This window comes from Salvelinus fontinalis, chromosome 19, assembly GCF_029448725.1.
Source record: "Salvelinus fontinalis isolate EN_2023a chromosome 19, ASM2944872v1, whole genome shotgun sequence".
Taxonomy (NCBI): Eukaryota; Metazoa; Chordata; class Actinopteri; order Salmoniformes; family Salmonidae; genus Salvelinus; species Salvelinus fontinalis.
In genome coordinates, this window is record NC_074683.1 from 54,388,642 (window position 1) to 54,518,425 (window position 129,784).

The window sequence follows — 129,784 nt, forward strand, 5'->3', positions numbered from 1 at the left end:
ATGTATCTTTCTCTAGGTCTCTCTGGGACTAGGCCTTAGCTTCTCATCCTGTAAATGTATCTTTCTCTAGGTCTCTCTGGGGCTAGGCCTTAGCTTCTCATCCTGTAGATGTATCTTTCTCTAGGTCTCTCTGGGGCTAGGCCTTAGCTTCTCATCCTGTAGATGTATCTTTCTCTAGGTCTCTCTGGGGCTAGGCCTTAGCTTCTCATCCTGTAGATGTATCTTTCTCTAGGTATCTCTGGGGCTAGGCCTTAGCTTCTCATCCTGTAGATGTACCTTTCTCTAGGTCTCTCTGGGGCTAGATGTAGCTTCTCATCCTGTAGATGTATCTTTCTCTAGGTCTCTCTGGGGCTAGATGTAGCTTCTCATCCTGTAGATGTATCTTTCTCTAGGTATCTCTGGGGCTAGGCCTTAGCTTCTCGTCCTGTAGATGTATCTTTCTCTAGGTCTCTCTGGGGCTAGGCTTTAGCTTCTCCTCCTGTCGATGTATCTTTCTCTAGGTCTCTCTGGGGCTAGATGTAGCTTCTCATCCTGTAGATGTATCTTTCTCTAGGTCTCTCTGGGGCTAGATGTAGCTTCTCATCCTGTAGATGTATCTTTCTCTAGGTCTCTCTGGGGCTAGGCCTTAGCTTCTCATCCTGTAGATGTATCTTTCTCTAGGTCTCTCTGGGGCTAGGCCTCAGCTTCTCATCCTGTAGATGTATCTTTCTCTAGGTCTCTCTGGGGCTAGGCCTCAGCTTCTCATCCTGTAGATGTATCTTTCTCTAGGTCTCTCTGGGGCTAGACCTCAGCTTCTCATCCTGTAGATGTATCTTTCTCTAGGTCTCTCTGGGGCTAGATGTAGCTTCTCATCCTGTAGATGTATCTTTCTCTAGGTCTCTCTGGGGCTAGGCCTTAGCTTCTCATCCTGTAGATGTATCTTTCTCTAGGTCTCTCTGGGGCTAGGCCTTAGCTTCTCATCCTGTAGATGTATCTTTCTCTAGGTCTCTCTGGGGCTAGGCCTTAGCTTCTCATCCTGTAGATGTATCTTTCTCTAGGTATCTCTGGGGCTAGGCCTTAGCTTCTCATCCTGTAGATGTACCTTTCTCTAGGTCTCTCTGGGGCTAGATGTAGCTTCTCATCCTGTAGATGTATCTTTCTCTAGGTCTCTCTGGGGCTAGATGTAGCTTCTCATCCTGTAGATGTATCTTTCTCTAGGTATCTCTGGGGCTAGGCCTTAGCTTCTCGTCCTGTAGATGTATCTTTCTCTAGGTCTCTCTGGGGCTAGGCTTTAGCTTCTCCTCCTGTCGATGTATCTTTCTCTAGGTCTCTCTGGGGCTAGGCCTCAGCTTCTCATCCTGTAGATGTATCTTTCTCTAGGTCTCTCTGGGGCTAGGCCTTAGCTTCTCATCCTGTAGATGTATCTTTCTCTAGGTCTCTCTGGGGCTAGATGTAGCTTCTCATCCTGTAGATGTATCTTTCTCTAGGTCTCTCTGGGGCTAGGCCTCAGCTTCTCATCCTGTAGATGTATCTTTCTCTAGGTCTCTCTGGGGCTAGGCCTCAGCTTCTCATCCTGTAGATGTATCTTTCTCTAGGTCTCTCTGGGGCTAGTCCTCAGCTTCTCATCCTGTAGATGTATCTTTCTCTAGGTCTCTCTGGGGCTAGGCCTTAGCTTCTCATCCTGTAGATGTATCTTTCTCTAGGTCTCTCTGGGGCTAGATGTAGCTTCTCATCCTGTAGATGTATCTTTCTCTAGGTCTCTCTGGGGCTAGATGTAGCTTCTCATCCTGTAGATGTATCTTTCTCTAGGTCTCTCTGGGGCTAGATGTAGCTTCTCATCCTGTAGATGTATCTTTCTCTAGGTCTCTCTGGGGCTAGGCCTTAGCTTCTCATCCTGTAGATGTATCTTTCTCTAGGTCTCTCTGGGGCTAGGCCTCAGCTTCTCATCCTGTAGATGTATCTTTCTCTAGGTCTCTCTGGGGCTAGGCCTCAGCTTCTCATCCTGTAGATCTATCTTTCTCTAGGTCTCTCTGGGGCTAGACCTCAGCTTCTCATCCTGTAGATGTATCTTTCTCTAGGTCTCTCTGGGGCTAGATGTAGCTTCTCATCCTGTAGATGTATCTTTCTCTAGGTCTCTCTGGGGCTAGGCTTTAGCTTCTCATCCTGTAGATGTATCTTTCTCTAGGTCTCTCTGGGGCTAGGCCTTAGCTTCTCATCCTGTAGATGTATCTTTCTCTAGGTCTCTCTGGGGCTAGGCCTTAGCTTCTCATCCTGTAGATGTATCTTTCTCTAGGTCTCTCTGGGGCTAGATGTAGCTTCTCATCCTGTAGATGTATCTTTCTCTAGGTCTCTCTGGGGCTAGGCCTTAGCTTCTCATCCTGTAGATGATTCTTTCTCTAGGTCTCTCTGGGGCTAGGCCTTAGCTTCTCATCCTGTAGATGTATCTTTCTCTAGGTCTCTCTGGGACTAGGCCTTAGCTTCTCATCCTGTAGATGTATCTTTCTCTAGGTATCTCTGGGGCTAGGCCTTAGCTTCTCATCCTGTAGATGTATCTTTCTATAGGTCTCTCTGGGGCTAGATGTATCTTTCTCTAGGTCTCTCTGGGGCTAGGCCTTAGCTTCTCATCCTGTAGATGTATCTTTCTCTAGGTCTCTCTGGGGCTAGATGTAGCTTCTCATCCTGTAGATGTATCTTTCTCTAGGTCTCTCTGGGGCTAGATGTAGCTTCTCATCCTGTAGATGTATCTTTCTCTAGGTATCTCTGGGGCTAGATGTAGCTTCTCATCCTGCAGATGTATCTTTCTCTAGGTCTCTCTGGGGCTAGATGTAGCTTCTCATCCTGTAGATGTATCTTTCTCTAGATCTCTCTGGGGCTAGGCCTTCGCTTCTCGTCCTGTAGATGTATCTTTCTCTAGGTCTCTCTGGGGCTAGATGTAGCTTCTCATCCTGTAGATGTATCTTTCTCTAGGTCTCTCTGGGGCTAGGCCTCAGCTTCTCATCCTGTCGATGTATCTTTCTCTAGGTCTCTCTGGGGCTAGGCCTTAGCTTCTCATCCTGTAGATGTATCTTTCTCTAGGTATCTCTGGGGCTAGGCCTCAGCTTCTCATCCTGTAGATGTATCTTTCTCTAGGTCTCTCTGGGGCTAGGCCTCAGCTTCTCATCCTGTAGATGTATCTTTCTCTAGGTCTCTCTGGGGCTAGGCCTTAGCTTCTCATCCTGTAGATGTATCTTTCTCTAGGTCTCTCTGGGGCTAGATGTAGCTTCTCATCCTGTAGATGTATCTTTCTCTAGGTCTCTCTGGGGCTAGGCCTCAGCTTCTCATCCTGTAGATGTATCTTTCTCTAGGTCTCTCTGGGGCTAGGCCTCAGCTTCTCATCCTGTAGATGTATCTTTCTCTAGGTCTCTCTGGGGCTAGTCCTCAGCTTCTCATCCTGTAGATGTATCTTTCTCTAGGTCTCTCTGGGGCTAGGCCTTAGCTTCTCATCCTGTAGATGTATCTTTCTCTAGGTCTCTCTGGGGCTAGATGTAGCTTCTCATCCTGTAGATGTATCTTTCTCTAGGTCTCTCTGGGGCTAGATGTAGCTTCTCATCCTGTAGATGTATCTTTCTCTAGGTCTCTCTGGGGCTAGATGTAGCTTCTCATCCTGTAGATGTATCTTTCTCTAGGTCTCTCTGGGGCTAGGCCTTAGCTTCTCATCCTGTAGATGTATCTTTCTCTAGGTCTCTCTGGGGCTAGGCCTCAGCTTCTCATCCTGTAGATGTATCTTTCTCTAGGTCTCTCTGGGGCTAGGCCTCAGCTTCTCATCCTGTAGATCTATCTTTCTCTAGGTCTCTCTGGGGCTAGACCTCAGCTTCTCATCCTGTAGATGTATCTTTCTCTAGGTCTCTCTGGGGCTAGATGTAGCTTCTCATCCTGTAGATGTATCTTTCTCTAGGTCTCTCTGGGGCTGGGCCTTAGCTTCTCATCCTGTAGATGTATCTTTCTCTAGGTCTCTCTGGGGCTAGGCCTTAGCTTCTCATCCTGTAGATGTATCTTTCTCTAGGTCTCTCTGGGGCTAGGCCTTAGCTTCTCATCCTGTAGATGTATCTTTCTCTAGGTCTCTCTGGGGCTAGATGTAGCTTCTCATCCTGTAGATGTATCTTTCTCTAGGTCTCTCTGGGGCTAGGCCTTAGCTTCTCATCCTGTAGATGATTCTTTCTCTAGGTCTCTCTGGGGCTAGGCCTTAGCTTCTCATCCTGTAGATGTATCTTTCTCTAGGTCTCTCTGGGACTAGGCCTTAGCTTCTCATCCTGTAGATGTATCTTTCTCTAGGTATCTCTGGGGCTAGGCCTTAGCTTCTCATCCTGTAGATGTATCTTTCTATAGGTCTCTCTGGGGAAAGATGTATCTTTCTCTAGGTCTCTCTGGGGCTAGGCCTTAGCTTCTCATCCTGTAGATGTATCTTTCTCTAGGTCTCTCTGGGGCTAGATGTAGCTTCTCATCCTGTAGATGTATCTTTCTCTAGGTCTCTCTGGGGCTAGATGTAGCTTCTCATCCTGTAGATGTATCTTTCTCTAGGTATCTCTGGGGCTAGATGTAGCTTCTCATCCTGCAGATGTATCTTTCTCTAGGTCTCTCTGGGGCTAGATGTAGCTTCTCATCCTGTAGATGTATCTTTCTCTAGATCTCTCTGGGGCTAGGCCTTAGCTTCTCGTCCTGTAGATGTATCTTTCTCTAGGTCTCTCTGGGGCTAGATGTAGCTTCTCATCCTGTAGATGTATCTTTCTCTAGGTCTCTCTGGGGCTAGGCCTCAGCTTCTCATCCTGTCGATGTATCTTTCTCTAGGTCTCTCTGGGGCTAGGCCTTAGCTTCTCATCCTGTAGATGTATCTTTCTCTAGGTATCTCTGGGGCTAGGCCTCAGCTTCTCATCCTGTAGATGTATCTTTCTCTAGGTCTCTCTGGGGCTAGGCCTCAGCTTCTCATCCTGTAGATGTATCTTTCTCTAGGTCTCTCTGGGGCTAGGCCTCAGCTTCTCATCCTGTCGTTGTATCTTTCTCTAAGTCTCTCTGGGGCTAGGCCTCAGCTTCACATCCTGTAGATGTATCTGTCTCTAGGTATCTCTGGGGCTAGATGTTGCTTCTCATCCTGTAGATGTATCTGTCTCTAGGTCTCTCTGGGGCTAGATGTAGCTTCTCATCCTGTAGATGTATCTTTCTCTAGGTCTCTCTGGGGCTAGATGTAGCTTCTCATCCTGTAGATGTATCTTTCTCTAGGTCTCTCTGGGGCTAGATGTAGCTTCTCACCCTGTAGATGTATCTTTCTATAGGTCTCTCTGGGGCTAGATGTAGCTTCTCATCCTGTAGATGTATCTTTCTCAAGGTCTCTCTGGGGCTAGGCCTTAGCTTCTCATCCTGTAGATGTATCTTTCTCTAGGTCTCTCTGGGGCTAGGCCTTAGCTTCTCATCCTGTAGATGTATCTTTCTCTAGGTCTCTCTGGGGCTAGGCCTTAGCTTCTCATCCTGTAGATGTATCTTTCTCTAGGTCTCTCTGGGGCTAGGCCTTAGCTTCTCATCCTGTAGATGTATCTTTCTCTAGGTCTCTCTGGGGCTAGGCCTTAGCTTCTCATCCTGTAGATGTATCTTTCTCTAGGTATCTCTGGGGCTAGGCCTTAGCTTCTCATCCTGTAGATGTATCTTTCTCTAGGTCTCTCTGGGGCTAGGCCTCAGCTTCTCATCCTGTAGATGTATCTTTCTCTAGGTCTCTCTGGGCTAGGCCTCAGCTTCTCATCCTGTCGATGTATCTTTCTCTAGGTCTCTCTGGGGCTAGGCCTCAGCTTCTCATCCTGTAGATGTATCTTTCTCTAGGTCTCTCTGGGGCTAGATGTAGCTTCTCATCCTGTAGATGTATCTTTCTCTAGGTCTCTCTGGGACTAGGCCTTAGCTTCTCATCCTGTAGATGTATCTTTCTCTAGGTCTCTCTGGGGCTAGATGTAGCTTCTCATCCTGTAGATGTATCTTTCTCTAGGTCTCTCTGGGGCTAGATGTAGCTTCTCATCCTGTAGATGTATCTTTCTCTAGGTCTCTCTGGGGCTAGATGTAGCTTCTCATCCTGTAGATGTATCTTTCTCTAGGTATCTCTGGGGCTAGGCCTTAGCTTCTCATCCTGTAGATGTATCTTTCTCTAGGTCTCTCTGGGGCTACATGTAGCTTCTCATCCTGTAGATGTATCTTTCTCTAGGTCTCTCTGGGCTAGGCCTTAGCTTCTCATCCTGTAGATGTATCTTTCTCTAGGTCTCTCTGGGGCTAGATGTAGCTTCTCATCCTGTAGATGTATCTTTCTCTAGGTCTCTCTGTGGCTAGTTCTCAGCTTCTCATCCTGTCGATGTAACTTTCTCTAGGTCTCTCTGGGGCTAAACCTTAGCTTCTCATCCTGTAGATGTATCTTTCTCTAGGTCTCTCTGGGGCTAGGCCTCAGCTTCTCATCCTGTAGATGTATCTTTCTCTAGGTCTCTCTGGGGCTAGGCCTCAGCTTCTCATCCTGTAGATGTATCTTTCTCTAGGTCTCTCTGGGGCTAGGCCTCAGCTTCTCATCCTGTCGTTGTATCTTTCTCTAGGTCTCTCTGGGGCTAGGCCTCAGCTTCTCATCCTGTAGATGTATCTGTCTCTAGGTATCTCTGGGGCTAGATGTAGCTTCTCATCCTGTAGATGTATCTGTCTCTAGGTCTCTCTGGGGCTAGATGTAGCTTCTCATCCTGTAGATGTATCTTTCTCTAGGTCTCTCTGGGGCTAGGCCTTAGCTTCTCATCCTGTAGATGTATCTTTCTCTAGGTCTCTCTGGGGCTAGATGTAGCTTCTCATCCTGTAGATGTATCTTTCTCTAGGTCTCTCTGGGGCTAGATGTAGCTTCTCATCCTGTAGATGTATCTTTCTCTAGGTCTCTCTGGGGCTAGGCCTTAGCTTCTCATCCTGTAGATGTATCTTTCTCTAGGTCTCTCTGGGGCTAGGCCTTAGCTTCTCATCCTGTAGATGTATCTTTCTCTAGGTCTCTCTGGGGCTAGGCCTTAGCTTCTCATCCTGTAGATGTATCTTTCTCTAGGTCTCTCTGGGGCTAGGCCTTAGCTTCTCATCCTGTAGATGTATCTTTCTCTAGGTCTCTCTGGGGCTAGGCCTTAGCTTCTCATCCTGTAGATGTATCTTTCTCTAGGTATCTCTGGGGCTAGGCCTTAGCTTCTCATCCTGTAGATGTACCTTTCTCTAGGTCTCTCTGGGGCTAGATGTAGCTTCTCATCCTGTAGATGTATCTTTCTCTAGGTCTCTCTGGGGCTAGATGTAGCTTCTCATCCTGTAGATGTATCTTTCTCTAGGTATCTCTGGGGCTAGGCCTTAGCTCCTCGTCCTGTAGATGTATCTTTCTCTAGGTCTCTCTGGGGCTAGGCTTTAGCTTCTCCTCCTGTCGATGTATCTTTCTCTAGGTCTCTCTGGGGCTAGGCCTCAGCTTCTCATCCTGTAGATGTATCTTTCTCTAGGTCTCTCTGGGGCTAGGCCTTAGCTTCTCATCCTGTAGATGTATCTTTCTCTAGGTCTCTCTGGGGCTAGATGTAGCTTCTCATCCTGTAGATGTATATTTCTCTAGGTCTCTCTGGGGCTAGGCCTCAGCTTCTCATCCTGTAGATGTATCTTTCTCTAGGTCTCTCTGGGGCTAGGCCTCAGCTTCTCATCCTGTAGATGTATCTTTCTCTAGGTCTCTCTGGGGCTAGTCCTCAGCTTCTCATCCTGTAGATGTATCTTTCTCTAGGTCTCTCTGGGGCTAGGCCTTAGCTTCTCATCCTGTAGATGTATCTTTCTCTAGGTCTCTCTGGGGCTAGATGTAGCTTCTCATCCTGTAGATGTATCTTTCTCTAGGTCTCTCTGGGGCTAGATGTAGCTTCTCATCCTGTAGATGTATCTTTCTCTAGGTCTCTCTGGGGCTAGATGTAGCTTCTCATCCTGTAGATGTATCTTTCTCTAGGTCTCTCTGGGGCTAGGCCTCAGCTTCTCATCCTGTAGATGTATCTTTCTCTAGGTCTCTCTGGGGCTAGGCCTTAGCTTCTCATCCTGTAGATGTATCTTTCTCTAGGTCTCTCTGGGGCTAGATGTAGCTTCTCATCCTGTAGATGTATCTTTCTCTAGGTCTCTCTGGGGCTAGGCCTTAGCTTCTCATCCTGTAGATGTATCTTTCTCTAGGTATCTCTGGGGCTAGGCCTTAGCTTCTCATCCTGTAGATGTATCTTTCTCTAGGTCTCTCTGGGGCTAGATGTAGCTTCTCATCCTGTAGATGTATCTTTCTCTAGGTATCTCTGGGGCTAGGCCTTAGCTTCTCATCCTGTAGATGTATCTTTCTCTAGGTCTCTCTGGGGCTAGGCCTCAGCTTCTCATCCTGTAGATGTATCTTTCTCTAGGTCTCTCTGGGGCTAGATGTAGCTTCTCATCCTTTAGATGCATCTTTCTCTAGGTCTCTCTGGGGCTAGATGTAGCTTCTCATCCTGTAGATGTATCTTTCTCTAGGTCTCTCTGGGGCTAGATGTAGCTTCTCATCCTTTAGATGCATCTTTCTCTAGGTCTCTCTGGGGCTAGATGTAGCTTCTCATCCTGTAGATGTATCTTTCTCTACGTCTCTCTGGGGCTAGGCCTTAGCTTCTCATCCTGTAGATGTATCTTTCTCTAGGTCTCTCTGGGGCTAGGCCTCAGCTTCTCATCCTGTAGATGTATCTTTCTCTAGATCTCTCTGGGGCTAGGCCTTAGCTTCTCATCCTGTAGATGTATCTTTCTCTAGGTCTCTCTGGGGCTAGATGTAGCTTCTCATCCTGTAGATGTATCTTTCTCTAGGTCTCTCTGGGGCTAGATGTAGCTTCTCATCCTGTAGATGTATCTTTCTCTAGGTCTCTCTGGGGCTAGATGTAGCTTCTCATCCTGTAGATGTATCTTTCTCTAGGTCTTTCTGCGGCTAGATGTAGCTTCTCATCCTGTAGATGTATCTTTCTCTAGGTCTCTCTGGGGCTAGATGTAGCTTCTCATCCTGTAGATGTATCTTTCTCTAGGTCTCTCTGGGGCTAGGCCTTAGCTTCTCATCCTGTAGATGTATCTTTCTCTAGGTCTCTCTGGGGCTAGGCCTCAGCTTCTCATCCTGTAGATGTATCTTTCTCTAGGTCTCTCTGGGGCTAGGCCTTAGCTTCTCATCCTGTAGATGTATCTTTCTCTAGGTCTCTCTGGGGCTAGGCCTTAGCTTCTCATCCTGTAGATGTATCTTTCTCTAGGTCTCTCTGGGGCTAGATGTAGCTTCTCATCCTGTAGATGTATCTTTCTCTAGGTCTCTCTGGGGCTAGGCCTTAGCTTCTCATCCTGTAGATGTATCTTTCTCTAGGTCTCTCTGGGGCTAGATGTAGCTTCTCATCCTGTAGATGTATCTTTCTCTAGGTCTCTCTGGGGCTAGGCCTCAGCTTCTCATCCTGTCGATGTAACTTTCTCTAGGTCTCTCTGGGACTAGGCCTTAGCTTCTCATCCTGTAGATGTATCTTTCTCTAGGTCTCTCTGGGGCTAGATGTAGCTTCTCATCCTGTAGATGTATCTTTCTCTAGGTCTCTCTGGGGCTAGGCCTCAGCTTCTCATCCTGTAGATGTATCTTTCTCTAGGTCTCTCTGGGGCTAGGCCTTAGCTTCTCATCCTGTAGATGTATCTTTCTCTAGGTCTCTCTGGGGCTAGGCCTTAGCTTCTCATCCTGTAGATGTATCTTTCTCTAGGTCTCTCTGGGGCTAGGCCTTAGCTTCTCATCCTGTAGATGTATCTTTCTCTAGGTCTCTCTGGGGCTAGGCCTTAGCTTCTCATCCTGTAGATGTATCTTTCTCTAGGTCTCTCTGGGGCTAGGCCTTAGCTTCTCATCCTGTAGATGTATCTTTCTCTAGGTCTCTCTGGGGCTAGGCCTTAGCTTCTCATCCTGTAGATGTATCTTTCTCTAGGTATCTCTGGGGCTAGGCCTTAGCTTCTCATCCTGTAGATGTACCTTTCTCTAGGTCTCTCTGGGGCTAGATGTAGCTTCTCATCCTGTAGATGTATCTTTCTCTAGGTCTCTCTGGGGCTAGATGTAGCTTCTCATCCTGTAGATGTATCTTTCTCTAGGTATCTCTGGGGCTAGGCCTTAGCTCCTCGTCCTGTAGATGTATCTTTCTCTAGGTCTCTCTGGGGCTAGGCTTTAGCTTCTCCTCCTGTCGATGTATCTTTCTCTAGGTCTCTCTGGGGCTAGGCCTCAGCTTCTCATCCTGTAGATGTATCTTTCTCTAGGTCTCTCTGGGGCTAGGCCTTAGCTTCTCATCCTGTAGATGTATCTTTCTCTAGGTCTCTCTGGGGCTAGATGTAGCTTCTCATCCTGTAGATGTATCTTTCTCTAGGTCTCTCTGGGGCTAGGCCTCAGCTTCTCATCCTGTAGATGTATCTTTCTCTAGGTCTCTCTGGGGCTAGTCCTCAGCTTCTCATCCTGTAGATGTATCTTTCTCTAGGTCTCTCTGGGGCTAGGCCTTAGCTTCTCATCCTGTAGATGTATCTTTCTCTAGGTCTCTCTGGGGCTAGATGTAGCTTCTCATCCTGTAGATGTATCTTTCTCTAGGTCTCTCTGGGGCTAGATGTAGCTTCTCATCCTGTAGATGTATCTTTCTCTAGGTCTCTCTGGGGCTAGATGTAGCTTCTCATCCTGTAGATGTATCTTTCTCTAGGTCTCTCTGGGGCTAGGCCTCAGCTTCTCATCCTGTAGATGTATCTTTCTCTAGGTCTCTCTGGGGCTAGGCCTTAGCTTCTCATCCTGTAGATGTATCTTTCTCTAGGTCTCTCTGGGGCTAGATGTAGCTTCTCATCCTGTAGATGTATCTTTCTCTAGGTCTCTCTGGGGCTAGGCCTTAGCTTCTCATCCTGTAGATGTATCTTTCTCTAGGTATCTCTGGGGCTAGGCCTTAGCTTCTCATCCTGTAGATGTATCTTTCTCTAGGTCTCTCTGGGGCTAGATGTAGCTTCTCATCCTGTAGATGTATCTTTCTCTAGGTATCTCTGGGGCTAGGCCTTAGCTTCTCATCCTGTAGATGTATCTTTCTCTAGGTCTCTCTGGGGCTAGGCCTCAGCTTCTCATCCTGTAGATGTATCTTTCTCTAGGTCTCTCTGGGGCTAGATGTAGCTTCTCATCCTTTAGATGCATCTTTCTCTAGGTCTCTCTGGGGCTAGATGTAGCTTCTCATCCTGTAGATGTATCTTTCTCTACGTCTCTCTGGGGCTAGGCCTTAGCTTCTCATCCTGTAGATGTATCTTTCTCTAGGTCTCTCTGGGGCTAGGCCTCAGCTTCTCATCCTGTAGATGTATCTTTCTCTAGATCTCTCTGGGGCTAGGCCTTAGCTTCTCATCCTGTAGATGTATCTTTCTCTAGGTCTCTCTGGGGCTAGATGTAGCTTCTCATCCTGTAGATGTATCTTTCTCTAGGTCTCTCTGGGGCTAGATGTAGCTTCTCATCCTGTAGATGTATCTTTCTCTAGGTCTCTCTGGGGCTAGATGTAGCTTCTCATCCTGTAGATGTATCTTTCTCTAGGTCTTTCTGGGGCTAGATGTAGCTTCTCATCCTGTAGATGTATCTTTCTCTAGGTCTCTCTGGGGCTAGATGTAGCTTCTCATCCTGTAGATGTATCTTTCTCTAGGTCTCTCTGGGGCTAGGCCTTAGCTTCTCATCCTGTAGATGTATCTTTCTCTAGGTCTCTCTGGGGCTAGGCCTCAGCTTCTCATCCTGTAGATGTATCTTTCTCTAGGTCTCTCTGGGGCTAGGCCTTAGCTTCTCATCCTGTAGATGTATCTTTCTCTAGGTCTCTCTGGGGCTAGGCCTTAGCTTCTCATCCTGTAGATGTATCTTTCTCTAGGTCTCTCTGGGGCTAGATGTAGCTTCTCATCCTGTAGATGTATCTTTCTCTACGTCTCTCTGGGGCTAGGCCTTAGCTTCTCATCCTGTAGATGTATCTTTCTCTAGGTCTCTCTGGGGCTAGGCCTCAGCTTCTCATCCTGTAGATGTATCTTTCTCTAGATCTCTCTGGGGCTAGGCCTTAGCTTCTCATCCTGTAGATGTATCTTTCTCTAGGTCTCTCTGGGGCTAGATGTAGCTTCTCATCCTGTAGATGTATCTTTCTCTAGGTCTCTCTGGGGCTAGATGTAGCTTCTCATCCTGTAGATGTATCTTTCTCTAGGTCTCTCTGGGGCTAGATGTAGCTTCTCATCCTGTAGATGTATCTTTCTCTAGGTCTTTCTGCGGCTAGATGTAGCTTCTCATCCTGTAGATGTATCTTTCTCTAGGTCTCTCTGGGGCTAGATGTAGCTTCTCATCCTGTAGATGTATCTTTCTCTAGGTCTCTCTGGGGCTAGGCCTTAGCTTCTCATCCTGTAGATGTATCTTTCTCTAGGTCTCTCTGGGGCTAGGCCTCAGCTTCTCATCCTGTAGATGTATCTTTCTCTAGGTCTCTCTGGGGCTAGGCCTTAGCTTCTCATCCTGTAGATGTATCTTTCTCTAGGTCTCTCTGGGGCTAGGCCTTAGCTTCTCATCCTGTAGATGTATCTTTCTCTAGGTCTCTCTGGGGCTAGATGTAGCTTCTCATCCTGTAGATGTATCTTTCTCTAGGTCTCTCTGGGGCTAGGCCTTAGCTTCTCATCCTGTAGATGTATCTTTCTCTAGGTCTCTCTGGGGCTAGATGTAGCTTCTCATCCTGTAGATGTATCTTTCTCTAGGTCTCTCTGGGGCTAGGCCTCAGCTTCTCATCCTGTCGATGTAACTTTCTCTAGGTCTCTCTGGGACTAGGCCTTAGCTTCTCATCCTGTAGATGTATCTTTCTCTAGGTCTCTCTGGGGCTAGATGTAGCTTCTCATCCTGTAGATGTATCTTTCTCTAGGTCTCTCTGGGGCTAGGCCTCAGCTTCTCATCCTGTAGATGTATCTTTCTCTAGGTCTCTCTGGGGCTAGGCCTTAGCTTCTCATCCTGTAGATGTATCTTTCTCTAGGTCTCTCTGGGGCTAGGCCTTAGCTTCTCATCCTGTAGATGTATCTTTCTCTAGGTCTCTCTGGGGCTAGGCCTTAGCTTCTCATCCTGTAGATGTATCTTTCTCTAGGTCTCTCTGGGGCTAGGCCTTAGCTTCTCATCCTGTAGATGTATCTTTCTCTAGGTCTCTCTGGGGCTAGGCCTTAGCTTCTCATCCTGTAGATGTATCTTTCTCTAGGTCTCTCTGGGGCTAGGCCTTAGCTTCTCATCCTGTAGATGTATCTTTCTCTAGGTATCTCTGGGGCTAGGCCTTAGCTTCTCATCCTGTAGATGTACCTTTCTCTAGGTCTCTCTGGGGCTAGATGTAGCTTCTCATCCTGTAGATGTATCTTTCTCTAGGTCTCTCTGGGGCTAGATGTAGCTTCTCATCCTGTAGATGTATCTTTCTCTAGGTATCTCTGGGGCTAGGCCTTAGCTCCTCGTCCTGTAGATGTATCTTTCTCTAGGTCTCTCTGGGGCTAGGCTTTAGCTTCTCCTCCTGTCGATGTATCTTTCTCTAGGTCTCTCTGGGGCTAGGCCTCAGCTTCTCATCCTGTAGATGTATCTTTCTCTAGGTCTCTCTGGGGCTAGGCCTTAGCTTCTCATCCTGTAGATGTATCTTTCTCTAGGTCTCTCTGGGGCTAGATGTAGCTTCTCATCCTGTAGATGTATCTTTCTCTAGGTCTCTCTGGGGCTAGGCCTCAGCTTCTCATCCTGTAGATGTATCTTTCTCTAGGTCTCTCTGGGGCTAGTCCTCAGCTTCTCATCCTGTAGATGTATCTTTCTCTAGGTCTCTCTGGGGCTAGGCCTTAGCTTCTCATCCTGTAGATGTATCTTTCTCTAGGTCTCTCTGGGGCTAGATGTAGCTTCTCATCCTGTAGATGTATCTTTCTCTAGGTCTCTCTGGGGCTAGATGTAGCTTCTCATCCTGTAGATGTATCTTTCTCTAGGTCTCTCTGGGGCTAGATGTAGCTTCTCATCCTGTAGATGTATCTTTCTCTAGGTCTCTCTGGGGCTAGGCCTCAGCTTCTCATCCTGTAGATGTATCTTTCTCTAGGTCTCTCTGGGGCTAGGCCTTAGCTTCTCATCCTGTAGATGTATCTTTCTCTAGGTCTCTCTGGGGCTAGATGTAGCTTCTCATCCTGTAGATGTATCTTTCTCTAGGTCTCTCTGGGGCTAGGCCTTAGCTTCTCATCCTGTAGATGTATCTTTCTCTAGGTATCTCTGGGGCTAGGCCTTAGCTTCTCATCCTGTAGATGTATCTTTCTCTAGGTCTCTCTGGGGCTAGATGTAGCTTCTCATCCTGTAGATGTATCTTTCTCTAGGTATCTCTGGGGCTAGGCCTTAGCTTCTCATCCTGTAGATGTATCTTTCTCTAGGTCTCTCTGGGGCTAGGCCTCAGCTTCTCATCCTGTAGATGTATCTTTCTCTAGGTCTCTCTGGGGCTAGATGTAGCTTCTCATCCTTTAGATGCATCTTTCTCTAGGTCTCTCTGGGGCTAGATGTAGCTTCTCATCCTGTAGATGTATCTTTCTCTAGGTCTCTCTGGGGCTAGATGTAGCTTCTCATCCTTTAGATGCATCTTTCTCTAGGTCTCTCTGGGGCTAGATGTAGCTTCTCATCCTGTAGATGTATCTTTCTCTACGTCTCTCTGGGGCTAGGCCTTAGCTTCTCATCCTGTAGATGTATCTTTCTCTAGGTCTCTCTGGGGCTAGGCCTCAGCTTCTCATCCTGTAGATGTATCTTTCTCTAGATCTCTCTGGGGCTAGGCCTTAGCTTCTCATCCTGTAGATGTATCTTTCTCTAGGTCTCTCTGGGGCTAGATGTAGCTTCTCATCCTGTAGATGTATCTTTCTCTAGGTCTCTCTGGGGCTAGATGTAGCTTCTCATCCTGTAGATGTATCTTTCTCTAGGTCTCTCTGGGGCTAGATGTAGCTTCTCATCCTGTAGATGTATCTTTCTCTAGGTCTTTCTGGGGCTAGATGTAGCTTCTCATCCTGTAGATGTATCTTTCTCTAGGTCTCTCTGGGGCTAGATGTAGCTTCTCATCCTGTAGATGTATCTTTCTCTAGGTCTCTCTGGGGCTAGGCCTTAGCTTCTCATCCTGTAGATGTATCTTTCTCTAGGTCTCTCTGGGGCTAGGCCTCAGCTTCTCATCCTGTAGATGTATCTTTCTCTAGGTCTCTCTGGGGCTAGGCCTTAGCTTCTCATCCTGTAGATGTATCTTTCTCTAGGTCTCTCTGGGGCTAGGCCTTAGCTTCTCATCCTGTAGATGTATCTTTCTCTAGGTCTCTCTGGGGCTAGATGTAGCTTCTCATCCTGTAGATGTATCTTTCTCTAGGTCTCTCTGGGGCTAGGCCTTAGCTTCTCATCCTGTAGATGTATCTTTCTCTAGGTCTCTCTGGGGCTAGATGTAGCTTCTCATCCTGTAGATGTATCTTTCTCTAGGTCTCTCTGGGGCTAGGCCTCAGCTTCTCATCCTGTCGATGTAACTTTCTCTAGGTCTCTCTGGGACTAGGCCTTAGCTTCTCATCCTGTAGATGTATCTTTCTCTAGGTCTCTCTGGGGCTAGATGTAGCTTCTCATCCTGTAGATGTATCTTTCTCTAGGTCTCTCTGGGGCTAGGCCTCAGCTTCTCATCCTGTAGATGTATCTTTCTCTAGGTCTCTCTGGGGCTAGGCCTCAGCTTCTCATCCTGTCGTTGTATCTTTCTCTAGGTCTCTCTGGGGCTAGGCCTCAGCTTCTCATCCTGTAGATGTATCTGTCTCTAGGTATCTCTGGGGCTAGATGTAGCTTCTCATCCTGTAGATGTATCTGTCTCTAGGTCTCTCTGGGGATAGATGTAGCTTCTCATCCTGTAGATGTATCTTTCTCTAGGTCTCTCTGGGGCTAGATGTAGCTTCTCATCCTGTAGATGTATCTTTCTCTAGGTCTCTCTGGGGCTAGATGTAGCTTCTCATCCTGTAGATGTATCTTTCTCTAGGTCTCTCTGGGGCTAGGCCTTAGCTTCTCATCCTGTAGATGTATCTTTCTCTAGGTCTCTCTGGGGCTAGGCCTTAGCTTCTCATCCTGTAGATGTATCTTTCTCTAGGTCTCTCTGGGGCTAGGCCTTAGCTTCTCATCCTGTAGATGTATCTTTCTCTAGGTCTCTCTGGGGCTAGGCCTTAGCTTCTCATCCTGTAGATGTATCTTTCTCTAGGTCTCTCTGGGGCTAGGCCTTAGCTTCTCATCCTGTAGATGTACCTTTCTCTAGGTCTCTCTGGGGCTAGATGTAGCTTCTCATCCTGTAGATGTATCTTTCTCTAGGTCTCTCTGGGGCTAGGCCTTAGCTTCTCATCCTGTAGATGTATCTTTCTCTAGGTCTCTCTGGGGCTAGGCCTCAGCTTCTCATCCTGTAGATGTATCTGTCTCTAGGTATCTCTGGGGCTAGATGTAGCTTCTCATCCTGTAGATGTATCTGTCTCTAGGTCTCTCTGGGGCTAGATGTAGCTTCTCATCCTGTAGATGTATCTTTCTCTAGGTCTCTCTGGGGCTAGATGTAGCTTCTCATCCTGTAGATGTATCTTTCTCTAGGTCTCTCTGGGGCTAGATGTAGCTTCTCATCCTGTAGATGTATCTTTCTCTAGGTCTCTCTGGGGCTAGGCCTTAGCTTCTCATCCTGTAGATGTATCTTTCTCTAGGTCTCTCTGGGGCTAGGCCTTAGCTTCTCATCCTGTAGATGTATCTTTCTCTAGGTCTCTCTGGGGCTAGGCCTTAGCTTCTCATCCTGTAGATGTATCTTTCTCTAGGTCTCTCTGGGGCTAGGCCTTAGCTTCTCATCCTGTAGATGTATCTTTCTCTAGGTCTCTCTGGGGCTAGGCCTTAGCTTCTCATCCTGTAGATGTACCTTTCTCTAGGTCTCTCTGGGGCTAGATGTAGCTTCTCATCCTGTAGATGTATCTTTCTCTAGGTCTCTCTGGGGCTAGGCCTTAGCTTCTCATCCTGTAGATGTATCTTTCTCTAGGTCTCTCTGGGGCTAGATGTAGCTTCTCATCCTGTAGATGTATCTTTCTCTAGGTCTCTCTGGGGCTAGATGTAGCTTCTCATCCTGTAGATGTATCTTTCTCTAGGTCTCTCTGGGGCTAGGCCTTAGCTTCTCATCCTGTAGATGTATCTTTCTCTAGGTATCTCTGGGGCTAGGCCTTAGCTCCTCGTCCTGTAGATGTATCTTTCTCTAGGTCTCTCTGGGGCTAGGCTTTAGCTTCTCCTCCTGTCGATGTATCTTTCTCTAGGTCTCTCTGGGGCTAGGCCTCAGCTTCTCATCCTGTAGATGTATCTTTCTCTAGGTCTCTCTGGGGCTAGGCCTTAGCTTCTCATCCTGTAGATGTATCTTTCTCTAGGTCTCTCTGGGGCTAGATGTAGCTTCTCATCCTGTAGATGTATCTTTCTCTAGGTCTCTCTGGGGCTAGGCCTCAGCTTCTCATCCTGTAGATGTATCTTTCTCTAGGTCTCTCTGGGGCTAGTCCTCAGCTTCTCATCCTGTAGATGTATCTTTCTCTAGGTCTCTCTGGGGCTAGGCCTTAGCTTCTCATCCTGTAGATGTATCTTTCTCTAGGTCTCTCTGGGGCTAGATGTAGCTTCTCATCCTGTAGATGTATCTTTCTCTAGGTCTCTCTGGGGCTAGATGTAGCTTCTCATCCTGTAGATGTATCTTTCTCTAGGTCTCTCTGCGGCTAGATGTAGCTTCTCATCCTGTAGATGTATCTTTCTCTAGGTCTCTCTGGGGCTAGGCCTCAGCTTCTCATCCTGTAGATGTATCTTTCTCTAGGTCTCTCTGGGGCTAGGCCTTAGCTTCTCATCCTGTAGATGTATCTTTCTCTAGGTCTCTCTGGGGCTAGATGTAGCTTCTCATCCTGTAGATGTATCTTTCTCTAGGTCTCTCTGGGGCTAGGCCTTAGCTTCTCATCCTGTAGATGTATCTTTCTCTAGGTATCTCTGGGGCTAGGCCTTAGCTTCTCATCCTGTAGATGTATCTTTCTCTAGGTCTCTCTGGGGCTAGATGTAGCTTCTCATCCTGTAGATGTATCTTTCTCTAGGTATCTCTGGGGCTAGGCCTTAGCTTCTCATCCTGTAGATGTATCTTTCTCTAGGTCTCTCTGGGGCTAAGCCTCAGCTTCTCATCCTGTAGATGTATCTTTCTCTAGGTCTCTCTGGGGCTAGATGTAGCTTCTCATCCTTTAGATGCATCTTTCTCTAGGTCTCTCTGGGGCTAGATGTAGCTTCTCATCCTGTAGATGTATCTTTCTCTAGGTCTCTCTGGGGCTAGATGTAGCTTCTCATCCTTTAGATGCATCTTTCTCTAGGTCTCTCTGGGGCTAGATGTAGCTTCTCATCCTGTAGATGTATCTTTCTCTACGTCTCTCTGGGGCTAGGCCTTAGCTTCTCATCCTGTAGATGTATCTTTCTCTAGGTCTCTCTGGGGCTAGGCCTCAGCTTCTCATCCTGTAGATGTATCTTTCTCTAGATCTCTCTGGGGCTAGGCCTTAGCTTCTCATCCTGTAGATGTATCTTTCTCTAGGTCTCTCTGGGGCTAGATGTAGCTTCTCATCCTGTAGATGTATCTTTCTCTAGGTCTCTCTGGGGCTAGATGTAGCTTCTCATCCTGTAGATGTATCTTTCTCTAGGTCTCTCTGGGGCTAGATGTAGCTTCTCATCCTTTAGATGCATCTTTCTCTAGGTCTCTCTGGGGCTAGATGTAGCTTCTCATCCTGTAGATGTATCTTTCTCTACGTCTCTCTGGGGCTAGGCCTTAGCTTCTCATCCTGTAGATGTATCTTTCTCTAGGTCTCTCTGGGGCTAGGCCTCAGCTTCTCATCCTGTAGATGTATCTTTCTCTAGATCTCTCTGGGGCTAGGCCTTAGCTTCTCATCCTGTAGATGTATCTTTCTCTAGGTCTCTCTGGGGCTAGATGTAGCTTCTCATCCTGTAGATGTATCTTTCTCTAGGTCTCTCTGGGGCTAGATGTAGCTTCTCATCCTGTAGATGTATCTTTCTCTAGGTCTCTCTGGGGCTAGATGTAGCTTCTCATCCTGTAGATGTATCTTTCTCTAGGTCTTTCTGGGGCTAGATGGAGCTTCTCATCCTGTAGATGTATCTTTCTCTAGGTCTCTCTGGGGCTAGATGTAGCTTCTCATCCTGTAGATGTATCTTTCTCTAGGTCTCTCTGGGGCTAGGCCTTAGCTTCTCATCCTGTAGATGTATCTTTCTCTAGGTCTCTCTGGGGCTAGGCCTCAGCTTCTCATCCTGTAGATGTATCTTTCTCTAGGTCTCTCTGGGGCTAGGCCTTAGCTTCTCATCCTGTAGATGTATCTTTCTCTAGGTCTCTCTGGGGCTAGGCCTTAGCTTCTCATCCTGTAGATGTATCTTTCTCTAGGTCTCTCTGGGGCTAGATGTAGCTTCTCATCCTGTAGATGTATCTTTCTCTAGGTCTCTCTGGGGCTAGGCCTTAGCTTCTCATCCTGTAGATGTATCTTTCTCTAGGTCTCTCTGGGGCTAGATGTAGCTTCTCATCCTGTAGATGTATCTTTCTCTAGGTCTCTCTGGGGCTAGGCCTCAGCTTCTCATCCTGTCGATGTAACTTTCTCTAGGTCTCTCTGGGACTAGGCCTTAGCTTCTCATCCTGTAGATGTATCTTTCTCTAGGTCTCTCTGGGGCTAGATGTAGCTTCTCATCCTTTAGATGTATCTTTCTCTAGGTCTCTCTGGGGCTAGGCCTCAGCTTCTCATCCTGTAGATGTATCTTTCTCTAGGTCTCTCTGGGGCTAGGCCTCAGCTTCTCATCCTGTCGTTGTATCTTTCTCTAGGTCTCTCTGGGGCTAGGCCTCAGCTTCTCATCCTGTAGATGTATCTGTCTCTAGGTATCTCTGGGGCTAGATGTAGCTTCTCATCCTGTAGATGTATCTGTCTCTAGGTCTCTCTGGGGCTAGATGTAGCTTCTCATCCTGTAGATGTATCTTTCTCTAGGTCTCTCTGGGGCTAGATGTAGCTTCTCATCCTGTAGATGTATCTTTCTCTAGGTCTCTCTGGGGCTAGATGTAGCTTCTCATCCTGTAGATGTATCTTTCTCTAGGTCTCTCTGGGGCTAGGCCTTAGCTTCTCATCCTGTAGATGTATCTTTCTCTAGGTCTCTCTGGGGCTAGGCCTTAGCTTCTCATCCTGTAGATGTATCTTTCTCTAGGTCTCTCTGGGGCTAGGCCTTAGCTTCTCATCCTGTAGATGTATCTTTCTCTAGGTCTCTCTGGGGCTAGGCCTTAGCTTCTCATCCTGTAGATGTATCTTTCTCTAGGTCTCTCTGGGGCTAGGCCTTAGCTTCTCATCCTGTAGATGTACCTTTCTCTAGGTCTCTCTGGGGCTAGATGTAGCTTCTCATCCTGTAGATGTATCTTTCTCTAGGTCTCTCTGGGGCTAGGCCTTAGCTTCTCATCCTGTAGATGTATCTTTCTCTAGGTCTCTCTGGGGCTAGGCCTCAGCTTCTCATCCTGTAGATGTATCTGTCTCTAGGTATCTCTGGGGCTAGATGTAGCTTCTCATCCTGTAGATGTATCTGTCTCTAGGTCTCTCTGGGGCTAGATGTAGCTTCTCATCCTGTAGATGTATCTTTCTCTAGGTCTCTCTGGGGCTAGATGTAGCTTCTCATCCTGTAGATGTATCTTTCTCTAGGTCTCTCTGGGGCTAGATGTAGCTTCTCATCCTGTAGATGTATCTTTCTCTAGGTCTCTCTGGGGCTAGGCCTTAGCTTCTCATCCTGTAGATGTATCTTTCTCTAGGTCTCTCTGGGGCTAGGCCTTAGCTTCTCATCCTGTAGATGTATCTTTCTCTAGGTCTCTCTGGGGCTAGGCCTTAGCTTCTCATCCTGTAGATGTATCTTTCTCTAGGTCTCTCTGGGGCTAGGCCTTAGCTTCTCATCCTGTAGATGTATCTTTCTCTAGGTCTCTCTGGGGCTAGGCCTTAGCTTCTCATCCTGTAGATGTACCTTTCTCTAGGTCTCTCTGGGGCTAGATGTAGCTTCTCATCCTGTAGATGTATCTTTCTCTAGGTCTCTCTGGGGCTAGGCCTTAGCTTCTCATCCTGTAGATGTATCTTTCTCTAGGTCTCTCTGGGGCTAGATGTAGCTTCTCATCCTGTAGATGTATCTTTCTCTAGGTCTCTCTGGGGCTAGATGTAGCTTCTCATCCTGTAGATGTATCTTTCTCTAGGTCTCTCTGGGGCTAGGCCTTAGCTTCTCATCCTGTAGATGTATCTTTCTCTAGGTCTCTCTGGGGCTAGGCCTTAGCTTCTCATCCTGTAGATGTATCTTTCTCTAGGTCTCTCTGGGGCTAGGCCTTAGCTTCTCATCCTGTAGATGTATCTTTCTCTAGGTCTCTCTGGGGCTAGGCCTTAGCTTCTCATCCTGTAGATGTATCTTTCTCTAGGTCTCTCTGGGGCTAGGCCTTAGCTTCTCATCCTGTAGATGTACCTTTCTCTAGGTCTCTCTGGGGCTAGATGTAGCTTCTCATCCTGTAGATGTATCTTTCTCTAGGTCTCTCTGGGGCTAGATGTAGCTTCTCATCCTGTAGATGTATCTTTCTCTAGGTCTCTCTGGGGCTAGGCCTCAGCTTCTCATCCTGTAGATGTATCTTTCTCTAGGTCTCTCTGGGGCTAGTCCTCAGCTTCTCATCCTGTAGATGTATCTTTCTCTAGGTCTCTCTGGGGCTAGGCCTTAGCTTCTCATCCTGTAGATGTATCTTTCTCTAGGTCTCTCTGGGGCTAGATGTAGCTTCTCATCCTGTAGATGTATCTTTCTCTAGGTCTCTCTGGGGCTAGATGTAGCTTCTCATCCTGTAGATGTATCTTTCTCTAGGTCTCTCTGGGGCTAGATGTAGCTTCTCATCCTGTAGATGTATCTTTCTCTAGGTCTCTCTGGGGCTAGGCCTCAGCTTCTCATCCTGTAGATGTATCTTTCTCTAGGTCTCTCTGGGGCTAGGCCTTAGCTTCTCATCCTGTAGATGTATCTTTCTCTAGGTCTCTCTGGGGCTAGATGTAGCTTCTCATCCTGTAGATGTATCTTTCTCTAGGTCTCTCTGGGGCTAGGCCTTAGCTTCTCATCCTGTAGATGTATCTTTCTCTAGGTATCTCTGGGGCTAGGCCTTAGCTTCTCATCCTGTAGATGTATCTTTCTCTAGGTCTCTCTGGGGCTAGATGTAGCTTCTCATCCTGTAGATGTATCTTTCTCTAGGTATCTCTGGGGCTAGGCCTTAGCTTCTCATCCTGTAGATGTATCTTTCTCTAGGTCTCTCTGGGGCTAGGCCTCAGCTTCTCATCCTGTAGATGTATCTTTCTCTAGGTCTCTCTGGGGCTAGATGTAGCTTCTCATCCTTTAGATGCATCTTTCTCTAGGTCTCTCTGGGGCTAGATGTAGCTTCTCATCCTGTAGATGTATCTTTCTCTAGGTCTCTCTGGGGCTAGATGTAGCTTCTCATCCTTTAGATGCATCTTTCTCTAGGTCTCTCTGGGGCTAGATGTAGCTTCTCATCCTGTAGATGTATCTTTCTCTACGTCTCTCTGGGGCTAGGCCTTAGCTTCTCATCCTGTAGATGTATCTTTCTCTAGGTCTCTCTGGGGCTAGGCCTCATCTTCTCATCCTGTAGATGTATCTTTCTCTAGATCTCTCTGGGGCTAGGCCTTAGCTTCTCATCCTGTAGATGTATCTTTCTCTAGGTCTCTCTGGGGCTAGATGTAGCTTCTCATCCTGTAGATGTATCTTTCTCTAGGTCTCTCTGGGGCTAGATGTAGCTTCTCATCCTGTAGATGTATCTTTCTCTAGGTCTCTCTGGGGCTAGATGTAGCTTCTCATCCTGTAGATGTATCTTTCTCTAGGTCTTTCTGGGGCTAGATGTAGCTTCTCATCCTGTAGATGTATCTTTCTCTAGGTCTCTCTGGGGCTAGATGTAGCTTCTCATCCTGTAGATGTATCTTTCTCTAGGTCTCTCTGGGGCTAGGCCTTAGCTTCTCATCCTGTAGATGTATCTTTCTCTAGGTCTCTCTGGGGCTAGGCCTCAGCTTCTCATCCTGTAGATGTATCTTTCTCTAGGTCTCTCTGGGGCTAGGCCTTAGCTTCTCATCCTGTAGATGTATCTTTCTCTAGGTCTCTCTGGGGCTAGGCCTTAGCTTCTCATCCTGTAGATGTATCTTTCTCTAGGTCTCTCTGGGGCTAGATGTAGCTTCTCATCCTGTAGATGTATCTTTCTCTAGGTCTCTCTGGGGCTAGGCCTTAGCTTCTCATCCTGTAGATGTATCTTTCTCTAGGTCTCTCTGGGGCTAGATGTAGCTTCTCATCCTGTAGATGTATCTTTCTCTAGGTCTCTCTGGGGCTAGGCCTCAGCTTCTCATCCTGTCGATGTAACTTTCTCTAGGTCTCTCTGGGACTAGGCCTTAGCTTCTCATCCTGTAGATGTATCTTTCTCTAGGTCTCTCTGGGGCTAGATGTAGCTTCTCATCCTGTAGATGTATCTTTCTCTAGGTCTCTCTGGGGCTAGGCCTCAGCTTCTCATCCTGTAGATGTATCTTTCTCTAGGTCTCTCTGGGGCTAGGCCTCAGCTTCTCATCCTGTCGTTGTATCTTTCTCTAGGTCTCTCTGGGGCTAGGCCTCAGCTTCTCATCCTGTAGATGTATCTGTCTCTAGGTATCTCTGGGGCTAGATGTAGCTTCTCATCCTGTAGATGTATCTGTCTCTAGGTCTCTCTGGGGCTAGATGTAGCTTCTCATCCTGTAGATGTATCTTTCTCTAGGTCTCTCTGGGGCTAGATGTAGCTTCTCATCCTGTAGATGTATCTTTCTCTAGGTCTCTCTGGGGCTAGATGTAGCTTCTCATCCTGTAGATGTATCTTTCTCTAGGTCTCTCTGGGGCTAGGCCTTAGCTTCTCATCCTGTAGATGTATCTTTCTCTAGGTCTCTCTGGGGCTAGGCCTTAGCTTCTCATCCTGTAGATGTATCTTTCTCTAGGTCTCTCTGGGGCTAGGCCTTAGCTTCTCATCCTGTAGATGTATCTTTCTCTAGGTCTCTCTGGGGCTAGGCCTTAGCTTCTCATCCTGTAGATGTATCTTTCTCTAGGTCTCTCTGGGGCTAGGCCTTAGCTTCTCATCCTGTAGATGTACCTTTCTCTAGGTCTCTCTGGGGCTAGATGTAGCTTCTCATCCTGTAGATGTATCTTTCTCTAGGTCTCTCTGGGGCTAGGCCTTAGCTTCTCATCCTGTAGATGTATCTTTCTCTAGGTATCTCTGGGGCTAGGCCTTAGCTTCTCATCCTGTAGATGTATCTTTCTCTAGGTCTCTCTGGGGCTAGATGTAGCTTCTCATCCTGTAGATGTATCTTTCTCTAGGTATCTCTGGGGCTAGGCCTTAGCCTCTCATCCTGTAGATGTATCTTTCTCTAGGTCTCTCTGGGGCTAGGCCTCAGCTTCTCATCCTGTAGATGTATCTTTCTCTAGGTCTCTCTGGGGCTAGATGTAGCTTCTCATCCTTTAGATGCATCTTTCTCTAGGTCTCTCTGGGGCTAGATGTAGCTTCTCATCCTGTAGATGTATCTTTCTCTAGGTCTCTCTGGGGCTAGATGTAGCTTCTCATCCTTTAGATGCATCTTTCTCTAGGTCTCTCTGGGGCTAGATGTAGCTTCTCATCCTGTAGATGTATCTTTCTCTAGGTCTCTCTGGGGCTAGGCCTTAGCTTCTCATCCTGTAGATGTATCTTTCTCTAGGTCTCTCTGGGGCTAGGCCTCAGCTTCTCATCCTGTAGATGTATCTTTCTCTAGATCTCTCTGGGGCTAGGCCTTAGCTTCTCATCCTGTAGATGTATCTTTCTCTAGGTCTCTCTGGGGCTAGATGTAGCTTCTCATCCTGTAGATGTATCTTTCTCTAGGTCTCTCTGGGGCTAGATGTAGCTTCTCATCCTGTAGATGTATCTTTCTCTAGGTCTCTCTGGGGCTAGATGTAGCTTCTCATCCTGTAGATGTATCTTTCTCTAGGTCTCTCTGGGGCTAGATGTAGCTTCTCATCCTGTAGATGTATCTTTCTCTAGGTCTCTCTGGGGCTAGATGTAGCTTCTCATCCTGTAGATGTATCTTTCTCTAGGTCTCTCTGGGGCTAGGCCTTAGCTTCTCATCCTGTAGATGTATCTTTCTCTAGGTCTCTCTGGGGCTAGGCCTCAGCTTCTCATCCTGTAGATGTATCTTTCTCTAGGTCTCTCTGGGGCTAGGCCTTAGCTTCTCATCCTGTAGATGTATCTTTCTCTAGGTCTCTCTGGGGCTAGGCCTTAGCTTCTCATCCTGTAGATGTATCTTTCTCTAGGTCTCTCTGGGGCTAGATGTAGCTTCTCATCCTGTAGATGTATCTTTCTCTAGGTCTCTCTGGGGCTAGGCCTTAGCTTCTCATCCTGTAGATGTATCTTTCTCTAGGTCTCTCTGGGGCTAGATGTAGCTTCTCATCCTGTAGATGTATCTTTCTCTAGGTCTCTCTGGGGCTAGGCCTCAGCTTCTCATCCTGTCGATGTAACTTTCTCTAGGTCTCTCTGGGGCTAGGCCTTAGCTTCTCATCCTGTAGATGTATCTTTCTCTAGGTCTCTCTGGGGCTAGATGTAGCTTCTCATCCTGTAGATGTATCTTTCTCTAGGTCTCTCTGGGGCTAGGCCTCAGCTTCTCATCCTGTAGATGTATCTTTCTCTAGGTCTCTCTGGGGCTAGGCCTCAGCTTCTCATCCTGTCGTTGTATCTTTCTCTAGGTCTCTCTGGGGCTAGGCCTCAGCTTCTCATCCTGTAGATGTATCTGTCTCTAGGTATCTCTGGGGCTAGATGTAGCTTCTCATCCTGTAGATGTATCTGTCTCTAGGTCTCTCTGGGGCTAGATGTAGCTTCTCATCCTGTAGATGTATCTTTCTCTAGGTCTCTCTGGGGCTAGATGTAGCTTCTCATCCTGTAGATGTATCTTTCTCTAGGTCTCTCTGGGGCTAGATGTAGCTTCTCATCCTGTAGAAGTATCTTTCTCTAGGTCTCTCTGGGGCTAGGCCTTAGCTTCTCATCCTGTAGATGTATCTTTCTCTAGGTCTCTCTGGGGCTAGGCCTTAGCTTCTCATCCTGTAGATGTATCTTTCTCTAGGTCTCTCTGGGGCTAGGCCTTAGCTTCTCATCCTGTAGATGTATCTTTCTCTAGGTCTCTCTGGGGCTAGGCCTTAGCTTCTCATCCTGTAGATGTATCTTTCTCTAGGTATCTCTGGGGCTAGGCCTTAGCTTCTCATCCTGTAGATGTATCTTTCTCTAGGTCTCTCTGGGGCTAGATGTAGCTTCTCATCCTGTAGATGTATCTTTCTCTAGGTCTCTCTGGGGCTAGGCCTTAGCTTCTCATCCTGTAGATGTATCTTTCTCTAGGTATCTCTGGGGCTAGGCCTTAGCTTCTCATCCTGTAGATGTATCTTTCTCTAGGTCTCTCTGGGGCTAGATGTAGCTTCTCATCCTGTAGATGTATCTTTCTCTAGGTATCTCTGGGGCTAGGCCTTAGCTTCTCATCCTGTAGATGTATCTTTCTCTAGGTCTCTCTGGGGCTAGGCCTCAGCTTCTCATCCTGTAGATGTATCTTTCTCTAGGTCTCTCTGGGGCTAGATGTAGCTTCTCATCCTTTAGATGCATCTTTCTCTAGGTCTCTCTGGGGCTAGATGTAGCTTCTCATCCTGTAGATGTATCTTTCTCTAGGTCTCTCTGGGGCTAGATGTAGCTTCTCATCCTTTAGATGCATCTTTCTCTAGGTCTCTCTGGGGCTAGATGTAGCTTCTCATCCTGTAGATGTATCTTTCTCTAGGTCTCTCTGGGGCTAGGCCTTAGCTTCTCATCCTGTAGATGTATCTTTCTCTAGGTATCTCTGGTGCTAGGCCTTACCTTCTCATCCTGTAGATGTATCTTTCTCTAGGTATCTCTGGGGCTAGATGTAGCTTCTCATCCTGTAGATGTATCTTTCTCTAGGTATCTCTGGGGCTAGGCCTTAGCTTCTCATCCTGTAGATGTATCTTTCTCTAGGTCTCTCTGGGGCTAGGCCTCAGCTTCTCATCCTGTAGATGTATCTTTCTCTAGGTCTCTCTGGGGCTAGATGTAGCTTCTCATCCTTTAGATGCATCTTTCTCTAGGTCTCTCTGGGGCTAGATGTAGCTTCTCATCCTGTAGATGTATCTTTCTCTAGGTCTCTCTGGGGCTAGATGTAGCGTCTCATCCTTTAGATGCATCTTCCTCTAGGTCTCTCTGGGGCTAGATGTAGCTTCTCATCCTGTAGATGTATCTTTCTCTAGGTCTCTCTGGGGCTAGGCCTTAGCTTCTCATCCTGTAGATGTATCTTTCTCTAGGTCTCTCTGGGGCTAGGCCTCAGCTTCTCATCCTGTAGATGTATCTTTCTCTAGGTCTCTCTGGGGCTAGGCCTTAGCTTCTCATCCTGTAGATGTATCTTTCTCTAGGTCTCTCTGGGGCTAGATGTAGCTTCTCATCCTGTAGATGGATCTTTCTCTAGGTCTCTCTGGGGCTAGATGTAGCTTCTCATCCTGTAGATGTATCTTTCTCTAGGTCTCTCTGGGGCTAGATGTAGCTTCTCATCCTGTAGATGTATCTTTCTATAGGTCTCTCTGGGGCTAGGCCTCAGCTTCTCATCCTGTAGATGTATCTTTCTCTAGGTCTCTCTGGGGCTAGGCCTTAGCTTCTCATCCTGTCGATGTATCTTTCTCTAGGTCTCTCTAGGGCTAGATGTAGCTTCTCCTCCTGTCGATATATCTTTCTCTAGGTCTCTCTGGGGCTAGGCCTCAGCTTCTCATCCTGTCGATGTATCTTTCTCTAGGTCTCTCTGGGGCTAGATGTAGCTTCTCATCCTGTAGATGTATCTTTCTCTAGGTCTCTCTGGGGCTAGGCCTTAGCTTCTCATCCTGTAGATGTATCTTTCTCTAGGTCTCTCTGGGGCTAGGCCTCAGCTTCTCATCCTGTCGATGTATCTTTCTCTAGGTATCTCTGGGGCTAGGCCTTAGCTTCTCATCCTGTAGATGTATCTTTCTCTAGGTCTCTCTGGGGCTAGGCCTCAGCTTCTCATCCTGTCGATGTATCTTTCTCTAGGTATCTCTGGGGCTAGGCCTTAGCTTCTCATCCTGTAGATGTATCTTTCTCTAGGTCTCTCTGGGGCTAGGCCTCAGCTTCTCATCCTGTCGATGTATCTTTCTCTAGGTATCTCTGGGGCTAGGCCTCAGCTTCTCATCCTGTAGATGTATCTTTCTCTAGGTCTCTCTGGGGCTAGGCCTCAGCTTCTCATCCTGTAGATGTATCTTTCTCTAGGTCTCTCTGGGGCTAGGCCTCAGCTTCTCATCCTGTAGATGTATCTTTCTCTAGGTCTCTCTGGGGCTAGGCCTCAGCTTCTCATCCTGTAGATGTATCTTTCTCTAGGTCTCTCTGGGGCTAGGCCTTAGCTTCTCATCCTGTAGATGTATCTTTCTCTAGGTCTCTCTGGGGCTAGGCCTCAGCTTCTCATCCTGTCGTTGTATCTTTCTCTAGGTCTCTCTGGGGCTAGGCCTCAGCTTCTCATCCTGTAGATGTATCTTTCTCTAGGTCTCTCTGGGGCTAGGCCTCAGCTTCTCATCCTGTAGATGTATCTGTCTCTAGGTATCTCTGGGGCTAGATGTAGCTTCTCATCCTGTAGATGTATCTTTCTCTAGGTCTCTCTGGGGCTAGGCCTTAGCTTCTCATCCTGTAGATGTATCTTTCTCTAGGTCTCTCTGGGGCTAGATGTAGCTTCTCATCCTGTAGATGTATCTTTCTCTAGGTCTCTCTGGGGCTAGATGTAGCTTCTCATCCTGTAGATGTATCTTTCTCTAGGTCTCTCTGGGGCTAGGCCTTAGCTTCTCATCCTGTAGATGTATCTTTCTCTAGGTCTCTCTGGGGCTAGGCCTTAGCTTCTCATCCTGTAGATGTATCTTTCTCTAGGTCTCTCTGGGGCTAGGCCTTAGCTTCTCATCCTGTAGATGTATCTTTCTCTAGGTCTCTCTGGGGCTAGGCCTTAGCTTCTCATCCTGTAGATGTATCTTTCTCTAGGTCTCTCTGGGGCTAGGCCTTAGCTTCTCATCCTGTAGATGTATCTTTCTCTAGGTATATCTGGGGCTAGGCCTTAGCTTCTCATCCTGTAGATGTACCTTTCTCTAGGTCTCTCTGGGGCTAGATGTAGCTTCTCATCCTGTAGATGTATCTTTCTCTAGGTCTCTCTGGGGCTAGATGTAGCTTCTCATCCTGTAGATGTATCTTTCTCTAGGTATCTCTGGGGCTAGGCCTTAGCTTCTCGTCCTGTAGATGTATCTTTCTCTAGGTCTCTCTGGGGCTAGGCTTTAGCTTCTCCTCCTGTCGATGTATCTTTCTCTAGGTCTCTCTGGGGCTAGGCCTCAGCTTCTCATCCTGTAGATGTATCTTTCTCTAGGTCTCTCTGGGGCTAGGCCTTAGCTTCTCATCCTGTAGATGTATCTTTCTCTAGGTCTCTCTGGGGCTAGATGTAGCTTCTCATCCTGTAGATGGATCTTTCTCTAGGTCTCTCTGGGGCTAGGCCTCAGCTTCTCATCCTGTAGATGTATCTTTCTCTAGGTCTCTCTGGGGCTAGGCCTCAGCTTCTCATCCTGTAGATGTATCTTTCTCTAGGTCTCTCTGGGGCTAGGCCTCAGCTTCTCATCCTGTAGATGTATCTTTCTCTAGGTCTCTCTGGGGCTAGGCCTTAGCTTCTCATCCTGTAGATGTATCTTTCTCTAGGTCTCTCTGGGGCTAGATGTAGCTTCTCATCCTGTAGATGTATCTTTCTCTAGGTCTCTCTGGGGCTAGATGTAGCTTCTCATCCTGTAGATGTATCTTTCTCTAGGTCTCTCTGGGGCTAGATGTAGCTTCTCATCCTGTAGATGTATCTTTCTCTAGGTCTCTCTGGGGCTAGGCCTCAGCTTCTCATCCTGTAGATGTATCTTTCTCTAGGTCTCTCTGGGGCTAGGCCTTAGCTTCTCATCCTGTAGATGTATCTTTCTCTAGGTCTCTCTGGGGCTAGGCCTTAGCTTCTCATCCTGTAGATGTATCTTTCTCTAGGTCTCTCTGGGGCTAGGCCTTAGCTTCTCATCCTGTAGATGTATCTTTCTCTAGGTATCTCTGGGGCTAGGCCTTAGCTTCTCATCCTGTAGATGTATCTTTTTCTAGGTCTCTTTGGGGCTAGATGTAGCTTCTCATCCTGTAGATGTATCTTTCTCTAGGTATCTCTGGGGCTAGGCCTTAGCTTCTCATCCTGTAGATGTATCTTTTTCTAGGTCTCTTTGGGGCTAGATGTAGCTTCTCATCCTGTAGATGTATCTTTCTCTAGGTCTCTCTGGGGCTAGGCCTCAGCTTCTCATCCTGTAGATGTATCTTTCTCTAGGTCTCTCTGGGGCTAGATGTAGCTTCTCATCCTTTAGATGCATCTTTCTCTAGGTCTCTCTGGGGCTAGATGTAGCTTCTCATCCTGTAGATGTATCTTTCTCTAGGTCTCTCTGGGGCTAGATGTAGCTTCTCATCCTTTAGATGCATCTTTCTCTAGGTCTATCTGGGGCTAGATGTAGCTTCTCATCCTGTAGATGTATCTTTCTCTAGGTCTCTCTGGGGCTAGGCCTTAGCTTCTCATCCTGTAGATGTATCTTTCTCTAGGTCTCTCTGGGGCTAGGCCTCAGCTTCTCATCCTGTAGATGTATCTTTCTCTAGGTCTCTCTGGGGCTAGGCCTTAGCTTCTCATCCTGTAGATGTATCTTTCTCTAGGTCTCTCTGGGGCTAGATGTAGCTTCTCATCCTGTAGATGTATCTTTCTCTAGGTCTCTCTGGGGCTAGATGTAGCTTCTCATCCTGTAGATGTATCTTTCTCTAGGTCTCTCTGGGGCTAGATGTAGCTTCTCATCCTGTAGATGTATCTTTCTCTAGGTCTCTCTGGGGCTAGATGTAGCTTCTCATCCTGTAGATGTATCTTTCTCTAGGTCTCTCTGGGGCTAGATGTAGCTTCTCATCCTGTAGATGTATCTTTCTCTAGGTCTCTCTGGGGCTAGGCCTTAGCTTCTCATCCTGTAGATGTATCTTTCTCTAGGTCTCTCTGGGGCTAGGCCTTAGCTTCTCATCCTGTAGATGTATCTTTCTCTAGGTCTCTCTGGGGCTAGGCCTCAGCTTCTCATCCTGTAGATGTATCTTTCTCTAGGTCTCTCTGGGGCTAAATGTAGCTTCTCATCCTGTAGATGTATCTTTCTCTAGGTCTCTCTGGGGCTAGGCCTTAGCTTCTCATCCTGTAGATGTATCTTTCTCTAGGTCTCTCTGGGGCTAGGCCTTAGCTTCTCATCCTGTAGATGTATCTTTCTCTAGGTCTCTCTGGGGCTAGGCCTTAGCTTCTCATCCTGTAGATGTATCTTTCTCTAGGTCTCTCTGGGGCTAGATGTAGCTTCTCATCCTGTAGATGTATCTTTCTCTAGGTCTCTCTGGGGCTAGGCCTTAGCTTCTCCTCCTGTCGATGTATCTTTCTCTAGGTCTCTCTGGGGCTAGATGTAGCTTCTCATCCTGTAGATGTATCTTTCTCTAGGTCTCTCTGGGGCTAGATGTAGCTTCTCCTCCTGTAGATGTATCTTTCTCTAGGTCTCTCTGGGGCTAGGCCTCAGCTTCTCATCCTGTAGATGAATCTTTCTCTAGGTATCTCTGGTGCTAGATGTAGCTTCTCATCCTGTAGATGTATCTTTCTCTAGGTCTCTCTGGGGCTAGGCCTTAGCTTCTCATCCTGTCGATGTATCTTTCTCTAGGTCTCTCTAGGGCTAGATGTAGCTTCTCCTCCTGTCGATATATCTTTCTCTAGGTCTCTCTGGGGCTAGGCCTCAGCTTCTCATCCTGTCGATGTATCTTTCTCTAGGTCTCTCTGGGGCTAGATGTAGCTTCTCATCCTGTAGATGTATCTTTCTCTAGGTCTCTCTGGGGCTAGGCCTTAGCTTCTCATCCTGTAGATGTATCTTTCTCTAGGTCTCTCTGGGGCTAGGCCTCAGCTTCTCATCCTGTCGATGTATCTTTCTCTAGGTATCTCTGGGGCTAGGCCTTAGCTTCTCATCCTGTCGATGTATCGTTCTCTAGGTCTCTCTGGGGCTAGGCCTCAGCTTCTCATCCTGTCGATGAATCTTTCTCTAGGTATCTCTGGGGCTAGATGTAGCTTCTCATCCTGTAGATGTATCTTTCTCTAGGTCTCTCTGGGGCTAGGCCTCAGCTTCTCATCCTGTAGATGTATCTTTCTCTAGGTATCTCTGGTGCTAGATGTAGCTTCTCATCCTGTAGATGTATCTTTCTCTAGGTCTCTCTGGGGCTAGATCTAGCTTCTCATCCTGTAGATGTATCTTTCTCTAGGTCTCTCTGGGGCTAGGCCTCAGCTTCTCATCCTGTAGATGTATCTGTCTCTAGGTATCTCTGGGGCTAGATGTAGCTTCTCATCCTGTAGATGTATCTGTCTCTAGGTCTCTCTGGGGCTAGATGTAGCTTCTCCTCCTGTAGATGTATCTTTCTCTAGGTCTCTCTGGGGCTAGGCCTCAGCTTCTCATCCTGTAGATGAATCTTTCTCTAGGTATCTCTGGTGCTAGATGTAGCTTCTCATCCTGTAGATGTATCTTTCTCTAGGTCTCTCTGGGGCTAGATCTAGCTTCTCATCCTGTACATGTATCTTTCTCTAGGTCTCTCTGGGGCTAGATGTAGCTTCTCATCCTGTAGATGTATCTTTCTCTAGGTCTCTCTGGGGCTAGGCCTTAGCTTCTCATCCTGTCGATGTATCTTTCTCTAGGTCTCTCTAGGGCTAGATGTAGCTTCTCCTCCTGTCGATATATCTTTCTCTAGGTCTCTCTGGGGCTAGGCCTCAGCTTCTCATCCTGTCGATGTATCTTTCTCTAGGTCTCTCTGGGGCTAGATGTAGCTTCTCATCCTGTAGATGTATCTTTCTCTAGGTCTCTCTGGGGCTAGGCCTTAGCTTCTCATCCTGTAGATGTATCTTTCTCTAGGTCTCTCTGGGGCTAGGCCTCAGCTTCTCATCCTGTCGATGTATCTTTCTCTAGGTATCTCTGGGGCTAGGCCTTAGCTTCTCATCCTGTCGATGTATCTTTCTCTAGGTCTCTCTGGGGCTAGGCCTCAGCTTCTCATCCTGTCGATGAATCTTTCTCTAGGTATCTCTGGGGCTAGATGTAGCTTCTCATCCTGTAGATGTATCTTTCTCTAGGTCTCTCTGGGGCTAGGCCTCAGCTTCTCATCCTGTAGATGTATCTTTCTCTAGGTATCTCTGGTGCTAGATGTAGCTTCTCATCCTGTAGATGTATCTTTCTCTAGGTCTCTCTGGGGCTAGATCTAGCTTCTCATCCTGTAGATGTATCTTTCTCTAGGTCTCTCTGGGGCTAGGCCTCAGCTTCTCATCCTGTAGATGTATCTGTCTCTAGGTATCTCTGGGGCTAGATGTAGCTTCTCATCCTGTAGATGTATCTGTCTCTAGGTCTCTCTGGGGCTAGATGTAGCTTCTCATCCTGTAGATGTATCTTTCTCTAGGTCTCTCTGGGGCTAGGCCTTAGCTTCTCATCCTGTAGATGTATCTTTCTCTAGGTCTCTCTGGGGCTAGATATAGCTTCTCATCCTGTAGATGTATCTTTCTCTAGGTCTCTCTGGGGCTAGATGTAGCTTCTCATCCTGTAGATGTATCTTTCTCTAGGTCTCTCTGGGGCTAGGCCTTAGCTTCTCATCCTGTAGATGTATCTTTCTCTAGGTCTCTCTGGGGCTAGGCCTTAGCTTCTCATCCTGTAGATGTATCTTTCTCTAGGTCTCTCTGGGGCTAGGCCTTAGCTTCTCATCCTGTAGATGTATCTTTCTCTAGGTCTCTCTGGGGCTAGGCCTTAGCTTCTCATCCTGTAGATGTATCTTTCTCTAGGTCTCTCTGGGGCTAGGCCTCAGCTTCTCATCCTGTAGATGTATCTTTCTCTAGGTCTCTCTGGGGCTAGGCCTTAGCTTCTCATCCTGTAGATGTATCTTTCTCTAGGTCTCTCTGGGGCTAGATGTAGCTTCTCATCCTGTAGATGTATCTTTCTCTAGGTCTCTCTGGGGCTAGATGTAGCTTCTCATCCTGTAGATGTATCTTTCTCTAGGTCTCTCTGGGGCTAGATGTAGCTTCTCATCCTGTAGATGTATCTTTCTCTAGGTCTCTCTGGGGCTAGATGTAGCTTCTCATCCTGTAGATGTATCTTTCTCTAGGTCTCTCTGGGGCTAGATGTAGCTTCTCATCCTGTAGATGTATCTTTCTCTAGGTCTCTCTGGGGCTAGGCCTTAGCTTCTCATCCTGTAGATGTATCTTTCTCTAGGTCTCTCTGGGGCTAGGCCTTAGCTTCTCATCCTGTAGATGTATCTTTCTCTAGGTCTCTCTGGGGCTAGGCCTCAGCTTCTCATCCTGTAGATGTATCTTTCTCTAGGTCTCTCTGGGGCTAAATGTAGCTTCTCATCCTGTAGATGTATCTTTCTCTAGGTCTCTCTGGGGCTAGGCCTTAGCTTCTCATCCTGTAGATGTATCTTTCTCTAGGTCTCTCTGGGGCTAGGCCTTAGCTTCTCATCCTGTAGATGTATCTTTCTCTAGGTCTCTCTGGGGCTAGGCCTTAGCTTCTCATCCTGTAGATGTATCTTTCTCTAGGTCTCTCTGGGGCTAGGCCTTAGCTTCTCCTCCTGTCGATGTATCTTTCTCTAGGTCTCTCTGGGGCTAGATGTAGCTTCTCATCCTGTAGATGTATCTTTCTCTAGGTCTCTCTGGGGCTAGATGTAGCTTCTCCTCCTGTAGATGTATCTTTCTCTAGGTCTCTCTGGGGCTAGGCCTCAGCTTCTCATCCTGTAGATGTATCTTTCTCTAGGTATCTCTGGTGCTAGATGTAGCTTCTCATCCTGTAGATGTATCTTTCTCTAGGTCTCTCTGGGGCTAGATCTAGCTTCTCATCCTGTAGATGTATCTTTCTCTAGGTCTCTCTGGGGCTACATGTAGCTTCTCATCCTGTAGATGTATCTTTCTCTAGGTCTCTCTGGGGCTAGGCCTTAGCTTCTCATCCTGTCGATGTATCTTTCTCTAGGTCTCTCTAGGGCTAGATGTAGCTTCTCCTCCTGTCGATATATCTTTCTCTAGGTCTCTCTGGGGCTAGGCCTCAGCTTCTCATCCTGTCGATGTATCTTTCTCTAGGTCTCTCTGGGGCTAGATGTAGCTTCTCATCCTGTAGATGTATCTTTCTCTAGGTCTCTCTGGGGCTAGGCCTTAGCTTCTCATCCTGTAGATGTATCTTTCTCTAGGTCTCTCTGGGGCTAGGCCTCAGCTTCTCATCCTGTCGATGTATCTTTCTCTAGGTATCTCTGGGGCTAGGCCTTAGCTTCTCATCCTGTAGATGTATCTTTCTCTAGGTCTCTCTGGGGCTAGGCCTCAGCTTCTCATCCTGTCGATGAATCTTTCTCTAGGTATCTCTGGGGCTAGGCCTTAGCTTCTCATCCTGTAGATGTATCTTTCTGTAGGTCTCTCTGGGGCTAGGCCTCAGCTTCTCATCCTGTCGATGTATCTTTCTCTAGGTATCTCTGGGGCTAGGCCTCAGCTTCTCATCCTGTAGATGTATCTTTCTCTAGGTCTCTCTGGGGCTAGGCCTCAGCTTCTCATCCTGTAGATGTATCTTTCTCTAGGTCTCTCTGGGGCTAGGCCTCAGCTTCTCATCCTGTAGATGTATCTTTCTCTAGGTCTCTCTGGGGCTAGGCCTCAGCTTCTCATCCTGTAGATGTATCTTTCTCTAGGTCTCTCTGGGGCTAGGCCTCAGCTTCTCATCCTGTAGATGTATCTTTCTCTAGGTCTCTCTGGGGCTAGGCCTTAGCTTTTCATCCTGTAGATGTATCTTTCTCTAGGTCTCTCTGGGGCTAGATGTAGCTTCTCATCCTGTAGATGTATCTTTCTCTAGGTCTCTCTGGGGCTAGGCCTCAGCTTCTCATCCTGTAGATGTATCTTTCTCTAGGTCTCTCTGGGGCTAGGCCTTAGCTTTTCATCCTGTCGATGTATCTTTCTCTAGGTCTCTCTAGGGCTAGATGTAGCTTCTCCTCCTGTCGATGTATCTTTCTCTAGGTCTCTCTGGGGCTAGGCCTCAGCTTCTCATCCTGTAGATGTATCTTTCTCTAGGTCTCTCTGGGGCTAGGCCTCAGCTTCTCATCCTGTAGATGTATCTTTCTCTAGGTCTCTCTGGAGCTAGGCCTCAGCTTCTCATCCTGTAGATGTATCTTTCTCTAGGTCTCTCTGGGGCTAGGCCTCAGCTTCTCATCCTGTAGATGTATCTTTCTCTAGGTATCTCTGGGGCTAGGCCTCAGCTTCTCATCCTGTAGATGCATCTTTCTCTAGGTCTCTCTGGGGCTAGGCCTCAGCTTCTCATCCTGTAGATGTATCTTTCTCTAGGTATCTCTGGGGCTTGGCCTTAGCTTCTCATCCTGTAGATGTATCTTTCTCTAGGTCTCTCTGGGGCTAGATGTAGCTTCTCATCCTGTAGATGTATCTTTCTCTAGGTCTCTCTGGGGCTAGATGTAGCTTCTCATCCTGTAGATGTATCTTTCTCTAGGTATCTCTGGGGCTAGATGTAGCTTCTCATCCTGTAGATGTATCTTTCTCTAGGTCTCTCTGGGGCTAGGCCTCAGCTTCTCATCCTGTAGATGTATCTTTCTCTAGGTCTCTCTGGGGCTAGGCCTCAGCTTCTCATCCTGTAGATGTATCTTCCTCTAGGTCTCTCTGGGGCTAGATTTATCTTTCTCTAGGTCTCTCTGGGGCTAGGCCTCAGCTTCTCATCCTGTCGATGTATCTTTCTCTAGGTCTCTCTGGGGCTAGATGTAGCTTCTCCTCCTGTAGATGTATCTTTCTCTAGGTCTCTCTGGGGCTAGATGTAGCTTCTCCTCCTGTAGATGTATCTTTCTCTAGGTATCTCTGGGGCTAGATGTAGCTTCTCATCCTGTAGATGTATCTTTCTCTAGGTCTCTCTGGGGCTAGGCCTCAGCTTCTCATCCTGTAGATGTATCTTTCTCTAGGTCTCTCTGGGGCTAGGCCTCAGCTTCTCATCCTGTAGATGTATCTTTCTCTAGGTCTCTCTGGGGCTAGGCCTCAGCTTCTCATCCTGTAGATGTATCTTTCTCTAGGTCTCTCTGGGGCTAGATGTATCTTTCTCTAGGTCTCTCTGGGGCTAGATGTAGCTTCTCCTCCTGTAGATGTATCTTTCTCTAGGTCTCTCTGGGGCTAGGCCTCAGCTTCTCATCCTGTAGATGTATCTTTCTCTAGGTATCTCTGGTGCTAGATGTAGCTTCTCATCCTGTAGATGTATCTTTCTCTAGGTCTCTCTGGGGCTAGATCTAGCTTCTCATCCTGTAGATGTATCTTTCTCTAGGTCTCTCTGGGGCTACATGTAGCTTCTCATCCTGTAGATGTATCTTTCTCTAGGTCTCTCTGGGGCTAGGCCTTAGCTTCTCATCCTGTCGATGTATCTTTCTCTAGGTCTCTCTAGGGCTAGATGTAGCTTCTCCTCCTGTCGATATATCTTTCTCTAGGTCTCTCTGGGGCTAGGCCTCAGCTTCTCATCCTGTCGATGTATCTTTCTCTAGGTCTCTCTGGGGCTAGATGTAGCTTCTCATCCTGTAGATGTATCTTTCTCTAGGTCTCTCTGGGGCTAGGCCTTAGCTTCTCATCCTGTAGATGTATCTTTCTCTAGGTCTCTCTGGGGCTAGGCCTCAGCTTCTCATCCTGTCGATGTATCTTTCTCTAGGTATCTCTGGGGCTAGGCCTTAGCTTCTCATCCTGTAGATGTATCTTTCTCTAGGTCTCTCTGGGGCTAGGCCTCAGCTTCTCATCCTGTCGATGAATCTTTCTCTAGGTATCTCTGGGGCTAGGCCTTAGCTTCTCATCCTGTAGATGTATCTTTCTGTAGGTCTCTCTGGGGCTAGGCCTCAGCTTCTCATCCTGTCGATGTATCTTTCTCTAGGTATCTCTGGGGCTAGGCCTCAGCTTCTCATCCTGTAGATGTATCTTTCTCTAGGTCTCTCTGGGGCTAGGCCTCAGCTTCTCATCCTGTAGATGTATCTTTCTCTAGGTCTCTCTGGGGCTAGGCCTCAGCTTCTCATCCTGTAGATGTATCTTTCTCTAGGTCTCTCTGGGGCTAGGCCTCAGCTTCTCATCCTGTAGATGTATCTTTCTCTAGGTCTCTCTGGGGCTAGGCCTCAGCTTCTCATCCTGTAGATGTATCTTTCTCTAGGTCTCTCTGGGGCTAGGCCTTAGCTTTTCATCCTGTAGATGTATCTTTCTCTAGGTCTCTCTGGGGCTAGATGTAGCTTCTCATCCTGTAGATGTATCTTTCTCTAGGTCTCTCTGGGGCTAGGCCTCAGCTTCTCATCCTGTAGATGTATCTTTCTCTAGGTCTCTCTGGGGCTAGGCCTTAGCTTTTCATCCTGTCGATGTATCTTTCTCTAGGTCTCTCTAGGGCTAGATGTAGCTTCTCCTCCTGTCGATGTATCTTTCTCTAGGTCTCTCTGGGGCTAGGCCTCAGCTTCTCATCCTGTAGATGTATCTTTCTCTAGGTCTCTCTGGGGCTAGGCCTCAGCTTCTCATCCTGTAGATGTATCTTTCTCTAGGTCTCTCTGGAGCTAGGCCTCAGCTTCTCATCCTGTAGATGTATCTTTCTCTAGGTCTCTCTGGGGCTAGGCCTCAGCTTCTCATCCTGTAGATGTATCTTTCTCTAGGTATCTCTGGGGCTAGGCCTCAGCTTCTCATCCTGTAGATGCATCTTTCTCTAGGTCTCTCTGGGGCTAGGCCTCAGCTTCTCATCCTGTAGATGTATCTTTCTCTAGGTATCTCTGGGGCTTGGCCTTAGCTTCTCATCCTGTAGATGTATCTTTCTCTAGGTCTCTCTGGGGCTAGATGTAGCTTCTCATCCTGTAGATGTATCTTTCTCTAGGTCTCTCTGGGGCTAGATGTAGCTTCTCATCCTGTAGATGTATCTTTCTCTAGGTATCTCTGGGGCTAGATGTAGCTTCTCATCCTGTAGATGTATCTTTCTCTAGGTCTCTCTGGGGCTAGGCCTCAGCTTCTCATCCTGTAGATGTATCTTTCTCTAGGTCTCTCTGGGGCTAGGCCTCAGCTTCTCATCCTGTAGATGTATCTTCCTCTAGGTCTCTCTGGGGCTAGATTTATCTTTCTCTAGGTCTCTCTGGGGCTAGGCCTCAGCTTCTCATCCTGTCGATGTATCTTTCTCTAGGTCTCTCTGGGGCTAGATGTAGCTTCTCCTCCTGTAGATGTATCTTTCTCTAGGTCTCTCTGGGGCTAGATGTAGCTTCTCCTCCTGTAGATGTATCTTTCTCTAGGTATCTCTGGGGCTAGATGTAGCTTCTCATCCTGTAGATGTATCTTTCTCTAGGTCTCTCTGGGGCTAGGCCTCAGCTTCTCATCCTGTAGATGTATCTTTCTCTAGGTCTCTCTGGGGCTAGGCCTCAGCTTCTCATCCTGTAGATGTATCTTTCTCTAGGTCTCTCTGGGGCTAGGCCTCAGCTTCTCATCCTGTAGATGTATCTTTCTCTAGGTCTCTCTGGGGCTAGATGTATCTTTCTCTAGGTCTCTCTGGGGCTAGGCCTTAGCTTCTCATCCTGTAGATGTATCTTTCTCTAGGTCTCTCTGGGGCTAGGCCTTATCTTCTCATCCTGTAGATGTATCTTTCTCTAGGTCTCTCTGGGGCTAGGCCTTAGCTTCTCATCCTGTAGATGTATCTTTCTCTAGGTCTCTCTGGGGCTAGATGTAGCTTCTCATCCTGTAGATGTATCTTTCTCTAGGTCTCTCTGGGGCTAGGCCTTAGCTTCTCATCCTGTAGATGTATCTTTCTCTAGGTCTCTCTGGGGCTAGATGTAGCTTCTCATCCTGTAGATGTATCTTTCTCTAGGTTTCTCTGGGGCTAGATGTAGCTTCTTATCCTGTAGATGTATCTTTCTCTAGGTCTCTCTGGGGCTAGGCCTCAGCTTCTCATCCTGTAGATGTATCTTTCTCTAGGTATCTCTGGGGCTAGGCCTTAGCTTCTCATCCTGTAGATGTATCTTTCTCTAGGTCTCTCTGGGGCTAGATGTAGCTTCTCATCCTGTAGATGTATCTTTCTCTAGGTTTCTCTGGGGCTAGATGTAGCTTCTCATCCTGTAGATGTATCTTTCTCTAGGTCTCTCTGGGGCTAGGCCTCAGCTTCTCATCCTGTAGATGTATCTTTCTCTAGGTATCTCTGGGGCTAGGCCTTAGCTTCTCATCCTGTAGATGTATCTTTCTCTAGGTATCTCTGGGGCTAGGCCTTAGCTTCTCATCCTGTAGATGTATCTTTCTCTAGGTCTCTCTGGGGCTAGATGTAGCTTCTCATCCTGTAGATGTATCTTTCTCTAGGTATCTCTGGGGCTAGATGTAGCTTCTCATCCTGTAGATGTATCTTTCTCTAGGTCTCTCTGGGGCTAGATGTAGCTTCTTCATCCTGTAGATGTATCTTTCTCTAGGTCTCTCTGGGGCTAGATGTAGCTTCTCATCCTGTAGATGTATCTTTCTCTAGGTATCTCTGGGGCTAGGCCTCAGCTTCTCATCCTGTAGATGTATCTTTCTCTAGGTCTCTCTGGGGCTAGATGTAGCTTCTCATCCTGTAGATGTATCTTTCTCTAGGTCTCTCTGGGGCTAGATGTAGCTTCTCATCCTGTAGATGTATCTTTCTCTAGGTCTCTCTGGGGCTAGATGTAGCTTCTCATCCTGTAGATGTATCTTTCTCTAGGTCTCTCTGGGGCTAGATGTAGCTTCTCATCCTGTAGATGTATCTTTCTCTAGGTCTCTCTGGGGCTAGATGTAGCTTCTCATCCTGTAGATGTATCTTTCTCTAGGTCTCTCTGGTGCTAGATGTAGCTTCTCATCCTGTAGATGTATCTTTCTCTAGGTCTCTCTGGGGCTAGGCCTTAGCTTTTCATCCTGTCGATGTAGCTTTCTCTAGGTCTCTCTAGGGCTAGATGTAGCTTCTCCTCCTGTCGATGTATCTTTCTCTAGGTCTCTCTGGGGCTAGGCCTCAGCTTCTCATCCTGTAGATGTATCTTTCTCTAGGTCTCTCTGGGGCTAGGCCTCAGCTTCTCATCCTGTAGATGTATCTTTCTCTAGGTCTCTCTGGAGCTAGGCCTCAGCTTCTCATCCTGTAGATGTATCTTTCTCTAGGTCTCTCTGGGGCTAGGCCTCAGCTTCTCATCCTGTAGATGTATCTTTCTCTAGGTATCTCTGGGGCTAGGCCTCAGCTTCTCATCCTGTAGATGCATCTTTCTCTAGGTCTCTCTGGGGCTAGGCCTCAGCTTCTCATCCTGTAGATGTATCTTTCTCTAGGTATCTCTGGGGCTAGGCCTTAGCTTCTCATCCTGTAGATGTATCTTTCTCTAGGTCTCTCTGGGGCTAGATGTAGCTTCTCATCCTGTAGATGTATCTTTCTCTAGGTCTCTCTGGGGCTAGATGTAGCTTCTCATCCTGTAGATGTATCTTTCTCTAGGTATCTCTGGGGCTAGATGTAGCTTCTCATCCTGTAGATGTATCTTTCTCTAGGTCTCTCTGGGGCTAGGCCTCAGCTTCTCATCCTGTAGATGTATCTTTCTCTAGGTCTCTCTGGGGCTAGGCCTCAGCTTCTCATCCTGTAGATGTATCTTCCTCTAGGTCTCTCTGGGGCTAGATTTATCTTTCTCTAGGTCTCTCTGGGGCTAGGCCTCAGCTTCTCATCCTGTCGATGTATCTTTCTCTAGGTCTCTCTGGGGCTAGATGTAGCTTCTCCTCCTGTAGATGTATCTTTCTCTAGGTCTCTCTGGGGCTAGATGTAGCTTCTCCTCCTGTAGATGTATCTTTCTCTAGGTATCTCTGGGGCTAGATGTAGCTTCTCATCCTGTAGATGTATCTTTCTCTAGGTCTCTCTGGGGCTAGGCCTCAGCTTCTCATCCTGTAGATGTATCTTTCTCTAGGTCTCTCTGGGGCTAGGCCTCAGCTTCTCATCCTGTAGATGTATCTTTCTCTAGGTCTCTCTGGGGCTAGGCCTCAGCTTCTCATCCTGTAGATGTATCTTTCTCTAGGTCTCTCTGGGGCTAGATGTATCTTTCTCTAGGTCTCTCTGGGGCTAGGCCTTAGCTTCTCATCCTGTAGATGTATCTTTCTCTAGGTCTCTCTGGGGCTAGGCCTTATCTTCTCATCCTGTAGATGTATCTTTCTCTAGGTCTCTCTGGGGCTAGGCCTTAGCTTCTCATCCTGTAGATGTATCTTTCTCTAGGTCTCTCTGGGGCTAGATGTAGCTTCTCATCCTGTAGATGTATCTTTCTCTAGGTCTCTCTGGGGCTAGGCCTTAGCTTCTCATCCTGTAGATGTATCTTTCTCTAGGTCTCTCTGGGGCTAGATGTAGCTTCTCATCCTGTAGATGTATCTTTCTCTAGGTTTCTCTGGGGCTAGATGTAGCTTCTCATCCTGTAGATGTATCTTTCTCTAGGTCTCTCTGGGGCTAGGCCTCAGCTTCTCATCCTGTAGATGTATCTTTCTCTAGGTATCTCTGGGGCTAGGCCTTAGCTTCTCATCCTGTAGATGTATCTTTCTCTAGGTCTCTCTGGGGCTAGATGTAGCTTCTCATCCTGTAGATGTATCTTTCTCTAGGTTTCTCTGGGGCTAGATGTAGCTTCTCATCCTGTAGATGTATCTTTCTCTAGGTCTCTCTGGGGCTAGGCCTCAGCTTCTCATCCTGTAGATGTATCTTTCTCTAGGTATCTCTGGGGCTAGGCCTTAGCTTCTCATCCTGTAGATGTATCTTTCTCTAGGTATCTCTGGGGCTAGGCCTTAGCTTCTCATCCTGTAGATGTATCTTTCTCTAGGTCTCTCTGGGGCTAGATGTAGCTTCTCATCCTGTAGATGTATCTTTCTCTAGGTATCTCTGGGGCTAGATGTAGCTTCTCATCCTGTAGATGTATCTTTCTCTAGGTCTCTCTGGGGCTAGATGTAGCTTCTTCATCCTGTAGATGTATCTTTCTCTAGGTCTCTCTGGGGCTAGATGTAGCTTCTCATCCTGTAGATGTATCTTTCTCTAGGTATCTCTGGGGCTAGGCCTCAGCTTCTCATCCTGTAGATGTATCTTTCTCTAGGTCTCTCTGGGGCTAGATGTAGCTTCTCATCCTGTAGATGTATCTTTCTCTATGTATCTCTGGGGCTAGATGTAGTTTCTCATCCTGTAGATGTATCTTTCTCTAGGTCTCTCTGGGGCTAGATGTAGCTTCTCATCCTGTAGATGTATCTTTCTCTAGGTCTCTCTGGGGCTAGATGTAGCTTCTCATCCTGTAGATGTATCTTTCTCTAGGTCTCTCTGGGGCTAGATGTAGCTTCTCATCCTGTAGATGTATCTTTCTCTAGGTCTCTCTGGTGCTAGATGTAGCTTCTCATCCTGTAGATGTATCTTTCTCTAGGTCTCTCTGGGGCTAGGCCTTAGCTTCTCATCCTGTAGATGTATCTTTCTCTAGGTCTCTCTGGGGCTAGGCCTCAGCTTCTCATCCTGTAGATGTATCTTTCTCTAGGTCTCTCTGGGGCTAGATGTAGCTTCTCATCCTGTAGATGTATCTTTCTCTAGGTATCTCTGGGGCTAGGCCTTAGCTTCTCATCCTGTAGATGTATCTTTCTCTAGGTATCTCTGGGGCTAGGCCTCAGCTTCTCATCCTGTAGATGTATCTTTCTCTAGGTCTCTCTGGGGCTAGATGTAGCTTCTCATCCTGTAGATGTATCTTTCTCTATGTATCTCTGGGGCTAGATGTAGTTTCTCATCCTGTAGATGTATCTTTCTCTAGGTCTCTCTGGGGCTAGATGTAGCTTCTCATCCTGTAGATGTATCTTTCTCTAGGTCTCTCTGGGGCTAGATGTAGCTTCTCATCCTGTAGATGTATCTTTCTCTAGGTCTCTCTGGGGCTAGATGTAGCTTCTCATCCTGTAGATGTATCTTTCTCTAGGTCTCTCTGGTGCTAGATGTAGCTTCTCATCCTGTAGATGTATCTTTCTCTAGGTCTCTCTGGGGCTAGGCCTTAGCTTCTCATCCTGTAGATGTATCTTTCTCTAGGTCTCTCTGGGGCTAGGCCTCAGCTTCTCATCCTGTAGATGTATCTTTCTCTAGGTCTCTCTGGGGCTAGATGTAGCTTCTCATCCTGTAGATGTATCTTTCTCTAGGTATCTCTGGGGCTAGGCCTTAGCTTCTCATCCTGTAGATGTATCTTTCTCTAGGTATCTCTGGGGCTAGGCCTCAGCTTCTCATCCTGTAGATGTATCTTTCTCTAGGTCTCTCTGGGGCTAGATGTAGCTTCTCATCCTGTAGATGTATCTTTCTCTAGGTATCTCTGGGGCTAGGCCTTAGCTTCTCATCCTGTAGATGTATCTTTCTCTAGGTCTCTCTGGGGCTAGATGTAGCTTCTCATCCTGTAGATGTATCTTTCTCTAGGTATCTCTGGGGCTAGGCCTCAGCTTCTCATCCTGTAGATGTATCTTTCTCTAGGTCTCTCTGGGGCTAGGCCTTAGCTTCTCATCCTGTAGATGTATCTTTCTCTAGGTCTCTCTGGGGCTAGATGTAGCTTCTCATCCTGTAGATGTATTTTTTAAATATTAATATCACACAGTGGACACCTAAGTCTACAGGCCTATACATGCAATGCCCTTATGCGTTTAGTACTCAAATCTCTGACAGCTGAACCGTGAGCTGGACAATTATTGTTTTATGAAAGTAGAAACCAATAAAACAATAGGCTATAAAGTTTTTAATATGTTTTGATGGCCTAATGGGTTATGCACCCAATGCATATGGATGAAAAATTCATCAAATGTCCAATGAATTAAAATCTTCCCGGGGCACCTGTCCGGTGCCAAATTCTTTGAACGGAAATCCTGCTAGTTAGGATAATTGTTTTGTCCCCAACTGTATAACAGATGTATATATTTTATAAATGAGTCGAGCCAGCGAAAAAAAATCATAATCATAAAATAAAAGTCCTCTTGTAATAATATTAAACAACTCTCCTAGAAGTGTTTACTTCAGGCTGATCACTATCATCTAATGAGTTGCAATGTCCCAGAAACGGGGCGGCAGAGTAGACTAGTGGTTAGAGGAGGCAGGTAGCCTAGTGGTTAGAGGAGGCAGGTAGCCTAGTGGTTAGAGGAGGCAGGTAGCCTAGTGGTTAGAGGAGGCAGGTAGCCTAGTGGTTAGAAGAGGCAGGTAGCCTAGTGGTTAGAGGAGGCAGGTAGCCTAGTGGTTAGAGGAGGCAGGTAGCCTAGTGGTTAGAGGAGGCAGGTAGCCTAGGGATTAGAGGAGGCAGGTAGCCTAGGGGTTAGAGAAGGCAGGTAGCCTAGGGGTTAGAGGAGGCAGGTAGCCTAGTGGTTAGAGGAGGCAGGTAGCCTAGTGGTTAGAGGAGGCAGGTAGCCTAGGGGTTAGAGGAGGCAGGTAGCCTAGGGGTTAGAGGAGGCAGGTAGCCTAGTGGTTAGAGGAGGCAGGTAACCTAGTGGTTAATCCCTACCATTATGATGCTGACTTATCAATGACCCAAGCCCAGCTCAGCTAATCCCTACCATTATGATGCTGACTTATCAATGACCCAAGCCCAGCTCAGCTAATCCCTACCATTATGATGCTGACTTATCAATGACCCAAGTCCAGCTCAGTTAATCCCTACCATTGTGTCACTGTTGTCATAATGCTTCAGCAAATGTACATTATCCCAGCGGCGTCGGGAGACACAATGTAAGTAATGTGTGTCCCTCTTACTGTCCTGAATGCCTCCGCTGATCCTACAACTAGTGTATGCAGTAATCATGTGTCTACAAACCAGATTTACTCTGTTAGCACTGAGGCGGTGTGTCCTAGTAGGAAGTCCACTGTGTGCAGCTCAGCCTGTTAGCACTGAGGCGATGTGCCCTAGTAGGAAGTCCACTGTTAGCACTGAGGCGGTGTGTCCTAGTAGGAAGTCCACTGTGTGCAGCTCAGCCTGTTAGCACTGAGGTGGTGTGTCCTAGTAGGAAGTCCACTGTTAGCACTGAGGCGGTGTGTCCTAGTAGGAAGTCCACTGTTAGCACTGAGGCGGTGTGTCCTAGTAGGAAGTCCACTGTGTGCAGCTCAGCCTGTTAACACTGAGGCGGTGTGTCCTAGTAGGAAGTCCACTGTGTGCAGCTCAGCCTGTTAACACTGAGGCGGTGTGTCCTAGTAGGAAGTCCACCTAGTAGGAAGTCCACTGTGTGCAGCTCAGCCTGTTAACACTGAGGTGGTGTGTCCTAGTAGAAAGTCCACTGTGTGCAGCTCAGCCTGTTAACACTGAGGCGATGTGCCCTAGTAGGAAGTCCACTGTGTGCAGCTCAGCCTGTTAGCACTGAGGCGGTGTGCCCTAGTAGGAAGTCCACTGTGTGCAGCTCAGCCTGTTAACACTGAGGTGGTGTGTCCTAGTAGAAAGTCCACTGTGTGCAGCTCAGCCTGTTAACACTGAGGTGGTGTGTCCTAGGAGGAAGTCCACTGTGTGCAGCTCACCCTGTTAGCACTGAGGCGATGTGCCCTAGTAGGAAGTCCCCTGTTAGCACTGAGGCGATGTGCCCTAGTAGGAAGTCCACTGTGTGCAGCTCACCCTGTTAACACTGAGGCGATGTGCCCTAGTAGGAAGTCCACTGTGTGCAGCTCAGCCTGTTAACACTGAGGCGGTGTGTCCTAGTAGGAAGTCCACTGTGTGCAGCTCACCCTGTTAGCACTGAGGCGATGTGCCCTAGTAGGAAGTCCACTGTGTGCAGCTCAGCCTGTTAACACTGAGGTGGTGTGTCCTAGTAGGAAGTCCACCTAGTAGGAAGTCCACAGCTCACTCTGCACTAACATCAATAACCTGAGCATGTCTACTTCTGTTTCCCAGTAAAGCAATGAAAACAAGTAAGCATCCCAGAAGAAAAGTGTTCAATACAGCCCACGTTAACATGTGTAGGTTAAGAAACAAGGTTCATGAAATCAATTATGTACTACTAACAGATGACATTCATTCTGACTCTCTCTGAAACTTCCTTAGACAATACCTTTGATGATACAGTGGTAGCAATACAAGGTTATAACATTTACAGAAAAGTAAATGTCATCGTCATTCTGTGATTGGTTGAGATGTCTTGTATGTCATCGTCATTCTGTGATTGGTTGAGATGTCTTGTATGTCATCCTCATTCTGTGATTGGTTGAGATGTCTTGTATGTCATCCTCATTCTGTGATTGGTTGAGATGTCTTGTATGTCATCCTCATTCTGTGATTGGTTGAGATGTCTTGTATGTCGTCGTCATTCTGTGATTGGTTGAGATGTCTTGTATGTCATCCTCATTCTGTGATTGGTTGAGATGTCTTGTATGTCGTCGTCATTCTGTGATTGGTTGAGATGTCTTGTATGTCGTCGTCATTCTGTGATTGGTTGAGATGTCTTGTATGTCATCGTCATTCTGTGATTGGTTGAGATGTCTTGTATGTCATCCTCATTCTGTGATTGGTTGAGATGTCTTGTATGTCGTCGTCATTCTGTGATTGGTTGAGATGTCTTGTATGTCATCCTCATTCTGTGATTGGTTGAGATGTCTTGTATGTCATCCTCATTCTGTGTACATGTTTCCATTCTAGAATGTGTCTGAGAATGAAAAGGGTTTAACATCTCAACATGTTTGTAGTTTATCATGTTTGTAGTTTAACATGTTTGTAGTTTATCATGTTTGTAGTTTAACATGTTTGTAGTTTAACATGTTTGTAGTTTATCATGTTTGTAGTTTATCATGTTTGTAGTTTATCATGTTTGTAGTTTAACATGTTTGTAGTGTACCATGTTTGTAGTTTATCATGTTTGTAGTGTACCATGTTTGTAGTTTATCATGTTTGTAGTTTATCATGTTTGTAGTTTATCATGTTTGTAGTTTAACATGTTTGTAGTGTACCATGTTTGTAGTTTATCATGTTTGTAGTTTATCATGTTTGTAGTTTATCATGTTTGTAGTTTAACATGTTTGTAGTTTAACATGTTTGTAGTTTAACATGTTTGTAGTTTATCATGTTTGTAGTTTATCATGTTTGTAGTTTAACATGTTTGTAGTGTACCATGTTTGTAGTTTATCATGTTTGTAGTGTACCATGTTTGTAGTTTATCATGTTTGTAGTTTAACATGTTTGTAGTTTATCATGTTTGTAGTGTACCATGTTTGTAGTTTATCATGTTTGTAGTTTATCATGTTTGTAGTTTAACATGTTTGTAGTTTCTAAGATGGACCTCTGAGATACTGAGCTCTGTAGATGTCTCTTATACTTTCCCAAGGTGGCTGTCCTTCAATATGTGAAAGATTACCACAACAAAATAGTTGCCAAGGCTATTGAACAAAGCAGTGATGCTTTGAGCCTCGGGACTCTATAAGCAGCTATATACTGTAATCTAGGTCATCCTGTGAGCCACAGTAAAATCATCAGACCAGATTAATACACTCACTTAGTTCTTATTATGATTGTGTCCCAAATGGAACCCAGTTCCCTACAGTGTGTAGTTCACCGTGCACTATATAGGGAATGGGGTTCTATTTGGGAGGCTTCCTATGATTCTGATAACAGAAAGTAAAACTTGGACCGTTGCCCAGTTCCTTTGTACTGAGACATCTTCCATCATTATTGTTACATTATCTTCAATCATTATTGTTACATTATCTTCCATCATTATTGTTACATTATCTTCAATCATTATTGTTACATTATCTTCCATCATTATTGTTACATTATCTTCAATCATTATTGTTATAGTATCTTCAGTCATTATTGTTACAGTATCTTCAGTCATTATTGTTACATTATATTCAATCATTATTGTTACAGTATCTTCATTCAAACTGAAGTGAAAAGAGATTGCTGAGGCACTCTTTGGGGATATTTTTCCCATCTCCCTCTGATGTTCTGCCACTTTGATGGTATTGTGGAGGCAGGGTTAGGGTTATTAGAGGCAGGGTTAGGGTTCTTAGAGGCAGGGTTAGGGTTATTAGAGGCATGGTTAGGGTTATTAGAGGCAGGGTTAGGGTTATTAGAGGCAGGGTTAGGGTTATTAGAGGCAGGGTAAGGGTCATTAGAGGCAGGGTTAGGGTTATTAGAGGCAGGGTTAGGGTTATTAGAGGCAGGGCCAGGGTTATTAGAGGCAGGGTTAGGGTTATTAGAGGCAGGGTTAGGGTTATTAGAGGCAGAGCTAGGGTTATTAGAGGCAGAGCTAGGGTTATTAGAGGCAGAGTAAGGGTTATTAGAGGCAGGGTAAGGGTTATTAGAGGCAGGGTTAGGGTTATTAGAGGCAGGGTAAGGGTTATTAGAGGCAGGGTTAGGGTTATTATAGGCAGGGCTAGGGTTATTAGAGGCAGGGCTAGGGTTATTAGAGGCAGGGTTAGGGTTAGGGTTATTAGAGGCAGGGTTAGGGTAATTAGAGGCAGGGTTAGGGTAATTAGAGGCAGGGTTAGGGTTATTAGAGGCAGGGTTAGGGTTATTAGAGGCAGGGTAAGGGTTATTAGAGGCAGGGTTAGGGTTATTAGAGGCAGGGTTAGGGTTATTATAGGCAGGGTTATGGTTATTAGAGGCGGGGTAAGGGTTATTAGAGGCAGGGTAAGGGTTATTAGAGGCAGGGTTAGGGTTATTAGAGGCAGGGTTAGGGTTATTAGAGGCATGGTTAGGGTTATCAGAGGCAGGGTTAGGGTTATTAGAGGCAGGGTTAGGGTTATTATAGGCGGGGTTAGGGTTATTAGAGGCGGGGTAAGGGTTATTAGAGGCAGGGTTAGGGTTATTAGAGGCAGGGTTAGGGTTATTAGGGGCAGGGTTAGGGTTATTAGGGGCAGGGTTAGGGTTATTAGGGGCAGGGTTAGGGTTATTAGAGGCAGGGTAAGGGTTATTATAGGCAGGGTTAGGGTTATTAGAGGCAGGGTTAGGGTTATTATAGGCAGGGTAAGGGTTAATAGAGGCAGGGTTAGGGTTATTAGAGGCAGGGTTAGGGTTATTAGAGGCAGGGTTAGGGTTATTAGAGGCAGGGTTCGGGTTATTAGAAGCAGTGTTAGGGTTATTAGAGGCAGGGTAAGGGTTATTAGAGGCAGGTTTAGGATTATTATGGGCAGGGTTAGGGTTATTAGGGGCAGGGTAAGAGTTATTAGAGGCAGGGTAAGGGTTCTTATAGGCAGGGTTAGGGTTAGGGTTATTAGAAGCAGGGTTAGGGTTATTAGAGGCAGGGTAACGGTTATTAGAGGCAGGTTTAGGATTATTATGGGCAGGGTTAGGGTTATTAGGGGCAGGGTAAGAGTTATTAGAGGCAGGGTAAGGGTTCTTATAGGCAGGGTTAGGGTTAGGGTTATTAGAAGCAGGGTTAGGGTTATTAGAGGCAGGGTAAGGGTTATTAGAGGCAGGGTTATGGTTATTAGAGGCAGGGTAAGGGTTATTAGAGGCAGGGTAAGGGTTATTAGAGGCAGGGTAAGGGTTATTAGAGGCAGGGAAAGGGTTATTAGAGGCAGGGTTAGGGTTATTATAGGCGGGGCTAGGGTTATTAGAGGCAGGGCTAGGGTTATTAGAGGCAGGGTTAGGGTTAGGGTTATTAGAGGCAGGGTTAGGGTTATTAGAGGCAGGGTTAGGGTTATTAGAGGCAGGGTTAGGGTTATTAGAGGCAGGGTTAGGGTTATTATAGGCAGGGTTAGGGTTATTAGAGGCAGGGTTAGGGTTATTTGAGGCAGGGTTAGGGTTATTAGAGGCAGGGTTAGGGTTATTAGAGGCAGGGTTAGGGTTATTAGAGGAAGGGTAAGGGTTATTAGAGGCAGGGTTAGGGTTATTAGAGGCAGGGTTAGGGTTATTAGAGGCAGGGTTAGTGTTATTAGAGGCAGGGTTAGGGTTATTAGGGGCAGGGTTAGAGTTATTAGAGGCAGGGTTAGGGTTATTAGAGGCAGGGTTAGGGTTAGGGTTATTAGAGGCAGGGTTAGGGTTATTAGAGGCAGGGTTAGGGTTATTAGAGGCAGGGTAGGGGTTATTAGAGGCAGGGTAAGAGTTAGGGTTCTTATAGGCAGGGTTAGGGTTATTAGAGGCAGGGTTAGGGCTATTAGAGGCAGGGTTAGGGTTATTAGAGGCAGGGTAAGGGTTATTAGAGGCAGGGTTAGGGTTATTAGAGGCAGGGTTAGGGTTATTAGAGGCAGGGCTAGGGTTAGGGTTATTAGAGGCAGGGTTAGGGTTATTACAGGCAGGGTTAGGGTTATTATAGGCAGGGTTAGGGTTATTAGAGGCAGGGTTAGGGTTCTTAGAGGCAGGGTAAGGGTTATTAGAGGCAGGGTTAGGGTTATTAGAGGCAGGGTTAGGGTTATTAGAGGCAGGGTTAGGGTTATTAGAGGCAGTGTTAGGGTTATTAGAGGCAGGGTTAGGGTTATTAGGGGCAGGGTTAGGGTTATTAGAGGCAGGGTTAGGGTTATTAGAGGCAGGGTTAGGGTTATTAGAGGCAGGGTTAGGGTTATTAGAGGCGGGGTAAGGGTTATTAGAGGCAGGGTAAGAGTTAGGGTTCTTATAGGCAGTGTTAGGGTTATTAGAGGCAGGGTTAGGGCTATTAGAGGCAAGGTTAGGGTTATTAGAGGCAGGGTAAGGGTTATTAGAGGCAGGGTTAGGGTTATTAGAGGCAGGGTTAGGGTTATTAGAGGCAGGGCTAGGGTTAGGGTTATTAGAGGCAGGGTTAGGGTTATTAGAGGCAGGTTTAGGGTTCTTAGAGGCAGGGTAAGGGTTATTAGAGGCAGGGTTAGGGTTATTAGAGGCAGGGTTAGGGTTATTAGAGGCAGGGTTAGGGTTATTAGAGGCAGGGCTAGGGTTAGGGTTATTAGAGGCAGGGTTAGGGTTAGGGTTATTATAGGCAGGGTTAGGGTTATTATAGGCAGGGTTAGGGTTATTAGAGGCAGGGTTAGGGCTATTAGAGGCAGGGTTAGGGTTATTAGAGGCAGGGTTAGGGTTATTAGAGGCAGGGTTAGGGTTATTAGAGACAGGACACTGCACTGGATTTCCGACCTCTACCTTGACCTGTCGTTTGTCTGCCGCCTGTTTTGTAAATAAACTTCTATGAGTTGAGCTTTGTGCATCTGGGTCTTATCCTGAGTTCTGATAGATTTAGACCTGGAACACCAGGTGGGTGATATTAATGACCAGGTAGAACAGAAAACAAGCAGACCTCGTAGGGTCAGATGATTTGAATGTGTCCAGTGTTTCAGTGTTTCCCATCCCACACATTTTCTAGTGTTTTTTTTTTGGTGGCTCTGCTCTGTAGTGTCGTCATCTTACAAAGCACATCCTTTAGGTCAGCGGTGGCAAACATCCAGCCTGCAGGTGCAGGTGTTGTGAGTAAAAAATATATTTTTTACGAACGAGTCTAGCCGTGGGAGTGGGGAGGTTCTACTAAGCTATATGGAATTATTTTAAGAAGGTCATAACAAGGATACTTTAGCTATTTGATTTTGAAATTGTAATACCTCTTGACGTATATAAAACATTTTGTAAAACATAATTGTTTGACTTTACTGCTATTAGGCTATACAAACGCATTGAATAACAGATTCACTATATGGAACAACAAATTGTCCCCGCAAAAAACTCTAAAGGAAGTTTGCCAATGACTGGAACGAATTGCAAAAATCTCTGAAGCTGGAGTCTTATATCTCCCTCTCTAACTTTAAGCACCAGCTGTCAGACCAGCTTACCGATCACTGTACCTGTACACAGCCCATCTGTAAATAGCACACCCAACTACCTCATACCCATATTATTACTTACCTTCTAGCTCTTTTGCACCCCAGTATCTCTACTTGCACATCTATCACTCCAGTGTTAATGCTAAATTGTAATTATTTTCGGCACTATGGCCTATTTATTGCCTTACCTCCTCACGCCATTTGCAAAGACTCTATATAGACTTTCTTTTTTTTCTATTGTGTTATTGACTGTATGTTTGTTTATTCCATGTGTAACTGTGTTGTTGTTTGTGTCGCACTGCTTTGCTTTATCTTGGCCAGGTCGCAATTGTAAATGAGAACTTGTTCTCAACTGGCCTACCTGGTTAAATAAAGGGTTAAAGTTATATATATATATATAATATATAAATACCTGGTTAGGGTTATATATATAATATATAAATACCTGGTTAAATAAAGGGTTAGGGTTATATATAAATACCTGGTTAAATAAAGGGTTAGGGTTATATATATATAATATATAAATATATAAATACCTGGTTAAATAAAGAGTTAGGGTTATATATATATAATATATAAATACCTGGTTAAATAAAGGTGAAATTAATCAAATAAAATAAAAAAGTATCCTAAAATGTACTGTAAGTGTTACCTTATTCCCTAGGTAGTGCACTACTTTTGATCAGGGCCCTGCGAATAGGGTGCCATTTGGAAAGCATACTAAGTGTATACTCCCACCAGCTGCTGCTGGAAGGATCCTCTTGATAATATCTAATAAAGTATAAACCCTGCTGCATTTCCCACCACAATCTTCTCCCATACTTTCCCTTCTACTGTCTTTTATGTTCAAACTAATTACACTGTAAGAGTTAACAGCAGGACTTACAGGGAAACCTCTGGCTGTCTCACAGGGTTAAAGAATTTCCCTTCCAGAAGGCAGAGCCATATAAACTCAGCAAAAAAGAAGCGTCCTCTCACTGTCAACTGTGTTTATTTTCAGCAAACGTAACACGTGTAAATATTTGCATGAACATAACAAGATTCAACAACTGAGACATAAACTGAACAAGTTCCACAGACATGTGACTAACAGAAATGGAATCATGTGTCCCTGAACAAAGGGGGGGTTAAAATCAAAAGTAACAGTCAGTATCTGGTGTGGCCACCAGCTGCATTAAGTATTGCAGTGCACCTCTTCCTCATGGACTATACCAGATTTGTCAGTTCTTGCTGTGAGATGTTACCCCACTCTTCCACCAAGGCACGTTCAAGTTCCCGGACATTTCTGGGGGGAATGGCCCTAGCCCTCACCCTCTGATCCAACAGGTCCCAGACGTGCTCAATAGGATTGAGATCCGGGCTCTTCGCTGGCCATGGCAGAACACTGACATTCCTGTCTTGCAGGAAATTACGCACAGAACGAGAAGTATAGCTGGTGGCATTGTCATGCTGGAGGGTCATGTCAGGATGAGCCTGCAGGAAGGGTACCACATGAGGGAGGAGGATGTCTTCCCTGTAACACACAGCGTTGAGATTGCCTGCAATGACAACAAGCTCAGTCCGATGATGCTGTGACACACCACCCCAGACCAGACGGACCCTCCACCTCCAAATCGATCCCGCTCCAAAGTACAGGCCTCGTTGTAACGCTCATTTCTTCGACAATAAACGCGATTCCGACCATCACCCCTGGTGAGACGAAACCACTTTTTGCCAGTCCTGTCTGGTCCAGCGACAGTGGGATTGTGCCCATAGGTGACGTTGTTGCCAGTGATGTCTGGTGAGGACCTGCCTTACAACAGGCCTACAATCCCTCAGTCCAGCCTCTCTCAGCCTATTGCGGACAGTCTGAGTACTGATGGAGGGATTGTACGTTCCTGGTATAACTCGGGCAGTTGTTGTTGCCACCCTGTACCTGTCCTGCAGGTGTGATGTTCGGATGTACCGATCCTGTGCAGGTGTTATTACCTGTGGTCTGCCACTGTGAGGATGATCAGCTGTCCGTCCTGTCTCCCTGCAGCGCTGTCTTAGGTGTCTCACAGTACGGACATTGCAATTTATTGCCCTGGCCACATCTGCAGTCCTCATGCCTCCTTGCAGCATGCCTAAGGCACGTTAACGCAGATGAGCAGGGACCCTGGGCATCTTTCTTTTAGTGTTTTTCAGAGTCAGTAGAAAGGCCTCTTTAGTGTCCTAAGTTTTCATAACTGTGACCTTAGTTGCCTACCGTCTGTAAGCTGTTAGTGTCTTAATGACCGTTCCACAGGTGCATGTTCATTAATCGTTTATGGTTTAATTTTACAATAAGCAGGGACCCTTTACAATGAAGATCTGTGAAGTTATTTGGATTTTTACAAATTATCTTTGAAAGACAGGGTCCTGAAAAAGGGACAATTCTTTTTTGCTGAGTTTATAAAGGCCAGTCTGAAGCAAACCTCTGTGACAGGATGTTGATATGAAGCTGTGTCTGTGACAGGATGTTGATATGAAGCTGTGTCTGTAGCAGGATGTTGATATGAAGCTGTGTCTGTAGCAGGATGTTGATATGAAGCTGTGTCTGTGACAGGATGCTGATATGAAGCTGTGTCTGTGACAGGATGCTGATATGAAGCTGTGTCTGTGACAGGATGTTGATATGAAGCTGTGTCTGTGACAGGATGCTGATATGAAGCTGTGTCTGTGACAGGATGCTGATATGAAGCTGTGTCTGTAGCAGGATGTTGATATGAAGCTGTGCCTGTAGCAGGATGCTGATATGAAGCTGTGTCTGTGACAGGATGTTGATATGAAGCTGTGTCTGTAGCAGGATGCTGATATGAAGCTGTGTCTGTGACAGGATGTTGATATGAAGCTGTGTCTGTAGCAGGATGTTGATATGAAGCTGTGTCTGTAGCAGGATGCTGATATGAAGCTGTGTCTGTAGCAAACCTCTGTGACAGGATACTGCAGTATTGTTCACATCAGGGTAAACCAGAGGGAGAAATAGCAGAGTGGCTGTTGATGTTGAAAATAAGCCAAAGACAATAATCAGTTAGATTCTCTTCAAGGCAGAGCAAGACAGCAATTCTAAAGTGCATTGTGTTTGGGTGAAGCTTATCGATCATTCATCAGACGGCTCTTACTCATCAATATCCACAAACTATCTCTTCTCCGTAACCCTGATATACATCTCCCTCTTCATCTCACTTCTCATGCTGGATATTACATATCCAGAGCCTCCTACCTCCTTACCACAGAATTTAAACCACAATTTAAACGACAAACCATTCATTGGTTCTGTGAAATTTCCCCAAAAGATTTGTTAGGTCGCAGCAATGCTCTCGTAACACAAAAAACGGTCCAGTCATACTGAGGTTTATTAGGAAAATGAGTTACAGGGAGTTGTCTGGTATTCACATGGTGTTCTTAAGAAGTTACACAGAACTTTCCCACAATGTTGCACAATGTTCCACATTTTCCCAATAAGCGAAGTTCATAGTAGGTTTAACATAATGTACCATTAATATGGTAACACTTTATTTGGCACCTAGCGTCATAATATGTTATGACACGGTCATAACCATGTCATAATATGGTCATCATATGGTAATGACACATATATTTAGATCTGTTGTGACCAATGATGTATATAAACCCTAGATTGCTGTTGCTAAGTGTTGGCCAGTGAGAGGCTTGAAGCCACCGGGCGGCCATGTTGGCACTCCACAGAAGAAACAGTCCTCCATTGGAATGAATGGAATTCTACAGTATTTCAATTCAATGTTTCAAGGACAAAATAACATGTATTTAGGTATTTTTGTTGTTGTAGTTGGGGACAGTAACATTAGAACTTTCAAAAAAAATTATACTTTATGGATTTTCTAATAGATATTATGATTTTTTAAATGTTTAGTTCACATAATATAATGTAAAAGTTTGCAATAAGGTGTCTGTAATAGAATAAACGTGGGAAAAACACATGTAGACATTAATACATGCATTTCTAAAAACACATAGACATAGCTTCCAAAATGTGTTTTATAATGGTGGGGGAGAGCCAAGATGGAGGCACGGTGGCATCAACACACTGGTGGGGGAGAGCAAAGATGGAGGTGCGGTGGCATCAACACACTGGTGGGGGAGAGCCAAGATGGAGGTGCAGTGGCATCAAAACACTGGTGGGGGAGAGCCAAGATGGAGGCGCGGTGTCATCAAAACACTGGTGGGGGAGAGCCAAGATGGAGGTGCAGTGGCATCAACACACTGGTGGGGGAGAGCCAAGTTGGAGGCGCAGTGGCATCAAAACACTGGTGGGGGAGAGCCAAGATGGAGGTGCGGTGGCATCAACACACTGGTGGGGGAGAGCCAAGATGGAGGTGCAGTGGCATCAACACACTGGTGGGGGAGAGCCAAGATGGAGGTGCAGTGGCATCAAAACACTGGTGGGGGAGAGCCACGATGGAGGCGCAGTGGCATCAACACACTGGTGGGGGAGAGCCAAGATGGAGGCGCGGTGGCATCAACACACTGGTGGGGGAGAGCCAAGATGGAGGTGCGGTGGCATCAACACACTGGTGGGGGAGAGCCAAGATGGAGGCGCAGTGGCATCAACACACTGGTGGGGGAGAGCCAAGATGGAGGCACGGTGGCATCAAAACACTGGTGGGGGAGAGCCAAGATGGAGGCGCGGTGGCATCAAAACACTGGTGGGGGAGAGCCAAGATGGAGGCGCGGTGGCATCAAAACACTGGTGGGGGAGAGCCAAGATGGAGGCGCGGTGGCATCAAAACACTGGTGGGGGAGAGCCAAGATGGAGGCACGGTGGCATCAAAACACTGGTGGGGGAGAGCCAGCATCACCTTCACCTCCCCTGGATGCAGCCTCCCTCAAGGCCTTCACCTCCCCTGGATGCAGCCTCCCTCAAGGCCTTCACCTCCCCTGGATGCAGCCTCCATCAAGGTCTCCACCTCCCCTGGATGCAGCCTCCCTCAAGGTCTTCACCACCTCCCCTGGATGCAGCCTCCCTCAAGGTCTCCACCTCCCCTGGATGCAGCCTCCCTCAAGGCCTTCACCACCTCCCCTGGATGCAGCCTCCAAGGTCTTCACCTCCCCTGGATGCAGCCTCCAAGGCCTCCACCTCCCCTGGATGCAGCCTCCCTCAAGGCCCCCACCTCCCCTGGATGCAGCCTCCCTCAAGGCCTTCACCTCCACCCCTGGATGCAGCCTCCAAGGCCTTCACCTCCCCTGGATGCAGCCTCCCTCAAGGCCTTCACCTCCCCTGGATGCAGCCTCCCTCAAGGTCTTCACCACCTCCCCTGGATGCAGCCTCCATCAAGGTCCCCACCTCCCCTGGATGCAGCCTCCCTCAAGGCCTTCACCTCCACCCCTGGATGCAGCCTCCCTCAAGGCCTTCACCTCCCCTGGATGCAGCCTCCCTCAAGGCCTTCACCTCCCCTGGATGCAGCCTCCCTCAAGGCCTTCACCACCCCTGGATGCAGCCTCCATCAAGGTCCCCACCTCCCCTGGATGCAGCCTCCCTCAAGGCCTTCACCACCCCTGGATGCAGCCTCCATCAAGGCCTTCACCTCCCCTGGATGCAGCCTCCATCAAGGCCTTCACCACCTCCCCTGGATGCAGCCTCCATCAAGGCCTTCACCACCTCCCCTGGATGCAGCCTCCCTCAAGGCCTTCACCTCCCCTGGATGCAGCCTCCATCAAGGCCTTCACCACCTCCCCTGGATGCAGCCTCCCTCAAGGCCTTCACCACCCCTGGATGCAGCCTCCATCAAGGCCTTCACCACCTCCCCTGGATGCAGCCTCCCTCAAGGCCTTCACCACCCCTGGATGCAGCCTCCATCAAGGTCCCCACCTCCCCTGGATGCAGCCTCCCTCAAGGCCTTCACCTCCCCTGGATGCAGCCTCCCTCAAGGTCTTCACCACCTCCCCTGGATGCAGCCTCCCTCAAGGCCTTCACCACCCCTGGATGCAGCCTCCATCAAGGTCCCCACCTCCCCTGGATGCAGCCTCCATCAAGGCCTTCACCTCCCCTGGATGCAGCCTCCATCAAGGCCTTCACCTCCCCTGGATGCAGCCTCCATCAAGGCCTTCACCTCCCCTGGATGCAGCCTCCCTCAAGGCCTTCACCTCCCCTGGATGCAGCCTCCCTCAAGGCCTTCACCTCCACCCCTGGATGCAGCCTCCCTCAAGGCCTTCACCTCCCCTGGATGCAGCCTCCCTCAAGGCCTTCACCTCCCCTGGATCATCACCAAAGCACATTGTCACCCACCCAGAGTGGGTGGACACCCTATATTATGACAACAGCAAACACTTTCACATATTCTTAAATATATTACAATCCCATTTCAATGTAACTAGATAGCTAACAGCTAGCTACCATACACTTAGTGTTTGTTTAGCTAGCATTAGCTACCCTATAGTTAGTGTTTGTTTAGCTAGCATTAGCTACCCTATAGTTAGTGTTTGTTTAGCTAGCATTAGCTACCCTATAGTTAGTGTTTGTTTAGCTAGCATTAGCTACCATATAGTTAGTGTTTGTTTAGCTAGCATTAGCTACCATATAGTTAGTGTTTGTTTAGCTAGCATTAGCTACCATATAGTTAGTGTTTGTTTAGCTAGCATTAGCTACCATATAGTTAGTATTTGTTTAGCTAGCATTAGCTACCATATAGTTAGTGTTTGTTTAGCTAGCATTAGCTACCCTATAGTTAGTGTTTGTTTAGCTAGCATTAGCTACCATATAGTTAGTGTTTGTTTAGCTAGCATTAGCTACCATATAGTTAGTGTTTGTTTAGCTAGCATTAGCTACCCTATAGTTAGTGTTTGTTTAGCTAGCATTAGCTACCCTATAGTTAGTGTTTGTTTAGCTAGCATTAGCTACCATATAGTTAGTGTTTGTTTAGCTAGCATTAGCTACCATATAGTTAGTGTTTGTTTAGCTAGCATTAGCTACCATATAGTTAGTGTTTGTTTAGCTAGCATTAGCTACCCTATCAGTAAAGATGGCAACAACAGTACATCTAATTCACATGACCACATGTGTCAGTCATAAGTCCCAAAAAGAGTGTTTTGTCATAAGTGGACAAATGGTTCTTGCCTCTCTTCCTACTGGAGATACTGCATGCTGGTTCCAGCCTTAAAAGTAACAACAAAGAAAGTTAGCAGGTCTGTTAGGAAATGCCTTTGTACATCATCTAGATAAGGGCAGTTCTGTGGGGCACCAAACACTCTAAATGAGAAGATGGTAAATTCCATTCAATTCCTATTGTTATATTCCTCTTTCATTTACAAATCTCATGATCGTGACTCTGAGATACGGCTGTATCTAGGGGGGGTTGTATTTAGCTGAGCCTGTTAGCTATCTACATTTCTGCTAGCTAGCAATTGCTATGAATTTACCAAAACGATTAGAAATAACGACTGAGGTAGCTACGGTAACATGGGTTATCATGGGCATGGCTTTGATGACACTAAACAGTTTCAAGTTGATAAGCCATTGTGGAGTGGATTTATGAACAATTTAAATGGACACGTAGTACCAGATTTCTTGTTTTATCTATAACTAGGCCATCTCTTAACCAATCTCAACCTCTTTTAAGTACAATAGGTTCATTTCACAAGAATATCCGTGCAACATCCCGGCTGAATATTTGTTGCAGCCTAAAAGAAGCATTGAATAATCATCATCACAGCTGGACAATTTTGTTTTTTGTGTTTCACAAACTTGATATCTTTTGTGATGTCACCACAATGTCCTCACCAGACGGTTGCCACAACCTGATGAAGCATTCTGGGAACCTGGAAAGAACACCCAATCGGGTGTTCTTGGTAACATCAGCTGACTGTTTTATACAAACATTGTGTAGTCATCAGCACGAGAACATTTGCCTCAAACTAAACGAATGTTCTGGGAACTTTTTGTTTTGCTGGGAACATTTTTGTGAACGTTAAGAGAACCTTCCAAGGACATTTCATTTTTTTAATTGGGAGAAAATGATTTTTTTTTAATCATCCTAATGTCAGATAAAAACCTGATTTGAACTTAATGGGAATCTTATTCTTCTTGTTCTGGGAATGTTCCCAGTTTGCTGGGTTAAAGCATCTCTACGCTCCTAGCCCTGCTCATGAGTACAGCACAGACTTCAGCACAGCCCAGTTCATGAACTCATCTCAGCTATTTTCATCTCATCCTCTGCCTCCTAGACTGTGGACCACAGCCCAGACCCGTCAGCATACCCAGATGGAAGATATCTGACCCCAGATTGACCCCCATATAAACTGTGTGTGTGTTTGCAGATACAGTAGGATTCTTTGGTGCTAGGCTGTCCTCTGGTTCGTCTTAGGTGGAATTCGATGTAAATCCACTTGTGTGGCCGGAGTGGTTTTGGGTCTTTGACGATTATTTGGGGTGAGTGTATTTGAAATTTTTATGGATTTTCACAATCAAGTTTTGTGAACGTGTCGAAGGCTCTTACATGTTTGTTACTGTTGCTGCCGCCACATTCAGAAAGTCTTTTCCAACGGGACTTATCAGTAGTAGTGCTGTGTATACGGAAAGTACTGTATGTTGATTTAAACTTAACATTGAGGCCATCCATACAAACACACATAACTGTTAGTCACGTAGGATAAAAGCATCTAGCATAAATAACATGTTGTAGACTATCATTTTGATGTAGAGCACATTCAATTAATTGATTACCTACAGCCATACATTGGCATGCACTTAGAAGTAGGCTCACTTATTGGTCATACAACTTAAAGTTGATTTCCCAGGCATACTGAATTAATCGATCAATCAACAATAATGTGATACTAGAGTGATTAAGTAACTAACCGTAAACTCAAGGTAGTATACATCTCATTTAGGGCTCTGTCTTTTAAACTGAGCCTACTGCAGATTCTACAGTATACATCTCATTTAGGGCTCTGTCTTTTAAACTGAGCCTACTGCAGATTCTACAGTATACATCTCATTTAGGGCTCTGTCTTTTAAACTGTCTTTTAAACTGATGCTACTGCAGATTCTACAGTATACATCTCATTTAGGGCTCTGTCTTTTAAACAGATACTACTGCAGATTCTACAGTATACATCTCATTTAGGGCTCTGTCTTTTAAACAGAGACTACTGCAGATTCTACAGTATACATCTCATTTAGGGTTATGTCTTTTAAACTGATGCTACTGCAGATTCTACAGTATACATCTCATTTAGGGCTCTGTCTTTTAAACAGAGACTACTGCAGATTCTACAGTATACATCTCATTTAGGGCTCTGTCTTTTAAACAGAGACTACTGCAGATTCTACAGTATACATCTCATTTAGGGCTCTGTCTTTTAAACTGAGACTACTGCAGATTCTACAGTATACATCTCAGTTTGTTCTTAGGCTACACAACAAGTCTCTAACTATGTCATAACAATTGTATAGTTGTAAAGATGTCATGTTTAATGTACAGAATCGTTAGCTTTGACAGTGGTTATCTGTTTGGAGAAATGTCCTTTCCTCATATCTGTGTCCTAAATGACACCCTGCTTCCTATATAGTGCACTACTTTTGACGAGATAGTATACTACTAGTGTACACTGAGTCTAAAACATGTACACTATACAAACACATCATTGGTCTAAACTGGAGGGATCTATTTATATGTCCCAAATGGCACCCTGTTCCATAGAGCCCTATGGGCCCTGGTCTAAAGTAGTGCACTTGTATAGGGTTTGGGACAAAGCCATAGTGCTCTCCTGTTTAGACTCAGGGTGTCAGTTCTCTGGAGGCAACTCAGAGGGCTGACGTAAATAACATCCCGTCATCTCGCTAACACTTTATTTGGAATGTCCCAAATAGATGGTTTGAAGATTTTTTTAAATATATATTTTACCTTTACTTAACTAGGAAAGTTAGTTAAGAACAAATTCTTATTTACAATGACGGCCTACCCCGGCCAAACCCGGATGATACTGGGCCAATTGTGTGCTGCCCTATTGGACTCCCAATCCCGGCCGGTTGTGGTTGTGTCTATAGTGACGCCTCAAGCACTGAGATGCAGTGCCTTAGACCATTGTGCCACTCGGGAGCCCTAGGGTTAGGATAAGGATTAAGGTTAGGGTTAGGGTTAGGATTAAGGTTAGGGTTAGGATAAGGATTAAGGTTAGGGTTAGGGTAGGGTTAGGATAAGGGTTAGGGTAGGGTTAGGATAAGGGTTAAGATACGGGAGTCCATAGATTCCAACATTTCAACTAATTATCCACGAACCCCAATCTTAACCCTTATTTTAGCCTCTTCCCTAACCCTTATCTTAACCCTTATTTTAGCCTCTTCCCTAACCCTTATCTTAACCCTAACTTTAATCCTTAACCCTACCCTAACCTTAATCCTTATCTTAACCCTAATCTTATCCTATATCTTAACTCAGCCCTAACCCTAACCTTAAACCCGACCAGGGCTACAAGTAGAACACAACACCATTTGACATAAACAGTTGCATTAACCCCTAAACTCACGAGACTTATTGACAAACGTCAAAAATAAAAACAAGGTCCACCAAGACCTGATCATGAATGTATTAGAATGTTGTAAGTACAGAAAGCGTTTGCTGAGTGGGAAATGAATATCTAACTAGTCAGTGACAACTGTTTGGAGTTTGTGACAGCAACTATGTGAGCTTATTACAGTATTATAGACACTATGTCCTGGGATTTACTATGGTCTATATATAGAAGAACCCCTTACCTTCTAACAACTATACGGTGGCTTGTGAGGGTCATAGAGCAGAAATGTCATGTACTGTAGGTGTTTGTGAGAGTCTCAGCTTTTCATAGATGAGTCATAATAGTTTGTAGCTCAAACAATCCTGTCTCTACATACAGTGCATTCGGAAAGTTTTCAGAACCCTTGACTTTTTCCACATTTTGTTACGTTACAGCCTTATTTAAAAATGTATTTAAAAATAATCCCTCATCAATCTACACATAATATCCCATAATGACAAAGCAAAAACAGTTTTTTATTTTTTTTTATTTTGCAAATTTACACAAGTATTCAGACCCTTTACTCAGTTGAAACCCCTTTGGCAGTTTTTTGATATAACTAGGCGAGTCAGTTAAGAACAAATTCTTATTCACAATGATGGCCTACCAGGGAACAGTGGGTTAACTGCCTTGTTCAGGGGCAGAATGACAGATTTTTACCTTGTCAGCTCAGGGATTTGATCTTGCAACCTTTCGGTTACTTGCCCAACACTCTAACTACTAGGCTACGCTGCCGCTGTAAGGCAGTAATTGCTTCCTCGAGTCTTCTTGGGTGTGACGATACAAGCTTGGCACACCTGTATTTGGGGAGTTTCTCACATTCTTCTCTGCAGATCCTCTCAAGCTCTGTCAGGTCGGATGGGGAGTGTTGCTGCACAGCTATTTTCAGGTCTCTCCAGAGATGTTTGATCGTGTTCAAGTCCGGGCTCTGGCTGGACCACTCAAGGACATTCAGAGACTTGTCCCAAAGCCACTCCTGTGTTGTCTTGGCTGTGTGCTTAGGGTCATTGTCCTGCTGGAACATGAACCTTTGCCCCAATCTGAGGTTCTGAGCGCTCTGGAGCAGGTTTTCATCAAGGATCTCTCTGTACTTTGCTCCATTCATTTTTCCCTCGATCCTGACTAGTTTCCCAGTCCCTGCCGCTGAAAAACATCCCCACAGCATGATGCTTCCACCACCATGCTTCACCGTAGGGATGGTGCCGGGTCTCCTCCAGATGTGGCGTTTGGCATTCAGGCCAAAGATTTCAGTGTTGGTTCATCAGACTAGAGAATCTTCTTTCTCATGGTCTGAGAGTCCTTTAGGTGCCTTTTGGCAAACTCCAAGTAGACTCATGTGTGTTTTACTGAGGAGTAGCTTCCGTCTGGACACTACCATAAAGGCCTGATTGGTGGAGTGCTGCAGAGATGGCTGTACTTCTGGAAGGTTCTCCCATCTCCACAGAGGAACTCTAGAACTCTGTCAGAGTGACCATCGGGTTCTTGGTCACCTCCCTGACCAAGGCCCTTCTCCCCCGATTGCCCAGTTTGGCCGAGCAGACAACTCTAGGAAGAGTCTTCGTGGTTCCAAACTTCATCCATTTAAAAATGATGGAGGCCACTGTGTTCTTGGGGACCTTCAATGCGGCTGACATTTTTTGGTACCCTTCCCCAGCCTCGACACAATCTTGTCTCTGAGCTCTACGGACAATTCCTTCGACCTCATGGCTTGGTTTTTGCTCTGACATGCACTGTCAACTGTGGGACCTTAAATAGACAGGTGTGTGCCTTTCCAAATCATGTCCAATCAATTGAATTTACCACAGGTGGACTCCAATCAAGTTGTAGAAACATCTCAAGGATGATCAATGGAAACAGGATGCACCTGAGCTCAATTAATTTCGAGTCTCATAGCAAAGGGTCTGAATACTTGCAGTACCAGTCAAAAGTTTGGACACACCTACTCATTCAAGGGTTTTTCTTTATTTTTACTATTTTCTACATTGTAGAGTAATAGTGAAGACATCACAACAGACACTATGACCTGGGATTTCCTATGATCTTCTATGTCGAAGAACCCCTAATATTAGTGTTATAGACACTATGTCCTATGTTATACACTATGTTATAGACACTATGTCCTATGTTATACACTATGTTATAGACACTATGAAATAACACATATGGAATCATGTAGTAACCACAAAAGTGTTAACAGCTTTGAGTTTGTGTCTTAACATTACTGTGTCTTAACATTACTGTGTCTTAACATTACTGTGTCTTAACATTACTGTGTCTTAACTAACATCCCTTTCTATTATCTCCTTCTCCAGGCCTGGAGGAACATGGCTATGAAATCAGTGGCTGTATTAATGTGCTGCCTTGCAGCAACCCTTTCACAACAACCTGGAAGACTAGACCCACATAATGATCCAGAACTTCACAAAGGATCAGGACCCCACACTCACACTCACACAGAAATCATCACCATCATACGCAATTGGACCCACGAAGATGTCCATCCTACACCCCCTCCTCCATCCCCCTGTGATGGTGAGTCTTTTAGAGCCCTGTCTATGACCATGGCTATATACAGGGAGTACCAGGCAATAACATGGCTATATACAGGAAGTACCAGGTAATAACATGGCTATATACAGGGAGTACCAGGTAATAACATGGCTATATACAGGGAGTACCAGGTAATAACATGGTTATATACAGGAAGTACCAGGTAATAACATGGCTATATACAGGGAGTACCAGGTAATAACATGGCTATATACAGGAAGTACCAGGTAATAACATGGCTATATACAGGGAGTACCAGGTAATAACATGGCTATATACAGGAAGTACCAGGTAATAACATGGCTATATACAGGAAGTACCAGGTAATAACATGGCTATATACAGGGAGTACCAGGTAATAACATGGCTATATACAGGAAGTACCAGATAATAACATGGCTATATACAGGGAGTACCAGGTAATAACATGGCTATATACAGGGAGTACCAGGTAATAACATGGCTATATACAGGGAGTACCAGGTAATAACATGGCTATATACAGGGAGTACCAGGTAATAACATGGCTATATACAGGGAGTACCAGGTAATAACATGGCTATTTACAGGGAGTACCAGGTAATAACATGGCTATATACAGGGAGTACCAGGTAATAACATGGCTATATACAGGGAGTACCAGGTAATAACATGGCTATATACAGGGAGTACCAGGTAATAACATGGCTATATACAGGGAGTACCAGGTAATAACATGGCTATATACAGGGAGTACCAGGTAATAACATGGCTATATACAGGGAGTACCAGGTAATACCATGGCTATATACAGGAAGTACCCGGTAATAACATGGCTATATACAGGGAGTACCAGGTAATAACATGGCTATATACAGGGAGTACCAGGTAATAACATGGCTATATACAGGGGGTACCAGGTAATACCATGGCTATATACAGGGAGTACCAGGTAATAACATGACTATATACAGGGAGTACCAGGTAATAACATGGCTATATACAGGCTATATACAGGACGTAGATGTCCTCTGTCTTCCTGTAGAAGTGAATGAGTGTCCCATTGACCTGTACTTCAAAAGCGGTGCACTATGTAGTGAATAGGGTGCCATTTGGGACACAGATAATATGATGTCCTCTGTCTTCCTGTAGAAGTGATTGAGTGTCCCATTGACCTGTACTTCGTGATGGACTCCTCTGAGAGCATCGCCCTGCAGCAGCCCCCTCCGGGAAGCCTGGTGAAGAAGGTGGCAGATTGGACGAGGGAGTTTGCCCTGAGGCTCCGGGAGGAGGTGTACAACAGACAGGTGAAGATCAGCTGGTTCCTGGGGGGACTCCACTTCTCCCAGACACAAGAGCTCATCAGTGAGATCACCAGCAGAGACAACTTTGTCAGGAAAATGGATGCTATCGACTGGTTCAAGTCTTACCTGGGTAAAGGTAAGACCCTCAAGACTCATTTGCATGCTTCTTCTTCATGGATCTAACATTCTATTGTTTTCTTCCATTGAATATGTGACTCCGGGATGTTATTGATCTGTAATGTGTTGAGAACCTGCCAGTCAGCATGTCATTGATCTGTAATGTGTTGAGAACCTACCAGTCAGCATGTCATTGATCTGTAATGTGTTGAGAACCTACCAGTCATCATGTCATTGATCTGTAATGTGTTGAGAACCTGCCAGTCAGCATGTCATTGATCTGTAATGTGTTGAGAACCTACCAGTCAGCATGTCATTGATCTGTAATGTGTTGAGAACCTGCCAGTCAGCATGTCATTGATCTGTAATGTGTTGAAAACCTGCCAGTCATCATGTCATTGATCTGTACTGTAATGTGTTGAGAACCTGCCAGTCATCATGTCATTGATCTGTAATGTGTTGAGAACCTGTCAGTCATCATGTCATTGATCTGTAATGTGTTGAGAACCTGCCAGTCAGCATGTCATTGATCTGTACTGTAATGTGTATCCTGGGCATATGACAAATAAACATTGATTTTGATTTGAGGTACCTACACTGACTGTGCCCTGGACAAGATGACGGAGGAGATGCAGCGCCACGACCTGCGGGGTCACAACTCTGTCCGCTTCGCTGTGGTGGTCACTGACGGCCATGTGACTGGCGCCCCCTGTGGGGGGATCAAGGTGTCTGCAGAACGGGCTAGAGACCAGGTAAGAGGGACAGACACAGTACAGTTTTTTTTTAAACACGTTTTAAAACCTCACCTTTTTAGCCTTTAACAGTGATGTGTCTGTTGTTCATCTCCTGAAATCGTGTTTTTGGATTTGACCAGCACATCAGCTTGTTCTCAGTAGCTGCTTCCAAGATGGTGGAGGAAGCAGGGATGGGGCTGATCGCTAGCTCGCCTGCGGGGGTCTACCGCTCCAACTACATGGCTGTCAATGTCACAGGTGTTTAACCTAACAACTCATTTCATTGGTTAATTGTCACAGGTGTTTAACCTAACAACTCATTTCATTGGTTAATTGACAGATCATGTGATTCTAACTCTGTGTATTTATAGTCCAGAGGCATGGTGGATTCCAGGGTTTTTAGCATTGCTTTGTGGATAATGGAATTGTTTGAGCTATGGAGATCTTGAGAAAATGGACACCTACCTCCTGGGTTGCATCACTTCCTGTATCCCTTTACATTTTCTTGGTTTGGTTTGTTGTTTTGGTCTGATTTAAACTAGCATAGTTGTTAGAGTTCAAAAGTAAGATAAATTATATTTATAGAAACAAAAACATTGAACAAAAATGGGAACTGGAATGTGATTGAAACTAAATAATGGAAAAAAATGTCTTAACAAAATAAATGTTGAAAAATGTCCTTTTGTTTTCTGCCTCTCAACCCAGACCGTAAAACCTGTCACAGTCCACCGTGTGACGCCCCCACTGGAAAAATAGTCACATCATCCATCAACCAAATGATCAACGCTATGGTGATTATATGCAGTGTTTTATCCAGCTTTGAATATTCATGTCTGAAACATTTCCCATTACCATATATCTAGGGCTGTCAAACGATTTACGATTAAATCGCAAATTCCGAATTTGCTCAAAAAGGAGCTGTAATTTTAAGATTTTTCATTCAAAAAAACATAACAAAAATATTGACATCTTGATTTTTGTCTACAAGTAGGAAAATGGAGAAATCCCACTTTATTTAAACCTGAGTCAACTTGTTACGTAGCATTGTAGATTTGAGTTGTATAGGTAGATTTTCAACGCTTTCAGACAGTGTGATTAATGTGTGTTGAAATTACAAAGTTAATGAGTGAACTGCATAACACTGACAGCCCTAGATATTTCATTTAATATTCTATTTTTGGTACCAGTGTGTGTCCCCCCCCCATTTTTTATTTATTAAGTATTTTTGTTTGTTCTTCTCTACAGAAATATCAAGCCTATCTGCAGGTAACTAAGAGTTATTCTCAGGGATGGAGTCAGAACCTGTAACGTGACCCTTCTAAACCTTTCTGTCAAACTGATCTTCATTTTCCTGGTGTGAAATGCTGTTTCGTTCACAAAGTTTTCAATCCGTCGTTACTCCAGTGCTCCAAACTCCGGTGTCTGGAGCTTCCAGGCCCCCCAGGTCCGAAGGGAAACAGAGGACCTAAGGTAAGCTCCTTTTGTTAAGAAGTTAAACATCTGAGATATTTTTGCAAGAACGAAATGTGTTTATTCATGTTTGTTTACTGAACAGTTTGTTTGTTTATGTTTATTTTAATGTATCTTTTTTATTTTAGGGAACGAAAGGAGGAGTTGGACTCGCTGGCGCTAAAGGGTCCAAGGGCAAACAGGTAGACTGGGTGTTCTGACCACAGAAACACTGACAAGAGAACCTAGACATTTACATATATAATTCAATTATCCCCCCCCCCCTGTTGAAATAACATATTTTCTTCCACAGAACGTAGATGATAATGTTTGTATTATTTGTGCCACAGGGAGACTCTGGTATTGAAGGTGCAATCGGTCCCGCAGGTCACAAGGTGTGTGTACCTGGCTATCCTCTCTAACCAATACTGATATTCACCTTGCAGTGTATCCGGACTCAACCTGTCTTTTATTTGCTTCTGTTTAGGGTGCGATTGGTCTGAAAGGTGAAAAGGTAAGAAGAACTAAACATTATTCTAGTAATTATCACGTGTAAATCTTACATGAGACATGCTTTTTTATTTTAAATCAACATTTTTAAACGAGATGATTTGATGAATGGATTTCATCTTTCCCCCAGGGTGAATTTGGATCAGATGGAACCAAGGTAAACTACAGGATTGATTCTGACGTATACAGTACGTTCACCTACACCGTTTAGTTACGTCTCGCTGGACATGCTTACTTTCATCTTTAATCCACTCTGAATGACCTGTCAATCACCAGGGAGTGGCAGGAGGACACGGCAGGAATGGAACGGATGGGCAGAAGGTAAGAGACCATCGCTAGGTGCTGCTACACTTCCCCTTGAACTGTAACAGGAGCCAAGGGGAGCCCTGAGACTGAAACACGAGCTTTCAACTCAACGAAGATGACCCCCGACCTGTCACACTGGTACAGGTCTATTGGGTCCATACGAGAGTGTTATGTTGATACTAATAGGAATCTTTTCTGTTCTAATTCTCAGGGTAAAATTGGTCGAATCGGAACTTATGGTTGTAAAGGAGATCCAGGAGAAAGGGTTAGTAAAGTGTTATCCTACAGGATGTTACGTACACACACACACACACACACACCCAGGGGTTAGTAAAGCGTTGTCCTACAGGATGTTACGTATACAGTACACACACACACACACACACACACACACACACACACACACACACACACACACACACACACACACACACACACACACACACACACACACACACACACCCAGGGGTTAGTAAAGTGTTATCCTACAGGATGTTACTTACACACACACACACACACACACACACACCCAGGGGTTAGTAAAGTGTTATCCTACAGGATGTTACGTACACACACACACACACACACACACACACACACACACACACACACACACACACACACACACCCAGGGGTTAGTAAAGTGTTATCCTACAGGATGTTACATACACACACACACACACACACACACACACCCAGGGGTTAGTAAAGCGTTGTCCTACAGGATGTTACGTATACAGTACACACACACACACACACACACACACACACACACACACACACACACACACACACACACACACACACACACACACACACACACACACACACACCCAGGGGTTAGTAAAGCGTTGTCCTACAGGATGTTACGTATACAGTACACACACACACACACACACACACACACACACACACACACACACACACACCCAGGGGTTAGTAAAGCGTTGTCCTACAGGATGTTACGTATACAGTACACACACACACACACACACACACACACACACACACACACACACCCAGGGGTTAGTAAAGCGTTGTCCTACAGGATGTTACGTATACAGTACACACACACACACACACACACACACACACACACCCAGGGGTTAGTAAAGCGTTGTCCTACAGGATGTTACGTATACAGTACACACACACACACACACACACACACACACACACACACACACACACACACACACACACACACACACACACACACACACACACACAGACCCAGGGGTTAGTAAAGCGTTATCCTACAGGATGTTACGTATACAGTACACACACACACACACACACACACACACACACACACACACACACACACACCCACCCACCCAGGGGTTAGTAAAGCGTTGTCCTACAGGATGTTACGTATACAGTACACACACACACACACACACACACACACACACACACACACACACACACACACACCCAGGGGTTAGTAAAGCGTTGTCCTACAGGATGTTACGTATACAGTACACACACACACACACACACACACACACACACACACACACACACACACACACACACACACACAGACCCAGGGGTTAGTAAAGCGATGTCCTACAGGATGTTACGTATACAGTACACACACACACACACACACACACACACACACACACACACACACACACACACACACACACACACACACACACACACACACACACACACACACACACACACACAGACCCAGGGGTTAGTAAAGCGATGTCCTACAGGATGTTACGTATACAGTACACACACACACACACACACACACACAGAGACCCAGGGGTTAGTAAAACGTTGTCCTACAGGATGTTACGTATACAGTACACACACACACACACACACACACACAGAGTAATGAATGCAGTAAAATGTTGTGATAAGAAGGAACTGTCTCTGATGTTTTTTTGAAAGGGCTCAGATGGTTATCCAGGAAGTGCTGGTGATACAGGACTGCCCGGTGACAACGGAGAGAAGGTACCTGAGAGAACCTTCAGTCTGTCAAGGCTACTACAATACCACCTGTACTACAGAAACTACAGACTCAGTTTATGTACAGTGTTTTATAGACCACTGCGTTAACTAAACCTAGTTTATCTACAGAGTTTAATAGACCACTGAGTTAACTAAACCTAGTTTATCTACAGTGTTTAATAGACCCCTGGGTTAACTAAGCCTAGTTTATGTACAGTGTTTTATAGACCACTGGGTTAGTAAACCTAGTTTATGTACAGTGTTTAATAGACCACTGGGTTAGTAAACCTAGTTTATGTACAGTGTTTAATAGACCACTGGGTTAGTAAACCTAGTTTATGTACAGTGTTTAATAGACCCCTGGGTTAACTAAGCCTAGTTTATCTACAGAGTTTAATAGACCCCTGGGTTAACTAACCCTAGTTTATGTACAGTGTTTTATAGACCACTGCGTTAACTAACCCTAGTTTATCTACAGAGTTTAATAGACTACTGCGTTAACTAACCCTAGTTTATCTACAGTGTTTAATAGACCCCTGGGTTAACTAAACCTAGTTTATGTACAGTGTTTTATAGACCACTGCGTTTAATGTGTGAATGCTGATATTCCTAGGGAGACCCTGGTCATAACGGAAAACCAGGTCCCACTGGCCCTCTTGGAGAACCTGGACCACAGGTAATGTATCGACATCACAACACACTCTAACCTGGACCTGACAGTAACAGTAACACAGTCATGCAGATTCAATGTGCACTAGCTATCGACATCACAACACACTCTAACCTGGACCTAACAGCAACACAGTCATGCAGATTCAATGTGCACTAGCTATCGACATCACAACACACTCTAACCTGGACCTGACAGTAACACAGTCATGCAGATTCAATGTGCACTAGCTATCGACATCACAACACACTCTAACCTGGACCTGACAGTAACACAGTCATGCAGATTCAATGTGCACTAGCTATCGACATCACAACACACTCTAACCTGGACCTGACAGCAACAATAACACAGCTCAAGAAGGATTATCTCTCTGAAGATGTCATGAAGAGCCACTTGTTGTCACATTGATAAATCATCTCATCTTCTTCCTTTCAGAGTTATCCAGGAAGTCCTGGGATTCCAGGCTCACCAGGAAGAAAGGGAATACCAGTGAGTGACTTACATAGACCTGCCTATCCTTATCATTAGAAGATATTTACATAGACCTGTCTATCCTTATCATTAGAAGATATTTACATAGACCTGCCTATCCTTATCATTAGAAGAGATTTACTTAGACCTGCCTATCATTAGAAGATATTTACATAGACCTGCCTATCCTTATCATTAGAAGAGATTTACTTAGACCTGCCTATCATTAGAAGATATTTACATAGACCTGTCTATCCTTATCATTAGAAGAGATTTACATAGACCTGCCTATCATTAGAAGATATTTACATAGACCTGCCTATCCTTATCATTAGAAGAGATTTACTTAGACCTGCCTATCATTAGAAGATATTTACATAGACCTGCCTATCCTTATCATTAGAAGAGATTTACATAGACCTGCCTATCATTATCATTAGAAGAGATTTACATAGACCTGCCTATCCTTATCATTAGAAGAGACTTACATAGACCTGCCTATCATTAGAAGAGATTTACATAGACCTGCCTATCCTTATCATTAGAAGAGATTTACATAGACCTGCCTATCATTATCATTAGAAGAGATTTACATAGACCTGCCTATCCTTATCATTAGAAGAGATTTACATAGACCTGCCTATCCTTATCATTAGAAGAGATTTACATAGACCTGCCTATCCTTATCATTAGAAGAGATTTACATAGACCTGCCTATCCTTATCATTAGAAGAGACTTACATAGGCCTGCCTATCCTTATCATTAGAAGATATTTACATATACCTGCCTATCATTAGAAGAGATTTACATAGACCTGCCTATCCTTATCATTAGAAGATATTTACATAGACCTGCCTATCCTTATCATTAGAAGAGACTTACATAGACCTGCCTATCCTTATCATTAGAAGATATGCTCCCGTAGTTCAGTAGTTCAGTAGTTCAGTAGTGATGTAGTTCAGTAGTTCAGTAGTGCTGTAGTGCAGTAGTTCAGTAGTGCTGTAGTTCAGTAGTTCAGTAGTGCTGTAGTGCTGTAGTTCAGTAGTTCAGTAGTGCTGTAGTGCTGTAGTTCAGTAGTTCAGTAGTTCAGTAGTGCTGTAGTGCTGTAGTTCAGTAGTGCTGTAGTTCAGTAGTGATGTAGTTCAGTAGTGATGTAGTTCTGTAGTGATGTAGTTCAGTAGTTCAGTAGTGCTGTAGTGCTGTAGTTCAGTAGTGATGTAGTGCTGTAGTTCAGTAGTGCTGTAGTTCAGTAGTTCAGTAGTGATGTAGTTCAGTAGTGATGTAGTGATGTAGTTCAGTAGTGATGTAGTTCAGTAGTGCTGTAGTTCAGTAGTGCTGTAGTTCAGTAGTGATGTAGTTCAGTAGTGATGTAGTTCAGTAGTGCTGTAGTTCAGTAGTTCAGTAGTGCTGTAGTTCAGTAGTGCTGTAGTTCAGTAGTGCTGTAGTTCAGTAGTGCTGTAGTTCAGTAGTGCTGTAGTTCAGTAGTGCTGTAGTTCAGTAGTGCTGTAGTTCAGTAGTGCTGTAGTTCAGTAGTGCTGTAGTTCAGTAGTTCAGTAGTGCTGTAGTTCAGTAGTGATGTAGTTCAGTAGTGATGTAGTTCAGTAGTTCAGTAGTGCTGTAGTTCAGTAGTGCTGTAGTTCAGTAGTGCTGTAGTTCAGTAGTGCTGTAGTTCAGTAGTGATGTAGTTCAGTAGTGCTGTAGTTCAGTAGTTCAGTAGTGATGTAGTTCAGTAGTGATGTAGTTCAGTAGTTCAGTAGTGATGTAGTTCAGTAGTTCAGTAGTGCTGTAGTTCAGTAGTTCAGTAGTGATGTAGTTCAGTAGTGCTGTAGTTCAGTAGTGATGTAGTGCTGTAGTTCAGTAGTTCAGTAGTGCTGTAGTTCAGTAGTTAAGTAGTTCAGTAGTGCTGTAGTTCAGTAGTTCAGTAGTGCTGTAGTTCAGTAGTTCAGTAGTTCAGTAGTGCTGTAGTTCAGTAGTTCAGTAGTGCTGTAGTTCAGTAGTTCAGTAGTTCAGTAGTGCTGTAGTTCAGTAGTTCAGTAGTGCTGTAGTTCAGTAGTGCTGTAGTTCAGTAGTTCAGTAGTTCAGTAGTGCTGTAGTTCAGTAGTGATGTAGTTCAGTAGTGCTGTAGTTCAGTAGTGCTGTAGTTCAGTAGTGATGTAGTTCAGTAGTTCAGTAGTGATGTAGTTCAGTAGTTCAGTAGTGATGTAGTTCAGTAGTGATGTAGTTCAGTAGTGCTGTAGTTCAGTAGTTCAGTAGTTCAGTAGTGCTGTAGTTCAGTAGTGCTGTAGTTCAGTAGTGCTGTAGTTCAGTAGTTCAGTAGTGATGTAGTTCAGTAGTGATGTAGTTCAGTAGTGATGTAGTTCAGTAGTTCAGTAGTGCTGTAGTTCAGTAGTGATGTAGTTCAGTAGTTCAGTAGTGATGTAGTTCAGTAGTTCAGTAGTGATGTAGTTCAGTAGTGATGTAGTTCAGTAGTGATGTAGTTCAGTAGTGATGTAGTTCAGTAGTGATGTAGTTCAGTAGTTCAGTAGTGATGTAGTTCAGTAGTGATGTAGTTCAGTAGTGATGTAGTTGAGTAGTTCAGTATTGATGTAGTTCAGTAGTTCAGTAGTTCAGTAGTGATGTAGTTGAGTAGTTCAGTAGTTCAGTAGTTATGTAGTTCAGTAGTTCAGTAGTGCTGTATTTCTTCATTCTAAACTAACTGATTCCTAATTCTTTCAGGGACTCAACGGTGGACCGGGACCAAAAAGCCAACCTGTACGCTAACTTGGCTAAGTGATATATTCTGAAATGATGAAGTTAAATATTAAACGCAAAGGGATGGCTTTTGTTAAAACAACAAATAATGTGTATATGTCTGTCGTTAGGGGCGACCAGGAGACCCTGGACTTAAGGGACTTAGTGGACCAGGCGGACCTAAAGGAGGCAAGGTCTGTCACCGCTCACACCTCCACGCTTCTACTATGCATACAGAGGGTGGTTGTGTGATACAGTAGTGACTACATAGGAATTGTTTCTTCCACCGAGATCCTGATAGCTTTCATTGGCTGTTGCTGTGGGAGAACCCTTCCAAGGTGTAGAACCCTTTCCTCAGAGGCTTCTAAATGTCCTACATGGAACCCAAACGGGTTCTTAAAAGGGTTCTCCCCTGGGAACAGTCTAAGAACCTTTTTTGGAAACTTAATTTCTAAGAGTGTACATGCAGTAATAGCAGTCTGTTTCAGTTCCTGCTGTATTCAGACACATTCCAGGCAAACTGCCCATAAGAAGAACAATGGCTGACTGCAAATACGATGTCTGTTTGTATAAATATTTGACCATGAATATTGAGGTCAAACAAAGCCTAACATGTATTCTGTCATTCCCAGGGTGAACCCGGTCTACAGGGGAAGCCAGGTCTGCATGGGGAGGTCGGGACCAAAGGATCTAAGGTCAGAGAAGCTTCCTCTCTAATGGTGGGGGAGCAGAGGAGGATTTTGCATTCTGGGTACATGATTCAGCAGTAACTCTCAGGGAAACATAGACAACATGGGGAGTTTCTCCACTAAGATACAGTACACTCCTTCTCTCATAGAACATTTTTTTTGTGTGTGTGTGTGTGTGTGTGTGTGTCCGTGTCCGTGTCCGTGTCCTCCCTCTGTTTGTTTAGGGAGGTCCAGGACTGCCCGGTCCAAGAGGACATCAAGGAGATAATGGGCCAGATGGACAGATCGTATGTTGCTACTATTACTGATGCTTCTAGTAGAGTACTCTACTATTATTATTGTATTGTCACTACTAATCTGCTACTACTACTGTTACTTCTACACTACTGCTACTACAACTATTACTACTACTGCTACTACTCTTGTACTACTCCACTACTACTTCTACCACTACCACTAGTCTACCTCTAAAACTTCTACCACTAGTCTACCTCTAAAACTTCTACCACTAGTCTACCTCTAAAACTTCTACCACTAGTCTACCTCTAAAACTTCTACCACTAGTCTACCTCTAAAACTTCTACCACTACCACTAGTCTACCTCTAAAACTTCTACCACTAGTCTACCTCTAAAACTTCTACAAGTCTAGTTCTACTACCACTACTACTAGTGTACCTCTACTACTACTACACGTCTAGTTCTACTACCACTACTACTAGTGTACCACTACTACTACTAGTCCATTTCTACCACTTCTATCACTACTACTAGTCTACGTCTACTACGACTACTAGTCTACTTATACTACTTATACTAGTCTACTACTACGACTAGTATACTTCTACTACTACTACTAGTCAACAATTAGTCTACTACTACTACTATACTACTAATGCACTCTAAGATGTCCTCCTGTTCTGATCGTATTGTTTACTACATGTACTACTATTACAACTAGTACTACTACCACTACTACTGGTGCAACTACTACTACTACTCGACTTCTACTACTACTAGTCTACTACTAGTCTACATCTACTATTACTACTACAACTAGTCTACTTCTACCACTTCTACTACTACTACTAGTCTACTTCTACTACTAGTCTGCTTCTACTACTACTACAACTAGTCTACTTCTACTACTAGTAGTCTACTTCTACTACTAGTAGTCTACTTCTACTACTAGTAGTCTACTTCTACTACTAGTAGTCTACTTCTACTACTAGTAGTCTACTTCTACTACTAGTAGTCTACTTCTACTACTAGTAGTCTACTTCTACTACTAGTAGTCTACTTCTACTACTAGTAGTCTACTTCTAGTCTACTTCTACTACTAGTAGTCTACTTCTAGTCTACTTCTAGTACTACTAGTCTACTTCTAGTCTACTTCTAGTACTACTAGTCTACTTCTAGTACTACTAGTCTACTTCTAGTACTACTAGTCTACTTCTACTATCCTACAACTACTACTACTAGTCTACTTCTACTACTACGACTAGTATACTTCTACTACTACTAGTCTACTACTAGTCTACATCTACTATTACTACTACAACTAGTCTACTTCTACCACTTCTACTACTACTACTAGTCTACTTCTACTACTAGTCTACTTCTACTACTAGTCTGCTTCTACTACTAGTCTACTTCTACTACTACTACAACTAGTCTACTTCTACTACTAGTAGTCTACTTCTACTACTAGTAGTCTACTTCTAGTCTACTTCTACTACTAGTAGTCTACTTCTAGTCTACTTCTACTACTAGTAGTCTACTTCTAGTCTACTTCTACTACTAGTAGTCTACTTCTAGTCTACTTCTACTACTAGTAGTCTACTTCTAGTCTACTTCTACTACTAGTAGTCTACTGCTAGTCTACTTCTACTACTAGTAGTCTACTTCTAGTCTACTTCTACTACTAGTAGTCTACTTCTAGTCTACTTCTACTACTAGTAGTCTACTTCTAGTCTACTTCTACTACTAGTAGTCTACTTCTAGTCTACTTCTACTACTAGTAGTCTACTTCTACTACTAGTAGTCTACTTCTAGTCTACTAGTAGTCTACTTCTAGTCTACTTCTAGTACTACTAGTCTACTTCTACTATCCTACAACTAGTCTACTTCTACTACTAGTCTACTTCTACTACAACTAGTCTACTTATACTACTTCTACAATGAGTCTACTTCTACTACTACCAGTCTACTTCTACTACTACTAGTCTACTTCTACTACAACTAGTCTACTTCTACTGCTACTACAACTAGTCTACTTCTACTACTACTAGTCTACTTCTACTACTACTAGTCTACTTCTACTACTACTAGTCTACTTCTACTACTAGTAGTCTACTTCTACTACTAGTAGTCTACTTCTACTACTAGTAGTCTACTTCTACTACTAGTAGTCTACTTCTAGTCTACTTCTACTACTAGTAGTCTACTTCTAGTCTACTTCTAGTACTACTAGTCTACTTCTAGTCTACTTCTAGTACTACTAGTCTACTTCTAGTACTACTAGTCTACTTCTAGTACTACTAGTCTACTTCTACTATCCTACAACTAGTCTACTTCTACTACTACTACTACTACTACTACTAGTCTACTTCTACTACTACGACTAGTATACTTCTACTACTACTAGTCTACTACTAGTCTACATCTACTATTACTACTACAACTAGTCTACTTCTACCACTTCTACTACTACTACTAGTCTACTTCTACTACTAGTCTACTTCTACTACTAGTCTGCTTCTACTACTAGTCTACTTCTACTACTACTACAACTAGTCTGCTTCTACTACTAGTCTACTTCTACTACTACTACAACTAGTCTACTTCTACTACTAGTAGTCTACTTCTACTACTAGTAGTCTACTTCTACTACTAGTAGTCTACTTCTACTACTAGTAGTCTACTTCTAGTCTACTTCTACTACTAGTAGTCTACTTCTAGTCTACTTCTACTACTAGTAGTCTACTTCTAGTCTACTTCTACTACTAGTAGTCTACTTCTAGTCTACTTCTACTACTAGTAGTCTACTTCTAGTCTACTTCTACTACTAGTAGTCTACTTCTAGTCTACTTCTACTACTAGTAGTCTACTTCTAGTCTACTTCTACTACTAGTAGTCTACTTCTAGTCTACTTCTACTACTAGTAGTCTACTTCTAGTCTACTTCTACTACTAGTAGTCTACTTCTAGTCTACTTCTACTACTAGTAGTCTACTTCTAGTCTACTTCTACTACTAGTAGTCTACTTCTAGTCTACTTCTACTACTAGTAGTCTACTTCTACTACTAGTAGTCTACTTCTAGTCTACTAGTAGTCTACTTCTAGTCTACTTCTAGTACTACTAGTCTACTTCTACTATCCTACAACTAGTCTACTTCTACTACTAGTCTACTTCTACTACAACTAGTCTACTTATACTACTTCTACAATGAGTCTACTTCTACTACTACCAGTCTACTTCTACTACTACCAGTCTACTTCTACTACAACTAGTCTACTTCTACTGCTACTACAACTAGTCTACTTCTACTACTACTAGTCTACTTCTACTACTACTAGTCTACTTCTACTACTACTAGTCTACTTCTACTACTAGTCTACTTCTACTACTACTACTAGTCTACTTCTACTACTACTACTACTAGTCTACTTCTACTACTACTAGTCTACTTCTACTGCTACTACTACTACTAGTAGTAGTCTACTTCTACTACTAGTCTACTTCTACTACCCTACTTCTACTTCTAACACTACTACTACTAGTCTACTTCTACAACTAGTCTACCTCTACTACTACTACTACTAGTCTACTTCTACTACTACTACTAGTCTACTTCAACTAATAACACTACTACTACTACTAGTCTACTGCTAGTCTACTTCTACTGCTACTACTAGTCTACTTCTACTACTAACACTACTACTACTAGTCTACTTCACTGCTACTACTAGTCTACTACTACTACTAGTCTACTTCTACTACTACTAGTCTACTTATACTACTAGTAGGCTACTTCTACTACTACTACTAGTTAACTTCTACTACTACTACTAGTCAACTTCTACTACTAGTCTACTACTACTACTACTACTAGTCTACTACTACTACTACTACTACTACGTCTACTACTACTACTGCTAGTCTACTACTACTACTAGTCTACTACTACTACTACTACTACTACTACTACTACTACTAGTCTACTACTACTACCACTACTACTAGTCTACTACTACTACTACTAGTCTACTACTACTACTACTACTACTACTAGTCTACTACTACTACTACTACTAGTCTACTACTACTACTACTACTAGTCTACTACTACTAGTTAACTTATACTACTACTACTTCTACTACTACTACTAGTCTACTTCTACGTCTACTACTAGTATACTACTAGTTAACTTCTACTACTACTACTAGTCAACTTCTACTACTACTACTACTAGTCAACTTCTACTACTAGTCTACTTCTACTACTACTACTAGTCTACTTCTACTACTAGTACTACTACTAGTCTACTTCTACTACTAGTACTACTAGTCAACTTCTACTACTACTACTACTACTAGTCAACTTCTACTACTACTACTAGTCTACTTCTATGTCTACTACTAGTCTACTACTACTACTACTACTACTACTACTACTAGTCTACGTCTACTACTAGTCTACTTCTACTACTACTAGTCTACTTCTACTACTAGTCTACTACTACTACTACTACTAGTCTACTACTACTACTACTACTAGTCTACTTCTACTACTAGTCTACTTCTACTACTACTACTACTCTACGTCTACTTATACTTATACTACTACTAGTCTACTTCTACTACTACTAGTCTACTACTACTACTACTACTACTCTACGTCTACTTATACTTATACTACTACTACTACTACTAGTCTACTTCTACTACTACTACTACTCTACGTCTACTTATACTTATACTACTACTAGTCTACTTCTACTACTACTAGTCTACGTCTACTACTACTACTACTAGTCTACTTCTACTACTACTAGTCTACTTCTACTACTACTAGTCTACGTCTACTATCCTACTTCTACTACTTCTCTACTTCTACTACTACTGCTACTGCTACTACTAGTCTACTTCTACTACTACTCGTCTACTTCTAGTACTAGTCTGTTTCTACTACTAATATCATACATCTACTACTAACAATACTACTACCACTACTACTACTACTACTACTAGTCTACTTCTACTACTAGTAGTTGTCTATTTCTACTAGTCTACTTCTACTACTACCACTAGACTACCTGTAATGCTTCTACTACTACCACACGTCTATTTCTTCTACTACTACCACTCTACTACTGCTGCTACTACAGCTACTACTACTAGTAGTCTATTTCTTATACTCCTACTACTACTAGTCTAATTCTACTACTAGTCTACTTCTACTATCCTTCTTCTACGTCTAACACTAGTAGTCTACTTCTACTACTTCTACTACTAGTAGGCTACTACTTTTACTTCTACTACTGTTACTACTAGTCCTATTCTACTACTCTACTCTATTCTAAGATATCCTCCTGTTTTGTACGTTCTGTTTAGTCAGAATACATGTTGCCATGTCTACATTTTGAGCATACTGCGACAGTCTTCTCGTCTAAATAAAGGTTAAATAAATGCATCTACATTTCGGGAATTGTTTATTTATTGACGGTAGTCTATACCTATGTATTTCAGTGCCATGTGGGTATATAATGTTTTTCTTTACTTGAATACTTTATGCATATAGTACTCAGTATGGCATCTCTGTGTTACAGGGAGCTGCTGGAGAGCCTGGTGATCCTGGACAGACTGGACCCCATGGAGATCCTGGACCAAAGGTGGGGTTGGGTTATATAGATCCTGGACCAAAGGTGGGGTTGGGTTATATAGATCCTGGACCAAAGGTGGGGTTGGGTTATAGAGATCCTGGACCAAAGATGGGGTTGGGTTATATAGATCCTGGACCAAAGGTGGGGTTAGGTTATATAGATCCTGGACCAAAGGTGGGGTTGGGTTATATAGATCCTGGACCAAAAGTGGGGTTGGGTTATATAGATCCTGGACCAAAGGTGGGGTTGGGTTATATAGATCCTGGACCAAAGGTGGGGTTGAGTTATAATATAGATCCTGGACCAAAGGTGGGGTTAGGGTTATATAGATCCTGGACCAAATGTACTGTTGTAATGTAGTGTAATGTAGCTAGTGGACACTTCCCACAGTGTAATGTAGTTAGTGGACACTTCCCACAGTGTAATGTAGTTAGTGGACACTTCCCACAGTGTAATGTAGCTAGTGGACACTTCCCACAGTGTAATGTAGTTAGTGGACACTTCCCACAGTGTAATGTAGTTAGTGGACACTTCCCACAGTGTAATGTAGTTAGTGGACACTTCCCACAGTGTAATGTAGTTAGTGGACACTTCCCACAGTGTAATGTAGTTAGTGGACACTTCCCACAGTGTAATGTAGTTAGTGGACACTTCCCACAGTGTAATGTAGTTAGTGGACACTTCCCACAGAGTAATGTAGTTAGTGGACACTTCCCACAGTGTAATGTAGTTAGTGGACACTTCCCACAGTGTAATGTAGTTAGTGGACACTTCCCACAGTGTAATGTAGTTAGTGGACACTTCCCACAGAGTAATGTAGTTAGTGGACACTTCCCACAGTGTAATGTAGTTAGTGGACACTTCCCACAGTGTAATGTAGTTAGTGGACACTTCCCACAGTGTATTGTAGTTAGTGGACAATTCCCACAGTGTAATGTAGTTAGTGGACACTTCCCACAGTGTAATGTAGTTAGTGGACACCTCCCACAGTGTAATGTAGTTAGTGGACACTTCCCACAGTGTAATGTAGTTAGTGGACACTTCCCACAGTGTAATGTAGTTAGTGGACACTTCCCACAGAGTAATGTAGTTAGTGGACACTTCCCACAGTGTAATGTAGCTAGTGGACACTTCCCACAGAGTAATGTAGCTAGTGGACACTTCCCACAGTGTAATGTAGCTAGTGGACACTTCCCACAGTGTAATGTAGTTAGTGGACACTTCCCACAGTGTAATGTAGTTAGTGGACACCTCCCACAGTGTAATGTAGTTAGTGGACACTTCCCACAGTGTAATGTAGTTAGTGGACACTTCCCACAGTGTAATGTAGTTAGTGGACACTTCCCACAGTGTAATGTAGTTAGTGGACACTTCCCACAGTGTAATGTAGTTAGTGGACACTTCCCACAGTGTAATGTAGTTAGTGGACACTTCCCACAGTGTAATGTAGTTAGTGGACACTTCCCACAGTGTAATGTAGTTAGTGGACACTTCCCACAGTGTAATGTAGTTAGTGGACACTTCCCACAGTGTAATGTAGCTAGTGGACACTTCCCACAGTGTAATGTAGCTAGTGGACACTTCCCACAGTGTAATGTAGTTAGTGGACACTTCCCACAGTGTAATGTAGTTAGTGGACACTTCCCACAGTGTAATGTAGTTAGTGGACACTTCCCACAGTGTAATGTAGTTAGTGGACACTTCCCACAGAGTAATGTAGTTAGTGGACACTTCCCACAGTGTAATGTAGCTAGTGGACACTTCCCACAGTGTAATGTAGCTAGTGGACACTTCCCACAGTGTAATGTAGCTAGTGGACACTTCCCACAGTGTAATGTAGCTAGTGGACACTTCCCACAGTGTAATGTAGCTAGTGGACACTTCCCACAGTGTAATGTAGTTAGTGGACACTTCCCACAGTGTAATGTAGTTAGTGGACACTTCCCACAGTGTAATGTAGTTAGTGGACACTTCCCACAGTGTAATGTAGTTAGTGGACACTTCCCACAGTGTAATGTAGTTAGTGGACACTTCCCACAGTGTAATGTAGTTAGTGGACACTTCCCACAGTGTAATGTAGTTAGTGGACACTTCCCACAGTGTAATGTAGTTAGTGGACACTTCCAACAGTGTAATGTAGTTAGTGGACACTTCCCACAGTGTAATGTAGTTAGTGGACACTTCCCACAGTGTAATGTAGTTAGTGGACACTTCCCACAGTGTAATGTAGTTAGTGGACACTTCCCACAGTGTAATGTAGTTAGTGGACACTTCCCACAGTGTAATGTAGTTAGTGGACACTTCCCACAGTGTAATGTAGTTAGTGGACACTTCCCACAGTGTAATGTAGTTAGTGGACACTTCCCACAGTGTAATGTAGCTAGTGGACACTTCCCACAGTGTAATGTAGCTAGTGGACACTTCCCACAGTGTAATGTAGCTAGTGGACACTTCCCACAGTGTAATGTAGTTAGTGGACACCTCCCACAGTGTAATGTAGTTAGTGGACACCTCCCACAGTGTAATGTAGTTAGTGGACACTTCCCACAGTGTAATGTAGTTAGTGGACACTTCCCACAGTGTAATGTAGTTAGTGGACACTTCCCACAGTGTAATGTAGTTAGTGGACACTTCCCACAGTGTAATGTAGTTAGTGGACACTTCCCACAGAGTAATGTAGTTAGTGGACACTTCCCACAGTGTAATGTAGTTAGTGGACACTTCCCACAGTGTAATGTAGTTAGTGGACACCTCCCACAGTGTAATGTAGTTAGTGGACACCTCCCACAGTGTAATGTAGTTAGTGGACACCTCCCACAGTGTAATGTAGTTAGTGGACACTTCCCACAGTGTAATGTAGTTAGTGGACACTTCCCACAGTGTAATGTAGTTAGTGGACACTTCCCACAGTGTAATGTAGTTAGTGGACACTTCCCACAGTGTAATGTAGTTAGTGGACACTTCCCACAGAGTAATGTAGTTAGTGGACACCTCCCACAGTGTAATGTAGTTAGTGGACACCTCCCACAGTGTAATGTAGTTAGTGGACACTTCCCACAGTGTAATGTAGTTAGTGGACACTTCCCACAGAGTAATGTAGTTAGTGGACACTTCCCACAGTGTAATGTAGTTAGTGGACACTTCCCACAGTGTAATGTAGTTAGTGGACACTTCCCACAGTGTAATGTAGTTAGTGGACACTTCCCACAGTGTAATGTAGTTAGTGGACACTTCCCACAGTGTAATGTAGTTAGTGGACACTTCCCACAGTGTAATGTAGTTAGTGGACACTTCCCACAGTGTAATGTAGTTAGTGGACACTTCCCACAGTGTAATGTAGTTAGTGGACACTTCCCACAGTGTAATGTAGTTAGTGGACACCTCCCACAGTGTAATGTAGTTAGTGGACACCTCCCACAGTGTAATGTAGTTAGTGGACACTTCCCACAGTGTAATGTAGTTAGTGGACACTTCCCACAGTGTAATGTAGTTAGTGGACACTTCCCACAGTGTAATGTAGTTAGTGGACACTTCCCACAGTGTAATGTAGTTAGTGGACACTTCCCACAGTGTAATGTAGTTAGTGGACACTTCCCACAGTGTAATGTAGTTAGTGGACACTTCCCACAGTGTAATGTAGTTAGTGGACACTTCCCACAGTGTAATGTAGTTAGTGGACACTTCCCACAGTGTAATGTAGTTAGTGGACACTTCCCACAGTGTAATGTAGTTAGTGGACACTTCCCACAGTGTAATGTAGTTAGTGGACACTTCCCACAGTGTAATGTAGTTAGTGGACACTTCCCACAGTGTAATGTAGTTAGTGGACACTTCCCACAGTGTAATGTAGTTAGTGGACACTTCCCACAGTGTAATGTAGCTAGTGGACACTTCCCACAGTGTAATGTAGTTAGTGGACACTTCCCACAGTGTAATGTAGTTAGTGGACACTTCCCACAGAGTAATGTAGTTAGTGGACACTTCCCACAGTGTAATGTAGTTAGTGGACACTTCCCACAGTGTAATGTAGTTAGTGGACACTTCCCACAGTGTAATGTAGTTAGTGGACACTTCCCACAGTGTAATGTAGTTAGTGGACACTTCCCACAGTGTAATGTAGTTAGTGGACACTTCCCACAGTGTAATGTAGTTAGTGGACACTTCCCACAGTGTAATGTAGTTAGTGGACACTTCCCACAGTGTAATGTAGTTAGTGGACACTTCCCACAGTGTAATGTAGTTAGTGGACACTTCCCACAGTGTAATGTAGTTAGTGGACACTTCCCACAGTGTAATGTAGTTAGTGGACACTTCCCACAGTGTAATGTAGTTAGTGGACACTTCCCACAGTGTAATGTAGTTAGTGGACACCTCCCACAGTGTAATGTAGTTAGTGGACACTTCCCACAGTGTAATGTAGTTAGTGGACACTTCCCACAGTGTAATGTAGTTAGTGGACACTTCCCACAGTGTAATGTAGTTAGTGGACACTTCCCACAGTGTAATGTAGTTAGTGGACACTTCCCACAGAGTAATGTAGTTAGTGGACACTTCCCACAGTGTAATGTAGTTAGTGGACACTTCCCACAGTGTAATGTAGTTAGTGGACACTTCCCACAGTGTAATGTAGTTAGTGGACACTTCCCACAGTGTAATGTAGTTAGTGGACACTTCCCACAGTGTAATGTAGTTAGTGGACACTTCCCACAGTGTAATGTAGTTAGTGGACACTTCCCACAGTGTAATGTAGTTAGTGGACACTTCCCACAGTGTAATGTAGTTAGTGGACACTTCCCACAGTGTAATGTAGTTAGTGGACACCTCCCACAGAGTAATGTAGTTAGTGGACACTTCCCACAGTGTAATGTAGCTAGTGGACACTTCCCACAGTGTAATGTAGTTAGTGGACACTTCCCACAGTGTAATGTAGTTAGTGGACACTTCCCACAGTGTAATGTAGTTAGTGGACACTTCCCACAGTGTAATGTAGTTAGTGGACACTTCCCACAGTGTAATGTAGTTAGTGGACACTTCCCACAGTGTAATGTAGTTAGTGGACACTTCCCACAGTGTGATGTAGTTAGTGGACACCTCCCACAGTGTAATGTAGCTAGTCTTCTTCTCTGTTTTAGGGTGACAAAGGAAGAGATGGGTTCAACTATCCGGGACTAAGAGGAGAAACGGTACAGTTTGACATTTGACAAGATGAAAGTCGTCAGCTCAAGAGTTCACAATACAATTTGTATTGAGATGCTGTTCTGTCTGTTCTGTCAGGGAACCAGAGGGGACAATGGACGTCCAGGCCCTTGGGGAAGCAGAGGGAACTGTGGCAACAAAGGAGAAGCTGGGACGAAAGGACCAAATGGTGAACCGGTAAGCTCCAGCTGCTGTCGTGAACAGCTGAATATACACTTGGATTAGTTTATATCTATTGATGTGGATGGTTCGCCTAGGATTTGCTTTGGTAGTTGCCAAGCCTGAGATAAATATTCTGAGTGATTGTTCGGAAGATGTCTATGTATGCTGATGACTCAACACTATATACGTCAGCTACCACAGCAAGTGAAATCACTGCAATACTGAACAGAGAGCTGTAGTCAGTTTCAGAATGGGTGGCAAGGAATTAGGTAGTCCTAATTTAGTGAAATCATTCACTAAACCCTAAACCTCAACTAAATCTTGTAATAAATAATGTTGAAATTGAGCAAGTTGAGGAGACTAAACTGATTGGAGTAACACTAGATTGTAAACTGTCATTTGATACAACAGTAGCTAAGATGGGGAGAAGTCTGTCCATAATAAAGCGCTGCTCTGCCTTCTTAACAAAACTATCAACAAGGCAGGTCCTACAGGCCCTTGTTTCTACCTTCTTAACAACACTATCAACAAGGCAGGTCCTACAGGCCCTAGTTTCTACCTTCTTAACAACACTATCAACAAGGCAGGTCCTACAGGCCCTAGTTTCTACCTTCTTAACAACACTATCAACAAGGCAGGTCATACAGGCCCTAGTTTCTACCTTCTTAACAACACTATCAACAAGGCAGGTCCTACAGGCCCTAGTTTCTACCTTCTTAACAGCACTATCAACAAGGCAGGTCCTACAGGACCTAGTTTCTACCTTCTTAACAACACTATCAACAAGGCAGGTCCTACAGGCCCTAGTCTCTACCTTCTTAACAACACTATCAACAAGGCAGGTCCTACAGCCCTAGTTTCTACCTTCTTAACAACACTATCAACAAGGCAGGTCCTACAGACTCTAGTTTCTACCTTCTTAACAACAATATCAACAAGGCAGGTCCTACAAGCCCTAGTTTCTACCTTCTTAACAGCACTATCAACAAGGCAGGTCCTACAGGCCCTAGTTTCTACCTTCTTAACAACACTATCAACAAGGCAGGTCATACAGGCCCTAGTTTCTACCTTCTTAACAACACTTTTAACAAGGCAGGTCCTACAGGCCCTAGTTTCTACCTTCTTAACAACACTATCATCAAGGCAGGTCCTACAGGCCCTAGTTTCTACCTTCTTAACAACACTATCAACAAGGCAGGTCCTGCAGGCCCTAGTTTCTACCTTCTTAACAACACTATCAACAAGGCAGGTCCTGCAGGCCCTAGTTTCTACCTTCTTAACAACACTATCAACAAGGCAGGTCCTACAGGCCCTAGTTTCTACCTTCTTAACAACACTATCAACAAGACAGGTCCTACAGGCCCTAGTTTCTACCTTCTTAACAACACTATCAACAAGGCAGGTCCTACAGGCCCTAGTTTCTACCTTCTTAACAACACTATCAACAAGGCAGGTCCTACAGGCCCTAGTTTTGTCACACCTGGACTACTGTTCAGTCGTGTGGTCAGGTGCCACAAAGAGAGCATTCTGGAAGGGAGGAGTCCGTGCTCTAAAGAGGTGAAGTCCAGGGTTACCTTGGTAGCTGCTAGCCTTAGAGCATTCTGGAAGGGAGGAGTCCGTGCTCTAAAGAGGTGAAGTCCAGGGTTACCTTGGTAGCTGCTAGCCTTAGAGCATTCTGGAAGGGAGGAGTCCGTGCTCTAAAGAGGTGAAGTCCATGGTTACCTTGGTAGCTGCTAGCCTTAGAGCATTCTGGAAGGGAGGAGTCCGTGCTCTAAAGAGGTGAAGTCCAGGGTTATCTTGGTAGCTGCTAGCCTTAGAGCATTCTGGAAGGGAGGAGTCCGTGCTCTAAAGAGGTGAAGTCCATGGTTACCTTGGTAGCTGCTAGCCTTAGAGCATTCTGGAAGGGAGGAGTCCGTGCTCCAAAGAACATGTTTGTGTTCTATTCTTGAGAACTGGTGAGCTAACCCAGCTAACCCAGCTGAGTAACATGTGTTTGGGCTCACTGAAGAACCTGTCTTTGTGTTATTGTTGTCCAGGGACATCCAGGCCAACAGGGAATGAATGGGAGGAGAGGACAAAGAGGAGGCCCTGGGGCTCCTGTAAGTATACTACCACAGGACACTCATCACCGGCTGCCTGCGTTACTCAGACTCTGATCAGACAGTCCAACAGCAGAAGAACATTTTACTTACTGTTCAAGCTCCCCTTAATTTGTATTTATTTTTTATTTAACCTTTATTTAACTAGGCAAGTCAGTTAAGAACAAATTCTTATTTACAATGACGGCCTAGGAACAGTGGGTTAACTGCCTTGTTCAGGGGTAGAACAGATTTTTACATTGTCGGCTCAGGGATTCGATCTAGCAACCTTTCGGTAACTGGCCCAACACTCTAACCACTAGGCTACCTGCCACACCAATGTCTGTTTTCCGATCGATACACTTTTTCTTACAGGGTAATCCTGGACCAGAGGGAGACCCTGGCCTTTCTGTAAGTCAACTATATCAACTTTAAAAAAAAATCCTAATAGAAAGAGATTCAATCTGTTCATGTAGAGTCATATCTGTTTAATTATACTACTGATCTGTTCCTATAGGGTCATATCTGTGTAATTATACTACTGATCAATAATACTACTGAACTTATACTACTGATCAATAATACTACTGATATGATCCTATAGTGTCATATCTGTTTAATAACAATACTGATCAATAATACTCCTGATCTGATCCTATAGGGTCATATCTGTGTAATTATACTACTGATCAATAATACTACTGAACTTATACTACTGATCAATAATACTACTAATATGATCATATCGTGTCACTACTACTACTGATCAATAATACTACTGATCAATAATACTCCTGATCTGATCCTATAGGGTCATATCTGTGTAATTATACTACTGATCAATAATACTACTGAACTTATACTACTGATCAATAATACTACTAATATGATCCTATCGTGTCACTACTACTACTGATCAATAATACTACTGATCAATAATACTCCTGATCTGATCCTATAGGGTCATATCTGATTAATTATACTACTGATCAATAATACTACTGAACTTATACTACTGATCAATAATACTACTAATATGATCCTATAGTGTCACTACTACTACTGATCAATAATACTACTGATCAGTTCCTATAGTGTCATATCTGATTAATCAAATCAAAGTTTATTTGTCACACGAGCCGAATACAACAGGTGAAGACCTTACAGTGAAATGCTTACTTACAAGTCCTTAACCAACAATGCAGTTTTAAGACCCCCCCCCCCAAAAAGTAAGAGATAAGAATAACAAATAATTAAAGAGCAGCAGTAAATAAAATGTCAGTGAAGACACTTGCCAGTTGGTCAGTGAATGCTTGGAGTACACGTCCTGGTAATCCGTCTGGCCCTGCGGCCTTGTGAATGTTGACCTGTCTAAAGGTCTCACATCGGCTGCAGAGAGGGAGATCACACAGTCTTCCGGAACAGCTGACGCTCTCATGCAGAATAATACTACTGACCTGTCTAAAGGTCTTACATCGGCTGCAGAGAGGGGGATCACACAGTGGTCCGGAACAGCTGACGCTCTCATGCAGAATAATACTACTGACCTGTCTAAAGGTCTTACATCGGCTGCAGAGAGGGGGATCACACAGTGGTCCGGAACAGCTGACGCTCTCATGCAGAATAATACTACTGACCTGTCTAAAGGTCTCACATCGGCTGCAGAGAGGGGGATCACACAGTGGTCCGGAACAGCTGACGTTCTCATGCAGAATAATACTACTGACCTGTTCCTGTTGTGTCTGTTTGTATTTATTTATAATACCGCTCTGATCTGCTCTGCTTTGATTTAGGACTGTGATGTCATGAGCTACATCAGAGAGACATGTGGTTGTTGTGGTAAGTGATGATGATGTAGGACTGTGATGTCATGTGGTGAGTGATGATGATGTAGGACTGTGATGTCATGTGGTAAGTGATGATGATGTAGGACTGTGATGTCATGTGGTAAGTGATGATGATTTAGGACTGTGATGTCATGTGGTAAGTGATGATGATGTAGGACTGTGATGTCATGTGGTAAGTGATGATGATGTAGGACTATGATGTCATGTGGTAAGTGATGATGATGTAGGACTGTGATGTCATGTGGTAAGTGATGATGATGTAGGACTGTGATGTCATGTGGTAAGTGATGATGATTTAGGACTGTGATGTCATGTGGTGAGTGATGATGATGTAGGACTGTGATGTCATGTGGTGAGTGATGATGTAGGACTGTGATGTCATGTGGTTGTTGTGGTAAGTGATGATGATATCCAGGTATGTAGTCGTCTATGTGTAGATACGCCAAATGAAATGTCCCCTCGAGGGACAATGACGTTGTATTGAATTGACAGACATTTTGGTGGATATGATATGTATGAAGATTTTAAACCGTGCAAGTTTCCAATGCTGCTCCTAATCCGTCCTGTTTCCCCTGCAGACTGTGAGAAGCGGTGCGGGGCGCTGGACATCGTGTTTGTGATTGACAGCTCAGAGTCCGTGGGTCTGACCAACTTCACCCTGGAGAAGAACTTTGTCATCAACACCATCAACAGGCTGGGATCCATGGCAACACACCCACATTCAGAGACAGGTAAAAGATGACCTCTTTAGGTACAGCCCTTTCTAACTACCTGTGTGACAGACTGGTTTGAAACCGGCATGGGTCTCCTGCCTGACAAAACTGTTAGTCTGCGGAGCTAAAGGCTAAGCAGTAAAGTCTCATGGATGATCATCACATCAGGTTCACCAAACCACTTCTGGTTCACATGTACAGACGTGTTCATGGATCCCTCTTCTCTCCTCAGGAACCAGGGTTGGTGTTGTGCAGTACAGTCACAACGGGACCTTCGAGGCCATCCGACTTAATGACTCCAACATAGACTCCATCTCTGCCTTCAAGGTACGTGCTGCTGGTTCAGTGACTGGCATTACGCCGCAAGCTAATGCCTTTAGCTCAGCAGGCTTAACAGTCTCCATCTCTGACTTGCAGGTGGCTGTGAAGAACCTCCAGTGGATAGCCGGAGGCACTTGGACTCCCTCCGCTCTGAAGTTTGCCTACGACCACCTGATCAGGGACAGCCGGCGGACCAGAGCCAAGGTGTGTTGGGAACCACTTAGCCAGCCTATGATGATGTCTGTTCTTGCTATATAGTATCTATGGGTCTGAGGCCTGGCTAAATAACCTGTAACATGGTCGCTGCTGCCCCCACGTGGATGGGAAAGTGAACTCTGTCTTGCTGTGGCCTAACACTCCATTCTTAACAGGTGTCGGTCGTGGTCATCACGGACGGACGCTTCGACCCGCGGGATGATGACTCTCTGCTGACCTACCTCTGCAACGACCCCAGCGTGGACGTGAACGCCATCGGGGTCGGGGACATGTTCGGCCGGGAAGGACAGCACGAGAGCCTGGAGTCCATCGCATGCCAGAGGCATGATCGCGTGACGGGGATGACACGTTTCGCTGACCTGGTGGCGGATAACTTTATAGACAGGATGGAGTCCGTGCTCTGCCCCGGTGAGACTATTATTAATATAAGTGTCCTAAAGCAAGAGATGGTGTCTTAAGACATGTCAACATTGGCCTCCCGAGTGGCGCAGCGGTCTACGGCACTGCATCGCAAATGCATGAGGCGTCACTACAGACTCGGGTTCGATCGCGGGCTGTGTCGCAGCCGGCCGCGACCGGGAGACCCATGAAGTGGTGCACAATTGACCCAGCGTCGTCCGGGTTAGGGGAGGGTTTGGCCGGATGTTCTTGTTCCATCGCGCTCTAGTGACTCCTGTGGCGGTGAAACGGTCGCCAGTTCTACGGTGTATTAGACTGTCTTCCGGGTTATGCGAGCAATGTGTCAAGAAGCAGTGCGACTTGGCAGGGTGGTGTTTCGGGAGGATGCATGGCTCTCGACCTTCGCCTCTCCCGATTCCATACGGGAGTAGCAGCGATTTGACAAGACTAACTACCAATTGGATATCACGAAATTGGGGAGAAAAAGGTGTAAAGTTATAATAAAATAAAAAAAGAAGACGTCAACATCCTCGTGTTGTACTGACCAATGGTAAGTGGTGAGCCTCAGACTGGTGCTACTAGAACAGGACATGATAGATGTCTCAGACAGGACATGATGGATGTTTCTGACTGGTGTTACTAGACTAGAGCAGGACATGATGGGTGTCTCAGACAGGACATGATGGGTGTCTCAGACTGGTGTTACTAGACTAGAGCAGGACATGATGGGTGTCTCTGACTGGTGTTACTAGACTAGAACAGGACATGATGGGTGTCTCAGACAGGACATGATGGGTGTCTCAGACAGGACATGATGGATGTCTCAGACAGGACATGATGGATGTCTCAGACAGGACATGATGGGTGTCTCAGACTGGTGTTACTAGACTAGAACAGGACATGATGGGTGTCTCAGACAGGACATGATGGGTGTCTCAGACTGGTGTTACTAGACTAGAGCAGGACATGATGGGTGTCTCAGACAGGACATGATGGGTGTCTCAGACTGGTGTTACTAGACTAGAGCAGGACATGATGGGTGTCTCAGACTGGTGTTACTAGACTAGAGCAGGACATGATGGGTGTCTCTGACTGGTGTTACTAGACTAGAGCAGGACATGATGGGTGTCTCTGACTGGTGTTACTAGACTAGAGCAGGACATGATGGGTGTCTCTGACTGGTGTTACTAGACTAGAGCAGGACATGATGGGTGTCTCAGACAGGACATGATGGGTGTCTCAGACAGGACATGATGGGTGTCTCAGACAGGACATGATGGGTGTCTCCGACAGGACATGATGGGTGTCTCAGACAGGACATGATGGGTGTCTCAGACAGGACATGATGGGTGTCTCAGACTGGTGTTACTAGACTAGAGCAGGACATGATGGGTGTCTCTGACTGGTGTTACTAGACTAGAACAGGACATGATGGGTGTCTCAGACAGGACATGATGGGTGTCTCAGACTGGTGTTACTAGACTAGAGCAGGACATGATGGGTGTCTCAGACTGGTGTTACTAGACTAGAACAGGACATGATGGGTGTCTGACTGGTGTTACTAGACTAGAGCAGGACATGATGGGTGTCTCAGACAGGACATGATGGGTGTCTCAGACTGGTGTTACTAGACTAGAGCAGGACATGATGGGTGTCTCTGACTGGTGTTACTAGACTAGAGCAGGACATGATGGGTGTCTCAGACAGGACATGATGGGTGTCTCAGACAGGACATGATGGGTGTCTCAGACAGGACATGATGGGTGTCTCAGACAGGACATGATGGGTGTCTCAGACAGGACATGATGGGTGTCTCAGACAGGACATGATGGGTGTCTCAGACAGGACATGATGGGTGTCTCAGACAGGACATGATGGGTGTCTCAGACAGGACATGATGGGTGTCTCAGACAGGACATGATGGGTGTCTCTGACTGGTGTTACTAGACTAGAGCAGGACATGATGGGTGTCTCTGACTGGTGTTACTAGACTAGAGCAGGACATGATGGATGTCTCTGACTGGTGTTACTAGACTAGAGCAGGACATGATGGGTGTCTCAGACTGGTGTTACTAGACTAGAACAGGACATGATGGGTCTCTGACTGGTGTTACTAGACTAGAGCAGGACATGATGGGTCTCTGACTGGTGTTACTAGACTAGAGCAGGACATGATGGGTGTCTCAGACTGGTGTTACTAGACTAGAGCAGGACATGATGGGTGTCTCAGACTGGTGTTACTAGACTAGAGCAGGACATGATGGGTGTCTCAGACTGGTGTTACTAGACTAGAGCAGGACATGATGGGTGTCTCAGACTGGTGTTACTAGACTAGAACAGGACATGATGGGTGTCTCAGACTGGTGTTACTAGACTAGAGCAGGACATGATGGGTGTCTCAGACAGGACATGATGGGTGTCTCAGACAGGACATGATGGGTGTCTCAGACAGGACATGATGGGTGTCTCAGACAGGACATGATGGGTGTCTCAGACAGGACATGATGGGTGTCTCAGACAGGACATGATGGGTGTCTCAGACAGGACATGATGGGTGTCTCAGACAGGTGTTACTAGACTAGAACAGGACATGATGGGTGTCTCTGACTGGTGTTACTAGACTAGAACAGGACATGATGGGTGTCTCTGACTGGTGTTACTAGACTAGAGCAGGACATGATGGGTGTCTCAGACTGGTGTTACTAGACTAGAGCAGGACATGATGGGTGTCTCTGACTGGTGTTACTAGACTAGAGCAGGACATGATGGGTGTCTCAGACTGGTGTTACTAGACTAGAGCAGGACATGATGGGTGTCTCTGACTGGTGTTACTAGACAAGAGCAGGACATGATGGGTGTCTCAGACTGGTGTTACTAGACTAGAACAGGACATGATGGGTGTCTCAGACAGGACATGATGGGTGTCTCAGACTGGTGTTACTAGACTAGAGCAGGACATGATGGGTGTCTCTGACTGGTGTTACTAGACTAGAGCAGGACATGATGGGTGTCTCTGACTGGTGTTACTAGACTAGAGCAGGACATGATGGGTTTCTGACTGGTGTTACTAGACTAGAGCAGGACATGATGGGTGTCTGACTGGTGTTACTAGACTAGAGCAGGACATGATGGGTGTCTCAGACTGGTGTTACTAGACTAGAGCAGGACATGATGGGTGTCTCAGACAGGACATGATGGGTGTCTCTGACTGGTGTTACTAGACTAGAGCAGGACATGATGGGTGTCTCTGACTGGTGTTACTAGACTAGAGCAGGACATGATGGGTGTCTCAGACAGGACATGATGGGTCTCTGACTGGTGTTACTAGACTAGAGCAGGACATGATGGGTGTCTCAGACTGGTGTTACTAGACTAGAGCAGGACATGATGGGTCTCAGACTGGTGTTACTAGACTAGAGCAGGACATGATGGGTGTCTCTGACTGGTGTTACTAGACTAGAGCAGGACATGATGGGTGTCTCTGACTGGTGTTACTAGACTAGAGCAGGACATGATGGGTGTCTCAGACTGGTGTTACTAGACTAGAGCAGGACATGATGGGTGTCTCTGACTGGTGTTACTAGACTAGAGCAGGACATGATGGGTGTCTCAGACTGGTGTTACTAGACTAGAGCAGGACATGATGGGTGTCTCAGACTGGTGTTACTAGACTAGAGCAGGACATGATGGGTGTCTCAGACTGGTGTTACTAGACTAGAGCAGGACATGATGGGTGTCTCAGACTGGTGTTACTAGACTAGAGCAGGACATGATGGGTGTCTCAGACTGGTGTTACTAGACTAGAGCAGGACATGATGGGTGTCTCAGACTGGTGTTACTAGACTAGAGCAGGACATGATGGGTGTCTCAGACTGGTGTCACTAGACTAGAGCAGGACATGATGGGTGTCTGACTGGTGTTACTAGACTAGAGCAGGACATGATGGGTGTCTGACTGGTGTTACTAGACTAGAGCAGGACATGATGGGTGTCTCAGACAGGACATGATGGGTTTCTGACTGGTGTTACTAGACTAGAGCAGGACATGATGGGTGTCTCAGACAGGACATGATGGGTGTCTCAGACAGGACATGATGGGTGTCTCAGACTGGTGTTACTAGACTAGAGCAGGACATAATGGGTGTCTGACTGGTGTTACTAGACTAGAGCAGGACATGATGGGTGTCTCAGACTGGTGTTACTAGACTAGAGCAGGACATGATGGGAGTCTCTGACTGGTGTTACTAGACTAGAGCAGGACATGATGGGTGTCTCTGACTGGTGTTACTAGACTAGAGCAGGACATGATGGATGTCTCTGACTGGTGTTACTAGACTAGAGCAGGACATGATGGGTGTCTCAGACTGGTGTTACTAGACTAGAACAGGACATGATGGGTCTCTGACTGGTGTTACTAGACTAGAGCAGGACATGATGGGTCTCTGACTGGTGTTACTAGACTAGAGCAGGACATGATGGGTGTCTCAGACTGGTGTTACTAGACTAGAGCAGGACATGATGGGTGTCTCAGACTGGTGTTACTAGACTAGAGCAGGACATGATGGGTGTCTCAGACTGGTGTTACTAGACTAGAGCAGGACATGATGGGTGTCTCAGACTGGTGTTACTAGACTAGAACAGGACATGATGGGTGTCTCAGACTGGTGTTACTAGACTAGAGCAGGACATGATGGGTGTCTCAGACAGGACATGATGGGTGTCTCAGACAGGACATGATGGGTGTCTCAGACAGGACATGATGGGTGTCTCAGACAGGACATGATGGGTGTCTCAGACAGGACATGATGGGTGTCTCAGACAGGACATGATGGGTGTCTCAGACAGGACATGATGGGTGTCTCAGACAGGTGTTACTAGACTAGAACAGGACATGATGGGTGTCTCTGACTGGTGTTACTAGACTAGAACAGGACATGATGGGTGTCTCTGACTGGTGTTACTAGACTAGAGCAGGACATGATGGGTGTCTCAGACTGGTGTTACTAGACTAGAGCAGGACATGATGGGTGTCTCTGACTGGTGTTACTAGACTAGAGCAGGACATGATGGGTGTCTCAGACTGGTGTTACTAGACTAGAGCAGGACATGATGGGTGTCTCTGACTGGTGTTACTAGACAAGAGCAGGACATGATGGGTGTCTCAGACTGGTGTTACTAGACTAGAACAGGACATGATGGGTGTCTCAGACAGGACATGATGGGTGTCTCAGACTGGTGTTACTAGACTAGAGCAGGACATGATGGGTGTCTCTGACTGGTGTTACTAGACTAGAGCAGGACATGATGGGTGTCTCTGACTGGTGTTACTAGACTAGAGCAGGACATGATGGGTGTCTGACTGGTGTTACTAGACTAGAGCAGGACATGATGGGTGTCTGACTGGTGTTACTAGACTAGAGCAGGACATGATGGGTGTCTCAGACTGGTGTTACTAGACTAGAGCAGGACATGATGGGTGTCTCAGACAGGACATGATGGGTGTCTCTGACTGGTGTTACTAGACTAGAGCAGGACATGATGGGTGTCTCTGACTGGTGTTACTAGACTAGAGCAGGACATGATGGGTGTCTCAGACAGGACATGATGGGTCTCTGACTGGTGTTACTAGACTAGAGCAGGACATGATGGGTGTCTCAGACTGGTGTTACTAGACTAGAGCAGGACATGATGGGTCTCAGACTGGTGTTACTAGACTAGAGCAGGACATGATGGGTGTCTCTGACTGGTGTTACTAGACTAGAGCAGGACATGATGGGTGTCTCTGACTGGTGTTACTAGACTAGAGCAGGACATGATGGGTGTCTCAGACTGGTGTTACTAGACTAGAGCAGGACATGATGGGTGTCTCTGACTGGTGTTACTAGACTAGAGCAGGACATGATGGGTGTCTCAGACTGGTGTTACTAGACTAGAGCAGGACATGATGGGTGTCTCAGACTGGTGTTACTAGACTAGAGCAGGACATGATGGGTGTCTCAGACTGGTGTTACTAGACTAGAGCAGGACATGATGGGTGTCTCAGACTGGTGTTACTAGACTAGAGCAGGACATGATGGGTGTCTCAGACTGGTGTTACTAGACTAGAGCAGGACATGATGGGTGTCTCAGACTGGTGTTACTAGACTAGAGCAGGACATGATGGGTGTCTCAGACTGGTGTCACTAGACTAGAGCAGGACATGATGGGTGTCTGACTGGTGTTACTAGACTAGAGCAGGACATGATGGGTGTCTGACTGGTGTTACTAGACTAGAGCAGGACATGATGGGTGTCTCAGACAGGACATGATGGGTTTCTGACTGGTGTTACTAGACTAGAGCAGGACATGATGGGTGTCTCAGACAGGACATGATGGGTGTCTCAGACAGGACATGATGGGTGTCTCAGACTGGTGTTACTAGACTAGAGCAGGACATAATGGGTGTCTGACTGGTGTTACTAGACTAGAGCAGGACATGATGGGTGTCTCAGACTGGTGTTACTAGACTAGAGCAGGACATGATGGGAGTCTCTGACTGGTGTTACTAGACTAGAGCAGGACATGATGGGTGTCTCTGACTGGTGTTACTAGACTAGAGCAGGACATGATGGGTGTCTCTGACTGGTGTTACTAGACTAGAGCAGGACATGATGGGTGTCTCTGACTGGTGTTACTAGACTAGAGCAGGACATGATGGGTGTCTCAGACTGGTGTTACTAGACTAGAGCAGGACATGATGGGTGTCTCTGACTGGTGTTACTAGACTAGAGCAGGACATGATGGGTGTCTCTGACTGGTGTTACTAGACTAGAGCAGGACATGATGGGTGTCTCTGACTGGTGTTACTAGACTAGAGCAGGACATGATGGGTGTCTCTGACTGGTGTTACTAGACTAGAGCAGGACATGATGGGTGTCTCAGACAGGACATGATGGGTGTCTCTGACTGGTGTTACTAGACTAGAGCAGGACATGATGGGTGTCTCTGACTGGTGTTACTAGACTAGAGCAGGACATGATGGGTGTCTCAGACTGGTGTTACTAGACTAGAGCAGGACATGATGGGTGTCTCAGACTGGTGTTACTAGACTAGAGCAGGACATGATGGGTGTCTCAGACAGGACATGATGGGTGTCTCTGACTGGTGTTACTAGACTAGAACAGGACATGATGGGTGTCTCAGACAGGACATGATGGGTCTCAGACTGGTGTTACTAGACTAGAACAGGACATGATGGGTGTCTCAGACAGGACATGATGGGTGTCTCTGACTGGTGTTACTAGACTAGAACAGGACATGATGGGTGTCTCAGACAGGACATGATGGGTCTCAGACTGGTGTTACTAGACTAGAGCAGGACATGATGGGTCTCAGACTGGTGTTACTAGACTAGAGCAGGACATGATGGGTGTCTCTGACTGGTGTTACTAGACTAGAGCAGGACATGATGGGTCTCAGACTGGTGTTACTAGACTAGAGCAGGACATGATGGGTGTCTCTGACTGGTGTTACTAGACTAGAGCAGGACATGATGGGTCTCAGACTGGTGTTACTAGACTAGAACAGGACATGATGGGTGTCTCTGACTGGTGTTACTAGACTAGAGCAGGACATGATGGGTGTCTCTGACTGGTACTAGACTAGAGCAGGACATGATGGGTGTCTCTGACTGGTGTTACTAGACTAGAACAGGACATGATGGGTGTCTCTGACTGGTGTTACTAGACTAGAACAGGACATGATGGGTGTCTCTGACTGGTGTTACTAGACTAGAACAGGACATGAGGGGTGTCTCTGACTGGTGTTACTAGACTAGAACAGGACATGATGGGTGTCTCTGACTGGTGTTACTAGACTAGAACAGGACATGATGGGTGTCTCTGACTGGTGTTACTAGACTAGAGCAGGACATGATGGGTGTCTCTGACTGGTGTTACTAGACTAGAACAGGACATGATGGGTGTCTCTGACTGGTGTTACTAGACTAGAACAGGACATGATGGGTGTCTCTGACTGGTGTTACTAGACTAGAGCAGGACATGATGGGTGTCTCAGACTGGTGTTACTAGACTAGAGCAGGACATGATGGGTGTCTCTGACTGGTGTTACTAGACTAGAGCAGGACATGATGGGTGTCTCAGACAGGACATGATGGGTGTCTCAGACTGGTGTTACTAGACTAGAGCAGGACATGATGGGTGTCTCAGACTGGTGTTACTAGACTAGAGCAGGACATGATGGGTGTCTCAGACAGGACATGATGGGTCTCAGACTGGTGTTACTAGACTAGAACAGGACATGATGGGTGTCTCAGACAGGACATGATGGGTGTCTCAGACTGGTGTCACTAGACTAGAGCAGGACATGATGGGTGTCTCAGACAGGACATGATGGGTGTCTCTGACTGGTGTTACTAGACTAGAGCAGGACATGATGGGTGTCTCAGACAGGACATGATGGGTGTCTCAGACAGGACATGATGGGTGTCTCTGACTGGTGTTACTAGACTAGAGCAGGACATGATGGGTGTCTCTGACTGGTGTTACTAGACTAGAGCAGGACATGATGGGTGTCTCAGACAGGACATGATGGGTGTCTCAGACAGGACATGATGGGTGTCTCAGACTGGTGTTACTAGACTAGAGCAGGACATGATGGGTGTCTCTGACTGGTGTTACTAGACTAGAGCAGGACATGATGGGTGTCTCTGACTGGTGTTACTAGACTAGAGCAGGACATGATGGGTGTCTCAGACAGGACATGATGGGTGTCTCTGACTGGTGTTACTAGACTAGAGCAGGACATGATGGGTGTCTCAGACAGGACATGATGGGTCTCTGACTGGTGTTACTAGACTAGAGCAGGACATGATGGGTCTCAGACTGGTGTTACTAGACTAGAGCAGGACATGATGGGTGTCTCAGACAGGACATGATGGGTGTCTCAGACAGGACATGATGGGTGTCTCAGACAGGACATGATGGGTGTCTCAGACTGGTGTTACTAGACTAGAGCAGGACATGATGGGTCTCAGACTGGTGTTACTAGACTAGAGCAGGACATGATGGGTCTCAGACTGGTGTTACTAGACTAGAGCAGGACATGATGGGTGTCTCTGACTGGTGTTACTAGACTAGAGCAGGACATGATGGGTGTCTCAGACAGGACATGATGGGTGTCTCAGACAGGACATGATGGGTGTCTCAGACTGGTGTTACTAGACTAGAGCAGGACATGATGGGTGTCTGACTGGTGTTACTAGACTAGAGCAGGACATGATGGGTGTCTCAGACTGGTGTTACTAGACTAGAGCAGGACATGATGGGTGTCTCTGACTGGTGTTACTAGACTAGAGCAGGACATGATGGGTGTCTCTGACTGGTGTTACTAGACTAGAGCAGGACATGATGGGTGTCTCTGACTGGTGTTACTAGACTAGAGCAGGACATGATGGGTGTCTCTGACTGGTGTTACTAGACTAGAGCAGGACATGATGGGTGTCTCAGACTGGTGTTACTAGACTAGAGCAGGACATGATGGGTGTCTCTGACTGGTGTTACTAGACTAGAGCAGGACATGATGGGTGTCTCTGACTGGTGTTACTAGACTAGAGCAGGACATGATGGGTGTCTCTGACTGGTGTTACTAGACTAGAGCAGGACATGATGGGTGTCTCTGACTGGTGTTACTAGACTAGAGCAGGACATGATGGGTGTCTCAGACAGGACATGATGGGTGTCTCTGACTGGTGTTACTAGACTAGAGCAGGACATGATGGGTGTCTCTGACTGGTGTTACTAGACTAGAGCAGGACATGATGGGTGTCTCAGACTGGTGTTACTAGACTAGAGCAGGACATGATGGGTGTCTCAGACAGGACATGATGGGTGTCTCTGACTGGTGTTACTAGACTAGAACAGGACATGATGGGTGTCTCAGACAGGACATGATGGGTCTCAGACTGGTGTTACTAGACTAGAACAGGACATGATGGGTGTCTCAGACAGGACATGATGGGTGTCTCTGACTGGTGTTACTAGACTAGAACAGGACATGATGGGTGTCTCAGACAGGACATGATGGGTCTCAGACTGGTGTTACTAGACTAGAGCAGGACATGATGGGTCTCAGACTGGTGTTACTAGACTAGAGCAGGACATGATGGGTGTCTCTGACTGGTGTTACTAGACTAGAGCAGGACATGATGGGTCTCAGACTGGTGTTACTAGACTAGAGCAGGACATGATGGGTGTCTCTGACTGGTGTTACTAGACTAGAGCAGGACATGATGGGTCTCAGACTGGTGTTACTAGACTAGAACAGGACATGATGGGTGTCTCTGACTGGTGTTACTAGACTAGAGCAGGACATGATGGGTGTCTCTGACTGGTGTTACTAGACTAGAGCAGGACATGATGGGTGTCTCTGACTGGTGTTACTAGACTAGAACAGGACATGATGGGTGTCTCTGACTGGTGTTACTAGACTAGAACAGGACATGATGGGTGTCTCTGACTGGTGTTACTAGACTAGAACAGGACATGATGGGTGTCTCTGACTGGTGTTACTAGACTAGAACAGGACATGATGGGTGTCTCTGACTGGTGTTACTAGACTAGAACAGGACATGATGGGTGTCTCTGACTGGTGTTACTAGACTAGAGCAGGACATGATGGGTGTCTCTGACTGGTGTTACTAGACTAGAACAGGACATGATGGGTGTCTCTGACTGGTGTTACTAGACTAGAACAGGACATGATGGGTGTCTCTGACTGGTGTTACTAGACTAGAGCAGGACATGATGGGTGTCTCAGACTGGTGTTACTTGACTAGAGCAGGACATGATGGGTGTCTCTGACTGGTGTTACTAGACTAGAGCAGGACATGATGGGTGTCTCAGACAGGACATGATGGGTGTCTCAGACTGGTGTTACTAGACTAGAGCAGGACATGATGGGTGTCTCAGACTGGTGTTACTAGACTAGAGCAGGACATGATGGGTGTCTCAGACAGGACATGATGGGTCTCAGACTGGTGTTACTAGACTAGAACAGGACATGATGGGTGTCTCAGACAGGACATGATGGGTGTCTCAGACTGGTGTTACTAGACTAGAGCAGGACATGATGGGTGTCTCAGACAGGACATGATGGGTGTCTCTGACTGGTGTTACTAGACTAGAGCAGGACATGATGGGTGTCTCAGACAGGACATGATGGGTGTCTCAGACAGGACATGATGGGTGTCTCTGACTGGTGTTACTAGACTAGAGCAGGACATGATGGGTGTCTCTGACTGGTGTTACTAGACTAGAGCAGGACATGATGGGTGTCTCAGACTGGTGTTACTAGACTAGAGCAGGACATGATGGGTGTCTCAGACAGGACATGATGGGTGTCTCAGACAGGACATGATGGGTGTCTCAGACTGGTGTTACTAGACTAGAGCAGGACATGATGGGTGTCTCTGACTGGTGTTACTAGACTAGAGCAGGACATGATGGGTGTCTCTGACTGGTGTTACTAGACTAGAGCAGGACATGATGGGTGTCTCAGACAGGACATAATGGGTGTCTCTGACTGGTGTTACTAGACTAGAGCAGGACATGATGGGTGTCTCAGACAGGACATGATGGGTCTCTGACTGGTGTTACTAGACTAGAGCAGGACATGATGGGTCTCAGACTGGTGTTACTAGACTAGAGCAGGACATGATGGGTGTCTCAGACAGGACATGATGGGTGTCTCAGACAGGACATGATGGGTGTCTCAGACTGGTGTTACTAGACTAGAGCAGGACATGATGGGTGTCTCAGACAGGACATGATGGGTGTCTCAGACAGGACATGATGGGTGTCTCAGACAGGACATGATGGGTGTCTCAGACAGGACATGATGGGTGTCTCAGACAGGACATGATGGGTGTCTCAGACAGGACATGATGGGTGTCTCTGACTGGTGTTACTAGACTAGAGCAGGACATGATGGGTGTCTCTGACTGGTGTTACTAGACTAGAGCAGGACATGATGGGTGTCTCTGACTGGTGTTACTAGACTAGAGCAGGACATGATGGGTGTCTCTGACTGGTGTTACTAGACTAGAACAGGACATGATGGGTGTCTCTGACTGGTGTTACTAGACTAGAACAGGACATGATGGGTGTCTCTGACTGGTGTTACTAGACTAGAACAGGACATGATGGGTGTCTCTGACTGGTGTTACTAGACTAGAACAGGACATGATGGGTGTCTCTGACTGGTGTTACTAGACTAGAACAGGACATGATGGGTGTCTCTGACTGGTGTTACTAGACTAGAGCAGGACATGATGGGTGTCTCTGACTGGTGTTACTAGACTAGAACAGGACATGATGGGTGTCTCTGACTGGTGTTACTAGACTAGAACAGGACATGATGGGTGTCTCTGACTGGTGTTACTAGACTAGAGCAGGACATGATGGGTGTCTCAGACTGGTGTTACTAGACTAGAGCAGGACATGATGGGTGTCTCTGACTGGTGTTACTAGACTAGAGCAGGACATGATGGGTGTCTCAGACAGGACATGATGGGTGTCTCAGACTGGTGTTACTAGACTAGAGCAGGACATGATGGGTGTCTCAGACTGGTGTTACTAGACTAGAGCAGGACATGATGGGTGTCTCAGACAGGACATGATGGGTCTCAGACTGGTGTTACTAGACTAGAACAGGACATGATGGGTGTCTCAGACAGGACATGATGGGTGTCTCAGACTGGTGTTACTAGACTAGAGCAGGACATGATGGGTGTCTCAGACAGGACATGATGGGTGTCTCTGACTGGTGTTACTAGACTAGAGCAGGACATGATGGGTGTCTCAGACAGGACATGATGGGTGTCTCAGACAGGACATGATGGGTGTCTCTGACTGGTGTTACTAGACTAGAGCAGGACATGATGGGTGTCTCAGACTGGTGTTACTAGACTAGAGCAGGACATGATGGGTGTCTCTGACTGGTGTTACTAGACTAGAGCAGGACATGATGGGTGTCTCTGACTGGTGTTACTAGACTAGAGCAGGACATGATGGGTGTCTCTGACTGGTGTTACTAGACTAGAACAGGACATGATGGGTGTCTCTGACTGGTGTTACTAGACTAGAGCAGGACACGATGGGTGTCTCTGACTGGTGTTACTAGACTAGAGCAGGACATGATGGGTGTCTCTGACTGGTGTTACTAGACTAGAGCAGGACATGATGGGTGTCTCTGACTGGTGTTACTAGACTAGAGCAGGACATGATGGGTGTCTCAGACAGGACATAATGGGTGTCTCTGACTGGTGTTACTAGACTAGAGCAGGACATGATGGGTGTCTCAGACAGGACATGATGGGTCTCTGACTGGTGTTACTAGACTAGAGCAGGACATGATGGGTCTCAGACTGGTGTTACTAGACTAGAGCAGGACATGATGGGTGTCTCAGACAGGACATGATGGGTGTCTCAGACAGGACATGATGGGTGTCTCAGACTGGTGTTACTAGACTAGAGCAGGACATGATGGGTGTCTCAGACAGGACATGATGGGTGTCTCAGACAGGACATGATGGGTGTCTCAGACAGGACATGATGGGTGTCTCAGACAGGACATGATGGGTGTCTCAGACAGGACATGATGGGTGTCTCAGACAGGACATGATGGGTGTCTCTGACTGGTGTTACTAGACTAGAGCAGGACATGATGGGTGTCTCTGACTGGTGTTACTAGACTAGAGCAGGACATGATGGGTGTCTCTGACTGGTGTTACTAGACTAGAGCAGGACATGATGGGTGTCTCTGACTGGTGTTACTAGACTAGAACAGGACATGATGGGTGTCTCTGACTGGTGTTACTAGACTAGAACAGGACATGATGGGTGTCTCTGACTGGTGTTACTAGACTAGAACAGGACATGATGGGTGTCTCTGACTGGTGTTACTAGACTAGAACAGGACATGATGGGTGTCTCTGACTGGTGTTACTAGACTAGAACAGGACATGATGGGTGTCTCTGACTGGTGTTACTAGACTAGAGCAGGACATGATGGGTGTCTCTGACTGGTGTTACTAGACTAGAACAGGACATGATGGGTGTCTCTGACTGGTGTTACTAGACTAGAACAGGACATGATGGGTGTCTCTGACTGGTGTTACTAGACTAGAGCAGGACATGATGGGTGTCTCAGACTGGTGTTACTAGACTAGAGCAGGACATGATGGGTGTCTCTGACTGGTGTTACTAGACTAGAGCAGGACATGATGGGTGTCTCAGACAGGACATGATGGGTGTCTCAGACTGGTGTTACTAGACTAGAGCAGGACATGATGGGTGTCTCAGACTGGTGTTACTAGACTAGAGCAGGACATGATGGGTGTCTCAGACAGGACATGATGGGTCTCAGACTGGTGTTACTAGACTAGAACAGGACATGATGGGTGTCTCAGACAGGACATGATGGGTGTCTCAGACAGGACATGATGGGTGTCTCTGACTGGTGTTACTAGACTAGAGCAGGACATGATGGGTGTCTCAGACAGGACATGATGGGTCTCTGACTGGTGTTACTAGACTAGAGCAGGACATGATGGGTCTCAGACTGGTGTTACTAGACTAGAGCAGGACATGATGGGTGTCTCAGACAGGACATGATGGGTGTCTCAGACAGGACATGATGGGTGTCTCAGACTGGTGTTACTAGACTAGAGCAGGACATGATGGGTCTCAGACTGGTGTTACTAGACTAGAGCAGGACATGATGGGTCTCAGACTGGTGTTACTAGACTAGAACAGGACATGATGGGTGTCTCAGACAGGACATGATGGGTGTCTCTGACTGGTGTTACTAGACTAGAACAGGACATGATGGGTGTCTCTGACTGGTGTTACTAGACTAGAACAGGACATGATGGGTGTCTCAGACAGGACATGATGGGTGTCTCAGACAGGACATGATGGGTGTCTCAGACAGGACATGATGGGTGTCTCAGACAGGACATGATGGGTGTCTCAGACTGGTGTTACTAGACTAGAGCAGGACATGATGGGTGTCTGACTGGTGTTACTAGACTAGAGCAGGACATGATGGGTGTCTGACTGGTGTTACTAGACTAGAGCAGGACATGATGGGTGTCTCAGACTGGTGTTACTAGACTAGAGCAGGACATGATGGGTGTCTCTGACTGGTGTTACTAGACTAGAGCAGGACATGATGGGTGTCTCTGACTGGTGTTACTAGACTAGAGCAGGACATGATGGGTGTCTCTGACTGGTGTTACTAGACTAGAGCAGGACATGATGGGTGTCTCTGACTGGTGTTACTAGACTAGAGCAGGACATGATGGGTGTCTCAGACTGGTGTTACTAGACTAGAGCAGGACATGATGGGTGTCTCTGACTGGTGTTACTAGACTAGAGCAGGACATGATGGGTGTCTCTGACTGGTGTTACTAGACTAGAGCAGGACATGATGGGTGTCTCAGACAGGACATGATGGGTGTCTCTGACTGGTGTTACTAGACTAGAGCAGGACATGATGGGTGTCTCTGACTGGTGTTACTAGACTAGAGCAGGACATGATGGGTGTCTCAGACTGGTGTTACTAGACTAGAGCAGGACATGATGGGTGTCTCAGACTGGTGTTACTAGACTAGAGCAGGACATGATGGGTGTCTCAGACTGGTGTTACTAGACTAGAGCAGGACATGATGGGTGTCTCAGACAGGACATGATGGGTGTCTCTGACTGGTGTTACTAGACTAGAACAGGACATGATGGGTGTCTCAGACAGGACATGATGGGTCTCACACTGGTGTTACTAGACTAGAACAGGACATGATGGGTGTCTCAGACAGGACATGATGGGTGTCTCTGACTGGTGTTACTAGACTAGAACAGGACATGATGGGTGTCTCAGACAGGACATGATGGGTCTCAGACTGGTGTTACTAGACTAGAGCAGGACATGATGGGTCTCAGACTGGTGTTACTAGACTAGAGCAGGACATGATGGGTGTCTCTGACTGGTGTTACTAGACTAGAGCAGGACATGATGGGTGTCTCTGACTGGTGTTACTAGACTAGAGCAGGACATGATGGGTCTCAGACTGGTGTTACTAGACTAGAACAGGACATGATGGGTGTCTCTGACTGGTGTTACTAGACTAGAGCAGGACATGATGGGTGTCTCAGACAGGACATGATGGGTGTCTCTGACTGGTGTTACTAGACTAGAGCAGGACATGATAGGTCTCAGACTGGTGTTACTAGACTAGAGCAGGACATGATGGGTGTCTCTGACTGGTGTTACTAGACTAGAGCAGGACATGATGGGTGTCTCTGACTGGTGTTACTAGACTAGAACAGGACATGATGGGTGTCTCTGACTGGTGTTACTGGACTAGAACAGGACATGATGGGTGTCTCAGACAGGACATGATGGGTCACAGGCTGGTGTTACTAGACTAGAGCAGGACATGATGGGTCTCAGACTGGTGTTACTAGACTAGAGCAGGACATGATGGGTGTCTCTGACTGGTGTTACTAGACTAGAGCAGGACATGATGGGTCTCAGACTGGTGTTACTAGACTAGAGCAGGACATGATGGGTGTCTCAGACAGGACATGATGGGTGTCTCTGACTGGTGTTACTAGACTAGAACAGGACATGATGGGTGTCTCAGACAGGACATGATGGGTCTCAGACTGGTGTTACTAGACTAGAACAGGACATGATGGGTCTCAGACTGGTGTTACTAGACTAGAGCAGGACATGATGGGTGTCTCTGACTGGTGTTACTAGACTAGAACAGGACATGATGGGTGTCTCAGACAGGACATGATGGGTGTCTCTGACTGGTGTTACTAGACTAGAGCAGGACATGATGGGTGTCTGACTGGTGTTACTAGACTAGAACAGGACATGATGGGTGTCAGACTGGTGTTACTAGACTAGAACAGGACATGATGGGTGTCTCTGACTGGTGTTACTAGACTAGAGCAGGACATGATGGGTGTCTCAGACTGGTGTTACTAGACTAGAACAGGACATGATGGGTGTCTCAGACAGGACATGATGGGTGTCTCAGACTGGTGTTACTAGACTAGAACAGGACATGATGGGTGTCTCTGACTGGTGTTACTAGACTAGAGCAGGACATGATGGGTGTCTCTGACTGGTGTTACTAGACTAGAGCAGGACATGATGGGTGTCTCTGACTGGTGTTACTAGACTAGAGCAGGACATGATGGGTCTCTGACTGGTGTTACTAGACTAGAGCAGGACATGATGGGTGTCTCTGACTGGTGTTACTAGACTAGAACAGGACATGATGGGTGTCTCAGACTGGTGTTACTAGACTAGAGCAGGACATGATGGGTGTCTCTGACTGGTGTTACTAGACTAGAGCAGGACATGATGGGTGTCTCTGACTGGTGTTACTAGACTAGAGCAGGACATGATGGGTGTCTCTGACTGGTGTTACTAGACTAGAGCAGGACATGATGGATGTCTCTGACTGGTGTTACTAGACTAGAACAGGACATGATGGGTGTCTCTGACTGGTGTTACTAGACTAGAACAGGACATGATGGGTGTCTCTGACTGGTGTTACTAGACTAGAGCAGGACATGATGGGTGTCTCTGACTGGTGTTACTAGACTAGAACAGGACATGATGGGTGTCTCTGACTGGTGTTACTAGACTAGAGCAGGACATGATGGATGTCTCTGACTGGTGTTACTAGACTAGAACAGGACATGATGGGTGTCTCAGACAGGACATGATGGGTGTCTCTGACTGGTGTTACTAGACTAGAACAGGACATGATGGGTGTCTCTGACTGGTGTTACTAGACTAGAGCAGGACATGATGGGTGTCTCTGACTGGTGTTACTAGACTAGAGCAGGACATGATGGGTGTCTCTGACTGGTGTTACTAGACTAGAGCAGGACATGATGGATGTCTCTGACTGGTGTTACTAGACTAGAACAGGACATGATGGGTGTCTCTGACTGGTGTTACTAGACTAGAGCAGGACATGATGTATGTCTCTGACTGGTGTTACTAGACTAGAACAGGACATGATGGGTGTCTCAGACAGGACATGATGGGTGTCTCTGACTGGTGTTACTAGACTAGAGCAGGACATGATGGGTGTCTCTGACTGGTGTTACTAGACTAGAGCAGGACATGATGGGTGTCTCTGACTGGTGTTACTAGACTAGAGCAGGACATGATGGGTGTCTCTGACTGGTGTTACTAGACTAGAGCAGGACATGATGGGTGTCTCTGACTGGTGTTACTAGACTAGAACAGGACATGATGGGTGTCTCTGACTGGTGTTACTAGACTAGAGCAGGACATGATGGGTCTCAGACTGGTGTTACTAGACTAGAACAGGACATGATGGGTTTCTGACTGGTGTTACTAGACTAGAGCAGGACATGATGGGTGTCTCAGACTGGTGTTACTAGACTAGAGCAGGACATGATGGGTGTCTCAGACAGGACATGATGGGTGTCTCAGACAGGACATGATGGGTGTCTCAGACTGGTGTTACTAGACTAGAGCAGGACATGATGGGTGTCTCTGACTGGTGTTACTAGACTAGAACAGGACATGATGGGTGTCTCTGACTGGTGTTACTAGACTAGAGCAGGACATGATGGGTGTCTCTGACTGGTGTTACTAGACTAGAGCAGGACATGATGGGTGTCTCAGACAGGACATGATGGGTGTCTCAGACAGGACATGATGGGTGTCTCAGACAGGACATGATGGGTGTCTCAGACTGGTGTTACTAGACTAGAGCAGGACATGATGGGTGTCTCAGACTGGTGTTACTAGACTAGAGCAGGACATGATGGGTGTCTCTGACTGGTGTTACTAGACTAGAGCAGGACATGATGGGTGTCTCCGACAGGACATGATGGGTGTCTCAGACTGGTGTTACTAGACTAGAGCAGGACATGATGGGTGTCTCAGACAGGACATGATGGATGTCTCAGACAGGACATGATGGGTGTCTCAGACAGGACATGATGGGTGTCTCAGACAGGACATGATGGGTGTCTCAGACAGGACATGATGGGTGTCTCAGACAGGACATGATGGGTGTCTCAGACAGGACATGATGGGTGTCTCAGACAGGACATGATGGATGTCTCTGACTGGTGTTACTAGACTAGAACAGGACATGATGGGTGTCTCTGACTGGTGTTACTAGACTAGAGCAGGACATGATGGGTGTCTCAGACTGGTGTTACCAGACTAGAGCAGGACATGATGGGTGTCTCTGACTGGTGTTACTAGACTAGAGCAGGACATGATGGGTGTCTCTGACTGGTGTTACTAGACTAGAGCAGGACATGATGGGTGTCTCAGACAGGACATGATGGGTGTCTCTGACTGGTGTTACTAGACTAGAGCAGGACATGATGGGTGTCTCTGACTGGTGTTACTAGACTAGAGCAGGACATGATGGGTGTCTCAGACTGGTGTTACTAGACTAGAGCAGGACATGATGGGTGTCTCAGACTGGTGTTACTAGACTAGAGCAGGACATGATGGGTGTCTCAGACAGGACATGATGGGTGTCTCTGACTGGTGTTACTAGACTAGAACAGGACATGATGGGTGTCTCAGACAGGACATGATGGGTCTCACACTGGTGTTACTAGACTAGAACAGGACATGATGGGTGTCTCAGACAGGACATGATGGGTGTCTCTGACTGGTGTTACTAGACTAGAACAGGACATGATGGGTGTCTCAGACAGGACATGATGGGTGTCTCTGACTGGTGTTACTAGACTAGAGCAGGACATGATGGGTGTCTCTGACTGGTGTTACTAGACTAGAGCAGGACATGATGGGTCTCAGACTGGTGTTACTAGACTAGAACAGGACATGATGGGTGTCTCTGACTGGTGTTACTAGACTAGAGCAGGACATGATGGGTGTCTCAGACAGGACATGATGGGTGTCTCTGACTGGTGTTACTAGACTAGAGCAGGACATGATGGGTCTCAGACTGGTGTTACTAGACTAGAGCAGGACATGATGGGTGTCTCTGACTGGTGTTACTAGACTAGAGCAGGACATGATGGGTGTCTCTGACTGGTGTTACTAGACTAGAGCAGGACATGATGGGTCTCAGACTGGTGTTACTAGACTAGAACAGGACATGATGGGTGTCTCTGACTGGTGTTACTAGACTAGAGCAGGACATGATGGGTGTCTCAGACAGGACATGATGGGTGTCTCTGACTGGTGTTACTAGACTAGAGCAGGACATGATAGGTCTCAGACTGGTGTTACTAGACTAGAGCAGGACATGATGGGTGTCTCTGACTGGTGTTACTAGACTAGAGCAGGACATGATGGGTGTCTCTGACTGGTGTTACTAGACTAGAACAGGACATGATGGGTGTCTCTGACTGGTGTTACTGGACTAGAACAGGACATGATGGGTGTCTCAGACAGGACATGATGGGTCACAGGCTGGTGTTACTAGACTAGAGCAGGACATGATGGGTCTCAGACTGGTGTTACTAGACTAGAGCAGGACATGATGGGTGTCTCTGACTGGTGTTACTAGACTAGAGCAGGACATGATGGGTCTCAGACTGGTGTTACTAGACTAGAGCAGGACATGATGGGTGTCTCAGACAGGACATGATGGGTGTCTCTGACTGGTGTTACTAGACTAGAACAGGACATGATGGGTGTCTCAGACAGGACATGATGGGTCTCAGACTGGTGTTACTAGACTAGAACAGGACATGATGGGTCTCAGACTGGTGTTACTAGACTAGAGCAGGACATGATGGGTGTCTCTGACTGGTGTTACTAGACTAGAACAGGACATGATGGGTGTCTCAGACAGGACATGATGGGTGTCTCTGACTGGTGTTACTAGACTAGAGCAGGACATGATGGGTGTCTGACTGGTGTTACTAGACTAGAACAGGACATGATGGGTGTCAGACTGGTGTTACTAGACTAGAACAGGACATGATGGGTGTCTCTGACTGGTGTTACTAGACTAGAGCAGGACATGATGGGTGTCTCAGACTGGTGTTACTAGACTAGAACAGGACATGATGGGTGTCTCAGACAGGACATGATGGGTGTCTCAGACTGGTGTTACTAGACTAGAACAGGACATGATGGGTGTCTCTGACTGGTGTTACTAGACTAGAGCAGGACATGATGGGTGTCTCTGACTGGTGTTACTAGACTAGAGCAGGACATGATGGGTGTCTCTGACTGGTGTTACTAGACTAGAGCAGGACATGATGGGTCTCTGACTGGTGTTACTAGACTAGAGCAGGACATGATGGGTGTCTCTGACTGGTGTTACTAGACTAGAACAGGACATGATGGGTGTCTCAGACTGGTGTTACTAGACTAGAGCAGGACATGATGGGTGTCTCTGACTGGTGTTACTAGACTAGAGCAGGACATGATGGGTGTCTCTGACTGGTGTTACTAGACTAGAGCAGGACATGATGGGTGTCTCTGACTGGTGTTACTAGACTAGAGCAGGACATGATGGATGTCTCTGACTGGTGTTACTAGACTAGAACAGGACATGATGGGTGTCTCTGACTGGTGTTACTAGACTAGAACAGGACATGATGGGTGTCTCTGACTGGTGTTACTAGACTAGAGCAGGACATGATGGGTGTCTCTGACTGGTGTTACTAGACTAGAACAGGACATGATGGGTGTCTCTGACTGGTGTTACTAGACTAGAGCAGGACATGATGGATGTCTCTGACTGGTGTTACTAGACTAGAACAGGACATGATGGGTGTCTCAGACAGGACATGATGGGTGTCTCTGACTGGTGTTACTAGACTAGAACAGGACATGATGGGTGTCTCTGACTGGTGTTACTAGACTAGAGCAGGACATGATGGGTGTCTCTGACTGGTGTTACTAGACTAGAGCAGGACATGATGGGTGTCTCTGACTGGTGTTACTAGACTAGAGCAGGACATGATGGATGTCTCTGACTGGTGTTACTAGACTAGAACAGGACATGATGGGTGTCTCTGACTGGTGTTACTAGACTAGAGCAGGACATGATGGATGTCTCTGACTGGTGTTACTAGACTAGAACAGGACATGATGGGTGTCTCAGACAGGACATGATGGGTGTCTCTGACTGGTGTTACTAGACTAGAGCAGGACATGATGGGTGTCTCTGACTGGTGTTACTAGACTAGAGCAGGACATGATGGGTGTCTCTGACTGGTGTTACTAGACTAGAGCAGGACATGATGGGTGTCTCTGACTGGTGTTACTAGACTAGAGCAGGACATGATGGGTGTCTCTGACTGGTGTTACTAGACTAGAACAGGACATGATGGGTGTCTCTGACTGGTGTTACTAGACTAGAGCAGGACATGATGGGTCTCAGACTGGTGTTACTAGACTAGAACAGGACATGATGGGTTTCTGACTGGTGTTACTAGACTAGAGCAGGACATGATGGGTGTCTCAGACTGGTGTTACTAGACTAGAGCAGGACATGATGGGTGTCTCAGACAGGACATGATGGGTGTCTCAGACAGGACATGATGGGTGTCTCAGACTGGTGTTACTAGACTAGAGCAGGACATGATGGGTGTCTCTGACTGGTGTTACTAGACTAGAACAGGACATGATGGGTGTCTCTGACTGGTGTTACTAGACTAGAGCAGGACATGATGGGTGTCTCTGACTGGTGTTACTAGACTAGAGCAGGACATGATGGGTGTCTCAGACAGGACATGATGGGTGTCTCAGACAGGACATGATGGGTGTCTCAGACAGGACATGATGGGTGTCTCAGACTGGTGTTACTAGACTAGAGCAGGACATGATGGGTGTCTCTGACTGGTGTTACTAGACTAGAGCAGGACATGATGGGTGTCTCAGACTGGTGTTACTAGACTAGAGCAGGACATGATGGGTGTCTCTGACTGGTGTTACTAGACTAGAGCAGGACATGATGGGTGTCTCAGACTGGTGTTACTAGACTAGAACAGGACATGATGGGTGTCTCAGACTGGTGTTACTAGACTAGAACAGGACATGATGGGTGTCTCAGACTGGTGTTACTAGACTAGAGCAGGACATGATGGGTGTCTCTGACTGGTGTTACTAGACTAGAGCAGGACATGATGGGTGTCTGACTGGTGTTACTAGACTAGAGCAGGACATGATGGGTGTCTCAGACAGGACATGATGGGTGTCTCAGACTGGTGTTACTAGACTAGAGCAGGACATGATGGGTGTCTCAGACTGGTGTTACTAGACTAGAGCAGGACATGATGGGTGTCTCAGACAGGACATGATGGGTGTCTCAGACAGGACATGATGGGTGTCTCAGACAGGACATGATGGGTGTCTCAGACAGGTGTTACTAGACTAGAGCAGGACATGATGGATGTCTCAGACTGGTGTTACTAGACTAGAGCAGGACATGATGGGTGTCTCTGACTGGTGTTACTAGACTAGAGCAGGACATGATGGGTGTCTCAGACTGGTGTTACTAGACTAGAGCAGGACATGATGGGTGTCTCTGACTGGTGTTACTAGACTAGAGCAGGACATGATGGGTGTCTCAGACTGGTGTTACTAGACTAGAACAGGACATGATGGGTGTCTCAGACTGGTGTTACTAGACTAGAGCAGGACATGATGGGTGTCTCTGACTGGTGTTACTAGACTAGAGCAGGACATGATGGGTGTCTGACTGGTGTTACTAGACTAGAGCAGGACATGATGGGTGTCTCAGACAGGACATGATGGGTGTCTCAGACAGGACATGATGGGTGTCTCAGACAAGACATGATGGGTGTCTCTGACTGGTGTTACTAGACTAGAGCAGGACATGATGGGTGTCTCAGACTGGTGTTACTAGACTAGAGCAGGACATGATGGGTGTCTCTGACTGGTGTTACTAGACTAGAGCAGGACATGATGGGTGTCTCAGACTGGTGTTACTAGACTAGAACAGGACATGATGGGTGTCTCAGACTGGTGTTACTAGACTAGAGCAGGACATGATGGGTGTCTCTGACTGGTGTTACTAGACTAGAGCAGGACATGATGGGTGTCTCTGACTGGTGTTACTAGACTAGAACAGGACATGATGGGTGTCTCAGACAGGACATGATGGGTGTCTCAGACAGGACATGATGGGTGTCTCAGACAGGCCGTCTCAGACTCAGAGCTTGTAATGCCACCAATAATTGTGGGTAGAACCTGATCTTTTTCATTTCTCTTCTAGAGCCCATCACTGTTTGCCCTGACTTGCCCTGCGTAACAGGTAAGCTTTTACTTGCTACTGTATACTCTACTGTCATTGCACAAGATTAGTCCTTCATCCGAGTTATACTGTCTGACAATATACAAATCGGTCAATTTGTACTACATTATACAGTTATGATAAGGTTTCAAACCAAAATATATGACTTTGCCTTCATCAGAACCAGAGGTGGCACAGTGTATTGACAGACCTGTCGATCTGGTGTTCCTTCTGGACGGTTCTGAGCGTCTCGGTCATGAGAACTTCAACCAAGTCCGTGACTTCGTCCAGCACCTGGCGAACCACCTGACGCTGGCGCACAGCAAGAACGACGGCCAGGGCGCCCGGATGGCGTTGCTGCAGTACGGAGGAGAAAATGAGCATCACCTGGCCTTCCACATGACCCACGACCTTCCGTCCATCCTAGAGGGTCTGGCCAGCATGGACTATCATGACATGTCTTCTTCTACGGTGGGCGCGGCCATCTCACACACCGTAGACCACGTCCTGACGCGGCTCAACGCCCGCCAGACCAGACGCCACGCCGAGCTCAACTTCGTCTTCATCACTGACGGCGTCACCGGGAGGAAGGGGCTGGAGGAAGGGGTCGACGCCATGCGAAACAACCAGGCAGTCTCCACGGTGATCGCCATGGGGACCGACGTGGAACAGGAAGTGTTGGAGAAGCTGGCCTTAAAGGACCAGTACGCCATCTTTAAAGGAACAGACTTCTCTGAGCTCAACAAGCACAGCTTCCTAGATCGGTTCCTTCAGTGGGTCTGTTAGAGGGGAAATCTTGATTTGGACTGTCACGTTTATGGATTTCACCGTTTTAAAAGGATTGAGGTCAAGTTAATGTTGATAATTAATGGATTAGGGTTAGTTTGAGGGTCAGGGTGTAAAGGTTGTTTAAGGGTTAGTTTGAGGGTGTAAAGGTTGTTTAAGGGTTAGTATAATGGTGTAAAGGTTGTTTAAGGGTTAGTGTAATGGTGTAAAGGTTGTTTAAGGATTAGTGTAAGGGTGTAAAGGTTGTTTAAGGGTTAGTATAAGGGTGTAAAGGTTGTTTAAGGGTTAGTATAAGGGTGTAAAGGTTGTTTAAGGGTTAGTATAAGGGTGTAAAGGTTGTTTAAGGGTTAGTATAAGGGTGTAAAGGTTGTTTAAGGGTTAGTATAATGGTGTAAAGGTTGTTTAAGGATTAGTATAAGGGTGTACATGTCCCTCATTGAGATCATCCATGTCTGCATTGATTTACCATCAAGTGAAAGCTCAAGCATAAGCAATAGTCAATACAAGATCAGTCACAGGGCTGTTTGTTTGTGTTTCAATGGATTTTGCAGAATATTGTATTAATTACAAACTGGATATGTTTTATAAGAATTCATTAAATAATTGTAAGTACTGTTCAGCAAACATCCCCATTTAGAGTGATTTACGTCTGAATCTGTACAGTTTGCTCACGTTTACATTCTTCTCTTTCTTCCTCCTCCTCCACCTCCTCGTCTTCTACCTCACATCCTGACCGTCTGGACAGGTAGAGAAGAAAAACCATGTTAGATCTCCAGCATCACACCACACACAAGTGAAGAAGAGCGCCCATACAATACTGCAGCAGGGGTGACACCTCTCCCCTTCTATAGTGAGGTAGAGCGCCCATACAATACTGCAGCAGGGGTGACACCTCTCCCCTTCTATAGTGAGGTAGAGCGCCCATACAATACTGCAGCAGGGGTGACACCTCTCCCCTTCTATAGTGAGGTAGAGCGCCCATACAATACTGCAGCAGGGGTGACACCTCTCCCCTTCTATAGTGAGGTAGAGCGCCCATACAATACTGCAGCAGGGGTGACACCTCTCCCCTTCTATAGTGAGGTAGAGCGCCCATACAATACTGCAGCAGGGGTGACACCTCTCCCCTTCTATAGTGAGGTAGAGCGCCCATACAATACTGCAGCAGGGGTGACACCTCTCCCCTTCTATAGTGAGGTAGAGCGCCCATACAATACTGCAGCAGGGGTGACACCTCTCCCCTTCTATAGTGTCATCCTTCTGTCCCTCTCCCCTTCTATAGTGTCATCCTTCTGTCCCTCTCCCCTTCTATAGTGTCATCCTTCTGTCCCTCTCCCCTTCTATAGTGTCATCCTTCTGTCCCTCTCCCCTTCTATAGTGAGGTAGAGCGCCCATACAATACTGCAGCAGGGGTGACACCTCTCCCCTTCTATAGTGAGGTAGAGCGCCCATACAATACTGCAGCAAAGGTGACACCTCTCCCCTTCTATAGTGAGGTAGAGCGCCCATACAATACTGCAGCAAAGGTGACACCTCTCCCCTTCTATAGTGTCATCCTTCTGTCCATCCTTCTGTCCCTCTCCCCGTGTGTCATCGTTGAGACAGTACACAACATCTCTCTCCACGTCATCGTTCTTGTGTGGCTGAGCGTCTACCACCGACTACATCTTCCTGGGCCTCTCCTCACATACCTGCAGGGGTCAGGGGTCAGACACACAGTCAGTAGGTTCCCAACCAGAGAGTCAGCACTACATTACTAGCTAAATACTCGTTCACACTCTCAGTCTTCTGTGGCTTCTTCAGCCAATCAGAAGGTTCAGCAGCCTGGCTCAAATCATCAAATCAAATTGTATTTGTCACCGGCTTCGTGTAGACTAACGGGGAAGGTGTAGACTAACGGGGAAGGTGTAGACTAACGGTGACGGTGTAGACTAACGGTGACGGTGTAGACTAACGGGGACGGTGTAGACTAACGGGGACGGTGTAGACTAACGGGGACGGTGTAGACTAACGGGGACGGTGTAGACTAACGGGGACGGTGTAGACTAACGGGGACGGTGTAGACTAACGGGGACGGTGTAGACTAACGGGGACGGTGTAGACTAACGGGGACGGTGTAGACTAACGGGGAAGGTGTAGACTAACGGGGAAGGTGTAGACTAACGGGGAAGGTGTAGACTAACGGGGAAGGTGTAGACTAACGGGGGAAGGTGTAGACTAACGGGGGAAGGTGTAGACTAACGGGGGAAGGTGTAGACTAACGGGGAAGGTGTAGACTAACGGGGAAGGTGTAGACTAACGGGGAAGGTGTAGACTAACGGGGAAGGTGTAGACTAACGGTGAAATGCTTATTCATGGGTCCTTCCCAACAATGCAGAGAGGAAAATAGTAACAAAGGGAATAAATCCACAATAAATAACGATATCTTGGCTATATACACGGGTACCAGGCTATATACACGGGGTACCAGGCTATATACACGGGGTACCAGGCTATATGCACGGGGTACCAGGCTATATACACGGGGTACCAGGCTATATGCACGGGGCACCAGGCTATATGCACGGGGTACCAGGCTATATGCACGGAGTACCAGGCTATATGCACGGGGTACCAGGCTATATGCACGGGGTACCAGGCTATATACACGGGGTACCAGGCTATATGCACGGGGTACCAGGCTATATGCACGGGGTACCAGGCTATATGCACGGGGTACCAGGCTATATGCACGGGGTACCAGGCTATATACACGGGGTACCAGGCTATATGCACGGGGTACCAGGCTATATGCACGGGGTACCAGGCTATATACACGGGGTACCAGGCTATATGCACGGGGTACCAGGCTATATGCACGGGGTACCAGGCTATATGCACGGGGTACCAGGCTATATGCACGGGGTACCAGGCTATATGCACGGGGTACCAGGCTATATACACAGGGTACCAGGCTATATGCACAGGGTACCAGGCTATATACACAGGGTACCAGTACCGAGTCGATGTGCAGGGGTACGAGGTAATAACTTGGCTATATACACAGGGTACCAGTACTGAGTCGACATGCAGGGGTACGAGGTAATAACTTGGCTATATACACAGGGTACCAGTACTGAGTCGACATGCAGGGATACGAGGTAATAACTTGGCTATATACACAGGGTACCAGTACTGAGTCGACATGCAGGGATACGAGGTAATAACTTGGCTATATACACAGGGTACTAGTACTGAGTCGACATGCAGGGATACGAGGTAATAACTTGGCTATATACACAGGGTACCAGTACTGAGTCGACATGCAGGGGTACGAGGTAATAACTTGGCTATATACACAGGGTACTAGTACTGAGTCGACATGCAGGGGTACGAGGTAATAACTTGGCTATATAAACAGGGTACTAGTACTGAGTCGATGTGCAGGGATACGAGGTAATAACTTGGCTATATACACAGGGTACTAGTACTGAGTCGACATGCAGGGGTACGAGGTAATAACTTGGCTATATAAACAGGGTACCAGGTAATAACTTGGCTATATAAACAGGGTACTAGTACTGAGTCGACGTGCAGGGGGTCATTAGCCCCCTAGAGTCAATGTCCACCGACCCAGAGGAAATCACATTTGCGTAATAAAAACATCCCCATAAAAATCCATCAGTTCAAGAGAGATCTGTGTTTTCATTGGATGCGTCTCGATCCACCTCCTCCAACCTCCAATGTCGCACTTCCGCATCTGCGGTGAAAGATGAGACTCTCACGTACATGTCGGTTGTTTTGCTCTAGGACGCCCACACGCCTCACCAGACTTGTCTGAAGGTCTCCCGGTACCAATTCCCGGTACTCCCGGTACCAATTGAAAAAAATTGATGGAAGTATACAGTATATCAAATAAAATGTTATTAGTCACACGAGCCGAATACAACAGGTGTAGACCTTACAGTGAAATGCTGAATACAACAGGTGTAGTAGACCTTACAGTGAAATGCTGAATACAACAGGTGTAGTAGACCTCACAGTGAAATGCTGAATACAACAGGTGTAGTAGACCTTACAGTGAAATGCTGAATACAACAGGTGTAGTAGACCTCACAGTGAAATGCTGAATACAACAGGTGTAGTAGACCTCACAGTGAAATGCTGAATACAACAGGTGTAGACCTTACAGTGAAATGCCGAATACAACAGGTGTAGACCTTACAGTGAAATGCTGAATACAACAGGTGTAGTAGACCTTACAGTGAAATGCTGAATACAACAGGTGTAGTAGACCTCACAGTGAAATGCTGAATACAACAGGTGTAGTAGACCTCACAGTGAAATGCCGAATACAACAGGTGTAGTAGACCTCACAGTGAAATGCTGAATACAACAGGTGTAGTAGACCTCACAGTGAAATGCTGAATACAACAGGTGTAGTAGACCTCACAGTGAAATGCCGAATACAACAGGTGTAGTAGACCTCACAGTGAAATGCTGAATACAACAGGTGTAGTAGACCTCACAGTGAAATGCTGAATACAACAGGTGTAGTAGACCATACAGTGAAATGCTGAATACAACAGGTGTAGTAGACCTTACAGTGAAATGCTGAATACAACAGGTGTAGTAGACCTGACAGTGAAATGCTGAATACAACAGGTGTAGTAGACCTGACAGTGAAATGCTGAATACAACAGGTGTAGTAGACCTCACAGTGAAATGCTGAATACAACAGGTGTAGTAGACCTCACAGTGAAATGCTGAATACAACAGGTGTAGTAGACCTCACAGTGAAATGCTGAATACAACAGGTGTAGTAGACCTTACAGTGAAATGCTGAATACAACAGGTGTAGTAGACCTCACAGTGAAATGCTGAATACAACAGGTGTAGTAGACCTCACAGTGAAATGCTGAATACAACAGGTGTAGTAGACCTTACAGTGAAATGCTGAATACAACAGGTGTAGTAGACCTCACAGTGAAATGTTGAATACAACAGGTGTAGTAGACCTCACAGTGAAATGCCGAATACAACAGGTGTAGTCGACCTCACAGTGAAATGCTGAATACAACAGGTGTAGTAGACCTCACAGTGAAATGCCGAATACAACAGGTGTAGTAGACCTCACAGTGAAATGCCGAATACAACAGGTGTAGTAGACCTTACAGTGAAATGCCGAATACAACAGGTGTAGTAGACCTTACAGTGAAATGCTGAATACAACAGGTGTAGTAGACCTTACAGTGAAATGCTGAATATAACAGGTGTAGTAGACCTCACAGTGAAATGTTGAATACAACAGGTGTAGACCTTACAGTGAAATGCTGAATACAACAGGTGTAGTAGACCTGACAGTGAAATGCTGAATACAACAGGTGTAGTAGACCTCACAGTGAAATGCTGAATACAACAGGTGTAGTAGACCTCACAGTGAAATGCTGAATACAACAGGTGTAGTAGACCTTACAGTGAAATGCTGAATACAACAGGTGTAGTAGACCTCACAGTGAAATGCTGAACACAACAGATGTAGTAGACCTCACAGTGAAATGCTGAATACAACAGGTGTAGTAGACCTCACAGTGAAATGCTGAATACAACAGGTGTAGTAGACCTTACAGTGAAATGCTGAATACAACAGGTGTAGTAGACCTCACAGTGAAATGCTGAATACAACAGGTGTAGTAGACCTCACAGTGTAATGCTGAATACAACAGGTGTAGTAGACCTTACAGTGAAATGCTGAATACAACAGGTGTAGTAGACCTTACAGTGAAATGCTGAATACAACAGGTGTAGTAGACCTTATAGTGGAATGCTGAATACAACAGGTGTAGTAGACCTTACAGTGAAATGCTGAATACAACAGGTGTAGTAGACCTCACAGTGAAATGCTGAATACAACAGGTGTAGTAGACCTCACAGTGAAATGCTGAATACAACAGGTGTAGTAGACCTTATAGTGGAATGCTGAATACAACAGGTGTAGTAGACCTTACAGTGAAATGCTGAATACAACAGGTGTAGTAGACCTTATAGTGGAATGCTGAATACAACAGGTGTAGTAGACCTTACAGTGAAATGCTGAATACAACAGGTGTAGTAGACCTTACAGTGAAATGCTGAATACAACAGGTGTAGTAGACCTCACAGTGAAATGCTGAATACAACAGGTGTAGTAGACCTTACAGTGAAATGCTGAATACAACAGGTGTAGTAGACCTCACAGTGAAATGCTGAATACAACAGGTGTAGTAGACCTTATAGTGGAATGCTGAATACAACAGGTGTAGTAGACCTTACAGTGAAATGCTGAATACAACAGGTGTAGTAGACCTCACAGTGAAATGTTGAATACAACAGGTGTAGTAGACCTCACAGTGAAATGCTTACTTACAAGCCCTTAACCAACAATGAAGTTTAAAAAAAATAAAACTAAAAATACAGATAATCAATAAAAGTAACAAGTAATTAAAGAGCAGCAGTAAAATAACAATAACTATATATAGGAGAGTACCGGTACAGAGTCAATATATATATAAAAATATATATTTTTACATTTCATTTCACCTTTATTTAACCAGGTAGGCTAGTTGAGAACAAGTTCTCATTTACAACTGCGACCTGGCCAAGATAAAGCAAAGCAGTGTGACACAAACAACAACACAGAGTTACACATGGAGTAAACAAACATACAGTCAATAACACAATAGAAAAATAAATATACAGCATGTGCAGATGAGGTAGGATAAGATGGGTAAGGCAATAAATAGGCCATGGTGGCAAATTAATTACAATATAGCAATTAAACACTGGAATGGTAGGATGTGCAGAAGATGAATGTGCAAGATGAGATACTGGGGTGCAAAGGAGCAAGATAAATAAATACAGTATGGGGATGAGGTAGTTGGATGGGCTGTTTACAGATGGACTATGTACAGGTGCAGTGATCTGTGAGCTGCTCTGACAGCTGGTGCTTAAAGCTAGTGAGGGAGATATGAGTCTCCAGCTTCAGTGATTTTTGAAGTTCGTTCCAGTCATTGGCAGCAGAGAACTGGAAGGAGAGGCGGCCAAAGGAAGAATTGGCTTTGGGGGTGACCAGTGAGATATACCTGCTGGAGTGCGTGCTACGGGTGGGTGCTGCTATGGTGACCAGTGAGCTGAGATAAGGCAGGGCTTTACCTAGCAGATACTTGTAGATAACCTGGAGCCAGTGGGTTTGGCGACAAGTATGAAGCGAGGGCCAGCCAACGAGAGCATACAGGTCGCAGTGGTGGGTAGTATATGGGGCTTTGGTGACAAAACGGATGGCACTGTGATAGACTGCATCCAATTTATTGAGTAGAGTGTTGGAGGATATTTTGTAAATGACATCGCCAAAGTCGAGGATCGGTAGGATAGTCAGTTTTACGAGGGTATGTTTGGCAGCATGAGTGAATGATGCTTTGTTGCGAAATAGGAAGCCGATTCTAGATGCAACTTTGAATTGGAGATGTTTAGTGTGAGTCTGGAAGGAGAGTTTACAGTCTAGCCAGACACCTAGGTATTTGTAGTTGTCCACATATTCTAAGTCAGAACCGTCCAGAGTAGTGATGCTGGACGGGCGGGCGGGTGCCGGCAGCGATCGGTTGAAGAGGATGCTTTTAGTTTTACTTGTATTTAAGAGCAGTTGGAGGCCACGGAAGGAGTGTTGTATGGCATTGAAGCTCGCCTGGAGGGTTGTTAACACAGTGTCCAACGAAGGGCCAGAGGTGTCGTCTGTGTAGAGGTGGATCAAAGAATTACCAGTGGGTCCTACTTCTATAGATTGTAGTGTAGAGTGGGTTCTACTTGTAGTGTAGAGTGGGTTCTATGTTAGGAACGAGAGGCACCTTTTCATTACAACGTTGGAGGAAATACGTTCCTAGCATGTGAGGAACGTGTTTGCTGGCCTCATAAATGCTAGCCATAGCTAATATTTAGAAAAACTATTTTTTTGTTTGGCTAGAGTTCTGCTAACCTGTTTGTAATCCCTTTAGTGTTGCTTGCTAGCTTGCTGGCTAGCTACAGAGGTTAGCTGGCTAATTAGCGACAGTAGTTAGCTACCGAGGTTAGCTGGCTAATTAGCTACAGTAGTTAGCTACCGAGGTTAGCTGGCTAATTAGCTACAGTAGTTAGCTACCGAGGTTAGCTGGCTAATTAACTACAGTAGTTAGCTACCGAGGTTAGCTGGCTAATTAGCTACAGTAGTTAGCTACCGAGGTTAGCTGGCTAATTAGCTACAGTAGTTAGCTACTACCATCAGTTGTTGTTATGTTATTACCATATTTAGCTTATTCCACCTTTTGTAGAATGCATACTGGCATTTGAATATAGTGAAGGAAAACGGAATCTGGACACACTGTGGACAAGGTAGACACATTTAAATGTAGGTGTAGATCAGTGGCAGTCATTCATATTCTATTCACCCAGTTCAATGTAACATCCATAGGTTTAGGCTACTACATGACACTAGAATTTTCCCTGTACCCATCATGAGGTTGCTACAACCTCGCCTATGAATGAAAGTTTACAACGTAGGTGACAGACAGTGACACATTCAATAGCATCTTACACACTCTTACATCTAGCTGATATAGGGTGCAATCATTAGTCTAACAGTTGCAAACACATTTCTGCTGGACAAACTCAGGTATGTTTATCCCTTTTCGTTCCATTTGCTTCCAATTAAGAAAGGTTTTTCAACAGAATCGACTTCAGTGAATTCAAGACAACTGGGAACTCAGAAAAAAAGAGCTCCAACTGCGAAAATAAGTTTTGAATCCGACTCAGGAACACGGGCCTCTTTCTAGAGCTCTGACCAGAAGATCGCTGACGTCATGATTCAACCTTGTTTTTCCCCCAGAGTTCCCAGTTGTCTTGAAAGCACCATAAATCCAGAGAATGCTGGACTTTGGTGACAAAATTTGCCCACAAGAAGGACTGCCGCGCCACCTTCCTGTTCAAGAGAGCACAGCACAACAAGGTGAGTCCAAAAATGTATTGTATGCTGCTGCATAAATGGTGTAATATGCCAGGGAGATATGTATACTGTAACTAAGAAAGTAATACTAAGTGTATGTTGTGTAGTAGTGTATGTTGTGTCTCACCCTAATAATGTGGTCCCTTTCCCCCTCATAACTTAGCCTACTGTTCTGACTTGGTGGTGCACATGTAGCCTATAACCTGTTTTTAGAGAAATGTCAACATAGAATATTGTAAGAGCTTTCATTGTCTGCTTATATGCCCCCTTTGTTTATCCTACGGTTCTGACTTGGTGTACAGGGAGAATACTGTAAGAACGGCCCATGTTCTGAATTCTGTCGCTGTACATTTCAGAAGTGCTGAACAAATAGTTATATTGACTACATCCGTCTTAGCTCTGTCAGTGTCTTAATCGAAATTACAGATTACCCCTTATCCGCTCATCGTTCCCTCATGCCATAGTTTGTACATCTCAACTGTCAGTAGAAATCACATTTGTTTAAACAAGGCTGAATGAACTGTTTGGCTGCCAGACAAGGCTCCTCTGATAACCAGGTGTAGCGGTGGTAAGGATTCACTCCATGGTGCTGAAAGGAAAGCTCTGCTGTTGGGACAGCTTTATGTAGGCCCTAACAGTTTGTGGGTAACGTTTGTCACGGTTGCAGTGAAATGAATGTATTGTTGGAGGGATGTTTTACATTGTGTAGTGGCTTTGCTGGCATGCATCGACAACAACAAAATGAGTTTGTCCCACCAAGATTTACATGCTAAAAATCGCCACTGACCCTAGAAATAAATTAGTAAAACCAAACGCTTACCTTGACTTGGAAGAGTTCCAGTGTTGGATAGTCATAGCCAGCTAGCTAACATAGAATCTCTCCGTTTGAGCCGGGTGTTTGAGTAGGCTAAACTAGACAGCTTCATTTGCTAGCTAAGTAAGTGAAAAAAATTATGAACTATAGCTCTCTCTCTCTCTCTCTTTCTTGCTCCTCCTTCATTTGTGAAGAAATTAATTTGTTCAAAACTGTTTTCTCTCTCTCTTTAAGTCAACTACTCACCACATTTTAGCACTACAGTGCTAGCTAGCTGTAGCTTATGCTTTCAGTACTAGATTCATTCTCTGATCCTTTCATTGGGTGGACAACATGTCAGTTGATGCTGCAAGAGCTCTGATCGGCTAGAGGATGTACTCTGGAAGTTGTCATAATTACTGTGTAAGTCTAAGGAAGGGGGTGAGAATCATGAGCCTCCTAGGTTTTGTATTGAAGTCAATGTACCCAGAGGAGGATGGAAGCTAACTGTCCTCCGGTTAGACCTTGGTGCTACCCTACAGAGTGCTGTTGAGGCTACTGTAGACCTTCAGTGAAAAACAGTGTGTTTTAATCAATTATTTGGTGACGTGAATATATGTTGTGCAGTTTTATCTAAAATTGATAACTTTTAAAAATGGAAGGTCCTCCCCTTCCTCCTCTGAAATGAGGCGGGTCCTCCCCTTCCTCCTCTGAAATGAGGCGGGTCCTCCCCTTCCTCCTCTGAAATGAGGCGGGTCCTCCCCTTCCTCCTCTGAAATGAGGCGGGTCCTCCCCTTCCTCCTCTGAAATGAGGCGGGTCCTCCCCTTCCTCCTCTGAAATGAGGCGCGTCCTCCCCTTCCTCCTCTGAAATGAGGCGCGTCCTCCCCTTTCTCCTCTGAAATGAGGCGGGTCCTCCCCTTCCTCCTCTGAAATGAGGATGGTCCTCCCCTTCCTCCTCTGAAATGAGGATGGTCCTCCCCTTCCTCCTCTGAAATGAGGATGGCCCTCCCCTTCCTCCTCTGAAATGAGGCGGGTCCTCCCCTTCCTCCTCTGAAATGAGAATGGTCCTCCCCTTCCTCCTCTGAAATGAGGATGGCCCTCCCCTTCCTCCTCTGAAATGAGGCGGGTCCTCCCCTTCCTCCTCTGAAATGAGAATGGTCCTCCCCTTCCTCCTCTGAAATCAGGATGGTCCTCCCCTTCCTCCTCT

The 129,784-nt window shown here is 45.7% G+C and overlaps 1 protein-coding gene across 1 annotated transcript; it reads left to right on the forward strand.

Annotated features, from left to right (window-relative positions):
* The first annotated feature begins 60,921 nt into the window (after positions 1–60,921).
* Positions 60,922–119,430, forward strand: LOC129816963 (collagen alpha-2(VI) chain-like). Its single transcript, XM_055871954.1, has 33 exons — positions 60,922–61,256; positions 65,695–65,914; positions 67,064–67,351; positions 67,921–68,084; positions 68,207–68,324; positions 68,772–68,857; positions 69,312–69,332; positions 69,471–69,536; positions 69,665–69,718; positions 69,866–69,910; positions 70,003–70,029; positions 70,156–70,182; positions 70,302–70,346; positions 70,543–70,596; positions 72,246–72,308; positions 72,919–72,981; positions 73,414–73,467; positions 76,166–76,201; positions 76,312–76,374; positions 76,813–76,875; positions 77,094–77,156; positions 82,699–82,761; positions 87,885–87,935; positions 88,027–88,125; positions 90,147–90,209; positions 90,564–90,599; positions 91,982–92,027; positions 92,614–92,766; positions 92,981–93,075; positions 93,166–93,273; positions 93,441–93,693; positions 117,991–118,029; positions 118,190–119,430. Exons 2-33 carry the CDS (start codon positions 65,707–65,709, stop codon positions 118,792–118,794), a joined length of 3,219 nt encoding a protein of 1,072 aa, XP_055727929.1. The 5' UTR covers positions 60,922–61,256; positions 65,695–65,706; the 3' UTR covers positions 118,795–119,430.
* Positions 119,431–129,784: the final 10,354 nt, after the last annotated feature.

What these genes read in the sequence shown, in the direction of transcription:
- LOC129816963 (XM_055871954.1), top strand. Translation starts at nt 65,707, where the DNA reads ATGGCTATGAAATCAGTGGCTGTATTAATGTGCTGCCTTGCAGCAACC. An exon ending in AGAGACATGTGGTTGTTGTG is followed by an intron (nt 92,028 to 92,613) that starts GTAAGTGATGAT and finishes TTTCCCCTGCAG; the next exon opens with ACTGTGAGAAGCGGTGCGGG. An exon ending in TGACTTGCCCTGCGTAACAG is followed by an intron (nt 118,030 to 118,189) that starts GTAAGCTTTTAC and finishes TGCCTTCATCAG; the next exon opens with AACCAGAGGTGGCACAGTGT.